At 34.5% G+C, this 144,179-nt stretch overlaps 1 protein-coding gene across 1 annotated transcript; it reads left to right on the top strand.

Moving 5' to 3' along the window:
• The first annotated feature begins 50,713 nt into the window (after positions 1-50,713).
• Positions 50,714-127,700, top strand: Fgf10 (fibroblast growth factor 10). Its single transcript, XM_004848546.4, has 3 exons — positions 50,714-52,110; positions 122,687-122,790; positions 126,634-127,700. The coding sequence occupies exons 1-3, from the start codon at positions 51,759-51,761 to the stop codon at positions 126,829-126,831; spliced, it is 654 nt and encodes a 217-aa protein (XP_004848603.1). The 5' UTR covers positions 50,714-51,758; the 3' UTR covers positions 126,832-127,700.
• Positions 127,701-144,179: the final 16,479 nt, after the last annotated feature.

The following is a 144,179-nucleotide window of genomic DNA, read 5'->3' as shown; positions in this document are numbered from 1 at the left end:
CCTTTTGATAGACTTTTGAGTCCTAAAAATGCATATGTATAAAAAAATGATGTAAAGTGGATGGACAAATTATTGCATGATATATACATGTATGGAAAATTGTATAATTAGAATAGTGTGTTAATATTTATAATAAAAAAGAACATTGTACCCAACAAAAGTATTATTGTATATGAAGAAAATAAGGATTAGAAAATGTTTAATAGGGAAAGAAGAGAAGCTCAGTGATAGCATATGTGCCAAGTAGGCACAAAGCTCTGGGTTCAACACTCAACGCCAAGTCGGAGGGGGGTAAATGAAGAAAGGAGGGAAGGAAGGAAGGAAGGAAGGTAGAAAGAAAGGAAGAAAGAGGAAGGAAGGAGAAGGAAATTAAAATATGTTAAAGTTTAATAAAATATAAAGCAGACCAAAAAGTATGAAATGCCACCATGAAAAGGAGCAAAGCCTAGAAATACTATCATGCAGATCATATGTTAACGTATAAATAACAACAAAATGGTATATTCATATTTCAAACTTAAGATATCTAAATAAGTAATGGGCTAAAACCTAATAAAGTTAGACAGTGTCTTATATCTAAAGATTTAAAATACCAGAAGTGGAAGAAATTAAAACTCATGGATTGCATCTACACTACAGTTTGAAAGGAAACTTAGAGACTGAAATCAATATATTAGATAAAAAGGAAAAGTAATGGGCCAACATTAAGCTAAAAAGCCTAAAGAAGAAGAACTAAGTTCAGTAATATGCAGACTGTATGTAGAAAATATGTAGTAATATGTAGAAAATAAGAATGCAAATTAATGAGTAGACTGTAAAGTAACAATAAAGATTGGGCTTAATCTTTGAAAAGACTAATAAAATTAACTTCTGAAAAGATTTATTTTAATGAAAAATAAGAACAATATTATAAATGACAAAAAAAATCCTACAGATAAAGCTATGATTCAAAAACATAAAATTTTACAACCAACTTGATACCAATAATTTTGCATATTTAGATGAAAAATAGAAAAGACTATTCAATTTACTTCTGAGACTAGTAGAAGCCTAATATTCAAAGTAGAACTAAATGTTAACTTTACCTTGTTGCAAAAATCCTAAGTAAAATATTATCAAATAAAATTTAGACATGTTAATAAAAATCATGACCAAGTTAAGTTTTCCAAATAATGTATGAGTGTTTCTAATTTAAAATATCCATTAATACAATGTAAGATATATGAATGGATTAAGATGGGAAAATCCTATTATCTTGTAAAAGTTTGCTATCTAGCATTCAATAAAAGTACTCATTTGTGATTTAACAACAAAAAATGTTAACTAAGAACAGAAAAACTTAGAGTAAACATTGCTTTTAATGGTGAAACTTTAGAAGTATTCTCAATAAAGTCAGGAAGGATTCTTTGAGGTACTAATTGGACCCAAAAATAGTTAAGAAAACTAGAATTAACAAGGAAATAAAGGGGCATTTCCTTTTCTCAGTGGCTCTATGAATGAGCTGCCCACACTCAACTCATATACAGACTTTCTATTGATGGCAATGGGATTAGTGTGAGGTTTAAGTACAAAACAGGCAATTGAGATCTACCCTTTGTTTGAAAGATTTCCTACGTAAGATGTTAAAGAGGGGCAAGGGCCCTGTCATCCTACTTGAGGGCCAAGTCCTCGTGTTTAAAACCTTATGAACTCTTTGGGTGATCAAACTTGTTGCAATAACAAGTCAAGCAGGGTAACATAAGTTTCAAACATAAAAGTGCTTCAATTTTAAAAGATTTCTTATGGTCATTAAACATTTGAGACAAACACTCGTTATGACCTAATTGGTAGCAAATGTTAATTTGCAAACTTAAGCTGGCTTTTGAGTTATAGTGCTTTTGAGACTTAAAAACCAAAAATAATGAGAAATTCTGTGGGCATCTTCCAATGCTTCAGAATTCCAATCACCAAACCCTATTGTTCCTTGGATGCCAACTCTGAATGAAGAGAGCCTTCTAATTCCAGCATTAGAGAAGCTGTTCTCGATGCCTTATATCGTGAAGATAATTTCTTCTGATCTGTCGCCTGTCTTTTACTACTGTCATTCTCTAGATCTGTTGAGACATGTTTGCGGAATTCTCCTAAGGTTTTTAAATCTCAAGGATTAAAAGCAGGCAATTTCTAAAGAGGTGTCTAACCATTCTTAGAATTCCTATACCTTCTCCTGTTGTTCTATGGAAACAAAATTCAGAGTGCATTGTGGTATGGACTAATCTACCTATCTCAGCAATTTTCTTCTTATCTAGGAGTACCAGCTTCTTCAAGCAGCATGCTTGTTTCTCACTCATAAATTCTGCTTTTGTTGTTCTGTGACATAATAATGTTCTCACCTTTTTATCAGTTTTGCTGGAAGGCATCAAGCAGAGAGGTGCACCATGGAGTTCCAGATCTCTTTGCTCACACGCAGAGACTTCTTTATCCACACAAAATGCTCTCCTTGCCATTTCTGTACTTTTTTCTAAGCCATTTCTCTGCTACTCTGTTCTTAACTCCTCCTTGAGATTTTGAGTTAAAACTCACCCCCTAAAAACTACCTCTTATTAACTCTACTTAAGCTGGTAACTACATTGTATTCTTCAATTTAAGGTCAAAACTATAGATTGTGATTTTGAAATCACAGTCATAAATATTTGTTGAGTAATATATCTTGCTTCTTGATATTGTCTCATACTACAAGCTTGATGTATGATTCATGCTTGCTTGCTTTCTCTTTCTTTCCTTGCCTTTTTTTTCTTTCTCTCACTTTCTTTTTCTTTGTTTCTTTCCTCTTCCTTTCTTTTTTCCTTCCTCTCTTTTACCCATTCTCTTTTTCTCACTCTGCTTCTCTCTTTTCTTCTTTTTTCCTTTTTGTTTGTATCTGTTTTCTTTCTACTTCTTTCTATACTCTCACATTTTATTCCTAGCCCTGCCAATTACTTAAGTCTATTTGGCTAACCAAGAATTTAATTTTTGTGTGGGGATATTATACAATTGATTAAATTACATATGAAAGTTGGTCATAAATTATTCACAGGCAATGTAAGAAAAACAAAAGAACTTCCAACTGATCTGTTTCATACTTTTTATTATACATATATGTATGTTTTGTGTCTTGGCCAACAATAGTGCATATTGTTTTGTTAAACAACAGACTTGTGCCATGCTGTATATATTCAAATCTCAATAAAGCCTATTAAGGATGACCTTGGTTAAGTTACCTCTTTTCTATATATTTTTCCCAATTGTAAAATGGAGGTGCTCGGGCTGGGGATTTAGCTCAGTGGTTCCGGGGCCTGCCACACAAGAGTAAGGTACTGAGTTCAATCCCTGGTACCAAAAAAAAAAAAAAAAACCATGGAGGTGATCATAGCAATCTCCTCACAAGTTTACTGTGAGGATAAATAACTTAATATTTTTAAAGTTCTTACATAAAAGCCTCACAAGTTTTAGCTGGCACAGCTTTAAAGTCCCCTGTCCTTAAACACAAACTCTAAAGCTCCTGAAAACAAAGTTAATTTTCATTTTTAATTTGCAAGCATTGAACTTAACTATTTGAGACAATGTATTGTCTTTATCCCTTCTAATACAACTAACATTACAGAAATATTAATTTATGTGATTACAGACCTACTGGATGGATGCAAGGAAGTCAAGAAATCTAGTTATATTTAACAGATTTCAAAATGAAAGCAATAAAAATAATATTAAAATAGACATTAAGTCAATGAACTTGAGGCATGTGCCATTCTGCCCATGCACACAATGACAGATGATGGTGGAACTGAGCTACTAATAATTATTGTCATCAGTGTTTGACCTACTCGGATCTTAATCACCTCACAATGTTCCAGGCTTGGTCCCCTGAGTGGTGCTCTTGGGAGGTGGTGGAACCTTTGGGAGGCAGAGCCTAGAGGGAGGAATTTAAGTCATTTAGGACATTTTCCTTGTAGGGAATTGTGGGATTCAGCCCTCTCCTAACTCTCTTAGTTTCCTGACCAGTAGAAAAGCAGGTTTGCTTTTTTTTTTTCACCACTGCTCTTGTTCTGATGTGCTGCCTTACCACAGGTCCAAAGTAATAGGATCAAATGATCATGGACTGGAACCTCAAAACTGTTGGTCAAAAAAGAACCTTTTTGTATTATAAGTCAAGTCTCTTGGATAGCTGTTATAGGGATGGAAAGCTACTAACATAATGTTTTAATTTGAAGGAAATGTTTCAAGATTTTACATCCCTCATGTCATAATGTGAATATAATAATATCTCTAGTTGTTTATCAAATTAAGAATTAAATCTATTAACTTCCTCTCTCAACCGTATCTGGAGGCTTTTGGCTTTCTGACCTTTTCTTCTACCTTCCCCATGCAAAGCTTCTTCAACTTCACTTAGCTATAGTTTAAGCAAGTATATGATTACCCATAATTCTGTGAGACCATCTATGGAGACGCTTTACACAGCAGAAGGAGATGAAGGATGTGTTTGTGTATATAAGCATGTGTGCGTGTGTCCATTCCTTCAGTAAGCCTCAAATTAAACTAAAAGATATTATTACTAAAGGAAGGTGAAAAACATAACACTCCTTTTTCCATAATGTCTCCTCCTTCCTTTATATAACTCTTTGATCCAGAGATACTTCCAATTTGAACAAGTTACTTCTGTTTCTTCTCTAATCTCTCTTTGTGTTTATGTCTTCTTAGCAAAAAGTAAAAGAATAATAGAGGCAATCATTAAGTTTTTGAAATTCTATAAATTGATGATTTATTTTCTCCAAATTTTTGCCTTAAACCATAAATCCACAAATAATTTATTAGCATATTACAAAATCCCAATATGGTTCCTCTATCCCAGTTATTTTGTCAAATACTCCATTAATTCTTTCAACAAACTTGCTCTACAGAGTAGTTACTTTCAAAGAATTAACAACAAAAAAGCATTCAATAGTCCCTATTACTTCTATGGGTAACATCCAATCCCAATGGATGTCATAAACTGCATAGCACTGAACCTTATATACTACTTTTTTTTTTCCTATTACACATAGCCATGATAAAGTTTAACTTGTAAATTAGGTACATAAGAAATTAACAGTAAATAACAAAATGGTAAAATTATAATAACATATAGTAATAAGTTTTTTAAACTTATGAATTATTATTTTCTGGAACGTTCCATGTAATATTTTCATATCACAATTTCAGTGGATAACTGAAACCTTGTAAAGGAAAACCAAGGATAAAGTAACATGCTGTCAATGTTTGTGCAGAAAGGTTATAGACCAAATAGAAATTGTTGGCTTATATAAGCTATTTAATTTTCTTGTTATTTTTTTCATGGTACTTGTCTGTATTGAATTTAGCTGCAATTGTGTTGATCAATTATTGCTTTTAATAGTCCTCCAGGATTTATTTCCCTTATTCTTTGTTAAACTAAATGGTTTGTCATCAACAAATTCTTTCCCCTTGCTACTCTTATGTTTTTAATATATTTGGCTTATTTGATCCCAATTATCCCCATAGGAACACTATTATAACATTTTTCCATACTCAGAATTAGTCATTCATTCTCATTCTCCACTCCTTATTTCATAACAAATACAATATCCATAATATGACCTCTATTTTTTGCTCTTTTGGCTACCAACAACCATTCAAATATTTCTTTAAGGAAATTAATTTAAAGCTTCTTTTCAACATTACCATAAATCACACACAAGAATATTCAGTAGTCACTATTTTTTATACCTTCTACAAAATTCTAACATCTCATAGAATCATGGGAGCAAAAATATTCCTCTGAGATCATCTAGTCCATGTTCTTGCCTCTAGGATTAAGCTATCCCAGAGTAATTAAATCTCGTATGCTTTTAATATGAAACAAAGAAATCAATCCATTTTCAGTTCCTATTTGATTTTCCAGTTCCAAGACTCTGGAAGGGTGTGACAAGAGGAATATTCTGTGCCATTCTACAGCTTTTGGTGCTCTGGTACTAGCATTAGAGCACTGGAGGGAATAAACATGACCAGCACAATTTTTTTAATAACTCTTCTCAGTTCCCTAAAGGTGAATGCTATGAGTGACAAATCCACTTTCCTTCTCTATGTAATATGGTAGGCAAAAGCAAGCTACTACAATATAGAGGGTGAAATAAATAGTAATTGAAAGAATGCTTACTTTGCTGAATCAATCAACTGACTAAATTGATTTATACAAATTATTTTGTTTCATCACGTTTTGTACTTCCATTCAAGTTTGCATCCATTTCATTTTCTCTGTGCCACATGTTGTTTGTCTCTCCTCAGATACTACCATTTGTAGATAAAATGGAGTTATGTTTTATATATAAGGATTATGTTTTAAAATCATCATAGAAGACAAAGGTCTCAGAGAGGCAAATTTGCTACAAACCTGTTATGAGACTACCACATTCAAGTCTGCTCTGCTGACTGAATCCTTCTCATTCACTTTTTCTCCTGCTGTTGAAAGGATGGCTTGCTTTGTTTTTCTTTGCTTTATTTTATTTTCTTTTGCTTTCCTTTGTTTTGTTTAGGCTAAACATCTGGTAAGTAGGTGACTTATGCTTGGAGGTCAAGGTCTACAATGTACAAAAATTAAAGTCTTTTATAACACTAGAATTACATAGCATACCAAGATTCTGCTTACAGAACCAATATAAAACCTAGACTTATTGGGACATGAACAAAGCCAGATCTCTCCTAATGTTTCTAGACATATATACATAATCTCATAGAAGAAATATTAAAATAAATTGCCCACATTATTAAAGATACTATTATTATTACTATTAATATTTTTGCTAAGTTCTTATAACTGAATTCAAGAAGATTAAATATATATGTAATACATCTTTATCAAACATTACTAAAATTGCCCATGCTGAAGTCACCAATGTTTCCACTAGATAATGTTCAGTTGCTGGAACTCTGTGCTGTAGTTGATGCTACTGACCTCTTTCTTTTTCTGTTTAATACTATCCTTCCTTAGTTTCCAGAATATCATTCTTTTCTAATTTACATGCTGTCTCTGTGTTTACTTATTTGGAGTTATTATGGGTTTCTTTTCCTTAAGATGACTCAAATTTTACTGTTTCCCTGATTCCTTTTTTCTTCACTTCTTTTTTTCAAGCTCATTGTGCCACTTACTATTCTGATTTCCATATGTATTATCTATAACCTGAAGTTTTAAATCATATGTCTCATTGTCCACTTAGTATGATCACCTGGATGCCCCATAGGCATTTCAAAACCAAGCACATTATCTTTGCTCAAACATTTTTCTGAACATTCTTTTGTCTATTCATAATTCCACAGTTTGTTCAGTTTTTCTGAAAACTCAATCATTCCAACTTCTTCTTTTTCTCCATGAAACCCTATAAAATTGATCTAGAAATCCTGTCAATGTCAAGTCTTTTTTTGTGTACTAGGGATCGAACTCAGAACCTCGAGCTTGCCAGGCAGGCGCTGTGCCACTGAGCTACATCCCCAGCCTAATGTCAACTCTTGAATACCTCTTAAATCTGTTTCCCCTTTGTGTCTTCTGCTGTAGTCCAAACAAAGGTTTTTTTCTATCTTAATTTATTCTTCTCAGGTTCCAGGATCCTCTGGTGCCAGTTGTATTTCCAGTATGCCAGCTACAAGAATGGTACCGGGACAATCTTTTGAAAATTTTTAATATAACATTATTGCTATAGACTAAACTGTGCTTTTCTAGTACATCACATATTGAAGTTCTAACATCCAGTCCCTTAAAATATGACAGTATTTTGAAATGAAATAGAGATGTAATTTATTAAGATATGGTCATACCAGAGGCTAGACTCCTACCCCCAAAACATTATGATGGAATCTTTACAAAAAGAAGAAATATGGACACAGAAATGCCCACAAGGAGAATGCCATGTTAAGAGAAAGCCAGAGATGGAGGTGATGTATCTTTATCTAGAAATGTCAAAAATTTCCTGCTAACCATGCGAAGCTAGGGGAAAGGCATGGAGCAGATTCTTCCTTACAGTCTTCAGAAGGAACCAACTCTACCAACACCTTGATCTCAGATCTAACCTCCAGAAATGTAAGATAACACATTTGTTTAATCTACCCAGTTATTGGTACTTTGTTATGACAGCTCTAGCAAACTAGCACAACAATCATATAACATTTTTAGACTCTAAAATTTTTAAATTGTCCAATGATACCCATTGCTTATGATAACAAATACAAATGCCTCACCATAATATGCAAACTTAATGTGATCTTGGCCATATTTACTCCTACAATTTTGTTTCTCACTGCTCTCTTGTATACTACTCTTACTTTTTGTATGCTTTATATTATTTCACATGATGGCCATCTGCATCATTCTTCATTGAAAAATTTCAAGCTCTTCACCTTGATCCAACTGAACTTCAAGGCAGAGTTAGATGCTCATCTTTGTTCTCTTAGAACAGTGGTGGTGAACGTTTTGGAATTTTCAGTGATATAAAGAGCCTGCTGTGGCACACAGGTCAGAGATTTGCCACCACTGTGTTAAAACCTTTCCCCACCTTTTGTTTTGCCATCCTTACCAAACCATGTTTTAACTTTCATTGACTTTCCCTGCCCACCAATTCATCCCACCAACATTGAATTCTTTAAAGGAAGAGATTCTTTTATTTGTTTACCTGACATTACCAGTAATTAGTTTCAATAGATGAATGAGGCCAGATAATCTCTATCTCTTTCTTTGTTCCTTAAGAGAACCTGTCTTCTTTTCAGCACAATGCCTTGATGCTCTATGTATTTTTTTAATTTTTCTACTTTATATTATGTTCCATTTTTGATTATTATTTTGTTTTAACTCTATATGTTTTCTTCAAAGTTTATATTTATTTACAAGCTAGGAGAACATTTTATAAACACACTTTTAAAGTTCTGTTGGCCATGATTCACTAATATTTGAATATTAAATACAGAAAATCATTAGGCAAGGAAATAAAATAAAATGGTTTTGCCCTATCAAATGTCTTTCCAACTCAGACCTTCATTTGAGAGCTAAATATCTAAATGTACCTTACAGCAGTGGGCAGTACTTGAAGTTTAAAATGAATTTCAATAACCGCACAATGTTCTTGGCTAGGAATATATTGCTGTAGAAGACAATATTCTCAAGTGAAAAGGGAAAAAGATGCACGTTATTGCATTTAATATTTGTTTAGCAAATATTATTTAAGAAAATGCATGTGTTCACATATAAAATTCTGAGCATAGGTAACAATACTCTTTCTTTAAAAAGAAATTAAATATAATAATAACTTCAGGAAATTGTGAACTTATTTGAATTTTTTGCAGTGTGGATCTTCACTGAGTGTGTTGGATTTTAATATTTCACTTAGTATTCAGTAATTATCATAAAATTTTAAGTTAGATAATAGAGCACAGGTAATCTAGTTAAATTCAAAATTTTAGACTAACTTACTGATATCCAGATAGGTTCAGTATCTGAGTTCCTGTAGTTATATGGTGGATGTAGCATTCAGAATTTCTGTAATGTACTCTTTCGACTCTATAACTATGTTGCCTCTATTGAAAGAAAATCCAGCAACCAAAAAATTTAAATCCATATGCTCTATGCTCAGTTTACACAAAGGACACCAGAGATCCATGAATTATTTATTTTGCATGACAACTTTAGTCCAAAGCCATACGATTCCCTAATTTTAATTGATATTAGCTACAATAAACAGTGAACATAGCTTGGGAAATATGTTTTTGGTTGGCTCATGTCTCTTTAAAAATTTGTTTACAGTGGTTTGAATTGTAGGGTTTTCCTCTCATTTAATATCTCTATGGGAAGAAGAGGCTGCAAAACCATTTTATTGAACATATTTCTATGGAAGTCATTGTGGAACACAAAGATGGGAAGACATCACTAAAATTTTATATATGAAAGTTCAACTATCTGATACTATTGTGAGATCTAAAGTTTGTTGACTTTTTGTTTCTCTAGTGCTTTTATAACTCAAGTATGAATATATGTTCCATATTTATTAAGAAATAAAACATTTGTATTCCTGCACCTGAAAGAGTACTTCAGAAATAGTACATGGTCAATGAATACTTTGAGGTTGGAAAGATTAATGCTGAGAAGCAAATCAGATCCTTGCTAAATACAGGCAAGGGAAAAATTCTAAACACATTATTAAATAAAAGTTTTTGGCAGTTATTAAGAGTCCTCTATACCAGTAACTTTAAACTTTGGCTCCCCAGAGTAACAATGCATACCAATTTCTGTATTTGGGGCCACTAGTTCTAAGAAAGATGTTCCACAGTTTTGCCCAACATAGGACATCACACTGTAACCTGTTAAACAATTCACCACTGAAAGTTGAGTTTGCCTTTCATTTAATAGAATTTCCCTAATAATATCCTTTAATATATTAGGAAATGAATATTCAAAATAGTATTGTAGTTAGAGTTGGGATTCATAGAGTTCAATTTCAATTCTATCAGCAATAATCTACATAACTATGGTGGGTTTATTAAAACATCCATATGTTGTACGATACAATCAATAAATGTTTGTTTCATTTTTTGTAATATCTACTCAGATCTCTATTACTCACTGATTAATGATATTTTGGAAAGACATTTCTTTTTCACATTTTATGCTACATGAAGAATCTCATTCAGTCTCTAAGACTCACTTTTCTATTCTAAGGTTTAGTCCAATCTAATTCAAATCTTAATTCTTGGGCTGGGGATTTAGCTCAGTGGTTCTGCTGCCTGCCTCTCAAGCAGAGGGACCCAAGTTCTATTCCTGGTATTAAAAAAAAAACAAAAAACCCACAAATCTTAATTCTCATCTTATGTCCAAATAAAGTCTCTCCCTGACTTTTAATTTCAAGCCTGGCCCACACTGCTGAAGGTGTGATCTTTGGTGCTTTTATTCTTTCTACATGTCTCATTCTTTGTTTTCGATGCAATTTCCTGCTTCTAGATCTCTTTCTTTACTTGCATAGGGAAGAAGGAAAAGAATGTAAAGGTAAAAAATCTTATCTATATACAGCCTTGGCAAGAAGTCATTAGTGACTCTTATGGCCAGACACCCAAATTTGAGCTTTTTTGTGGAATCCTTCAGAGTCCTGCAAAAAAAAACTATTCATAGTATCATTCCCACCAATGTCTTCTGTGGGTGGCTATAGCTCTTGTATTTTGCTAGACTCTTCAGTGGCAACAAACAAACATATATTTTAGTGGCTTAAATAACAAAGGTTTGTATGTCATATAAATTATATGTTCTCAGCTGGCCAGCATTATCTTTTTTCCCCAGTTTCTTTATCCTGGAGCTTGTGAAGAAGATTTACTTATCTGGGATCAGCTGTGCCATTTCAGAAGAAACCACAAGGTGAGTATAACTTTAAGAAGGTTTTAATTGAGAATTATATGCTACTTCTATTTACATTCTGCTGGCAAAATAGGGAAACCTAGAGTCCGCAGGACAAGGTGTATGATTCCTTCATAGGTGGAATGATTCCTCCATCATGATCCCTTGTACTGTGATCCTGTCCATCTTCAGCTACTACCCCTGGAAAAGTATTCCACAACTTCTAACTGTTGATTAAAGTACTTTCGCATTGGCAGGCCAAATTCTTAGGAGGAATGTTTTTAAGATGGCTTCAGTGTGGCTACCTTTATTTACATCTGCTTACCCACAATATTTGTCTGCTATATCTATGACCCTGGAATCAGATTATCTCCATGTTAAGTAATGGAAAATATACTGCTCTGCTGCCTTATCTTCTCACTGTATTATTGGAAGCTGTTTAACCTGATTGACATAATTAAAAATAGCAAGGAATGAGTAAGAACCAGAATGTATGTTCTAACTGCTTTTAACTCAAGAAGTTTATTTCTCCCCAGTTTTCCCTTCATAATCTACTCTGGTGAACCAGAAGACAGAAGTTTCTGATGCTCAGCTAATGACCCCTCAGAAAATGAAATGCCAGTGTTCTCCTTTCTAAGGAAACCTTGTTTCTATGAAGAATTCTCTAGAGTGCTCTCTTCTTTAAGCAGAACCATCATCTCTCCCTTCATTAAAGAGAGAAGTAGGTGAAATCCTGCTGCTTAGCTGAAAATCTGTGACCTTTTCCATGTATTCTGCAAGCACTAGTCCTCTATATACCCTGAGAGTCATTATAAGGATGAGAGTTGAACAACCAGGCTGACTGCTTTCCTTAAGCACTTGACATGATAGCTGGCCCCTCACTGAAATGTTTTATACTACAAAAGACACTATAGCGCCTATTAATAGCTATGGGTATTTAACTGCAATCCATACATACATGTGTATGTGTGCATACATTTCACCCACGCACATACACATGCACACATGTGCATTTTGATATCCTTTTTATTCAATCATGGACAAAATTAATTAATCTAACCAGAATTTAGTTTTCTCATGTGGAAACAAGAGAGGTTTATTGTAAGGATTTTGTAGTATAACTATTAAAAACACTAGGACAGGTAGGGAATTACTTTGAACAAGAGGCAGGAGGGACACATTGATCCTCAATCTATTTGCATACTAGGAACTAAGGGTAGAATTTGGCACCTTTTTTAAAAATACAAAAGGCAATTTTGAACACTGGATGATTTCCTTCATTTTAGAACGGCATTTCTGATTAACTGAAACATGCCCGCAGCTGTACTGATCAAACATGTAGGTCCCCATTAGACTAATTTTAAAGAACTTCCAATTTTGTGAAACCCATAGTACTTACACTTCAAATTTTTCCATCCCCAACTACTCCTTTTACATCATAGGAAATCTATTCCATTTAAAATAAAGAAAAGATTTTAAATTAGGTCACAAAAGATCTAGAGAACTCTAAATTCAGTCCAGTTCTTCTTTGAAACCACAACTGATGAAAAAATTTTCTTTTGCTAATTTCAGTGCGTGTTACATTCTTAATTTTATTTAAATGTAGGTATTTTGTAATTTCTGTTTCCTTTCATGTAGAAGAAAAAGCTGTCTCAAGGGAATTATGGATATAAAGCTTTATGAATTACACGTATCTTGCAATAGTTGGTTTGTGCATCATGCATTTCCTTTGTGAACAGGATATACCTGATGAACAAGACATACCTGATTAGGTACGGACACTCCATTTATAACATATAACTTTTTAAAATTGTGTATATATCATATTTCTAAAACCCATATAAAAGGAAGAAAAATTAACACAGTAGACATTTATATAAAACATTTTGGTTTATTTAACACATTGGAAATCTTACTTTAGGTTTTATACAGGATGATTTTCCACTTTTGTTTTTGTCTTGTTTTGTTTGGTTTTGTTTTACTGAAACATGGTCTCACTCTGTAGTTTAGGCTGGCTTTGAGCTCACTATGTATCCCAGGCTGGCCTCAATCTTGCAGTGATCCTTCTTACTCAGCCTTCTAAGTGCTGGGATTACAGGCATCCGCCACCACAGCTGACCGATTTTCCACTTTTGAAAGAAAATATTATGTTGAACTAGTCTTTGAATAACTGCACATTTATGATTTTAATTGGGAATATGTAATTTTTGGCCATGCAGCTCTTTAAGTGATTCATAAACAGGCAACATACACTAGAAAATAACTCTTGAAAATTGAGAGGAATTTCAAGGATCAAATGTTCATGGAAGTCAAATGGTACCTGCCAAGTAAAAAGAATAAAACAAGAACAAATTAGTACTTTTTTAAAATGTTAGCTGATTGCTTCCATTTGCTGGCTATATTTAATATCTGATTCTAATATTTGATTGTCCAAAGCTATCATACTGATGGTAAATACGGATCAAATTCTAGCAGGAAGTCCAGGACTGAGATGCCCCAAAGAGTACTTAAAAGAGGTCCACATCCTACTAGTTGGGTCCTATACCTTTCTAGGGGAGAATAGGAGATGATTCACATAAAGACTCTATTACTTTAATCACATTTTATGTTGTTACCTATAAGGTGATAAATGTTTCAAAGAAACTAGAGGACAAAAATTAACTGCCTTTTATTCTATCCTATATTGAAGGAGAAAATGACTTTCTAGATAGTATGGAAAAGAAACCTAAACAAGAAATGAAAATGTGAGAGTTTTGAGAAGGAAAAGGACAATAAAATCGTGTAAAGTAAAATGAAGGGAAGAATATTCTACAGAGAGAAACAGTAAGGAGAAGGAAATTTGATCCATTGGAAGAATCCTTTGGGCAGAGATACATACTTTCTGAAAGAGAGCAAGATGCTCTATTTCTTTGAAATGATGAGGATTTTTTTGCTGAAGTTAGGAAATATGGAAAATTAGTTACTAGATTTACAAAGATGAAACGGAACAGAGAGTGCCATTTTTTGAACTTGTACAGTCAGCAGTTGTTCTCGCTTTCTAAAATGGCCGCCTTCATCTTGACAGAGTTGGCTGGGGAGTATTACTAATTCACTGGCCTAGCACTATATGTATAACAAAGAAGTCATCAACAAATGTAGTTTGATGATGAGTAGGTTAGTTAATACATCCTCTGGCTTACCATCACTTACTTATCATGTTGAATGGGGATATATGATATAAATAGAAGAAATTTGGGAAACAACTCTAAAAATAAATCCTACACAGGAACCTGAAGGATTTATTGTAACAAGGTATTATCTAAGTTCCTATTTTAGAGTTGGAGATTTTGTAGATAGAGGATTAGAAAAATAATGGTTTGCTAAATAAACAGAAGTACAAAACAGGATTGAACTGCTTTACAAGGATTATTCTGCAAGATTGATGAACACCTGGAGTAAATTGCACAGAACTATCTGGCAACCTGCCAGATGTATAGTGTATGATGAAAATCTGGGCAAAGGGAGAACACTATCAGGTAAAAAAATTAAACTGGAGATAATGGACGGCATCAGTTATTATATATATATGAGAGAGAGAGCTTTAAAAGACTAAAAGGAAGGTCAAGAATTTTGTAATCAAAACCTAGAGCACCAGCAACATTTGGAATGTAATTCAAGATAATAAAACATTAGGAATATAATTCAAGATAGTAAAAAACCAAGATTTGTTATTTGAAATGCATGATCATAACAATGGAAATTTGATAATTTTTAAGTCATGTCTTGGAAGACAAGGTAAGTGGATTCTGCATGCCATAAAGATAAAAGTTTATGTGGAACTTTTCAGTTCTGCTTTTGATAGCGTGAAAGAAAACATCTTAGTGAAAGAAGAAACAGAACAAAGTGGAATGGCAGAATGACAGAATGTAATGTAGCATGTAGGTCAGTTACCGAAAGAAGGTCTTGTTCCCTCTTAGAACTAGAGTAACTTGGACCCTGGAATTATGGCCAGATATGGACCCAACCAAGAGGTCCAGGGTGAGGTCTTATTAGTAACAGTGTTTATATACAAAGTTAAAGGCCTTGTGGCTGGAGGAAGAGCCTGGATCTTAGTTGAAAGGGAAACATACTGAACGGCAAATTTAAAGATCAAGAGAAGACAGAGAGTAGGAGTTCGGAAACCTGGAGGATTAAAGTTGAACTAGTGTGTAATGAAAAGTTTGTGACAAGCAATTCATGATTAAAGCAATGACAGAGAGCAAGAGGGTGTTTGGATTACCCTCCTAGAGGATGTTTAATGCATGCAAGGTGGGTGTGGGCAGGAATAATGACAGATGGCATAGGCGGTGTAAAGGAACCAGAGAGTCCAAACCTGGAAGGAAAGACACATATGATGATGTTCGAAGTTTTCAACTTCCCTAGGTCTGTTAAAAATCTCATGTGTCATAGGATAAGGCAATTTTACATAATTATATAAAGCACAGATTTTAGATTCCAGTAGGTTTAATATGAAACCAGTCTCTGCAGGTCTGTGTCCTTGGCAAGAAATTAATCTTTACATTTGTTTCAAATTTCTCATTTGTAAAATTGGAATTTTAATAGTAGTATATACATTACTGGAATAGTAAAAAGACTAAAGATGACAAACTTGAAGACTTGAAGCCTGCATTTTGTAATCCCGATATAAATGTTAGCCTACAGTTATTAATATTCAACTAAAGCTAGCTATTATCTGATAAGTTCTTTTTCCTGAAGTAAGTTGTCTTCTACCAGAAGCCCATCAATCATGGTTCAAGGAAGATTTTGTTGTAGAGTTGAAATGAGAGACCTACAGAGCAAGTGATTATTATGTCCACTAAAATCAGTGCTTCTTTAGCTCAGTGTGCTTTTGAGGCACCTGAAGTTCTTTTTAACATGCTTATTCTGATTTGGTTGGCCTCATAGAGTACAATTATAACTGATACTCAATAAATAGTGTTGAATAAATGAATAAAATGTGAATAAATTGATGAGTGGTAGCGAATGGAATGGGAAGAAATATACCTCATAAAAACCATGCTGTTTGCCAGATTTGTAAAATTTTTGCAGTTCTTATAGTTTTTACAGCTTAAAAAAATTGTTTATCTAAAACTCAAATTTAATGGAGCATCCTGTATTTTGTCTGGCAATTCTATACTTAAAAAGAAAAATAAAAGCCTAAAGGAGAAAAAGTAGGTAAAGGAGTTAGCTTTTACTTCTGGTAAAGAAAAAATAAATGTTCTTCTGAGACCACATAAATAAATGTAAGATAATTACAATATGCATGTTTAAAAAACTAAATAAAAACTTAAAATCCTCTTTTAAAAATACAGATTGTTTTTTAAAGATTTTGCTAGACTCAGAGATGTTATGACCTATCTCACCATGTGTGCATGTGGGTGTGTTTTGGGATAAACCCTACAGCAGCTTTTAAGTGTTTTCTATAATTTGTCCTTCTCTACTTAGAGGTCATCAGGAGTGAGTTGCTACTGGTTATAGGCGTTGCCTTATACTTTGGGTTTCATTGCAGTCTTAGCAGAATTATCATATTAAAAGTAAAATACGCTTTGACACTGAAAACTAGATAGTTGACAATTTTCTAATATTAAGAAAACCCCCCTAAATAGATCTTACTGACCCTTCAGTATTAATTTAGCAATTAGAGAAAGCAAAAGTATTGAGACATTGCATGTCTCCTTAAAAATATCAGACACTACAGGAATAGTATGTAAATTGTCTCCTTTTGTGTACCTGAAGTTTAGTAGGGATTCTTGAACATAAAATGTATTCAAATATTCATTGTGAATCAAATTTTAGGAATGTCACCTATCTTTTGTTTTTTTATTGGACTTCTCATCCATATATTCTTTTCCTATTCTCTCATCCCACCTTAATATGTATTGAATAAATTAATTAGTGAAACCCTGGTGCCTCAGTTTCTTCTGGTGCAATGGTGATAACAATATACTTATTCCATAGTGTTGTTATGAAATTTAGTTAACAGATAAAGTGATTGAATTAGTCCTGGCATGTAGTAAATATTTCCATTATCATCATCACTAACAATGGCAGCATTATTTACACTTGAGTCTTTTCCAGTCATCTTTTTCATCTTGTAAAATAACTCATCAACTAGTAAGGCAATTTCTGTTTCATTATAGGCTGAAAACACTTATTAAAATGTATCTTTATCCGTAATAAAAATACAGCAAATGTCAGGAAATGAGAAAGAAGCATACACCAGTTTTATTCCTTATATCCTAGCATATCATTTTATAATTGGGAATGCTTCCTTGGAAAATCTTTTCCTGTTGTGAGGAATGATGGTAATGAGGTTGGAACATTGCCCGGGGTACCTTTTAAAATACCCTCTACATTAGAGTTCTTTGCTGTTCAAATATCTTTTTGTTGTTGCTGTTGTTGTTTTGTTGTATTTGTTGGTTGGTTGGTTTTATTGCTTATGAATTCTTTTTGTTGAAAAGGGCTAACCAATGCATGGTCACATTATGTAAATGACGCTCTTTGAGTTAATTATTAGTAATAATTTGCAATGTGATGAAAAGATGCATTCATTTGAATTTTAATGATCAGTTTTTATTTACACACATTAAAAATAACTTGCAGTTTGAGGAAAATAGAATATTTAACTACATTTGAGAAGCTTTTTCTTAATCCTAAACATACTGTATACATTTTAAATAATGTTAGACTGAAGACACCATATCATGATGCTTCAATTATCCATCTTAATCTTAATAAAAATCAGAGAATTTGCTAATCAATATGCATCATGATTAAACAGATAAAAATCCCAAGTAGTTTTGGAGCCAAACTTTTAGAAGAATTTAATCTTAGTAGGGGGGAAATACTTTTTCATGGAAAGGTTGTGCTCCTAAATTTAAATAATTCTGGCTTGCTCTCTGAGTCATATAATGTACATTAATATCTATATACCATGATGATACCCTAAAATGGAATGTGGTCTGCTGATTCCTAATATCTATTCAAATGTATATACAGTTATACAGGGGCTTATTTTCCAGTTTATGAATTATTTATTCCTTTGTTTTGAATAGGTTATAATAGCTGTCAGGCAAGGGAATAGTAAAACTCCAGAACCTGATGATAGTGTTTATGAGATAGTTAAACATGGAAAGTTTAACTATCAAAACAAAGTTACAAAACAAAGTAACTTTTGTTTTAATGAAAAGCCAAACAGAATGCTTCAGAAATTCTAAGATTCCTTCTATGCAAATTATCGAACAACAGAAAATGAATCTTGATTAGAAGCGAAATAAGTTACTAAAATGTAAGAAACTCTTTTAATAGCATCAAAAATAATGTCCAAACCTCTAAGCAGCCATCACTATTACCGAAATAAAATTTGACAGGTAGAGTTGTTGGTAGAAGTTATTAATAAGTATTAATCTGACTCAGATATGGTGTATATGTTTAAGACTAACATAAACAATATTCAGTTAAAAGCTATAATTAACTTAGATCTTGTGAGTGTTGAAAGGTTTTTGGATAGATTTTACTTCCAGATGATAACAAATGGTCAGATGAAGAAGCTATGAGACTTTTAAATACCCAAGATTTTGTATCCTTTTCATTAAGTCATTGTATCAATGTTTGTCTGAGTCCTGTTAATCATTAAGAAGAAGGATTTATAACTACATATGCCTAAAGTTGTGTTTTCTATTAGGCAATGGAATGGGCATATCCTTTATTAAAATATAATTCCATTAGACAACTTTCATAATGAATGTAGAATAAACTAATTGCTGACACAATCCTGTTTGGGAACATTAAACTTTTTCTCCATATCAGAAAACCAAGAACTTTATTGTACAACTTTGTGTGCTAAAATGTTACTTTAAACTATCTTTTAAGCCATTATATTTTAATTAGTCTTACCTGAGATATTTACTGGTACTATAATGCTACTCTAACTCAAAGAAAGCATTCTTCTACGGAAACATTAATAGAATGACAATAGATTATTCAAGAGATGGAAGGAAGAACTCAAAAATAAGTCATTTACAAGCCATTTATAGCAAATTTTATTCCCTTGACAAACGTAAGCCTTGAAAACATCTGTGACAATTGTCTATCTAGTGCAGCCTGGACTACTCACAAAGTGCTCCATTTTTTAAATCCTTATTTTGGCAATACTTCTGTTAAAGTAGGTGGACTGAATTTAGAGATGGGTTTTGCCTCTTTTATAGTTCTATTATCTCAACAAATGTAATACTTAAAGTCAAAAGTTAGCTATTATTATAAAAAAACTTTTGTAATAAAATGTCAATGACATCATTGTTCAAATTACCAGTTTCTGGACATTGTTACTAGAGTATTTAACTAAAAAAATATTGTGACTATAAAGCTGAAAGTGTTCTTTCTTCCAAATTTCAAAAAACAGTGCACATAGACTGTTTTAAGAGGGAATTATAGGTCCTTTTGACTGAGAAGCATCAAATAAAAAACTAAGATACTTAAGTATTAACAAGAAGAATCCACTAGCATATACATTTCAAGACACCTAAACCATTACAATTTAATCTCTCTGCTCTGCTAACCCTTGAAGGGAACAAATGTTTTCATCATTCAAATTCTTCTGAAATGGTTATAATAAATGTTTTCTTAAGTGTTCCCCTACCTGAATTGGGGTGTATTACTCATGAACTACCAAATGCATTTCACATTCATGTCCTACTCTCAATCCCTTTACCTTGAGCCACAATACATATTTGATGTTAATACTTCATGGTCTAAAATTTAGAGATCAAAAACTCAAAAGTTATCAGATACAAGGAAGATAATGTTAATTTGTAAAGCGATCCGATGAAAAGTAGAAAGGAGCAGGACCCATTGTGAAATTCAAGTAGATATGCAAAGTGCATATGTACCTCAAAACATTCTAATTAAAATTATTAAAAGTTAACAAAAAATTTTAAAAATTGCAAAGTTATTCCAACAAGATAGGTTATGAGACTAGTTTTAGTTCAATGGTTGCCATATTGCAAGTTCTAGTGCAGATCAGTGGTTCTCATGACTGGCTGCACTTTATTGTCACTGGATAAAAACAAGCAAAATACAATTATATATGCCCAACCCCTTCTCCCACAAATTTGGGTTAAATTGACTAAAGTGGACTAGCTATCTTTTAACAAGTTCCCTAAGTAGTATTGATACCAAATTTGAGAGCCTCTGGTCTAAAGAAGTAGGTTTGGCTATAACACTTGCAAAGTGTTTGTTTTTCTGCTTATATGTTAATTCCTGTGGGTCAGGAACAGGCTGGTAATTTGCATACTTATATTAAAGACAATTTTGTATGCTATTTTCAAGTGCCAATAGGAGGTCTCCTTCTACACATTATCTTTGATCATACATTTATTTGTTAGACATCTGAGATTAGGAATGCAGTCATTTCAGAAGTTAACCCTTGTAACTATATATATTAGTCAGGGTTCTCCAGAGAAGTAGAACCAGTGGGTTGTGTGTAGGCATGGGTGTGTGTAGTTGAGTGGGTTCTTTTAATGAACTGTGTCATGTCATTATGGAGACTGGCAAGTTAAAAACCTGTAAGGTAGGCTAACAGGCTGGAAACCAAGGGGAAAAGTGATGTTGTATATTTAGTCAGAAGAGTGTTTAGACACAGAATTCTGTCTTCCCCAAGGAACTGCCTTATTTCTTCTCTTAAATTCTTCAATTGTCTTTGAATCTCAGAAGCCTTGCAACTGCTTTAACTAATAGAGTACAACAGAAGAGATGTCATGTGACTTCCAAGATTAAGTCATAAATGGCCTTTCAGCTTCTGGTGGGTTTTCTTGAAATGATCACTCGGGAGAATAGTCTTCAAATAAGAAGTCTGACTATTCTGAGATTGCCATACCAGAGAGGTCACATGAAGACACTAATGTAGATAGTCCCAGCTGAGCCAATCCATCCCAGCAGAGCCCATTCATCCCTGCCAAGGTGACAAGTGCATGAATTAATTTTAAACTCTGCAGACCACCTTATTGGATGAATACCATTGAGTGACCTCATTTAATTTAATAGGGAATAGAAAACTTGAATTCTACCTGAATTCCTCTCCTGCAGAATCTATGCAATATGCTAATTGTGCAATATATCAAATAAATTGTTGTTGTTCTAAGCTACTCAATTTTGGCATTGCTGTTATACAAAAACGTAATTGTGCCAACTAGTAATCAGGACAGAGACCTAGATATTAAGAGCTGAATTATCTGACTTTCCTTGAGCAAACTTGAACGGAGCTAATACATACATAATATAGGCTGTCACAAAGCTAAATCTTTCCTGGAAAGAGTAGAGCTAGGACAGTGATAACATCATTGTTCTCTGATATATACTTAATGGATCTGTGTTGATATGAGGGAGGCATTCAGAACATACATGTTTAAACTTCTTGTTTTTGGGGGGAGGGGGGGGTTGTCCTGTTCTGGTCCATGTCCACGTATCCCATATTCACTCATCTAAAATTCAAGAAATCTATTGTAATCCTAGACTTCCTCTTTGCTTTAATCAATGCAGTAAGTCCTGTTGAGTCTACCTCCAAAGTAATTCTCAAATCCATTTATTTCTCTGCATGTCCATCACCACCACCCCAAGTCACCACATTTTCTTACCTGGTTTTTGGCAATCCTCTCTTCACTGGTTACCCTCACATCATCTTGGATTATTTCAGTGCTCTGATTAGAGGCTTCCTTTCTTTCCATTACATTTAGAAAAAAACCTCAGTATTTTCCTCATGCCTAGTAAAGTCTTAATTAATGTCTGCAATCTTATAGCAAGAAGCCCCACAGCTCACACACCATGTTCCAGCTACAGAGGCCTTTTCTATGTACTCTCAATTTCTCAAACTTTCCCTGCCACAGTGTTTTTTTCCATTAGGTTTATTGGTACATTTTAGGTTACAATACAGTTACATTCATCATTGGGATCTTGTACCTTTGTATGATGTATCATGGTTCTTATTTTTTCCCCAGTCCCCTGCCCTCCCTAGAACCCCTCCCTACCCAGTATTTTTGCACTTGCTATATTCATTGTTTAGAATACTTCTCCCAGGTTTGGGTCCTTATTTTCACATTTCTTGATATTCTCTATTAAACAATTATTTTTATTTCCCCTTACAATTCCAATTTAAAAATTTATCATCTCTCTTATTAATTTTTATGTTGTTCATTTTTCCTACTGAAAAGGTCTGGAAAGAAACAGAGCTCTCACTGTCTTGATGCACCACTGGATTTCGATTGCCTAGCACCATGCCACAGAATAACAGATGTTCAATGGGTATTTCTGAATGTTTGAGTAATCACATGAGTAATTCAATATCTGAAACTTTATTACATCTGTAAATAGCAGAGTCATATGAATGCCTTGATTTAACTAAACATATAGCTTCTATTACAAATTACTGATCTACTTATCTAGAGATTTCTCAATAAATGTTTTTGGTTGTCATCAGCACGTATCTTCCCTAATGATTCATCCATTTGTTAAATGTTTGCATTGTACCTCATTATAGGATAGCAAAATAAAGTGCTCATGAGCTTCTCTAACCTATGATACATCTTAGGTCACATTAATATTATTACTTGAATATTTCTATTTCCAACTCTCCAGCTGTTCATTCAGGAGCTGAAATATCTTGACACTTCCTATCTCTTCAACAACAAAAATGGTCTTAAATACTGTATATGCACTCCAGTATTAGTTTGAATTGTATCCTTCCACTTCCTTCTGCTATTCCAACTTCTACTTTCACTGTTGTTCTTATCTGGTTACTTCACATAGGCCTCTGAACCCAGTAGATGCATATTCCTACCTTCATATTTGCAGCATATCTCAATCTTAACAGTACCACAATGTCAGTAGCCTTTGCTGTGTTTTATCTTATACTGGAAGAGAGTAGGATTCCAAAGCAAGATGGCTTGGCCATCAGAGCTAATTAGAATAGATTCATTGTTTTACCAAATAGACTCAAAAGGACACGAGGCTCAAAACAATACAAATATATTTGATTATGTGAGAGTACGAGGTAAGAGAACAGATTTGTCGGGCAGCCATGCCCCCTCCATGTAGTCATACAAGGACCTAGTCTGATGAAGGTTTTGCAGAATGCAGAACAAAACATGGAGAATCAAATGAGAATTTAAGGAGCCAGATCTGGAAGAGCACTGTGCCTCCTATCAGGTTCCTCTGAGTAGAGGCCAGTTACTTGGTAACAGCTAAAATAAAAGAAGTGTTTGGAAATGTAATACCTGTCCGGAAATTCAGTTTCCTGTAAAAAGTCATTAACTTTTGCTGGATAGTTGACTGCACCTGCTACAGTGTATAAGTGTTTCAGGATACAGCAGAGCATCTTCTCTGGTTCCCACACAGAGCCCTTCATGTCTCCAGTATCTTCATGTGCTTCTGTGTAGATGTATTGGGACTGGCTTGGGGACTTAGCCCCACATCATATCTGGGACTCCCATTCCTCTCAGCTTGTCAGTTCATGTAGACAAATCTGCAACTTCTGCTAGAGTTCATAATTCTACCTGTACCTGTTTTTCAGAGCCATCTATGGAACTATAAAGTTATGTCTGTAGCATTTTGTATGAAATACACTTTTCTGCCTCAAAAGAAATTCTTTTCCTTCCTTAAATTTTATTTTTATTAGTACATTTTTGCAGTACATAATGATTACTTTCCTTTCAATGAAACTCTTCAACCCTCAAAAAAGAATCATTAGGAGAAAACATATTTTCTGGTTATAGTATTTCTTTAAATTATATCTACTAGTAAGACTGACACCTCATATACGTAACCCTCCTGGGCATCTTTGTTAGGAATTTGAGATGAACCTGGATATTGTTTGAAATTTATGTAGCCATAATAGCTAAAGAAGAAATTCCAAATAAGAGGTAAGATTTGACAAAGATCATCAGGAATTCATTCATTTATTCATTAAATATATACACACTTAAATATAAATATATTTATGATTTTATATATAATTCACAGAAAGAAAATGACTCTTAGATTTATAAACCAGGTACACTATTCTTCATACCAAATATAATACTCTTTAACTATAAACTGTCTTAATGCCTGGTGCCTATCAAAGGCCTTTAGATAGACCCTCTGCAGAGTAACTCTGACTGCTGATCACAACTACCAGCCTGAAGAAGCCAGATCAGTCTTCTCCCTTTCCCTTCTCACAGCAGTTAGGGGTACTTCTTCAGAGGGGGGAATATTGCAGATATTAGATAACTTAACAATGTAATTTAATTAGATATCTTGTAGGCAGTTAGACAGGGCCAGCCCAGGAGGAGTCAACATGAAGGACAATCAAGGAGACAACATGGAGGACAATCAAGACACATTCACTGAAGACCAGAATTGTAAAAGGAGAGAAACTATACACCCTTGTGTTTAACCTGGGGATAAATAGCAGTGACTGATATTCTAAATAGGTATCTATCACCTGGGGGCGGAGGGTCAAGGTCTTAACCCAGACTTTCCAGGAATATATATCCCTGGGCCCACCCTTACTGAAAATCCTTGTATGCTTGCTACTACTTGCTCCCACATTTGACCCCCATTTAATCACTATTACCTGGGTGGCTGTACTTGTAATCTTATTGGTTGGTTATGATTTTGCCCCACCTCATGCCCACCTTGTAATTTTCCACTGGGTCTTATAGTTTTGCCCCACTTTAAACCCACCTCACCTCATGCCTTTGCTCCATAAATATCCCTTGGGAAATAGGATCCTGGGCAATCCACTTTCAGGGTCTGCCTTCTGTCTCTCTTAGGCAGAAGCTTTCTTTCTCCCAATAAATTTTTCCTACTCTTAAAAAAACAAACAAACTATAAACTGCCTTATGCTAGGTACTATTTATTATTCTTTTAGTGACCTTCATAGAATTGATTACAAATCTTATTTTACTAAAAACTTAAGGGTAAAAACAAAATAAAAATATTTAAAAGTGAGCTGGGGATTTAGCTCAATGATTCCACCGCCTGCCTCGCAAATGCAAGGACCTGAGTTCTATTCCCAGTACAAAAAATATATATATTTAAAAGTGAATCTTGAGTTTAACAAATAATACTTGGAGCTTTTATATCCTGATTTCATTGATGAAGACCTCTTAAAATCAGCTCACATATAAGATCAGAATAAATATAAGGTTGATTATAAGCAAGCAAACAACAAAAATAGTATGAAAATAAGGATAATATTTTTAACAATTAAAACTATAGGCAAGAATCCAGTGTTCATGAAGTTTAATCTTTCAAACATGAGTTAAGTAATGACATTTGGGAAACTTAGCAGGTGGCAGCTCTCCAGTCCTCCTCCCTGCAGGAACGCTGGATGGCCTGGACTATCTGGCTTAACTTTGAGGGGCGGCCTCAGAAGGTAGAAGCGCCTCTTGTTTGAAGCTGTGATGTATGGTGCCAGAGTCTAAATACCAAATTATGTTCCAAGAAAGGATACCAAGGGTCAATTTGCAGAAATTGGTCCAAATGTGCTGTCAAACCAAAGAAGCCTGAGAATCAAAGCCAAGAGAGCCAAGAATCTAGGGAAGGCTATGCTAAGAAACAATGGCTCAGAACTCGGAACTGGAAGGTACTGATGAGAATCTAATCCCTTGGGCTATCATTCTTCTAGGTGAGGTACAAGGTGAGACAGGGAACCTAGAACAGGGAAAAACAGCAAGCAAATTGGCTTTTAAAAATTAGGTAGAATAGAAGTTAATTCTACCACAGAAGATTTATAGGAATGTGAACTAAGTGGTAACAACTATAACTTGAGTTAAAAAAGCTGATATATTTTGGCTCTTCCTAAACATACTCTTTGTTGACTCAATTTTCAAATAGAGTATGGATTTTAAACCAATAAAGTAGTTGATATAAAATAAGAAAGTATTGCCAGATTTATATAACATATTAGAATCCTAGTAGGACACTGATTCATTAAGCCCCTTTTCAACAGTGTAATTGGTTGACATTCAGGGGGAAAAAAGCAGAGAGGCTTAAAGAGTGAAGGATTTGGGGCCGGGTATTTAGCTCAGTGGTTCTGCAACTGTCTTGCAAGCACAGGATCCCAAGTGTGATCCCTGGTACCAAAGAAAAACAAAGAGTGAAGGATTTGGAACTTAATAGGAGTATATATTTTGAGTATAGTTTCTCAGTTGAGTTTCTTTGAAACAAACTTAAATACAAGAATCCATGTGCAAGTGATTTATGAAGAAAAGACTCCCAGGAAAAATTAAGAAACTGAGAGTATGTTTAGTTTTGTAAGAAACTTCTAAACTATCTTCAAAAATGGCTATACCATTTTGTATTCCCACCAGTAAACAAAGGACTATCTTTTCTATCTGCATTGCCTTTGCCCCCTGTCATAGTACCACTGACTATAATTAGATGAGTCTATTTCTGAGTTCTTATTTCCATTTATGTATCCATCTACCCTCTCACCAATACTACCCTGCATTTTTCTTGTTCATTGTTTGTAGATAGGAAAATAATTGACTTTTGTATATTAACCTAGTTTACTACAACATTGCTATAACCATTTATTAGTTCCAGGAGTATTTTTGTCATTCCATTCAGATATTCTACATAGATAATAACATCATCTGAAAATAAATATTTACTTTTTCCTTCTTGCTTTTTATTTTAATTTTATGATCTTATTGCATTAGTGAGAACTTTCAGTACAGAGCTTAAAATTAATGATGAGAAGAGACATCCTTGCTTAATTATATATCTTTGTGGGAAAGCTTCAAATTTTTCACCATAAAGTATGATGTTAATTATAAATTATGAAGCTGAATAAGTTCCTCTTTTTCCTATTTCCTGAGAAAATTTATCATGAGTCAGTGGTGAATTTCAACCAATGCTTTTTCTGTACTTATTGATTTGATCATATGATTTTTTCTTTAACTTGTTGACATGATGGATTAGATAAATTAGTTTAAAATGTTGACTAGTTTTGCAGGCATGGTGGCACACACCTGTAATCCCAACACTTGGGAGGCTGAGGCAGGAAGATAACCACGCGTTCAAGGCCAGCCTGAACTACAAAGCTAGACTTTGCCTCAAAAAACAAACAAACAAATAAGTAAGTAAATAAATAAAATATTTACTAGTCTTGAATATCTGACATAAAGTCTACTTGTTTGTGGGACATGATTTTACTTACACATGGTTGGATTCAATTTACTAATATCTTATTGAGGATTTTTGTATCTGTTTTAATAAGAGATATTTTGATCTATAATTTTCAAAGAATTTCATGACTTGTTATTAGTACTTGGATAATGCTGGCCTCAGTATGAGTTAGAAAGAATCCCTAGAGCTTCTATCTTCTGAAAGAGATTGTAGTGTATTGGTATAATTTCTTGCTGAAATGCTTAGTAGAATTTCCCAGTGAACATATCGGATCTGAGTGCTTTCTGTTTTGGAAGGTTATTAATTATTGCTTAAATTTATTTAATAGATGTAATTCCAGTCAGATGACCTAATTTTTATTCCATGAGTTATGATAGTCTTTCAAGGAATTGCCTCATTTTATCTAGGTTATTAAATTTGTGGCTACAGAATTGTCTGTGATTATCATTTTAATATTCATGAGCTCTAGAGTGATATTTTTATTTCTGATATAAATAGTTTATATTTTCTATCTTCTCAGGCTGCCAGAGATTTATTGATTTCATTGATCTTTTTAAAGAATTATCTTTTGGTTTTATTTATTTTCTCCATTGATTTTCTGCTTTCAATTCTATTGATCTCTGACCTAAGTCTTTTTATTTCCTTTTTTATGCTTATTTTGGATATAAAATGCTCTTACTTTTCCTAAGACAGAAATTTAGATAACTGATTTTAGATGTTCCTTTTTCATATATATATATATAGAGAGAGAGAGAGAGAGAGAGAGAGAGAGAGAGAAAGAGAGAGATCAATGAAATCAATAAATCTCTGACAGCCTGAGAAGATAGAAAATATGAATCACATATCAGAAATGAAAATATCACTATATATATATAGCTCTGAAAAACCTCATCTATGATCACATGAGGCTTTGGGGGACATATAGACATAAGCCATAACAAATATCTTTAAAAATTGATGAAGAAAGGTCTTCCCATGACAAAGGGCACCTTAAGAAAACACTCAAGAATATCTTCAAAAGAGGTAATAAAGGTAACAATGCCAAAATGTCTAATGGAATGAATTTACCAGGTTGGGTGACCAATAAAGCAGAAGGGAAGGTAAAAACGAAATCAGCATCAGAAAAATAATACAATGACAGGAATAAGTCAATACCTTTCAGTAATAACTGTTATTGTGAAGGGTCTCAACTCCACAATCAAAGGATACAGATTAACAGATAAAATCTGGAAATAAATTCTAATGGAATGCTTTATACAAGAAACACATTTAATCCAACAAGAAATTTATAGACTAAAAATCAAAGAATGGAACATGATATTCTATGTAACATGAGCCAAAAAACAAGCAGAAGCAGCTGTCATATTTTCAGAAGTGGACTTCAAGTTAACACTGATTAGAAGACCATCATATATTGTTTAAGGGGACAGTTCAACAGGAAAAGATAAGAACTATAAATATATATGTACCAAACACTGTTACACTCAACTTTGTAGAGCAAATGGTACTGGAAATAGAAGAAAGATAAATATCAATACAATCATACTGGCAGTAATCAATACCCCACTGTCCCAAGTAGATAGATCAATGAGACAAAAAATCAATAAAGAAATATGAAAGCTGAACCACATATACAAAGAAATGGACTGAATAGATATCCACAGAGTGTTTCACCCAACAACAATAGAATACACATTCTTCTCAGCACTTAGAACTGTCTCCAAAATAGACCACATACCAGCCTTTATAGCAGGTTTAAGTAAATCCTAAAGATTTACTCAAAATTACCTCATACTTATTATCAGATCACAGTGCAATGAAACTAGAAATAAAAGACAAAAGAAACCACAGAAAATATGCAAACACATGGACATTAAATAATACATTCTTAAATAATCAAGAGATCACAGAAGAAATCACAGAAGAAATTGGACAATTCCTATAATCAATTGATAAGTATCAGGATCACATACCAGAGCTTATGTAACACAGTGAAAGCAGTCTTAAAAGGGGTTTATACCAGAAACACCCACATCAGAAAAACAAAGTGAGCACTAATAAATAACCTAATGGTGTACTTCAAGGTCAGAGTGAAACAAGAAAAATCTAAATCCAAAGATAGTACAAGGAAGAAAATTATAAATATCACAGCAGAAATTCATGAAATTGAGATTGAAAAAAATCTAAAGAATCAGTGAATTGAAGAGTCAGTTCTTTGAAAAATAAATAAAATAGACAATCACTTACCCAATCTTATCCAAAGAAGGAAAGAAAAGACCCAAATCAATGCAACTAGAAATGAAAAAGATAAAATCACAACAGACACTGCCAAAATCCAGAATTTTATTAAAAACTACTTTGCACACTTGTACTCCAATAAGATGGAAAATTCAGAATAAATTAATAGATTCCCTAAGTACATATGAATTAATAAAACTGCACAAAAAAGATATTAAAACTCTGAATAGTCTAACAATTGGCACTGAAATTGAAGCAGTAATAAAAAAATCTACCTACTATGAAAAGTCCAGGACCTGAAGGATGCACCACTGAATTCTACAAGAACTTCAAGGGAGATCTAAGCCAAATGCTCCTCAAATTCTTTAATGAAATTGAAAGGGAAGGAGTATTTCCAAAAATTATCCCTGGGATGTAGCAATAACCGGACCAAAACCAGACAAGTACAAAACTAGAGAAAAACACTACAGGCCAGTCTCTCTAATGAACATAGGTTCAAAAAGGCTCAACAGGACACTGGCAAACAAAATGCAACAAATCACCAAAATATTCAACATCACAACTAAGGCTTCATCCCAAGGATGCAAACGTATGCCACATATTTAACACATGCAAACAAATAAATGCGATACACCAATGTAGATGAAAGCAAGGAAAAAATTCATATGATCACCTCAATAGATGCACAAAAAGCCTTTAAAATATCCATCATCCATTCATGATAAAAATCCTGACAAAAATAGGTATAGAAGGACCTTATCTCTAGCTCATATAAACTTTTATCTCATATAAACCTCCTGCCAATATATTATTAAATTTGGAAAAGCTGACAGCATTCCCTCTAAAATTAGGAACAACACAAGGATGTCTACTGTCACCACTTCTGTTCAATATATTTCTTGAAGCAATATCCCAAGCAATCAAGCAAGAAAAAGAAGCAAAATGAAGATATGTATGTTTGTGTGTATGTGTATAGTCATTACTTACAGATGGCATGAACCTCTACCCAGAAGGCCCCCAAAATTCTACTAAAAAACCCTAAAATTAATAACTAAATTGAGCAATGTAACAGTATACAAAATCAACTCACAAAATTCAATAGAATTTCTTTACACCAATAATGAATGTACTGAGAAAGAAATTAAGAAAACAATATCATTCTCAATAGCATCAAGAAACATTAAATACACAAAAATTGACCTAACCAAGGAGGTGAAGGCTTCTACAACAAAAACTATAGTACTCTGAAAAAGGAGATCAAAGAGGACATCAGAAAATGGCAAGATACTCCCTGTTTCTGGAGAGACAGAACTAATATTGTCAAAATGACCATATTTCTAAAACTGATATATAGATTTAATGTAATCCAAGATAATGTACCAACAGCATTCCTCACAGAACTAGAAGCAAAAGATCCTATAATTCATACAGAACCAGAATAAACTCAGAATAGGAAAAAGAATCCTGAACAATAAGAGCAAAGCATGAGATATCACAGTCCATGATTTAAAGCTTTATTACAAAGCTACAGTGATAGAAACAGTATGGTACTGGTATAAAAACAGACATGTAGAATTTATGACAGAGGACACAGAAACAACCCTAAGCACATTCAGCCACCTAATCTTCAAAAAAAGGAGCCAAAAATATATGCTGGAGGAAAGAAAACCTCTTTATCAAATTGTGCTGGGAAAACTAGGTGTACTCCTGCAGAAGAATGAATTAAGACTAATATCTCTGACCATGTACTAAACTAAAATCAGAATGAATCAAAGACCTAAATGCTAAAACAGAAATAATAAATCTACTGGAAGATAAAATAGATAAAACCATTGAAGACATAGCTATAGGCAAGAACTTTCTGAAGTTCTGCTTAGGAAATATCAAGAATCAACAAGTTTGATCATAATTAGAAAAGCTTCTGCACAGCAATAGAAACATATAACACAGTGAAGAGAACCTACAGACTGGGAAAACATTTTTGCCAGCTACACCCCAGAAAAAGGACTAATATCTAGAATATGTAAAGAATTCTAAAAACTTAGACATCCCAAAATAAAAGATCCAATCAAAAAATGGACAACTGCGATGAACACACTTCTCAGAATACTAATTACAAATGCCCAATAAAGACATTAAAAAATTCAACACCTGTGGCCATTACAGAAATACATATTAAAACAACAGCAAGATTCCATCTTACTCCAAAAAAAATGCCCATCATCAAGCAATCAAGTAATAACAAATGCTAGTGATCTGTGAGAAAAAATGATTCTTTGTACATTTTTGGTGGTAATGTAAACTAGTAAAATCGTTATGGAAATCAGTATAAAGATTCTTCAAAAAGTGAAAACCAGAAATTCCACTCAACTGAGCTATTTCCCTTCTAGATATCTCCCCAAAACATTTAAAGACCTCATATTACAGTGTTGCATGCATACTCATCTTTATAGCAGCATAACTCATAATAGCTAAATCTTAGAGGCTGCCTATAGGTCCATCAACAGATGAATGGATAAGGAAATGGAATTCTACTCTGTCACAAAAAAGGATAAATTTAAGTCATATGTAAGAAAATGGATGCCCCTTGAGACCATGATGTTAAGTGAAATGAATTAGAAAAAAAGTTTAAATATTTCATGGTTTCTTTTATAAAAGAAACCCAAAGTATTAAAAAAATTAAAGAGTGCCCATCCAGCCCATGCCAAGCACACAGGCAGGGACCAGTGAGAAGGTGAGGAACTCTCACCACTGGCCACACCCATGGCACTGATCCATTTAGCCACGCGGGCACCTGCAGGACCTCCCCCCGTCCCCGCCGGCCTCTTGGCTGTACCATTACCTGGTTCCGTACTACAAAGACACAGGGGACACCAGACCACCATACTGGGTAAGTTTGAGCTATCATCACTTCCCATCAGAACCTGGACTATCTTCAGAGGAAGGGCAGCTGGAACCTGCAGTACAACCTTACAGAGTTCAGCCCTACAGGAGGACAGGGACCTCAACTTGGGACTTGCAGCCAGAAATTGGCGTGAATCTCACAGGTCTGTGGCTGGATTGCTGAGACTCACTGACATATCTGCACACTGTTGCTCACATTGTCTATTGTGACAGCAGAGACATACCCTGAAGGAGGCCCTTCATTTAAATTTTTATTTTTTATTTCCAAAATTATTATTATTGGGGTTTTTTGCTCTTATTTTTAATTTTTTTCTACTCTTTTCAAATTTTTATTTTTCTCTTCTCTTTCTTCTTTCTTTTCTTTTTCCTTTCTCTCCCTCTCACACTCACTCTCCTGCTGACTCACATTGTTCTTCACCTCTGTTCTTGTTCCTGTTCTGGCCCTAATTTGTATTTCTTCTTTATTTTTCTTTTATTCTCTTTTTTCCTTCTCAGGCATGTGTCTTTTGGCCTCACTGCTAACCTTCCCCTATCCTTCTACCTATCTATCTGTCCCTCCCCAACTCCTTCTAACTCCCCAACCCAAAGGGTAAAGTTGCTATATTGAGAAGTTTATTCACTATAAACATATGTTGGGTAGGTCCTCGATTTTGATTTAATTCACACAGTTAAAAGTGATAGATTAATAAATTTCAAAATTGTCATTTTCTAAGATGTACTTGATGCTATGGTGTTGCTAATGGTATAAATTGGGCTAAGGTGTTGTGATTGATCTAGTTAGTGGTCCTTCCTGGTATAATGAAAATGAGATAGCCTCAGAGTCATTAGAGACTCGAAACCTAAAGATCAACTATATCTGGAAGACACCTTTGAGAAGCAGTCATTCCATAAGGGTTCTAATTAGAAGCAACAAAGATACTTACAATACTAATTTTGAAGTATCACCCCAGGAATTAAACCAAGGACAGTACCAAAAACATAAATGAGAAGACATTTAAGCAAGGCACAATCTCAGACTTCCGCCCCATGAAGGGTAAATTCTTGGGGAAATGAGGTGGAAAAGTCTGGTAATCAACCACCTGGAGACCCTGAACTGATAGCACAGGAAGTAACATAACAGGTGAATGAGGCTCTAGAAAAATACAAAGCAGAAATAACCTACCAAATAACTACAGAGATGGTGAGCAGGGTGAAAGACATGATTAAAGGCTCTAGGACAGAAACAGATAAAAAAAAAAAGATGAGCTCAGAAACATGCTAGAAGCCATGAATGCCTAGCATAAGAAAGAAATGGAAACCATGATCACCCAGCATAAGAAAGAAATGGAATCTATGAAACAGATTCAAACATATATTGAGGAGATTAAAAACTCCATTGAAAGTGTGCACAGCAGATTAAGGGAATCTGAAGATAGAATATCAGAAATAGAAGACAGGATTGTGGTTAATGACCATGAAAACAGAGATTTCTTAAAAACAGTAAAGAACCATGAGAAATTAACCCAGCAGCTGCTAGATGATGCAAAGAACAATAACATAAGACTGATACGAGTCAACGAAAAAACAGGAGAAAGAACAATTGACATAAAAAAACTGTTCACAGAAGTAATACTTGAAAACAATCCAGACAGAGGAAGAGAATTGGACATACAGATAAGTGAGGCATATAGAACTCCAACTAGCCATGATCAAAAAAATCTACACCTATACATATAATAGTCAAGATCCCAGAAACCCAACAGAAGAACAAAAACCTACAAACAATTACAGAAAAGAAACAAATCACCTACAAAGGAAAGCCCATCAGAATCACAGTAAACTTCTCAACACAAACCCTCAAGTTAAGAAGAGCCTAGAGTGAAGTATTTCAAGCACTAAAAAAAAAAACTTCCAACCTAGACCGTTCTATCCTGCAAAATTATCTTTCAAAATCAATGGGGAAATTAGATACTTCCATGACAAAGAACACCTGAGAAATTTCATGAACACCAAACCAGCCCTCCAAGCAATTCTAAAAAATATCCTAGAAAAAAAAATGAAGGACACAACTCCATGAGCCCCAAAAGAGAGAAGCCACCAGGCAAGGTAAGAAACTAAAGGGAAAGGGGGAAAAATAAGAAATAAAAGAGCCAACAACAGTAAAACATGATGACCAGGATCAGTCAATATCTATCAATTATAACCATCAAGGTTAATGGCCTCAATTCACCAATCAAAAGAAAGAGACTGGCAGAATGGATTAAGAAGCAAAACCCAACAATATGCTGTATACACGAAATACACCTAACAACAAAAACAAAAAAGAAACACACCAAACTCAAAAAGAAATTCATAGACTAAAAGTAAAAGGATGGAAAACAGGCCACAGGAACCCAGAAAAATGCAGGGGTAGCAAACTTATTTGCAAACAAAGTAGATTTCAAACCAGAACTAATTAAGAGAGACAAAAATGTTCACTAAATCTTTGTGAAGGAAACAATCCAAGAGGAAGAGATGACAATCATAAATATATATGCACCAAATACGTATGCCCACAACTATACAAAACAAATATTAATGGACTTGAAAAACCAAATAAGCACTAATACAATTGTAGTGGGAGACCTCAATATCCCACTATCACAAATACACAGATCATCTAGAACAAAATTAACAACGAAATTCTAGAACTGAAACAAGCTATTGAACAAAAGGACTTAATAGATATTTACAGAGTATTCCACCCCACAAAATCAGAACACACATTCTTTTCAGCTGCACATAGGTCATTCTCCAAAACAGACCACATGCTAGCTCATAGGACATGTCTAAGTAAATGTAAAAGAATTGAGGTTACCCCCGTATAGTATCAGACCATAGTGCAATAAAATTGGAGGTAAATAACATTGCAGAACTCCCACAAACACATGGAAATTGAATAACACCCTCCTGAACAACCAGTGTGTCACAGAGGAAATTAAAAAAGAAATTAAACAGTTTCTACAAGTAAATGATAATGCCAGTACAACATACAGGAATCTATGGAACACAATGAAAGAAGTTCTACTTGGGAAATTCAAAGCAGTGAATGCTATTATTAGGACAACAGAGAGAACTCAGATAAATAACCTAATTCAGAACCTCAAGCTCCTAGAAAAAGAAGAGCATAACAAACCCAAAGCTCATACAAGAAAGGAAATTATAAAGATCAGAGCAGAAATCAATGCAATGGAGACTAAGAGAATGATACAAAAAATCAATGAATTGAAGAGTTGGTTTTTCAAAAGAATAAATAAAATTGATAAACCTTTAGCCAACCTCATCAAAAAAGGAAAGAAAAGGCTCAAATCCATGCATTTAAGAACAAAAAAGGTGACATCACAGCAGACCCAGCAGAAATCCAGAGGATCATCAATACCTACTTTGAGAACCTGTACTCTAATAAAATGGAAAACACAGGAAAAAATGGACAGATTCCTAGATACATATGAATTGCCAAAGTTAAATGAAGAAGATATAGAAATTCTAAACACCTCAATTACAATGAGTGAAATTGAAAATGTAATAAAAAATTTACCAACAAAGAAAAGCCCAGGTCCTGATGACTTCACTGCTGAATTCTACAAGACATTGAAAGAAGAACTATCACCATTATTCTTTAAAATCATCAAAGAATTTGAAAGGGAAGCAAGACTTCCAAATTCCTTCCTGGAAGCAAGTGTTACTTTGATTCCAAAACCAGGAAAAGACCCAACCCCAAAACAGAACTACAGGCCAATCTCCCTAATGAACATAGATCCAAAAGTCCTCAACAAGATACTGGCAAACAGAATACAAAGGTCATCAAGAAGATCATACACCCTGAACAAGTTGGATTTATCCCAGGGATGCAAGGATGGTTCAACATATGTAAATCAATAAATGTAATACACTATATTAACAGAGTCAAGGACAAAAACCATATGATCATCTCAATAGATGCAGAAAAAGCATTTGACAAAATCCAACACCCATTCATGATAAAAAAAAAAACGCTATAGAAAATTGGAATAGAAGGTCTTTATCTTAACCTGATTAAGGGTATCTATGAAGAACCAACAGCCAACATCATACTAAATGGTCAAAAACTGAAAACTTTCACACTAAAATCAGGAGCAAGACAAGGATGCCCATTATCACCACTCCTGTTCAATATAGTTCTGGAAATATTAGCCACAGCAATTAAAAAATGAAAGAAATAAAAGGATTAAAGATAGGAAAGAAAGAAGTTAAACTGTCATTATTTGCTAATGATATGATACTTTCATAGAAGACCCAAAAAACTCCGCCAACAGACTTCTAGACTTAATAGATCCAGTAGAGCACCTGGATACAAGGTCAACACTCAAAAAAGGATAGCCTTCTTATACACAAATAACTGACTCACTGAGAGAGAAGTTAGGGAAATAATTCCTTTGACAATAGCATCCAAAAAATGAAATATCTAGGAATCAATCTAGCAAAGGAAGCGAAAGACTTCTACACTGAAAACTACAGCACTCTGAAAAAAGAGATCGAAGAGGATATAAGAAAAAGGAAAGACATCCCTTGCTCCTGGATAGGAAGAACCAATATAGTGAAAATGCCCATACTTCCAAAACTACTGTATAGATTTAATGCAATGCTGATTGAAATTCCAACAATATACTTCAGAGAACTAGAGAAAACAATCCACAAATTCATTTGGAACCAGAAGAGACATAGAATAACAAAAGCAATTCTAAGCAACAGAGACATAGCAGAGGGTATCACAATCCCCAACTTGAAACTATACTACAAAGCTACTGTGAAAAAAACAGCATGGTACTGGCAAAGAAACAGACCCGAGGATCAATGGAATAGATTAGAAGATGCAGAAACAACTCCAGACATACTCAGGCACTTCATGTTTGACAAAGGAGCCAACCACCCTCACTGGAGGACAGATAACCTATTTAATAAATGATTTTGGAAAAACTGGATTTCAACCCGCCAAGGATTAAAACTAGACCCATACCTATCACCATGCGCTAAACTAAGATTGAAGTGAATTAAAGATCTAAATATTGAAACAGAAACACTAAATTTGCTGGAGGATAAGTTAGGTAGAACTCTTGAAGACATTGGCATGGGAAAAGACTTTATGAACTAAACCTTAGTAGCACAGGAAGAAGCACAAAGAATCACCAACTGGCATCTCATCTTATTAAAAAGCTTCTGCACTGCAAGAGAAACCACCAACAGAGCTAAGAGACAACCTACAATGTGGGAAAAATTTTTTAGCAGCTGTACCTCAGACAAAGGACTACTATATAGAATATATAAAGAACTGAAAAAAATCAGACCCCCCAAATTCAAAGACCCAATTCATAAATGGGCATCTAAAATGAACAGACATTTCTCAACCAAAGAAGTAAAAAAAGCAAATAAACATATGAAAAAATCTTCAACATCACTGGTCATTTGAAAGATGCAGATGAAAACAAGACTGAAATTCCACCTCACTCCAGAAAGAATGGCTGCTATCAAGAAATGAACCAATAACAAATGCTGGTGAGGGTGTGGAGAGAAAGGAACCCTTCTCCATTATTGGTGGGAGTCCAGACTGGTGCAACTACTGTGGAAATCAGCATGGAGATACCTCAAAGAACAAGGGCTAGAGGTCCCATTTGACCCAACTATTCCCCTGCTGGGGATCTTCCCAAAAGAATTAAAAGGATCATACCACAGCGATATATGTGCATCCATGTTTATAGCAGCACAGTTTGTAATAGCTAAAGCTTGGAAACAGCCCGAGTGCCCATCAACTGGAAGCTGGATAAAGAAGATGTGGGTTTTTTATAAAATGGAGTACCACTCAGCCATAAAGAATGAGAAACTAGAGACATTTATAGCTAAATGGATGCATATCGAGGCCATACTCTTAAGTGAAATAAATAGGACACACATGTAAATACTGAATAATTTCTCTAGTGTGAGAAACTGAAAGTGTAAATAAGGGTTAAAATGATTAAGACAAATAATTGATAATTTGAAATTGGTAGATAAAGTCCAAAAGAGTAGGGGTGGTGGGAAGGGAAGGGGAAAGGAAAGAAGGGAAAGGAAAAATTATGAGAAAAGAAAAAAAATTGAAATGAAGTCTATGCAAATAGGGAAGGGTTTAGGGTTGAAGGGCGCACAGGTAATAGGAAAAAAATAAGAACCAAGACACATCATGTACAGGTACAAGCACCCAAAGATAAATGTAAATGTATTGTATACCTAAAATGTACCAATAAAAGAATTTAAGAAAAAAAAATTAAAGAGCAAGTTATAAAATAGATAATGGGAAACAAGGAGATAGAACTTTTGCAAAAGTGATAAAGACCAAGAGATGGAGGGACAAGGGAGGGAAGGATGGGAAGGAGATAAAAAAGAATTAAGATGTGATTATATATATATTTCCTATATTGAATGTAATTATTATGTACTACAAATATGTACTAATAAAATTAATTAATATATTATCAGAAAAGAATATTTTAAAGATGGGTCACATAGCTTTTAAAAGTTCTGTCAGTAATTAACTGGATAATTTTGGCCGAGCAATCCTTCTTTTATGACTCAGTTACCTCATGTACCTCATGTAGGGAAAATATGAAAACAGTTTGATATTAGGAAGACCTTTCAATTCCATCATTCTATAATTACATAAATACAAATGACAAGGTCAGGCTTGGTATGTCACCACCTATTTTCATTAATGCCATAGTTCAGTACGAATACAAAACATGACTCATTGTTCTCAGTCCGATAGATGAAAGAATTTTAGAGTCAAAATTATCTAGTCCATTGCCTAAACATTATTGCAATGCAACACAACAAGTAGGGTCACAACTGGAAATATAATCTGCATTTCCTAACTTCTAAGTGCTCTTCTTTCTTGCTATTCATCCAAAAAAGTACTAATTACAAATTACAAAAGACTAATAAGTATCCTATATTATTATTTCTTCTCCATGTGAACATCATAAAAATACAATTAGTGAAGTTAATTAAAGCACAGGTTATCAAACACTAGTCATTCTGGATAAGAGTCAACATTCTTTAGTTTATGGAAGTCTCACAAGTGAAGATGGAAAATTGCATATTTTCCTATAAGACACTCTTCCAGGATGTGCACTTTAGTCAGAGAGCAAATTAGAATAATATTCAATAGCACATGCAACAATTGCTGAGGCAAAAACTTATTTTCTTTTTTTTTTTGCTTAAATTCTTTTATTGGTACATTTTATGTATACAATATGTTTACATTTATCATTGGGTGCTTGTACCTGTATATGATGTATCTTGATTCTTATTTTTTCCCCATTACCTGTGTGCCCCCTTTCCCTATTTACATAGACTTTGTTTCCATTTTTTTCTTTTCTCATAATTTTTCCTTTCCCTTCTTTCCTTTCCCCTTCCCCTCCCATCACCCCTACTCTTTTGGACCTTTTCTACCAATTTCAAATTATCAATTATTTGTCTTAATCATTTTAACCCTTATTTACACTTTCAGTTTCTCACACTAGAGAAACTATTCGGTATTTACACATGTGTGTCCTATTTATTTCACTTAAGAGTATGGCCTCGATATGCATCCATTTAGCTATAAATGTCTCTAGTTTCTCATTCTTCATGGCTGAGTGGTATTCCATTTTATTAAAAAACCACATCTTCTTTATCCAGTTTCCAGTTGATGGGCACTTGGGCTGTTTCCAAGCTTTAGCTATTACAAACTGTGCTGCTATAAACATGGATGCACATATATCGCTGTGGTATGATCCTTTTAATTCTTTTGGGAAGATCCCCAGCAGGGGAATAGTTGGGTCAAATGGGACCTCTAGCCCTTGTTCTTTGAGGTATCTCCATGCTGATTTCCACAGTAGTTGCACCAGTCTGGACTCCCACCAACAATGGAGAAGGATTCCTTTCTCTCCACACCCCCGCCAGCATTTGTTATTGGTTGATTTCCAAAAACTTATTTTCAAAGATTGTCCAATTTTAAAAAACACTATCTTCACCCTCTATACATTTAAACCATTTTATTATGGAAAATCATAAAAATGTATTAGTTAAATATTGTTACTCTCAAATAAATTGTTACTTTTATTAATTGTAATACTATACAATAGTCCTAGAAACAAAACATTACAAAAAGTTAACTGTTTAAGGATGGGGTTTTAAAATGCCGTGACTTTGGAAAATATGCTCTGGAGAGGAACACCACTCCCTTCAGTCCCGCTCTTACCTCAGCACCTGACCTCCTCCTTTGGAGCCTCTCACACTCTGAACATTTCTCCTCACCAAAGAGGAAAGTGCCTAGGCTCAGTCTCTTGATCTTTCCGTTCTTGGATGGAAGGCGAGGATCTGGAGACTTCCTACCTCTGTTTGAATGCCAGCCCCTTGGCTGGATCCTCACCTGGAACACTCCACCTTCCCCTCAGCCACCCTTAGCTTAATTTTTTATTTCCATCTTCAACTCTGTCCTAATGGAATCTGAGGCCACAGAGATTTCTCTTTCCCCTCCTACCAACATAATACCACCTACAAATTTCTATTTTCCTCACAGTTATCCATGACTTCTTCAGTTCTGTAATCTTGGAAAAATTCATTTGTAATAAAGTCAATATAAGAAGGGGAATTAAAAGATTCACTCCAAATGACAGAAGCAAATATTTCTGAGACCAAAACAATAATGCAAATGAAACTGGCTCCCCAAACTTTATACAGCAATTAATTTCTTTCTAAAACATTTTTTCTGCTGTCACGTAGATACAGCCATGTGTATTTTCAGTAGGCCTAAAAGAATAGTGTTTATCAATAAAATGTTCCTAAGTACCAAGACTAATTATACTTTCTACTGCTAAATCTGGAAATCGCTTTATTTTAAAAAATTTGAGGTTGCTATCTTTATCAAATATGTGGTTTCCTTACTGTCTGCATTTCATTTCCCTTGCTTATTTGCCAGAAGATAAACTACTCACTCTTCCCCCAACCCCTGGCTTTCCTTAATTATAATTTTTTCAACCTTATGAACAATTTTATTTGGGGGTTTGAAAATTGAGAGATCCAGTTTGTAAGTTACTGTGTTTGCTCTAATTTAAGATTTTACTTAATTTAAAAATGCATTCACTGAAATTCAACTGACATTGGGAAAAAAAAAGAATTGAAAATGGCACCAGTATTTGCACCTAAAATCTAAGTCTCAAGAAATGACAAAAGATATCTTTTCCCACAAAGTCTCCTTTTCTCTTACCAAAAAACAAAACAAAACAAAAACCAATGAATTGTCATCATGCCTCTGATCTTTCATGGTCAGGTTGGGATCTTGTTTTAAGAACTTTTACTGAAGGAGGCTCCACACGCTCACAGGAATGGCCCTCAACCAGCTCAGAGTTTGTTCTTCACTCATTATGTACAAGCTTTGTGAACCCATCCAGCCTTCCACACAGACCAGAGACACAGGTCATGGATATAAAAGCTCTCTTTACTCTAATTGTAGTGGTATCAATAATAGGAGGAGGTGGGTATAAAGAATCAACCTCTGCATTTGGAAATGGAACAGAGAAGGAAAGGAGCTGTTTTGTACAGTTGTACATTCTGAACCCCAAACTTTCCAGAATGAACAATAAAATCAGGCACATAAGAGAGAAAATACAAAGACATCTTTACAAAGTACCATTGTCCTTACCTCATAACTTTCTAGGACAGATAACTCCAAACTTTGCAGTCTGACATTTCTGATCATCAAATTATAAAATCTGTATACCCATGGCTTTTCTATGTATAGGATCATGTCAGAATATAGGAAATGTTCTGGCTCTGCCACTTGAGCAATTACTCTTCCTCCCTGAACTTGGAAATTTGTATCTAAAGTACATCTCCTTACTATTTCTCCTGTGTAGACTAGAGGGCTATCCTAATAACACTTAAATGTCTAGATAAATCAAATATTCATAGTTCCCTTCCAATTACAATGGGCTTCTTTTCCTGTTTAAGTATTTTTTCTTAGGGTTATTTCTACTTCTAATAGTCTAGAAGTGAATTTCTAAAACAGAATCAAGCATTAATTCACATAAATAGCACATAGGTAATATAGATAAATATTGAACAGTGCCAAAATTGTTTATGTAAGTTATTGAGCTTTCTTGTTATTTTTCAATCAATTACAAATGATCAAGTGGACTTTATGGTTCAAAGACTCAAAACAAGACTAGATGTCTAACAAGTGATCAGAGAGAGAGAGAGAGAGAGAGCCTTCAATGTGATATGAATGAGTTGGGGCAATTTCCCACAATTATGTTTCAAATTGCAGAAAATGTAAGAATAAAATATGTCTCATATATATTTTCCTATTCTTACAGCATATGTTGTATAGCTTAAATAGTGTTAAAAAAAAAAAAAGCACAGCTATACAAACAAACGAAGCCAGGAAACCTTTCTTTCTAGTGCAATAAAGTAGGAAGAATATATCTTAGTCCACTTACAAATTAGCATGACTTCAATAGTTAAAGACAAAAGAGTATTTCTCGAAAGTTGGCTAGAGAAATATTTCTAAGGTCTTATTCTCTCTGCTAATAGAATTAAAATATCAAACCAAAGCATCCTAATCTCTACTGATAACTGAAATAAAAACATGAAAGCCAGACATTGTACCTAAAGGTATAGGCAAAAGCAGTCATTATAGATTTCTTGAGCAGAAATGAATTGGAAAATGGCTGATTTTTGGATTGTTAGCCTTACCTAAGATTTACCAATGATAAATCCCTTAGAAAAGATTATATCAAAATGCTCTCCTAATTTAGAGATAGCCCAATTTGTTCTCAGCCACAAGGTCATGATCTTCTAAAGACACTCTGGAATACATCCTGAAAATTTTCCCAAACAACACATGTTAAATGCCCCAGAGATTCTGAAATGTTCCCTTTCTCCCTTCTTACCCCACAGCCTCAGAAGGGGCCTCTGTTATTCTTGGAAGTGGATTCTATCACCTAAGTGTTTTAAGGCTGAAATCCTTGCTATTTGCTAGTCTATGCACACAAAGTAGCTTGTCACTTCCAGCCTTGCCAGCTGAGCAGCTCACTTTCTTTTTTCTAAAGTAAGGACTAAAAGACTAAGGGAATTAAAGTTTTTTTCCAGCTACAAAAGTGTAAAATTCTATAATTTCTCAGAGTGACAAAGTGAGAAGACTAGTAAGATAACCTGGCTCATATCTTTGTAGACTCTAGACTACCCTATATTATGTGAGAAGTCAATTGTCTGTGAAATTTATAGAACTGTTAGGACAGTAACCACTCAAAAAATTCTGCTTATATATTTCATCTTGAGATTTGTAGTATTATACCCAGTTTTTACACTTAATTGTACAATTCAGAACTGCCTATTCCTCCATTTTTAAAGAATTGTTCTTAGATGAAGACAAATGTCAAAACAATAGCTCTAAATGGGCCAGAAAATAATACCATTAATTTTCTACAGAAACATATAACTAAAGGCTAGTAAAAATATATTTATTCAAAAAGATAATGATTTTAAAGATTAGAAAATATTTGTGTTAGGAAACATTTAAATTTTTATACTAAATTGAAAAGGAGTAAGCTAATTTTAGAGTTTATGCATATAATTTCTCCTATACTGAATTCCTTTTCTGAATGAGTTCTTATTGATGTCTTTATTGAATTATTTTTTATTTATATGAAAGTATTTTATTGAACATGCTGCAATGAAAATGATTTACTCTTTGATTTTGGACCTCAAAATCATTAGCTAAATAAAAAGGTCTTAGATTAATCAATCAAACTACAATACTAGATTATATATATATTCCTTGAGGCAAATGCCATATGTCATTATCTTTTGTATGGTTCAAAACATCCAGCAAATCACCAAGCAAGCATTAGATGTTTTACAATGTGCTTTCTATTAAACTGCACTTCTCTGTTATCTTGTACATACACAAAAACCACATTATCATGCACTGGTTACTTACTATGGAAAATGCATGCTGTGGCCTGTAGTCAGTGTCCTTACTAGGAGGGAAGTCATCCGAGCTAAGTCAAGCAGAGAAACTTTAATGATATTACTAGTTATAGAGGTGTAAACACAATGAAAGAAAAACAAAGTAAGGATAATGGGAGACTAAAGAGGAACTCTTCTTGAGCTTAAAAGGCAAGAAGAAGAAATATAATTTTAAGGACTCCACTAGTAGCCAGAGACTTGGAGGAGGGGTCACCCAGTGAGAAGTGTAGAACTGGAGGGGAACAGCTATGGTGTGACACTGAAACAAAGAGGAGAAGAAGAAATACCCCCAGTTTTCTTTCCTGTGTGCTGATCTTCTAAATATCTCATTCTCCCATTGACAAAGCCAACCAACTACAAGTCATCTATCAAAGGAGCATGGGTAAGGCACAGAGCTGAACGTGGACAGGGAAAGAGTGGATCTGAAGACTGATCCAGGAAAAGCCAATACAACAAGCACTGCATTCCAACACAATAATATATCTCTTACTACTAATACATAGAAAATATATCTTCTTTGTCAAAATCTATATAAAATTTATCTTATTTGATAAGGTAAAATTCATCAGAATGGGTACCCAGTCAAATTATATCTGATAATATGTGTTTTAATAATAGATATGAAGGACAGCAGGTGGGTTGGGGGATTTTACTGGGAAGTAATTATAATAGTCAGCTGGAAAGCATAAAATATGCATCCAGGAGCAAAAGGAAAGTAGAGTAGGTCAAGTGTATCTGACAGATAGAACTTGACCAAAATCACCAGACTGTAGGAGAAATCTAGAGAAAGAGATTATGCCAAAAGCATAAAGAAAGATAAAGATAAAGTCTTGATCCTTCATGAAGCCAATGAATAGTAATCACAGTTTTAGCTCTTTTTGTAGAGGATAATCAGAAAAAAAATTCAAGGACTCTTCCTTTTCCTCCTAAACATCTCCAACTGCTTGCTGAGTCTAACATAACCCTATTTTGCCCATCATTAGTGACAAAATGCCTTAAGTCATTCGTTCATCCACTCACATACACATGCTCTTCATAGGGTAAGTTATTATGGTTTTTATTTATTGGAGAAACCTGGTACCGCTCACAATGTCTAGCTAGCACACAGTAGGTATTCAATAATCATTGGTTGAATAAAAATCAATTAAATAAATCAATGAAGAAATGAACACATTGCAAATGTCTGTTGTGGTAAGACACTAGAACTTTAGGGAAAACGTAATCTGGCATTTAATTCACACAAAAAACACCAAAATATCAGGTTTGAAATTTTGACATATATAACAGGACTAAGAAACCTAAAGGGTTTGAAATAGAAGGAGGCACAAATCCACAGAAGGACAGCTGGGAACATAGAAAACAAACAAAGCTCTTCAGAGACTTCACAACTTTGTCAAAGGAAGGTTCTGTTTACCGTCAGCTTGGAGGGGACAAATAGCAGATTTGTGGAAACAATCTTACTGTGTTTGGTACCAAGATGCAGAGTTCAGGTTCCAGCAATTCTGGAGATTTATTGTGAATATATTTTAAACGTTCTTATATAGAAATTTTCCATTAAGATCCTTTTTACCATTTGGCCATATTTCATTCTCAATGACAGATCACTAAGTCTGTTGTAAGTCAAGAAAATAGGAAATTTACTTTATAAATTTTGAAAAATATTTAAGCAAATAACTGTGCTTTGAAATGTTATACTGTTTTATGAAAACAACATTGTCAGGAAAGTTTAACCAAATTACAGATCTACTTTTCTAGAAGGTGCCATCAATTTCCCTGAGAACTTCAAATTTAAATTTTTTAAAACTCCTTGGACATCCTGAAAATATGTGGTATGCACTTCTTTTTAAAACATGCCCATTTCACATAAAATACCCCTTTGACAAATATATATCAATATGCATTCCATTTTGCCTAATCAATTGGTACTTAATAATTCAACACTAAACTATTTGATTACTTTTTCTTGCTAATCTATTATAGCAAAGATATGCTGGTTTTCCATAACTAAAGCCTTCTAACCCTTCTTATCACTTCCATTCTGGCATCTCAGACATAATAGAGTGATGAGTGGTTAATAGTAAGGAGAGGAGCAAAGTGGTGGGGGGAAGGAAGGGCAAGTATTACAGAATATTAAGGTCACAACCTAAGGTCTATTACAGGAGTTTCAAACTCTGGTCTACCACTTCATAGCCTCAGTATTCATTCATTTATAATACGCGAGTTGGATTCAATTATAGGTTAAACATTCCTAAGCCAAAAATCCAAAATACAAAGTGATCAAAAACCAAAAGTTTCTTTGGACCAATATAATGCCATACATGGAAAATGCCATGCATGGAAAATTCCATACTTGATTTCATAGGACAGGTCGAAGTCAAAAGTCAGGTGCACTAAAATATTGAATAAAATTAATTTGAGGGTGTGAATATAAGGTGTATGTGAGCATAAATAAACTCAACATACATATGTAATATATGCAAACAGTCAAAAAATATGAGGGCCTGGGACTTAGCTCAGTGACTGCCTCGCAAGTGCAAGGTCCTGAGTTCGATCTCCAGTACCGAAAAATAAAAATAAAAATAAAAAAATCAGAAAATGTGAAATCCAATTCTGATCATAAGTATTTTAACTATAGGATATTCAGCCTGTATTGCTAAGATTCCTACTGGTTCTGAAATACTGTCTGTGGGATAACACCTCTTTTCCTTTCACTTGAAGCCCTTATTTTAAAAATAAAAATAGAAGATGTCACCACTTTACCTTCCAAATGTCACAGATTGTGACCATCATTTCTAGCTGAAGCTTGAGAAGAAAACAAGCCTGAGGAATCCCTTGTCACTGCATTCTCCTACATTCAGAAGAAAAAGAAATGGGCTGGGCATATACTCGTAAGGGCTTCAACACGGGCTTCACAAATAAGGCCTGCACATGTCTAAATTGTCAAATAGCCTGGTGACTTTTGACCTGACTTAACATTATTTGAAGCAGCTTACTGACACTGCCAATATCATCACACATAATAGAATACATATCTTGTAACTGAACCACAGATAATACTGAGCAATATAAAGAATCCAGGAAATACATGCTCAAAATGTAAACTGCTCAAACAGAATAGCTACTGAAGGATCTGTTGGAACATACACAGATTGCTTCTTTTATGTTTGAAAGCCACATGTTAGTATTCTTCAATGGCTGTTGTCATGGTCTTGTTCTTAAAAGACTTGAATAATTTCTCAAGATATCACAGTTTTTAAAAAGACCTGCACCAATTTCTCTCAATAAAGATTTAGAGAAACAATAAATAATATTATAGAATATGTTGAGGGCATAGAAATAAAGCATGCTTTCCAGAGATTGGGTAAAAGAGAAAAGCAATCTTTTAGAAGAATTAGTAGGTACTACTCTAATCTGAAGCTTGTACTGTCCTTTTCAAACCTAGCAGAGAAACAATTAATAAAGGAACCCATTAAGACCTGATTATTGCTGCTAAAAAAGGAAGGTAGAATTTCAGGCCTTTGAAGTAACTGAGAATGATTCAGGCCTCATTACAGAGATATAATCTACATTCATACATTTATGTTAGTGATTCAAATCTATTGGGAGAGATTGAATTCCGTTAAATAGTGCATCTTTCCTGTGGAACTTTTCTCAGGCTTTCTCCAGCTAACCTAAGAGGTGACCTGACAATACAAAGTAGTGGGGTATTTAGGGACTCGACTGTGCTGTAAAAGAAAGGCTGTACAGAAAAGAAAAAGAAGAATGAGATATAATCTAAAAAGCTATGTCAGCTTTTCCTTTGGGCTGTTTTGTAAATGCCCTTCCTGTCATCACGCCATGTAGAAGAGCTAAGCAAGGATTCTAGAACTTTCAAACACTGCACCTGCTGTAGCCAGGTTCTAATATGGAAGTTTTGAAGGTGTCTTTTTGCCCATTTTAGATAAAAAGGAAATAAAACTTATAGCTAAAATATCTCAATAGCTTCTCCTGGAGCAGAAAGTTGGTAATGGCTATGTGGGGGGTTGGAGTCGGGGGAGAGACTCACTAGTTTTGGTTTCGAGGGGTGTCTGGTATGAGTTTAAAAAATTAAATCCCAAGCTGGCATCAATAGTTTTGGTTCTCAGTGTAGAGAAACCCCAAAATAATAACTTCCTGTGTTTTGTAATTTTTCACAGAAGAATGTTTATTGTATGGTTTCATCAAACGTAATTTTTAAAAAACATGCAGTTTTAATTAGTTGTCAATTCAAACATGTGGATTCTTCTAAACTATTGGGCTGAAACTCAAATCCCTTAGAAACAGTACACTCTTAGGCATTTGTCTTCTCAGGTATAAAACTGTGAAGTAGGAAATTGAAATTAGCGCTGTGGTTTCATTTTTCAATATCCATGCTTTAATAAAGAGCAAGACTACTTTGACGTTTGGTCTTTATTTACTTAACTTTCTAATTAATAGCTACAGAAATCAGAGCTAATTCTATTAAACTTAAAAATCTACTGTGATGTTCATCACAGTGGCGAAATCTTCTGAATAAGCATTACAACAGGTTATAAATAATGCAATTAACATCTTGATTCTGGTATTAAATGGTTCTATTTCAAAGGCTCTGAATGAACAGGAAAATATGAGAGCATATATGTAAAGTCATTTTTCAAGTCCCTAAGCAACAAAGTTGGGCAATCACTCCTAATGCCCATCTCTAATGCTCAACTTTTAATTTCTTTGTGTTTTCTCCAGTTTACCATGAAGATGGAGAAAAAATGCACATTATAGGGATTCTGGCTTCTGTATACAAGCTCTTTTGATTAGTTCCTTCCGAATTACATTGCAGTTGTTAAACTCTCAAATCACCTTGAAATATTTCCGTCTTGGACCAGCAGCCCATTAGATTGAACCGTATGAAATTGCCGCCTTTGTAGGTAGAAAGCAGTTAAATATTGGCAATTTCACATGCCTCAAAGAAACCCAGCCCATAAATGTCCCACTGCCTTATGTAACAATACATGTTCAAGCATTCTTTCCAGTGGAGCTTTCCCTTAGTTTATTTTCTAAAGAGCTGGTCCTTTAGGAACTCTCTGGGATTGGAATGGATTACCACAGTGCTTTCCTCCTTGTGCATTTTACTCTTGGCAAAGGCTTCCAAGACTTGGACTTAGTCTGTTTATACCTGGATTGTGAACTAGTTTCTGTGAGCAGCAGAGGAGTTGGGGAGTGGTGTGTGGGAGTGTGAGCATGAGAGGACAACTAGTAACGCAGTTACATTGTAAAAGAGAGCCCAGTAAGCACAAATTTAAGGCTAAGAAGAAACGCCCCTTTATGGCAAAGTGCAAAGGAAATTGCATAGAAAAGAAAACAGGCAGCAGGGTATTCGGCCAAATTGTTTGGTAAAATCTTTGCGATCTCAATAAAGTGTATTAGCTTTGAAGTGCACACGTGATTCAGTAAAGGTCTCATGTTCGCAATTAGAAATCAGTCTTGGGGTCCTGATTTCATTTGCACCAAGAGAGAGGAGATTTTTAACGGTGACGATAAATCTCCCTGAGCTTAAAAGACAGAGAGGGCCAAAGTGTGAACTTTTTACTTCAGCAACGGAAGCGAGAAATCAGTGATTCATTAAAGCGGAGACCTCCTTGGAAGCTGGCAGAAGAGGAAAGGAAACTAATTATGTCTCCCTTTTCTGTGTTCGCTCCGACCAGTGTATAATCTGCTGTTCTGGGGGTGGGGAGGGTTGTCCTCAGCATCTTCTGCTTTCTCCCCAGTCTCCCAGCCCTTCCCTCTTCGGAGAGCTGGCGGGGGGGGGGGGGGGTCAGCCCAGCACCGAGCTCCAGGTGGCTCTCAAGTACTTCACTGCCAAAAAGGGGGAAACACTCCTACGCTGAAAAACAAGTGAGAAAGGGGCTCCTCGGAAGGGATTGGTTCAGGCTGGAGGCAACAAAATTTGGAGAGCCAGCGGACTGCTAGCGCCGGTGGCCAGCGCTGCTAGCCCTGGACGCGTTAGCAGCAATTAGCCCGAGCTCGCGGCGCCGGCTAGGAAGGGACCCGCAGCCCCCGAGCTCCGCGCAGAGGCAGCGCGCTCTCTCCTAGCTCCCCTGCTCTCTCCCCTCCCGGCCCCTTCCTCCTCCCTCTCCCTGACTTTCCCAGCAGCCGAGGGTTTCAGATGTCCCACCGCCGTTTGACCCCCTCCCCCCGCTTCTCCACCCCTGCAAATGAGGTTTGACCAGCAGAGGCAGAGCCCACCTCTGGCTTAGAATCATTGACATTTAGACTCCAGACTTCAACCTGTTTACAAGCGCGCTTTCCAAAGGAACGGGGGTGGGGGAGAAGGCCAAACAAAACACCAGCCGCCCCCCCCCCCAACCCCAAACGAGAAGTGACTTTCTGGAGGCTTCAAATCAACAGGCACCACCAAAAAGAGAAAGGAAGAGGGGGAAGAAAACAGCGACGGGGCAGCTGCCTCCACCTCTGACAACTCCAAAGGGACACACTTAAAGAACTGGCCAAAGGGCTGGGGGTCTGCGGAGAGGGACCGGAAGGTGCCAGCCAAAGAGGGGCGCAGATAGCTCCTCCGATCCCCCTAACCCCAACCCACTCCCTTTGGGTTTTGTTCACGGTGCTGTCATCTGTTTTTCAGACCTTTTTTTGCATCTAACATGGTGAAGAAAGGAGTGAAGAAGAGAACAAAGTAACTCCCAGGGGAGCCAAGAGTGCTGGGGATCAACGCACCGCCGCCACCAGCTCCTGCTGCTGCGGCCACCCACGTCCACCATTCACCGGGAGGCTGCAGAGGCGCAGGCAGCGGGTCCCGAGCGCAGCGAGGAGAGGCAGCGGCTCTTCCGAGGAGTTATGGGTGTTGGCGCCTTCACTTCTGGCCAGACCCGCGCCCAGAGGGAGCTAACCAGCAGCCACCACCTCCAGCTGTCTCCTTGCGGTGCACCAGGTCTCACCATTCCAGTATGTTCCTTCTGATGAGACAATTTCCAGTGCCGAGAGTTTCAGTACAATGTGGAAATGGATACTGACACATTGTGCCTCAGCCTTTTCCCACCTGCCTGGCTGCGGTTGCTGCTTCTTGTTGCTGTTCTTGGTGTCTTCCGTCCCTGTCACCTGCCAAGCTCTTGGTCAGGACATGGTGTCACCAGAGACCACCAACTCTTCCTCCTCCTCCTCTTCCTCCTCCTCTTCCTCTTCCTCCTCCTTCTCCTCTCCTTCCAGTGCGGGGAGGCATGTGCGGAGCTACAATCACCTCCAAGGAGACGTGCGCTGGAGAAAGCTATTCTCTTTCACCAAGTACTTTCTCAAGATTGAAAAGAACGGGAAGGTTAGCGGTACGAAGAAGGAGAACTGCCCGTACAGTAAGTAACAAACGCGCGCTCCCCTCCTTCCAGTTATCCACCCCCACCCCACATGGGGGGAAAATCTGTTCCAGATGTGGCCAGCTAAATATTTACGTCCCCAAACCCTGTAAAATGATTAAGTGGAATACTTTCACACTAAATCACCCCCCCCCGTGTATACATTGTGCCGCTGCATCCCCCCCCCTTAGGCGCGCTTCCTCCCACCCTCTGCCACCCTATCATCCACCCCTCTCTCCAGCGCTTGTCACTCGCTGAACCATTCAGGGCGTCCAGAGTTATTGCAGCTCATAGATGCCCCTTTCTGTCTCCAGCGCCTTCCCCATCCAATCTGAAGGTCCTCTTTCCCTCCCTTCTGTTAATGGCTCAAGTAAACACATTTTGTTTCCTTTCTCTGGCAATCTTAAGGCTTTGGGGACAGGCTCCTCAAGCTGAAAATAATTACCCGCTGTCAGTTATAGGGCCTTTATGAGAATTTTATTTCAGAAAGAAAACTCATTTCCACTCTCTTCCTACCCCCATCCCTTTGCCCTGGCACCTCCAGGTAAGAGAGACAAGCGTTTTTTCTGGTTTTGATTTTTTTTTTCCTTTGGGTCCCTGATGTTGTTTTGAGTGATTGCGGTCCATGAAGTTAGCTTTTCAGGCACCACCGCTGCTATTTGTCTTCTGCCTGCCTCCTCTCATGGTAACATGATGCTCATGTCTGCATTGTCAATAGCATATGCAGTGCTTTGTGGTGTGCTGTTGTACTATTTCTTATGAAGCCTCTCATGTTGCAGAGCCATACTACTACAGCATTGTAAACATCTGGGACTGGATTCGCACAGACCTCACACAAATTTCATTGTCATTCTTTTATTTTCAAAGTAAAAGTCAGAAGTCTGTTTCCATGGCTATAGTTTATCCCATAGGGTGAAGTTTTCTCTTCCCTGCAAGTTCTTCCTGGGCTCCTTGGATTTCCTTCTTTATTTTTTCCAGTCTCTTTTTTCCTCCTTTTTTTCTTGTAAGGGTGTGGGCTATTTAGGGGGAGGGAGAGCAAGACAGAAGGGGTGGATACCATGTCTCTTCTTGAATTAATCCAGTCAAGCCAGATTATGCCATTGGCTTCCTTTCCTAGTTACTTTCAAGTAGTGAGATTTATTCATCTTCTATTGATTGTTATGTGAAAGGATCCCAAGGCAAGGAGGTAATGGCATACTGAAGACAGTAGACAATAACATTTGAATTTATTTCATGACAATTTAGCTCTATCTCAATGGTAAATTCCAAGTCCTCCTTCAAGGGGACCTTTTATTGTCAGTTGTTTGGGAATTCCAAGGGTATATGTGGCAGCTAATTTAAATGAATGGGTCATATATTTCAAGATTGGGCCCAGAAGTATCAGGTTTTAATAAAAATGGCAGTTGACCAAAATTTAGCATGTTATTTTTAAATAAAGATATACAAGAATTAAGATTTAGTTTTCTTCTTTGGGGTCTAATGTGTGTTCAACATTAACATCTATTCCTCCTCAGCTACTGCATTTATTTATCAAATTTAGCAATGTGTTTACAAGTAGTAAAAATATTTGTAGAAGTAAAGTCTTCCATTTTATATTTGGTGTTAGAGATAATAAATGCACAGTTACATATCCATATGTATATATATATATATATATAGTCATTCAGATTCATAGAAAGTAACTGAAATAATGTCATTAATGATAATTACTCTTACTTGAAGATCATTTGTTACTTGTATTGACTGTACAGTTTGTATAGCCTTTATGGTTGGTGATTAAATTTTTATTTAGTTTTGAAACAAAATCATGTAGTAGTATCCACTTAACAGGAGGGGGAAGAAGCTGTCCAATTTCTGGGCTGGACAGAGTAAACTGGGTTTTTTTTAAGAACTTCCTATGAACTAAATTTCTTTGTATTTTTAGTTCATGGGAAAACTTCAAGACAAATAATACACATTCAGAGAGTTAACCTTGAGAAAATTTTCATCTTTTTTGAAAATCTTTGATAATAACCTGATTTTGCCATTGTTATATTCTAAATGTCTCTATGATATGATCCAAGGACTGACCTGCAATATTTTAGTTTATGCAACTTAAACTACTATTTTGTAAAATAATGATCACTGTGTGATTATTTAGTAAAATGATTGTCCAGGAACACACAAATTTTTTTTTAACGACATGAACTATCTGAAAATAGAAATACTTACAATTTTTATTATATAAATGAATGTGGCAAATTTGCGTGTTAACTTCCCAAATGTACTAATATCTCTTCCATGCAATAAATATATAGTCTTAGTTAATGCATTATTAATTAAGGAATGCAGCCTTAATGTTTAAAAATGAAGGGGGAAGAGTTTCCAATGTTAAATGTTGTCAAATTGTAAATTTAGGCCTTCTAAGAACATCTGTATTAAAACCTAGCAAGTGCAGAGTAGAAGTTGAAAAAACCCTAATTTCACATGTAGCACAGTAATCAGGATGCTACCACTATGCCCAGCTGAACTGATTCAGCTGAACTACATGGTATCCTAAGATGCTTTCTAATTGTTGTATAATTACATCTGAACAAACTTTTGTCATGTGTACAGGGTAGCCAGGCAGTCAGTCCAGCACTTGGTAACCTGTTAAATGTTAGGGTATCTAACTTCTGAAGAGTGTCAGTTCTCTTCCAAAAGCCACATTTCAGTAACATTTTTCTAAACAAGTCATTAATTATTCTTAATACACAAAGCTGTTCTTTTGAGGTTTGCTTATTTGAAGATTAATTTTCTTTGTTACTTTTGACCCTGGTATTATTGCTACTGCGAAACAGTAACAGCTTATCTAAGAGGTTATGTATTTGTGATATGCATGGTAATTAAACAACAGTTTTACTAGCTTTTTGCAAGCAAAATACTAGCAAACAAATAATTTTTAACTTCTACAAAATTAGTTTCCAGAAATTGGGTGGTTCTAAAAATACCACATATGCTAACCCAACTCTTCTCAATTCTGATAATTTTTATAACTTCTCTTTTAGAGAAGGGATTTTTGTTTGCTCTTTGCCATTATATGAGAGTAAAGAGAGTAGAAATGAATTGTGTTTCTCCTGCTAGAAGTCTGAGAAAGCTTGAATAATTTAGAATAGCTGTGGTGTGTCTTTCACTAGATATGTGCAGGCTCATTTAGGGTTTGTTTTATCATTCATTACGTCTAGAACTTTGCCCTTGAAACATTACCACTCAGCTCCATTTCTGGCCTCCTAGAAAGGCTGGATACAGCTGTTAGGTACCCTTGCAAGTGGAACCAGTTAACATATTTCTAGTTGTGAGTAAAACAGCTGTGAGCATCTACCATAGTTGTCACTTGAAGAATCTACTAAAAAGAAAGTATATTTCCAAACTTGACAACTAGGGTGTATATACCCAAAACAGAGAGTCCCAGACCACATAGGACTTTCTGAGAAAGAAGCATGGAAGACAGTGGAGGAATCAGTATATACTGGGTATGTAGTATATGCCCCAGTTTTTACATATATATTTCATTTAATAATCCATTATCCCTAAGATATAGATATAACAGCCCCAGCTTTTAAAATATAGAAACCAAGTCTGGAGAAAGTAAACTGTCCAATGTTACTCAACTAGAAATTGACAGAACCAGGATACAAGCCTAAGCCTATTTGGTTATCTTTACTTATACTGTATATTACACCTTACTTCCAGATTTTGATATATTAGAATTACACACCCCAAATATTTTTAAAAATTGTCTAAAGCTTTACTTACTTCTTTCTGTAAACACCAATAGTTTTTAGAATTAAATTGGAACTGAAGTAAAATGAAAGTGGAACAGAAGCAAAATAGGCTCAAGAAAATCATTGCAGGTGGCCACATGTTATCAGACAATGTCAGTGTACTATGTAGGTGAATTCTCTTTGTTGATATTATGTTTGGAAATATAACTGCTTATGGATGGACACACACAAAGTACGTATACATCAACCTCATGTTTGTTAACAGAGGTCATTGGGAATACATAACTATTTAAGAAAAACCCATGAGTGTCATTGTATATAGCAACTGTTTATAGCTGACAGCCAAATGTTTAATTGTCCCTATGTGCAATAAAATAATTTGATGGTAAATACCTGTGGGGAAGTGGGCTGTTGCAAAAACTTCTAATACTATGTATAACTCTTAAAAAGAGCAACATTTTAAAGACCTAAGGATACTTTAAAATGAGCCTGCAAATCAAAAAACGACTTCACCACATAAAAATGACACATTATCTAGAATTAAAGGTTTGCATTATTACTCTGTAATCTTGACTAGAAGTGCTTGTAGGATGTTAAGTAGAGGTAAATAATTGTTGTGGAAAAAAAGATTCTGATATTATCCCCTCATAAACAAACAAGTTTTCCTAGAAAAAAACTTGTGGAAAATTTATAGCTTCCACTCATGTCTTATTTAAATTGTGGCTGTTTCTAGAATTTTGTTGCATGATTTATAACCGGCAGCATTTAATCATGAGCTCAGAGGATTTATGACGGTGGAAGGCACTGTATTGAATGTTTACATGACACTGTCCTATTACCTTTATTGCATTCCTACCAGATGGACCCTCCACTTTGATGGGTTTATCATAAATCCATTTCAATGCACAATTTGAGTTTCCTCTTCATAAACCTGATTTATAACTGCCTACTACATGAACCCCAGCAAACAGTTGGCATGAATCACATGCCAGTATTGGCACTGAAGGTTCAGACAGTCCAGTCTCTAAGTCTGAGTGTTTCAGTAACCTCTTCCCCAAAGGAATGAACCACGTTTTAAAAGCAGGTGTTTCCAAAATTATCTTTAAGCACAGTATTGAGGAAGAGAAAGCAGAATGAGGATGATTATTAGGAGGAGGATGATAAGATATGATAAGAAAGAGATGTTTTATAAAATCCAAAAAAGTCCATTGCATTCATATTTTCTTCTATCTAGTTTAGAGCAAAAAACCTTATCCCAGTGCATTTCCTTAGAATTTAAAGAACTTAGACATGAATGAGCACTTTAAATTCCTTTACAATTTCTTTAATGTTCAGAGGCAAACTCCATTTATTATCCACATGTCTAACTTTCCACAAGCCAAAATGTTGGGAAAAAGTTGACAGCTCATTTGAAATAGAACTAATGTTCTTCACATTTATGAGCTGGCTATGAATATCTACATCTTTCCTAAGCTTTAAATGACTGTATGCTTACCCAAAATTGTAGTACAAATGATATTTTTTAATATGCTTCAGAAAGAAAAGTAATACATGTGTATTAGTTCAAAGTGATTTTCATCTATTTTAACATTATTTCCGTGAACTTTGCAATGAAAAGTAATTCAGATGACAGTTTTAGTATTGCTGTTTGAACATTTGTCAACATGAATAGTTGTTTGCTCAATATAAGTAAAATATTAGTATTTTCTACTAGAAATTAAAGAGCTCTTTTAATTTTTCAGTAGGGTTGTGTTAAGATCCATATTTATATAATTTTAACAGCTTTATCACCATTTAGAGATATAATGAATTTTATTTTTCTCAAGTCTTTTATGTCAAATGTATCTTAATCTTTCATGGTATATAGCAAAAATTTAAGATCTTTTGCATTTGCCACTTGACCAATAGTGTTTGTTACTGGGTTTTACAAATTTAAAATATTTACTTTCCACAGTTGGCACTCTTTTTTTCTCATTGGACATTACTTCTACCTGTGTCAATCAGTCAACATAGCAAAGAACAACCTAGAAATTAAAGTTTGTGAAAAGAAATACACCTGCATCTTGGAATGCCACCAGTGACATTTTAATACTGAATGAATACAACATTTTGATGTTTATTAGAATCAATTTTAAACTCAGTATTAATTTGGACAGGTTTTTCACAAGTAGAAAGTTTCAAAATATCTAAAAGGGAGCTAGGTCACCCAGAAAATAATAACCCTAAGCCCCTCTTTGCTTTTAAATCAGATCAGTTATGTTCTTTCTTTGAACACTGTGTTCTAATTGGAACAATAAATCAAAGAAGACACTCAAGACTAGATTCCCATGTAAGGTGGACAACTGGACAGTGACTTTTTACTGCTGCTAACACGTGCATCCAATTAGCATTTGATAGATTCATAGTTGTGGCAGTAAACCATTGCCTCATTTTATAGTTCACCTAATAATTCTTCAGTCTAAACCTGTCTACCTTTACCTATACCTAATCTGTCAGTATGTGTGTTATCATTAATGAAGAATTTTCAAAAGTTTGGCATGCTTCTTACAATGAATGATGTTACTGCAATGTTAACAAATTATCTAACTAAACCTCATTGAAGGTAAAATGTTGATACAGTTGTTGCACTTCAAACTTAAAATAATTGTCAGCAAAACAAACCTAATAATTGAACTACAACTGTGATCAAATTCTTGATAGTGTAGGTCAACTGCAAAATTAAAAACTTTTAAAAGAGGTGTTTTGTATTTTCTATAATTGTTATTTCTTTCAGGGAACTTGTTAAGATGCTTTACTGAAAAACATGCATGTTATTTCATCCTTAACCATGTTTGAGGCCTTTTTCCTGTGTTGAAGTCAATTTGACATCTTCATAAAGTCCTTACAAATCAAAGCTCAACTCATTTGTACTAGTAGTTCTCCTTTGCGGCAGTCTGTGACATTGAAGGCATTGTGATGGTCTCATAATTTTATCAGTCGGTTTTCACTCCATTATTTTATTCTCCATTGTCTTGTTTGTTTGTCTTTCCTTTTCTCTGGTTCTAAACCCATTGCATACCTTTGAGGCCAAGGAAAGAAATTCATTAGCATGACTTCGCACCCCAGGTAACATTCAGGTCCTAAGGTCTAGACATTTTTGGATGTCTACAATCCAAAATGGATACTTTATATTCTGTGCATAAAAGCCTCAACAATTTATATTGAATGTCCTCTACCAGAAGCCTTTTCTTATCTTGAATCTCTAATAAATTCTTTCTTATCCCAGCATGAAGGCCAATTTCTTATCATTTCTGTCTCTTGTGAGGTGGGCAAACTCCAGGTGAGCAGGCTCAGTGAACGAATGCTGACTCTCCTGTTTGGAAATCATCATTCTGCATTTTTCCTCCAGGTTCAATTCTCTCCCAATACCTCTTTCTGCAGTTTCATTTTATATTTCTTTTAAAAAGTTTTGGCACAAGTATCACTTATTACCTACTTTGCAATTTTCTTTACCTTTCTGCCTTATTTTTGGACTCCTAAAAGAGAAAGTAAGTGAAGCTAAATTAGGAAATCAAATAATGATTTTTCTTATACTTCAGCAGAAGATGAATGTTAATTTGGAGATCTTTGCTATTCCCGATTTTCAGAACATCAGGAAGACAAGCAAGTTTCTTTGCTTACCCCTGCCAAATGTGCACAGTTTTTAAAAACAGAACCTGTGTTTGTATTAATACTGGTTTTCAGTGGAGAAGCAATGTAAAATACACATGAAGATATACTTCAAGTAGACCAAATACAGAGATGCACATTTTTATTAAGAATATTTTAAACATGAACAAGAGTTAGGTTCTGAGTTAAGGCATAAGTGCATTTCCATGTTTCTTCTAAGGAACAAAATTTTGGGGCTGATTGATGAATTATAATTATTTTTATTATATGCAGAATCTGGCTATTTACATATACTTATTTGTTAATGAGGAAATTAATAGCACGTGACTTACATACTTTGTTAGTGACAGTGAGATTTTTAAAAATAGTATTAATAGTAGTTATTAGATTTCTTGGTCATTTTTTAGAATATTTCTGTAAAAGAATATGATTTTATAAGTTTGGGACTAGAAATGCTAAGGTTGATGAACAAAAACAAAGAAGGGTTTTAAAGCTCATCAAAATACTGACATCCAGGAAGTAGACAAAGATGATAAAAAACATGAAATGAAAATGTTAGAAGCCAGTGGGAAATTAGAACAGGCGCAGCCCATTTAGACACTGTTAAAGCAGGAGGGGATACTTTGGTGGAGTGATGAAGACAAGGGTTGTGAACTCCCAGGAAAAAGACCAGGTTAATGAGTAGCCCTGCAAAAGAAGCTGACACAACAAGGAAGGTGTGAGGGAAACATAACCAAACCCTGGCATTCAACTCGATGTTAAATTAACTGAAATGAGAACCTGTGATCTAAGAAGAATACCACAGAAGTCACCGCAACCAGGGTATCAAAGTAAGGAAGGCTCAGGCCTGCTAAAGAGACTGCATAGCAGATTGATTAAAAGTGTGGGTTTTTATTCAAAGTGACTAAAAGTATGGGCCTGGAGAAAGGTAAACTTTGAAGCTACAGACTCGAATGCAAACTCTAAGACAACAGTGTATATCTTTGGGGAGGTTATCATCAGTAAAACAAAGATACTAGCAATACCTACCTTTTTTCTGCATGATAAAGATTAAATGAGGTCATTTATTCCTTAACTCATTCAACAGAAAGAGGATTGCCTGTCCTTTGTCATCTACTGGGAGGCACTGAGAAGATACAGTGTTGAAAAAAATATGCTTTTTCTTGCTTTCATAGAGCTTACACTCTACAGACCATGTCAAAAGGTAAAATAAAATAAAAATAAAAAACATAAGTAAGTCAACCAAAAGATGTACCATGAGATACTGAGGTGAGAGCTATGGCAGGAGCAAGTGGAAAACAGCTGGGCACTGTCCCCATCAGAGGAGGCTTTGGAGAGGGCAGGAAGAAGGGAACTCATGGGGAGAGTGAGGCACCTCTGCTAGGAAGCACAGAGAAGGCTCAGGGAGACAGCACCAGCAGAAGTGTGCAAAGATCAGAGTTGAGGCATATAAATGGCTGAATGGTGCCTAGCACATAATAAGCTTTCAAGTAGGAACTATCAAAACAAGTAAAAATGATGCTTCCCCAGTGTTTCAAGGAAATGTAATTAATCACTTGATGAACTGTAATTTATCAAGAATAGATCTGAAGAAAGAAGCAAAAATGAGGAATGTACCTAGCCTTTTTTCTTTACAAGAAAAGGAAATATTTAAACTACCTGAAATTTGATTTGGAATTGCTGTATTCATAATGTTCTGATGTTTGGAGGAAAGAAAAGTGATCTGGTCCGGTAAGAGACTTTGAGTAGATATTTGAACATTGAAGGTTAATTGGAGGAAATACCACGGAACAGAAAACAATGAATAGAGAACAACAATATCTTCAAGGACACAAGTGATAAAAGAACAAAAGAATAGATACTATAGCAACAAAACAACCACAGAGAATCAAAGAAAGATTATAGTAAAAAAGGCAAATGGGAAAAAGTAATTCTTAATTATTAAATATATCAAACCACATCTTATTAACAAATTATGATATGGTTTTGAACTAGGATTATCACAGAGGCTCAGGTCTCAAACTAGACATTTCTTGTTCCTTGTCCTATAACTACGACCTTTTCAGTCCCAGTCGTCACAGGGTTTTCAGTTTGGAGCTAGAGACAAGAGATTATCACAGAAAGCTAGAAAATCATATAAGGCCATTTATACTCAATGCCAAGAAGCAGGACAGAAGTAAACAGCAACCTTTAACTGAGGGAGGGACGGGTGCTATATCTCAAGGTCTTACTGAGGAGAAGGGACTCCAGATAGACATAGATTAAAAGAAAAGAGACTAAGATTGTCGCAAAGCAAGGCACAGAAACACATTGATAGAGCCAGGCATGAAGTTTTCAGGAAATAATGGGCTGGCCAAGGGAACGTAATGGTTTGCTTGTAGATGGGCATACAAAACAAAGTATGTTAAACTGTGCTGGCATGTGAGAGGGAAGCACGTAAATATCCCTACATTTGAGGACTTACATTTTCTGGCAAAATAGTGCATTAATATGGCGTTCATTTAAAATTGAATTGCTTTGCTATTGTTACGTTTGTTTACTTTTTGAAGGTAAGAAAAGGCAGAATGAAGGCAGAATAGTATTTGAAAACGATCTATACAGTATTATAATTGACATGATACAAATAGATTAAACTAAAAATTGTAGCTTGGTTAAAAAAAACCTAATTTTATAAGGATGTGAAGAAGATACAGTTTTGATCTGCACTAAATGAAATTGCTTTTACCATTCCCGATTTATCAAGTGATCATTACTTTAAAATATTCCCTATGTAATAGTTTAGTTTATTCATATGTATATATCACTGGGAAGGGATTTTATAATTCCCAGCAGATTCCCAAAGGGATCTACTGAAGCATCACTATCACTTGCAGGTGTGTATCTGTTCTTATCATTGCTGTTCTAAGTTGTCTTAGATTTAGGTGATCAGGAGAAAAAGCAAAAGGATATACTTAAGTTTTTTTCATTCATTAATTGTATTGGTACATTTTAGGTATACAATATGAGGACATTTATTATTGGGAATTTGTACCTTAACATAATACATCCTGGTTCTTATTTTTTTCCCCATTCCCCTGCCCTCCCTTCAACCCCTCCATCCCTCCCTATTTACAAAGATTTTGTTTCCATTTTGTCCTTTTCTAATATTTATTCCTTTCCCTTTATTTTTTAAGCAAACTAGGAGTAAGGAACTGACACTCTCTATATCTATATCTATATTTATATATATATATAAGACATATTATATATAGTGTATAGAGTGTGTGTGTGTATATATATATGTGTATATATATATATATATATATATATATATGACATAGTTAGCATAAGTGAATTCACACGTGGCCCAGTCCTGGTGATCTTGTCTCTTGGTTGCTAGTGACATTCTCAGATTATGGCTCTTATTCTAGCATATTTATTAATAGGACCCCATTCAGTCTCAAAGTATACTATTATAAAATGATCCTAGTCTTTGTCAGTCTGTTCAATGTAAGGGACAGATCAGCATAAGTCAATACTCTACTGGATATTTTAAGTTTTCCCCAATATCCTCAAAATAATATCTATATTCCTTTACATGTCGTGTATAAGGTCCTTATGATTTGCTCTCTACTGCCCCCTCAGTCTCATTTCTTACTGTACTCTCATGGATACTGAAGTTGATTTTAGTTCTTGAATGTGACTTTTCCCCTCATGTTCAACCTTTGCAGATACTGCAAGATCTCCCAGAGAGGTGCCACTGCCCAATCATCCCCAGCTGTTCTTCCTTTCAGAGTTCAGTTAAATGTCATCTCCAGAAGCATTCCTGACCATGCTGTTGTCCTTGCAAAACTTATGCTCCACTCAGAAACCTCATACCTAAAATCATAACATGATCTACATTTGATTACTTTGCTACACACTTGATTTTTTTCCTAAACTAAAAACTCATTGAGAGTATCTATCTCATTGGCCTTTGCATGCAAGCACTTATTTCAGTATCTAACACATATAATTAGTACAGGTCAAATTACTCTTTTTGATTGCATGATTTTAATCAGGACACTTAGACTTTCTTTGGGCTAGTCATCTGTTCTGGAAAATGTGTTTAATATACTACCTACCTGAAGTGTTTGAAGTAAATAATTCCTTAACATTCCATTCAGTTCTGAATTTTACAGTTCTGAAAACTTGGAAACCAAGTTAATATGGCCAAGGACTTATCTAACTGTGAAGTGCTTATCTTCATTCAGACTTTCGATACTGTGTAATTATGAAATGAATTCTTTTTCATATTTCTTTAATTTTTCTAAGACAACTATTGAACATATCTAGTAAATATTAATAATGACTTAACTTACCATTAAAATTTTTGCTGGGTGTGAGATAGTTATTTCTGGTTTGAGACTTGTGTTTGGATTCTTGGATAATATGATGAAAATTCAGAAATGAACAATACTTAGTAATTTCTTTAGCAGGAAAGAATAATGTGCTGCAGAAAGAGGGAGGAAAGGAATATGGCTTGCAGTCTTGGCTGTGTCAAAACATTTACTGTGAGATCTTAAGCAGGTCATTTACTTTATCTTGGCCTCAGAGACTTAATCTATTAAATGAGTGCACTGCATCAAACTGATTTATTATGAAAATGTTTTAGTTCAATATGCTTATTTTATGAAATAAGGACCACATTCTAGATGCATCCCTATATTAGAAAATAATAGCTGCAATGTGCTGAGTATGGATTACTTAAGAACATCAGGCTTTAATGCTTATAGCCTGGGGATGTTATCCAAAAGTTTTTACAAAACTAGTTAAGTTTAAGATCTTGAGATGAGAAGATTACTTTGCATTGCTCAGGTGGCCCTAAATACCATGACAAGTACCATTATAAGACAGACGAAGAAAGATTAAGCATACATAGAAAGCAAAAGATGATTTGGTGACAGTAACAGAGAGAAAAAGGTTTAAAGATACAATGCTGTTAACTTTGAAGATGAACATAGGAGCCGTGAGCTGAAGACTGTAGTTGTAGAAGTTGCAATGAGGAAAAGAACAGAATGTCTCTAGAACCTACAGAGGAGCTTGGTCCTGCTGACACCTTGATGTCTGCCCAGGAAACGATTTGGATTTCTGGCCCCTAGCATCATGAAACACTATATTTCTGTAAGACACCATTTGTGGTAATTTATTACAGAAACATGGGACATAGAGATTTTAATGATGTACAGAGTGGAATGCTGCTGTAACAAATACCTAAAGGTGTGAAAGGGACTTCAGAGTTAGATAATGGCCCCGATGGGGAAAATAGCTTATATTTCTTTAAACAGATTTCTATGGAAATTAAAGACATTCTGGTGAGAACTTAGAAAGAGATGAGGGATACAATATAGAAAACTTACACCATCTAGAGAGTATTTACATCATCATTAACATAATGTTGGTAGAAATATTAATATTAAAAGTTTTTGGCAAGGACTCAGAAAGAAATGAGGAATATGTGTTTATAAACTAAAGGATGGGGAATTCTTGTATGGAGAGAACTTGTAAACTGTAAATTGGGTATTTAGCTGAGAAAATTTCCAAGCCAAGTGTTAAAGGATCAGCCTGGCTTCTTTTTGCTACTTAGAGTGAAATTCAACAAAAAGAAGATAAAGTTTAGAGAAAGCTAGCTGTTAAGCAAAATAGAGACAGCACTAGATGATCTGGTAAATTCTCAACCAATCTAGACTTTAAAGGATTCTAAGAGATTTGCTGTGAGGAAAGCATGCTCTGTAGAGAAAGCCAAGTGAGTGGCTGGACATCCTTATGCTAATGCTAAAGAGGGCAGACATATGACTGATGGGCTTTCTTTTTTTTTGGTACCGAGGATTGAACTCTGGTCCTTGCTTTTGCAAGGCAAGTGGCAGAACCACTAAGCCAAATCCCCGGCCCTCTGATAGGCTTTCTTGGCCACCTCAACATGAGCTAGCAATAGAAATAAGATCATCCAGGAGAGATCTGTGATTTCCTTTAATGGCATGAAACCTCATAACATATACAGAAGGCCCACGAAATTTTGGAGACTGTTATATCTGCAGAAACATATACAGCTTGAACTAAAAAGGGGACAAGGAACAAAATGAAAGAGGGCTGCCAAGTCACTCAAATTCTACAGACTGGAAATAGGCTGATAAAACTATTAAAGAAAAAGGAAACATAACTTTTGCTCTTTAAAAAAAGAAAGTCTAAAATCATGGGTGCAGAGAAAGAGCTATGTGCACAAAGACTCTGACCTGGGTCCAGAGACATTATTCTCCAGCCAGAGACATGATTCTCCAGCCAAAGAAGATTATTCTCAGCTCTTGCAACCTAATGAATACCTCTGCTGAATTTTGAAATGGATTGGAACTGGTGACCTCTTTCTTAGATTGTTCTCTTTTTGGAATGGGAATATATATAACCGTTACAGTATGCCTATCCCACCATTGTATTTTGGGTACTGATAACTTATTTTCTACTTTTGCAGATTCAGTGAAAGAGAATAATTTTGTCCCAGGATGACGCATAATCAGTTTCACCCATACATGATTTGTATTATGAGATTTGAGATTTTTTTTATCTAATCATATTTAAATAAGCTTTTGGATTTTAATTTATGCAATAATGGGTGGAGATTTGGGGGTTGTTGAGGGATGAAATAAATGTCTTTTGCATATGGAATGCATATAAATTTTGGGAGACCAGTTGACTGTAAAGGCTGAATAATAGTCACCCAAAGATAATCAGATTCCAATATGTGGAACCTGTAAATTTTACCTTATATGGTAAAGTTTTGACAGTGTGATTAAATTAAAAACTTAGACATGGGATTATCCTGATTATCTAGGTGGTCCCTACATGCTGCTACAAATGTTCTTAAAAGAGAGACAGCAGAAAATTAGATATACACATGGGAGGCAGAAAGTGATTTGATAATGGAAGCAGAGATTTGAAGACTCTATGCTGTTGGCTTTGAACACAGTGGATGGACCATGAGCCAAGGAGTGTAGCTTCAGAAGGTAAAAGAAGCAAGGAATGGACACTCTACCAGAGCTTCAAAAGGGAAGGCAGCCCTCTAGCACCTTGATTTTAACCCAGTGTAACTGATACTGGATTTCTATCCTCCATCTCTTTGAGTTAATGAATTTCTGTTGTTATAAGACACTAACACTGTAGTAATTTGTTATGACAGATCCAGGAAACCAATATAGTAAACTATTTTCAGCTTGTGTGGATCCATTTTAGAATCATTTGAGCAAAAATGAAAAAAGTTATATTTTCTAGTAGAAAACATACTTTTCCACCTCTTGATTCTGTGACTGAGATGTCTACATGCTTCTCTTTACTCATCCTATCTATGAGGATTAAACAAAATAATGTATGTAAAAAATATTTCACAAAGTAACAGGCTCATAATGGAACTCAAGTTTAGTTGGATCTAAATGAATAACAAGTTTGAATGACTGCATGTTTATAAAACATTATTTAAAATATGTTGCTTATTTTTCATATTGCATTCACTGTTAGGTATTGCAGGAGCAAAAAGCTTTGCTCATTTGATGCAGAACTTGACTGTATGGATGGTATGTCTTTCTACTGGGTTATAAATTCATTCCTACTGGATTAAGGGGTTCCTCTTGAACTGATCCAAGAGTACCTCTCTAGAAGATGCATGCTAACCTCATGAGAATCTTTCCTATTTAAAGATATCTCTTTATAGTTAAGAGTGATAAAATACCAATTTATAAAAATAGATAAAGCAATTAAAATATCAAGAAGTAGTGCTTTCTGAAGAATGTTTTCCATGTTTGAATAGTTTGTTGAAGTGACTATACACGTATTTGTTCTTTTTGAAACTAAGATCATGTAACATACCATGTAATGTCTATCCTCTCCCTTTGTGCATTGCTAGGCCTCCAAGGTGTTTTCAAAATAGTATATCTTTTCTAAAATTTATTACTGTGTTCATTTATATCACTTGAATCTTTAAGGCCTGAAAACACAGCATGATGCTATAACTGGCATTTCCTCTTAATAGAAATATTGTTTCTGTCACAGCACTAGGGGTTATGAAGTTGTATATAGGCCATGAATGTTTTGTTGTCCAGTCTTAGGGTAATGCAACTTTTACCTAGCTGAGGCTAATTGGATCAGCTCCTAGTTTAGTGTATGGCACTCATTTCTTTTTCTCCTTAACATTAATTGTCAATTGAGTGCTGGGGCTATGGTAATTTGAGAAGAAAGATAATGATGCTGATACTGGGAAAGGTGGGTGCAATTAGGAATAAGGCTCTGGAGCAAGGGAACTGGTAAGAGATATGACCCAGGCTTACCTTGAGCACAGAATTTTATTTGTAGTCTCTGAGCTTAGGCAATAGCATAGGTCAATTCAAATCTCCAAGAAGTTTCTCCAACTTTCTTAGCAATAAAATGGCATCAGAGAGAGCTGCGCCTTCTCATTTCAGATCCAGTTCCTACCTGTTTCTCTTAATAAAGATAAGATTCTTCTAATAAGGACTCAGTAATGCAGTTTGGAGATGAAGGAGTGGGAGTCCAGATTGCAAATAAGTAATAATAATAGTGATAGGCAATAATCAGTCTTTCTCAAATGTGGACTTATGGACCACATGATCATAATTAACTAGTGCTTCCTCAAAATGTAAATTATGAGTCTTATTCCAAAAATACTTCAGGAACAGATGGGGGGAGAACATAGTGTTCACATACAGTAATTTGAACTTTAGTAAACATCCTCAAATGATTCTTAATGCCAACAAATCTCTAAGAAACAATAAAATTAAGACTGACATTGAGTTAAGTGTGGAGATGATAGGAGGAAAGGATAATCTGAAAGATTTTTCAGAAAGAATTTCACGCACATATTCCATGTTTGCACATTTTCTGATTTTGCATTTATTCTAGAAAAGAGAAACTTCCAGTATTTTCTATAAAAAGGAAGTGCTCTTTAAAGTAAGTTAAAACATATGCTTAAGTCTCAGTGCTTCTTGGTTGATGGAAGTGATTTTCTGATATACCTGAGATTAGGTCAGTTTTCAGTTTGCAGTTTTAAGTGTGTGTGCACATGTGCTAAAGCTGGCAGGAAGGCGAAAAAGACAGGATACTCATCTCAAGCTGGCTGTTTTCTCACCATGTCAGAGTGCTCCGCCACTGCTGTTTATGAGCAAAGCTGGGATGCTAGACCAGATGACAGTTGTGTAAACAAACTTTTAGAGATTGAGGGATCCTCCCTCATCCTCCTTCTTTTTTTAAGCCACAGGAATTTGTGCATACGTGCCACTAAGCCCAAAAGTGTTGGCAGCATCTTAGTGTCCAAAATGACCATTTAAGTTTCCAGTACAACTTCAAATGTTGGAAACATGCGGAAGGAATATTGATGAGATTCTATAGTTTCCTTGGGAACTATCTCAATAATTTCTTATGCTTTCTTGAGAGAGATTCCTCCTTATCATGATGAGTTATTTCTTTCAGCTGGCTGTGGAAATTACAGTACCCTTATCTGAGATGATTGAGACCTTTGCTATAGTAAAAGCTCTATGTCCATTTGGGTGTTTCATGAGTATGCAAATTATACTCACATCTAATATAAAGGACATTTCTTCATACCTACAAAATACATTTAACACCAGGTTTATATTCCCTGTAACTCACAGTATTCTCCTACAACATTACAGAGAATATGAATCTAAAAATATAAATAAAGAATTGACAACATGTCACTCATTTATGGTGCATTTTTTCCTCTCAGTAGTTTTTTTAAAAATTTTCTCTGTACTGAAGGCTTCAGTCATTTAATAATCCCAATAAGACTTATTATTATTCAGCTATCAGCTAAATGTAACAGTATATAACTACTGACATTGGTGGTAATTTATTAGTCTGAAATTGCCGTTGTACTGACCAACCTAAAATAATGTTTAACTTTTTCACAATCTCAAAAGCTTCATGAAGGGTTGCAATTATTTTATATATCCTGCTGTGCTATGCCTTATGAAGTCCTTGGCCTAACGTATTTTTGCCATAAAGTTTTGAGTTCCAAATAAAGCATAAACTTATTTCTCCTATTAAATAATCAGAAATGCACACTGCCAACTTTATTTTCTAGAAAAACATTATTAATCAGTTGTCATAGTGCATATTATTTCTCCTTTTCATGGCAATGATTACAGAATAAAAGCACATTCTGTCATAGGCCGTCCTACCTCCTGATGTCCTCATCCAGTGACTGACATTATAATTTAACTAATAAGTTTTTAAACTTTTTAGCAATCATAACATTTTGTGGTAGAAAACTAAGGATTAGAAAAAGAAAAATGAAAACTTGAAATAAGAAGTTATTAAATTTATTCTTACATTAAAAATTAATGAAGACAATAGCCCTAAAATCTCTTAGGTTGACTGTAAAGTTAATCTTCATTTCCCTATGTTGATCATAGAAAAATTCTTGTTTTAATATGGATTTTTAATGTACTATTGTTACATTTTGCACTTTGGAGATTTTGTGTATATATATATAATTTATTAGATAGCATTGAGTGATTGATGCAAATTGGGTGAATGGTCGACTACTGATACTAGATATTAGATACTTGACTACTAGTTTTAGACATTGTTTCAGCTTTGTTTTTAGTGTCTGATAAAATAACAGTAATAACTAACAGTATTGAGCCCACAGTCCCATGTACTTCACATGTGTCCTCATTTCATCTTTAAAACAACCATAGGGTGTGGACCTAGGTCATTGCATTTTACAGATGGAAAATTTGAGATCCATGAAGTTGTACATTTAATTACTCGCTGGTGACACTAGGACTTCAATGCAGCTAGTCCCCTGTAATTCACAGACCCTTAAAATAACTATGCTGTTGTGCCTTTTGATAAAATATAACTACTGAAATTTGAAATCCTTCTGTAATGCAGATTCCTGCTGGGCACTATGGTACATTAATAGTCAGACTCAATTGCTGAAAGTTATGGAGTACTCTGTGTTTTCTTGGCTTGAGTTTGCCTACATAAAGACTGAATATAATCTCTTTTGATATCTATATATTCCTACCTGCAGCTGCAAAACTCTGGCTCCTGACTACCTTTGTCTTGATACTCTGGACGGCTAAAAAAGAAACAGATTGGAAAAATATATGCACTCTGCCAGTAGTAGCTTTTCAAAGGATGATAAACTGGAAATGTTTTAAAAATAGTTTTATAGTATGAATTCATTTTTCTGTTTTTTCAGCTTCACATTCCTTATGTCATTTACTAAACATCAAAGTATTTTTTACTTACTCACATATGAGGAAAAAATATTTATTTTGCTATCATGCAGTTGAGAAATACTTGTCTTGATGCCAAGTTGCCTGAAGACATATTCTTTTACTAAGGAAGCAAAATTTTAAAAGAGGTTTACTTAGGATTTCTTATATTTTCCCTTTTATTTAATTATCCCATAATTTCCAAGTTCAAGTCTTGAAGTATTCTCTTTATTTAAGAAAAGTAATTCATATTAAATTTCTACATCTACCTGCAGCCATTTCATTGTGTAAAATTAAAGATTTATTTCCCCATCTTAGCAAATAACTTTCCTAATGAATTGCAACCAACCTAACCTAGAATCAGCTTTTGGTATACTTCATGCTAATGGTAGGTTTGCTTTTTGCTTTTGAAGGTGAATTGATATTCACAAATCATATGTCACAAGTCACTAAAAGTGTCAGAATCCCACACCAGGCCCTTGGTGGCTTGTTAATCTCTCCTGTTTAAAGGAAACAGACTAATTCACTTAAATATAATGAAAGCCATGCCTGCTCCAACCCAGTCCCTCAAAGATCATCAGCCCATGAAGTTCTGCCTTTTTTCTTCACCTCCTTCTTTCCTGGCTCTGACAATTAAACATGAAACTAAGGAGCAATGATTTCCTTAACATTTCCATGTCTGAGTTATTTCAGATGTCACATATGTGAAAATGTAGAATTTTTTTCTGGCATCAAAAATATATACAAGGTGGTCTCCCTGCCCACCTTTCACCATTGTTTTCAACAAAGCATTAAGATAAACCAGGATGTTAAATGCAGGGGCCAGATATACAGAGTATAACCTTTTGTCCTCATTATTCTAATTAGCTTCCATTAGGGATGGGAGGAAAACATAAAATAACACCAAATACAAATTAATTGATACAAAATGAGAGAGAAAAATTCCAATACTGAGTTGGCTAAAATCTAAGAATATTATAATCATAATGATAGAAAAGCAGTTTCAGAGGATTAAATGAATGATAAAATACTAACAGGAGAGTGAGAAGTAATTTATCTTACTTAGTTCTTGGTGGCCAGGAATTGTCCAACTGTAGCCTATGATGCATTATTTTTAATGCTTCTCATATTTACATTATTTTTGGACTCTGAATGAAGAGGCAAATGCTCTTCCAGACACACACAATGACACTTGTGGCTAATAATGTCTGGAGTTAGTTTTCCCCTTTCTAATATTGTATATTTATCCTTTTCAATACCATTAGCCATTTGAGGTTCTCCAGGCTGAAACCCACCATAATGAATTGTAAGGTTAGCTCTTCCTCTCAAGTGCTTTAGTTACAAAGAAGGAATCTAATACTGGGATGCAAACAGATTCTTACTTTCAACATACATCTTAATCAAAGCTTGGAGTCATAAGAGTAGAAATCTGGAGTTGAGACATTGGGGGGCACAATTTTCATTGCAAGCATACTGTATGTGTTAGTCATGGCTCAGAGTAGAGTAGGAATTTTATGGAGCAAGAAGGGGGGAGGTGCAAGGAAAAGGTTTTCAGTTTCCTTCCAAATGCCTTTTTAAATAGCATTACAGAATCAGGATTTATGAAGAAACAATAACAAAAATAGAACCTTTTAAAAAAATTATTTGAGAATGGAATTGACCAGGTATGAGGCATGAAGAGACCAAAAAAAGGCGACTGATTAAAGTTCTTCTGAATGTGGCAACATCTGGAATCCTACAAGACAACCTGTCAAAGGCTGCTGACAGCTAATCTGGGGATATAAAGTCTAAGTGGAGGTCTTAGTTATGGAAGGAGCTTCAGAGTTCATTTAGGTCATGCTATTCTCTTTCCACAAATCACACTCTTTGTCATTCCAGATATCTCCCAGTCCTCTGAGATTTGACAATAATCATAATTGGAGGAGCCATAGAATGCCAAAATATCTGAATGGAGATACATTATATATAAATTATATATATAATGTTCATATAGAATATATATTTGTATATATTATATATGTTTATATAAAATATATTTATATGACTATTATTTATACATTTATATTATACATTCTATATCTCATAATATGCTATATTTATATTTATATGTTTTGTACATATTCATAGATATTTATATAAATATATAAAATATGTTTATGTATTATATATAAACATATTTATATATGAATTTTATATTTGTTTATACCTAATATAAATATATATACTTTCATCTTGGTTTCTCCTCAGTGCACATAAGAATTAGTTTGATCTAAATAACCTATTGATAATCTTTACCTTTTCTCTGTGTAAAAACTATTTATAGAAGCTATATTATCAAACTTCTACTTTGGTTTCCTTGAACCAAAAGGATTCAAACTGTGATTTATTTAATTCACTGAGACACTTTGATCTACAAGACACTTTTACTAATATAATCTCATTCTTTTTTTGTAATAGCTCTATAGATTTGGCAGCTAGGTTATTATATCTTCAATAAATGTGTGAGAAAACTAATATTGCACTTAAACTAGAATTCTCTATATCTTATTTCTAATTAATAATCTTGCAACTGCACTATTATGTTTCTTCTAGATCATTTTTAGCACTATTGACATTACAAATAGAAAATTCTCTATTGCATGAGGCTTTCCTCCATATTGCAGGGTGTTAGCAGCATCTGGTCTCTACCCACAAGAGCCCAACAACACTGTCTTCTGCTTGTGACAATCCCTGGGCTTAGACTATGGACTGAGAGACTGACAAGCTGATAATATCTGGAGAATATCTGTGTTTAATTACTGTTAAGTATCAAGAAATCCCCACTAAATATAAGATGTACATCTTCCTGTTATTATGCATAGGATTGTTGAGGTAAAATTTTTTAACAGTGATTATGTCTGTCTCTCACAATGGATATAACCTAAGTAGTTTCTCTTAATACTTTAAGGCCTTTAGTTTACTATGAAAAATAATTTTCCACCTTTCCTTAACTATCATTTTCTTGATTTTTTTCCTTTGGACTTTAAATTACAAAAGAAACAAAATATAAGTGAGATCATTTCTTAGAGTCTCCTAGTCACATAAGCTTTGGTCTACAGTGAGAGTCTAAGCCCTGAAATTTTCTTTCTTTTTTATTGTGCACCCTGAAGTTGTGAGTTTCTGAAATACATAGTGAGTTATATACAATGCAAGTCAAATATAAAAACATTTTTATTATAGTTACTAATTAATTGCTTCATTCCCATGTGGCCCAGGGCTATTTTATTTGCAAAACTAGCATTGTATGTGAGCTGAAGAGACATAAACTAGAAGGAAAATATACTTGGGGTTTCAAAGAAAATAACTAGTGAAAAAAAGAATAAGATTTCTATAGACCAAAAATGTATACAAAGTTATGAGTGATTTCAACTGGGTATATACTCTGTTACAAAATCAGTTTCCTTATAAACAGAACAAACACTACATTACTAAAAAATTACTGTCTTCATATTGTAAATCCTTCAATAAGAAAGATATTGTCAATGACTTTATTGAAAAGTTATATTTAAAGTGAATGAATCCTTCGTTGTCTTTTTTCATTTTTCAACAAATATACCTTTTCTTGACATCTTGAATGTATAAAACAGTTCATGTGAAATTTCAAATACTGTGAAACTTAGTCCAAAGTACTTTAGAGCAGTTAAGCTTTAAAGCCTTTCAATCTATATTTTTAAAATTACTATTGATTTAAAGAATGCCTAATGATTGAGTCTTGCAATTTATACAATTATAAGTACTATTGTATTTTCTTACAAACCACTAAAATTCTCATTTTATTAGTTCTATATATGAATTTCCAGGTGACATTCACAATTATCCATTAAGAGTTATGTTTGATGCCCACCTGTTGATTTAAAGCCAGTTTTCACTTGAAGAGCCATTATCTTTTGTATAGAGCAAGTTGAAACTGGTTTAAAAATGTGTAAAATGATGGAAGAATCAAGATCTGAGGCAAGTGTAACAAAACTTATCAAATAACATATAAGTGTTAGGTCAATTATATTCATCTGTTGTTTTTCCCAAAAATAAACTCTGGTAAAGTTGAAACTGGTGTGGAATATTGGAAAAGTTACACTGCATACTTACTCAGAAGTGAATTTGGTACTGAACAAATATCTATTGAGTACTTCCCACATTGCAGGCCTCTGAAATATTTTGGTGACAAAATAGTAATGACTATTTTTTACACGCTGTTCACAAACTAGACTCAGAGAGACATACAAACACATGAATGTATCATATAGTAAATGCTTAAATATTGTGACAGTAAAGGCACAAAAATGGGAAAAGGTTACCCTATGTAGGTCTGAATGTTGGGGACAAGAATACTCAGAGATGAAGCATTAGCAATTCAAGTTTTTCCTATCATTTTGTCTGATGGGAAATCTTTTCATCAGAGGATAAAGGACCTATAGAATATCTTCAAGGCATTAGGGATATTGTGTGACTAGATGAAGAGTGACATGCATAAAGGCAGATAGGATTATAACAATTTTCTGCCTAGGAAAGCAAAAGAAACATTATTCAGAAATTGTTCTCTAACATATAGCACCCACTGACACTCTGCATAGGGTGAAGAATATGAAAAAATTTATACAGGACCAGCTACTGTCAGTCATATTAATATTGTCAAACCTGAAGAAATATAAAAGGTGCTGAGTGCTGTATGCTTGGTTACAAGACCATTTCCTAGTCCTGGTCAGTTCTACCAGAAATAATATGGAGGGAGAAGTAAGGGCTAAGTGATCCAAAGACAAGCACAGTAAATAGTAGACCGGTGATATCAAGCTAGGTCCACTTGAATCCAATCATTGTGGAATATCATTTCCCTCCTACATGTTTTATCTGGTTTGGGAAGGTTTTTACACAGTGCAGTCTCTTTAAAAGATGTGTAGAAATAGAATTAAAAGGCAAAATATTTATGTGGGCCAAATAAATACAGAACACCTTTCTGCTAAAGGAACAATTGAGTGATAGGAGGTGCCTTTGTACATGTGTGTATTTGACAGACTTTTTGCAAATGCAGACAAAAAAGAAAGTGTAGTATCTAGGTGCTTTAAACATGGAAACTACAAAACTGCTGAGCAGACAAAACAAAATCAGTGAAAATTTTCAAGCCTACTTACAGAAAATATCAAGTGCAGATTTATTAAGTGCAAAATAATAATGAGCTTGTAAGGCACAATGAATCTGTAGAAACCCAATGTTTCTAAATCTTGCCAGACTAGGCAAGACAGATTTCTCTTGCCTCCCTGGCCCAGTTCCTAAACAGAGTTATTATCTGGAGAGATAATTCCAGATGCTTTGACCCCTTCCAAATTCTTATTTGATGATCAGTCATCTGGAGTGGAACTCTTACTCCCAATTGAGTTTTCAGAGATGCACCAGGTTTTGCTCTCCTAATTAACACTGTGGATCATCTTCATGCACCCAGTAGTTTTTGGGTACTGCACTGTCAAACTCCTAAATCTACAGCTTGCCCCTGGAAAGGAGATGGATGAGTGTACCCCTCAGTGGCCTTCAAATGCCTCAGTATTAAAATAGAAGGCTTTCAAGACTGTCTGAAATATTTCAGCTGTTATTTCTCCAACTTAAAAATTTTTGAACTCCGAAAACAATAAACTACAAGCCAGGAAGACCCAAGGAGCTTCTGTGGAGCAACAGAAGTTGCTTTGAGCTGAACTAGCAAACCGTCTGAGTGTCATCATTCCAGTCGAGATTTCAACACTGAAAAATAATCTCAACACAGAGTTGCTACTAGATGGTAACTCTTCCCATTTAAATATTTTTTATTATTACTCATAAGGATTCAGAGTTGCTTTTAACACAGTCATTTCTGAGCACTTTGCTTTGTGTTCTATATTGAATCAATGAAATAACTAGGAGGACATTCATTCAGAAAACTTAAAAATCGAAGTTAGGAAAATTAAGGAATTTGCCCATGTTTTCAGCAGTGGCATACCTCCTTAGAAAATCTAAATCTTGGAATATTATTAAGACAATATTTTATAAGTAAAATCACCCCATTAATATTCCTTAACAGCCATTCAAATGGGGATTGGGCTGCTAGAGATTTCTTGCTTTTTCTTGCATTTTCCTGATGATAATAATGATTGTCACATGCACTACGAATATTCATTAAGTACCTCCAAGCATAAAGCAAAGAGGGAGGAGACTCCAGCCCTGCTGCTTAAGTCTTTCAATCTGATATAGGGGTCAAGGCAGACAGTATAAGTACCTATGAAATAGTCTCATTGTGGTATGGCATAGAAAATCAATACAGAAGGAGGTAAGATGAAGCCATGCAGGCAGACACTCAAGAAATGCTCTTTGAAGGAAGCAATCGAGAGGAGAGCCTGCAGGGAATTCAAAGTTGTGGCCTTGGCCTAAATTAAAAGTGTGGCTTTTGTGCTCAAGGGTCAAGGACAAGCTGTGTGTGGCTGAATGAATGGTTGCCCCAGGCAGGCAGTGTTGGAGAGTAGGTGGAGAAGTTTAGTTGCTGTCCAAAGCCATCAGAAGATCTTAAATGCAAGCTAAGTAGGAAATTTCAATTATCACTTTTCTTGTTGGACTGTAATTTAAACAATTAAGTGATCATCTGTTATAATTAAAATGGTTCTAATGTTGTTTAAGATGTCATTTCACAGTGGCAAAAAACATCCCCTCTTACCAGGCATGGTGGCACACACCTGTCATCCCAGCACATGGGACTGAGACAGGAGGATCACTGTGAGTTGGACACCAGCCTGGGCTACATAGTGAGTTCAAGGCCAGCTTGAACTACATAGTGAGACTTCATCCAAAACAGACAGACAAACAAAACCTTCCCTGAGGTTATGATATGTCACTATGAACCAAACATTGAATGATTACTGGTTAATGCAAATTTCATTTTGTGTTTTCAGGACTGTAAGGATTAGCATAATTTGACAGGCAACTCTTGGAGTTCTTAAAATAATATAGGTGATTCAATCATGGAAAGTGCCATATACTAAACAGTCATTATGCTAAATTTAGATCATATGTTTCCAGAAGAGAATTAAATTTTCTAGTCCAGTCAGATTATACAACTATTATCAGGTTATATAACTATTACCTGACTGACACAAGCTACCTGTGGACAAAGTTACCACCCATTAAAGAGCACATGCTGTATGCAGATGATTTACATGTGCTATTATATTCAACCTTACAATGAATCAGAGAAGAAAGCATCATTATAACCGGTTATCTTATAACTAGGAAAAACAAGATTTTTGAGACACTAGCTCAGTTTACTTAACTTATCCAGCTAATAAATTTGAAAGACTTTACCCCAGGCCCAGGGTTATTAAAATATCCAAAGCACAACACCCTCCCTTGAATTCAGTCTGCAGGACTGGCACAGAAGAGATCTATCACAGAAGATTTCTATCTATCTACATTTCTCTTTTTGTAGGTAATATATGAATGTTTTTGTGATGCACAGATTTCCCAAAGAAATTTGCCATGGTGATGCACAATGCCAAGTGCCAGGTGGAATAATAATATGTTCCCCCATGAGATCTAGAATATATGCCAGTATGTAGCTTTGAATATACATCTGATTTTTGCAATGCCATCCATCCAATGCGTGCCAGTATAATTTTTTCTTACAAAAACCTGTGTGCAAAAATGTGTAAGTTTGGAGCAAACCTAGTAACAGGGAGAAAACCCTCAAGACTTCATTAGCACATTAAGGACTTCACCAGGTGCTATAGATAGTTCAAATAAAGTACAAGATGGTACCCTGCCCTTAAAGGACTTAAACTCTTGTTAGGAGGCTCTCAGTGGAGTGGGTCTAAGACTGCACATAATCAACTGCTGAAAGTTTGACCCTTTGTACTCACTGAGGTTTCAGCCTGTGTGTATTGCATCAAATGCAGCACAAAAGCAGAATCCTTCTTGGAGACTATTAAATTCTGTAATATATTATTTTGAGAGTCTAATCCTATTAATTACTTATTTTTTATTTTTTTCTTGGCTTTTATTTAAGATACTATTACTGACTTTTAGTGTTGTTATGGATAGAGTATGTACCATTAAAACCGATGTGTGGAGATAATATGCACCACATGGTTTCTGTCTATATGTCTGGCTTTAATCACAGATTCTTCGTGAAATGTTGCAATCCTGGGGTGTGCTAGCTGTTAGATTCTTTTGGGGTACAGGCTGGGGTGCGGATTATAGGCGAAACTGCATTACGAGGCTACTGAGGTTAATTATGTCTGAAAGTTTCCAGTACAATCCACATCAGTTGACACTGTGCATACTGTATAAACAGTCTGGAGGAAGATCTTTGTTAGCAGAGCAAGAAAGCAGCTAGCTGTCTGTGTTCTATAATGTCCTTTTGTATTCAGAGCTTCCGATCAGGCTCTCTGCTTAATATGTGGTTAATCAAATACAAGCTTGTAAAACCAAATAATTAAGAACCAAGAGGAACAATATCTTGAATATAAATTTTTTTATCTAGGAATAGTTCTTAAGATTATGTTCCCCAAAACGGGTGTCCATTGCATCTTAGGAAAAGCATAACAATGCTTACCCACATTTTCAAAGTACATGGTGCACCATTGGAATCATCCTAACCTGCAGAAGCTTTATTTTAAAAAATCTAATAGTTTAAAAATATCCTTCTTGAGTACATCTTTATATATTAGAACTTTACCATAATGAACCATAATCTTATCCCTAACACTTTTTTTTTTCGGTTCTTAAATACAGAAAGACCCAAAACATACCAGAGGCCAGTAGTCTCAGCTGATCTGGAAATCCCTTTTTCCTCCCTCCAGCCTCTTGCTTTGATTTTCCTTAGCCTCTAGGGTATATCAGCTATACTCTTCCTCCTAAGAGTTCCTTTTCATCATTTTAAAAAGTGGTTCATTTGATAAAATCTACAGGAGACATGACCAATGATCGATTAATATGATAAATATTTAAATTTAGAAAATTATTAGAGTAAAAGACATATTACTGGGCCGGGGATTTAGCTCAGTAGTTCTACCACCTGCCTCACAAGTGCAAGGTCCCGAGTTCCATCCCCAGTACAAATAAAAAAGACACATTACTATTAATCCTCCTCAAAATACTCTTCTCTCACTTCAAACACACTCATTCCATCATTCTTGCCACTTTTTGAAGTAGTCCTCTTTCATGAATGTTTTTAGTTGCACTCTCCTATCTGCCTTGATGCCCTGTGTTGATTGAAAATGTGTAACTTTCATGGTCACTTTGACCTTGAAGATAGAGCCAGAAGTTGGATAGTGCCATATTAAGTGAATAAGGTTAATGAGGACACACAGTAATGTTTTTACAAGCCTATCTTTCTGTTGAATGGCACTCAGCACTAGCTTTCACCGTATTTTTTATTATACCTTGTAAAGACACTTATGAAAGAGGACTTCCAGAACTGCTTCAGAAAATACCAAGAATAATGGGATAAATGTGTTCAAACTGAGGAGGGAGTATGTTAAGGGGTATATATGGCTATGTATCTTTTGTTGTAATAAATTCATTGTACATTTTGGCTCTACCTCCTAGGGAAAAATGGATAATTTCTACAAGTTTTCTAAGATCTCCATGGCAAAAAATTTAGGCTTCTTTTGTGATCCTGATAATCTCATAAGTGAACAGGGATCTACCTGCTATACCGAAAAATATAGCTATAAATAAATATCTACATCCACCAAAAGGTTGAGAAAACAAGAGATTGTTGCTCAAAACTGGTATCTTTGTTACTGAACTACCTAAGCACTCACAAAGTGAGGCAAAATAGCATAATGGTTGTGAGTGAAGACACTCCATCAGATGCTTAGATGTGGATCCTAGCTTCGTCACTTTGGAGTTGTGTATCTTTTGGCAAGTTACTGAACCTCTCTGACTGTCATCTCCCAATAAAGTGACAATATCAACAGTACCCTGCTCAGGGCTATTATGATGGTTAAATGACTTTTTAAGTGTCACCTGGTAAGTGTTAAACAACATTACCACTTGGAATTCTCAATTCTAATCATTTATGTATATCTGTGAATTCATGAGAAAAGCAATCATACACTGACAAGATAAATTCTTGCCCTAATCTCAGCACTGGAAAGCTGTGACTGACTGTGTACAATGACCCAAATTTGGGTTCAAGTTTCCTCTGTTGTAAAATGAGGAGTTTGAAAATTTAGTTGTACGGTGCCTTTCAGGTCTAATACCCACTCACTCCATCTTTATTTTTGTTGTTGCTAAGCCAGAATAACTCATCATATTTCCAAACTGCATTAGAATGTGTTCTTCACAGAACCTTAGGAAATTACAGGCAGTATCAGTGATCTAAATGGTGTCTTTTACCTACACATACATATATTTTCTTTGTAGCAGTCTTTTTTTAAACAGTTTTGGCAGTTAATGCACGGAGAAGGGAAATTACATTAGAGTTTTTAAAGCAAAGTATATTGGGAGTAAAAGGGATGTAAGGTCACCCAGTTAGTCTAAAGTGTGTACTTCTTTTCTCTCTCACCTCATTCTTGCTTCTTCAGAATGGCAGTTGGGTAATACTGCATCAGTTTGATAAGGTTCCCTTGCCCTTCCTAACAACTAAAACCATCCTAGACACCTTTTCTTGGACACTCTCTCAGCTACAGCATCAGAGAACTTTAGAACTTCTTTTTAAAATAGCAGATAAATTAATGACTTTTTAAAAGTAATATTTTTTATTAGAAAAGTCTGACTAGGAAAAACAATTGAGAATATCACATAAGTTCCTTATACTGCATGCGGACATGGAGTCTTCTGCCTCCAGAAACATGCTGAGAAAAGAGCCCTGGGAGACTGATATTAGAAAAGGAACAGACACAAACTCCAATACATTTGGCTGCCAGTAAAGAGCTCATTCTGTTTACATTATTACTTTCCAAAGAAGACAAGATGAGATTGCCATTATCCAAATGTTGTCCAGGGTTTTCCAAGTCAGTTTCTGAGCAATAGTGAGAGATTGCCAAAAAGCATGTTTACAACATTGAAGGCATTGTGTAATAAAGTGTTAGGTAGATCAGCTAATAAAATAACTTATTTTAGAGTTAAATTATGTTGAATTTGGGTTTCATTCACTTCCCCAATGGGGACAAAGAGAGGTGATTTTCTGATAAACTGAAACATACCCAACTTTTTGTTGATAATAGATCCTTTATCTACATTTTGCCCATGGGAACCATTCCTTTTTTAGAGAGAGAAGTTGGCCAATCTCAGCTGAATTGCTATTGGCCATCTAATTGATTTTGATTCCCTAATTTGTTCAAAGGCAGTTAGCAAAGAATTTTTTACTGTCTCTGTTGGCTGATCATGAGCCAGAACGGAGTTGTTGAAAATTTAGGGATGGAACTGAAATTAAATCCTTAGATTCCCATCATTGATTTCCTAAGGGAAATTATAACAACTTCACCTCCCTCCCTTTCCTGACACTGAGAGTTGTATGATCAGCATTCTCTTGTTAAAGTATTAGTGTATCAAGCCTATTGGGAAAAGCAGTGATACGCTTTGACTGTCTGGCCCAAAGTCCCACTTAAGATAATTTATTTCAATTTATTCCAATTATAACAAGCAGAATAAGAAAACTGAATCATAATGCTTCAAATATAAAAGTACCCAGCTCTCAAAATAGCCAAGCAAAGTCTTATATTAAAATCTTCTATGCACTGTTGTACTTTATTGATTTAGCTTTGCTAAAATATTTCAGAAAAATATGGACCATTATATTCCCCTTGTTTCTATTATATCTTCTGCATATCAACACCTAGCCTTCTTTTGTTTTGTACTCAGTAATAGTTGCTTATTTTCTGCTTTCTTAGCAAATGGTAAATTTTAAGGTAAATTGTAAATATATAGGAGGATAGAGTAAACTCAGTGTCCTCTACAAGCTATCTATTCCTCCTTATAAGTTGCTTACTCTTTCTGTTGAATCTCTTCTCATATCACATCCAAGATAGAAAGGGAGTATGCCTTAACTTCACATACTGCCATTGCAAGGTCATTTTTAATACTACATTAGAGTCACATACATTAGAGTGGTTTTGTAAGATGAAACGCTGCATGTGTTGAAGGGTCTGGGAGACAATAGTAATCTTTGTTAGTCAATTGTCTTTTTTTCCTACCCTATTTTTCTAATTCAAAATGTAAGTGAAATGAACAATCTTATAAGTTCCATTTCCCTTTCCTCCCATTTAGAACATAGTTCTACACTATAGGGGCACATAATTTGGAAACTAGGTACATATAAAAAGGACAAAAGTCACTGCTTTCTTAGGATCTGAATTTACATTAACATTGTCTAAGCAGATAGAAATCCTAATGAGTGGAAAGGGAAATGGTATTACAATGATAGTGAATCATGAAAGCTAATAAAACCAAGATCTGACCAAAGCTGCATCTGGGAGTGAGGTTTTTAAGGATCAGGCAGGAATGTGCACTAATTATCAGATTGTTAATATATTACATGTGTTTTGGAGAAGAGATAGTGTGACTCAGGGCAAGCAGTAGCTGAACCAGTAGCCCTGGGTTTTATCCATCACAGATTTAATATTAAAATTCCAGCTGCTTTATAACTTTTCTAACAGACCAAATTTCCACACATAACCTGCTACTACAGCCAAATACAATACCATGTTTACAGACCATGTTAGAATACCATTTTATCTCTTTATATATGAAGCCTGGTGTCTATTTGAACACTTTCTGAGGACAGAAAATTCAGATATATCTATTGGGTGATATTTCTAGCTGTTTTATAACAATGAACAAAATTTGGAGGTTCTCAACATCTTCAGATGTAATTAAAGAATAAATTATTTGCTTAAAAAAGCAAACAATTTCCTTTCAGTATGAGATAGCTGAACTCAGGAGAGCAATAATATGAAATACAATGTAATATACATTATTTAATGCATACTTAATGGCTTAAAAGCATTTAATTTAAATATATCTTCTCATACCCAATATGAGAAATGACATCAATTACAATATTAAGAAACATATGTGTTAGACCAAAACACTTTAGTAAGAACTAAGAGCATGAAATTTAACATGCCATCCACTCTCTTCCTTAAGTTTTTTCCTTGAAAAGGAGTTATGGGGGTTTTAATATAAGAATCTACTATGCATTTTGTTAAGTGATCTTCTACTTCTTTGTATTTTTAAAAAAATGGGAGATAGAGTGAGGGAGAGCCAATGTATTTTAATTCACATGCAAACTAAAAAAGGATCTCCAGGATTTTAGCTTGTTACTATTTATCATCTTACTACTGCGGAATGAACCTGGGCTCTTTGCACTGAACTACATCCCTAGCCACCCTTTTTAATTTAATTTTCTTTTTAATCAGTATCTTGCTAAGTCCTCAAGTTGCCCCGCCTGGATTTGAATTTGCAGTCTTTCTGACTCTGCCTTCCAGGGGCTGCATCATCAAGCTTGGCTGATATGCTTTGCATTCTACATCATACTTAATTTTATTGCTATCAATATGACACACAAAAATGGGGGGAGAATCCTCAAATTACTGATAATCAGTGCATTTTTTACAATTTTATTTTACTTGAGAAATGGAAACATGTGAACTAGCTGGATAGGCCAGGAGTGCTCCTTCATCTAGTCTAGTAGGAAAAACAAGAACATTTTTTATTAATGGTTATTGAGTTTCCTGTCCCAGTGATTACTTAGTAGACAGTTCATTTAATCTTAAAGCTAATAGGAAGAGATTGTAGAGTCTCCACCAATTTTCTTTCTTACCAGGACATTTTGCTAAAGAAAAAGTTTCTAGATACATTGCAATTTTACTTAGAGAATCATCTCGTTTAGAAAATATCTGAGAGGGTCTCAGTATATTTTGAGAGGATATCACAATTTATTTTTTTATTTTAACTTATTTGTCATAGGGGTTGTAGCAACTTAAAATGTAAATACAAATGCAAACACAAACCATTAAAATGAGAAAATGCAACTAGAAGTTAAATTACTGCTAATGTGAAACAGTTTGAAAACTCTTTTAGGGATTGGTCTTAAGCCTAACATTTAGCTCTAAGTCTATTGAAATAAGAAATAAAATTAAAATTCATATAGTTCTCAACAGAAAACAAAGCAGAAGAAGCAAAACAAGTGAACAACTAATGATAATAACAACAAACATAGACACTAAAAATACATCCTGGCATTCAATTCTTATGTGGATGCTTCAGAAGGAGTATGGATTACAGTTATGGTGACTATGACTAAATGAGAGGAAGTTATTTTTTTACTGTTTTAGGTACTTTGTCTGCAAAGTCTAATTCCTAAACATCACAAGATCACATGAAATGAATAGTATCTCCATAATAAAGTGGAGAACACTAAGATTATGTGATTTCTTTGTACCTATACATGACACTCTGTCATATTAAGGAAATTTTATAAACTTCCAAACCATTATTTTCTAAGAAAGAATCTCCTATTTTGAGACATGTCTAGTATAAAATACTAAGAAGTCTGAAAGTTTATTCTTTATAGTAACCAAAACAACTTGTTAGCATTTATTGAGTACATACTATAATTAACTCATTCAAACCTAAGAAAAATCCTTATGTTAGGTACAATAATTTACTTTATGGATGGGAAAAAGAGTCACACAGGGACTCCGGGGAATACTTCCCAAATACCATAAAGAAAACATCTCAGCTATCTTCTAAATTGGAAGATTCTCTTAGTAAAATAGGACTATATCTGGAAACTTTTTCTTCAGTAAAAGTTCAAGTTCCCATAATTACAGAATCTGGAAATTTCTCAGAGTCATGTACTCCTGCTGATCTAAATTAACATAGAAGTGGGTCTCAGAATATTTTAAAGAAAATTATTGGGATTTAAATTGCTTATCTTTTAGTTTTCTCAAAGGTCCAATAGGAGCTGGGTAGGAGTCAAGTAGAGTTCTTGAAACACATAGTTGCTAAATTGTTCCCAAAATATAAGAATCCCAAATGGGTTATGAGCATACCCTGGCAAGGGAAATGCCACTTCTGTATTGATGTGCCCTTTTGAAGGCACAAAAATGAAGCAAGAATTATTCCGTAGTTTTCATGTTGTATATAGGCAGCTCTTTTTTAAAAAGAGACATGAGAAGGATTTATTAGAGGTAGATATAGGGTGCACTCAAGAGCAGAGTGTGGGTGCTCAGAGATATGAGGCACTGTAAGCAGCTCTTTGACTGAACCCTCCTCGACTTGATGCTGACAGTAGATTCAATGGCCACCTGATCTTGTTCATGTAAAGCACCAGAAAGACCTGTAAACCTCTCATCCTGCTAACTGGGCCAATGGCATAATGGTATATTTGCTTAACTGTACCAATGTTGTGGGCAGTGTTGAATGATACACACCTACTTGCCAGTACACCCCCAAACATACTCCTCTTTCATGGACTATACTTCTAACAAAGTTTTACTTCTCCTTGGTCACTAATAATAGCAAAAGTGTTTATTTTTATGACTCTTTATTAGCTTCTTTTACTACTGGATCCAAATTAAAACATGATTCCCAATTGATAGAAAACCCAAAACTCAAATGTTTCAATCATAAATTTACAAATACAAAATTCTAGATTGCATAAGTGAATTCCTCTGTGTGTGTGTGTGTGTGTATCTGTTTAATTTGAGGAAAGGAACATATTTGTTGTGCATTTTTGGTACAAATTATTACAATGAATCATAAAACTCTTGTCTGTATTTTTCCAAATTTATTTTACAAAAATGGAAATCCACATGGTACAGTCCAGTATTTCCAAATACCAAATGAGTAATAGTAGCAAAATGGAAATGGAAATGGAAGTATAGAAGTTTGTCATGGGTAACCTGGGTGTCTTCTTTCTCTAAGGAGTTAAAAGTCCAGGAATGAGGTCACTTTGCAATGCACGCACATCTTTGCAGAGGGAAATTCCCCACTGTAGCACTTTTCTCTATGGAACATTATTTGTGATTAATCATCTAACTAAAGTCTCATTTATAGTTCTGAAATCTTCAGAGATTTTTCTGTTTTAAAATCTAGAGAAAACCACAAAGCTGTAAAAAGAAGTTAGTTCATTTTAAATAGGCTAAATTAGAGAATGCAAACTGCCTTTTATCAAGCATGGGATATATCAGTACAGCCTCCAATTATTAAGGACATGAGAATGAATCATTGTCTTATTTTATCAATTATCTATGTATCTGTCTGTCCAACTATTGTTGGATGATAAATTAAGATACTATTTTCTGTAAGAAATTTGATAGACATCATCCCATCTTTAAGGCATGTTTTATTGTAGCTTATTATTTGAATGATATAAATTAAAAACTCATATGCTAGATTATCGTCTTCTCTCCAAAGGAAGAGGGTAAGATTATTTTAAATCCAAGAAAAATTCAATGTGGGCCAAACTGTTAGCTTATTTATTGATTGATCACTACAAGAATAAATTATCTGACTTGAGAAGGTTAATTTCAAGTACTTTTAAAATTCATATGCAAGAGAGGTACAACATATATTATATCTAATGATGCATATAAAAGTAAGTTTTCTCAACTTGGAAAATCTCCACTTAGAAGTTATTAAGCGATCTTGTCCAAAAAATTAATTCATTTTTTTGAAAAGAACTGAATCATGTATTAAAAAAAAAAGCTGCAGTGCCATCTAATGCATGAAACAAAACCATGAATAACCATAATGATAAACTTTTAGCTAAAGGCAGATGATTTTTTTAATAAAATAAATCATGGATGGAACACAAAGCTTCCATATCTAAAAATTCTTATGAAACATTATAAACAATACATTTCTTAAATTATACACATAAATAATATGTCACATATAACTGGCAAAGTACATGCATTATGTATGTATGGGGGATGATCAAGAGAATATTTATACTATTTAAAAATTTATTATAGTAAAACACATTACCATTAGTCCCCCTCAAAGCATGCCCCATCACTTCAAACACACTTATCCCATCATTCTTGACAATGTCTTTTACTGTACAATGCTTAAAAAGGATTTTAAATATTCACCGTACTTTTTGATCTCCCCTTATACACCGATCTATGTATATTTGTTATGAATATATATTTATATGTGCATATATACAAACATATAATTTTATTGATAATACTATTACATGCTCATTATTATATATGGTAAAGAGGTATTTAAATAATAATTGCTTATAATTCTACTACCTAGAGATACCTATTGCTCTATTTTGATGAATTTTCTTTCTTTCTTTCTCTTTATCTATGATCATGTAATCATATATGATTCAGGTCCTGGAAGTGGAGATATATGTATTACATTCTCTACTGGTTATACCCGTGTTTTTCTCATTGGTACTTTTTCATAGCATAAAATATTCATATATTCATATTCTTACAATATTCTGACATAGCTATATCATTGCTTAATTATTTTGTAAATTATATATTTTATATGTTTAGGAGATATCCATATTAATTATTAAAATATTCACAATAATTTAGTTTAATATTCTTATCTCAGGTTTTTAAATAAACAAATGAGATTTGATTTCCCACAGCAAAACTAGATTTGGACCCTGTCTATATGATTCCAAAAACTGATCATAACCACTCAACTTCACTGTCTTCAAATGCTTTTCTAGAAGTTAAGTCAAAGTATGCATTCAAATTTTTAAACTCACAGATTTTTCTCTTTTTTTCTAAAGCTACTTAGCAACAGCAAATAGAATATCAAGCTATTTTCAAAACAAAGTATGAACTAAACTGTTATAACATACACACCTAAATCAAGGTTACTTTGTTAATTTCAAAATAAACTTTCTAACATGGGAAATAAGATGACTTAAATAAAGATAGGCAAATATATACCTTTTAGAAATGTTGATTTATATATTATATAAATATTTTGTATGTAAATATATTAACATTTTTACATATATAGCTCATTTCTGACATACAAAAGGGAAGTGGTTTCCTTTTTTCATAAGGCGAATTTCCATTGTTAAAAATTTGAGGTCATAAAGTGATGAGGGGAAATGAAATAGCTGAAGTGCTGCCATGTTGCTATTGAGTGCTGCTATGTCGCTTCTTGCGAAAGAAGAGTTTGCAGAAACGAAAGAGGAGGTGGAACACAGTAGAAGACAAAATATGGAAACAACTGAACAGTAAGAAATCGACTGATAGTAGAAAGTGGAAGGAATCAAGGAGTGTGACCCAAGTAGTTTGGAAAATAATCACATTTTTTATTTACTCTTAAATTATTTACACTGGCACAATATATATACCATGCCTACTTTTAAATGTTAAGCTAAGTCAGCTTCATACATAAATGCCTTGATTGAGATTTAGGAGAAACCATTACTTAAAAGAAACCCTGCTTCACAATGCAACTAGCCCAGAGCATAAAGGACAGAAGACCTGAGTGTAGAAACATCTATAAATCCAGCTACTGGGAGGCTGAAGTGGGAGCATAATGACTTCCACCCCAACCTGGGCAATGTGGCTAGACCTCATATCTCCACCAAAAAATAAAAAAGGGTCATGGAAAATGAGATGTTAGTGGATATATAAGATGAAGCATTTAGGGTAAGCAAGGATTTAGAGCCAGGAGCAATAAGGGGAAACAAAAATGACCCCCCTCCCAGCATCCTCCCTAAGTAGGCTTGCCAGATTTTCATAGTTAAGTCTTTTCCTTAGGGAAAAAAGTCTTAAGTCCATTAATGTATTATAGGACTTCCAGTTAAATATGAATTTCAGACAAACAAAAATACATTTTAGTATTGTTGTCCAGAATATCACTTGGAGCATAATACACCTAAATAAAAAGTCATGCTTTATTTGTCTGCAATTCAAATTTAATTGAGCATTCTGTGTTGTCATTCACTAAGTCTGGCAATCTGCTCCTAGGAACCCCCAAAGATAATATGAAGAATAGCAGGTTTCACCTTATCTTGGATGCAAGTGATAGAAACTTGCCCTGAACTTTCTTTGTAACTCAGAGGTCTGGTGAGCACAAATATGCACAATTAGTGTCAGAATGATTATAAAATCCAGATCCCATGTTAAGTGCCCTTTATTCTGTCCCTAGTTCTACTTCCATTTATGGCAAGAGTAAATTTTATCACCATTAACTTTAATACTTATAGATTATTTAATTCTAATTTTCATAAAGGAAAACTGCATTCTTAACAACTTACTGGCAGCCCACTTATAAATGTACAACTCTTCAGAATAGGTGGGCATTTCCTTAAAGAAATGTTTTTGTTCCTATTAACTACCACATTCATAATATAACTAGTACAATCTTTGGGCTTCTGTTAACCATCCTTATATTTGTCAGATATTTTCACTCAAGCAGGTTCTATTTATATTTTATGCCAAATTATGATAGTCTTAGGAAAAATGATATACTGCAGAATGATTAAATGGAAGACTCCTATATTTACCTTCTAAATTAAATAAAATATATCATGGTTCCAACATAATTAAAATTATATTACCCAGACACTAAAAATAATGATAATGAAAATGGAAGAATTATTTTTCTATAGGAACAATAAAAACCTGTTAGAGCCACTGGTTCCTAATCATCAGGACAGGGAACTTCTGCTACAAGGACACGAACTGAGTGTACTTACCAGTTATTGACTGGGCATGTATTATGTGCTCCAGTTAGACCTGCTCTATGCTGAGGAAGTCATGGGCCCTGCCATCCAGTACGATTTATTCATGGTCAAGGCATAACAGGTGTACATATGCATACACATACATATATACGTACATGTACACCTACACAAAGTGATTTTCTGCAGAAGAAGGAAGATTTTCCAGGGAGGAATTATTACATAAAGCAATCCCTCAGGTTTTTGAAAGATGAATCATCATTTGACAAACAGAAAAGGGAAATATTGTCCACACCAGCTGAAGCAGGCAGGTGTGACTTGATTTCCTATGTGTGTAATTTAGAATGGTTACTTTGACAGTAACATGAAAGTAAGGTTTGCATGAAGCAGAAGTAGTCCCAGGAAGTCTAAGGTGGATGTTATTACAATAGCCTGAGCAGGATATAGGCCTGACTTCAGTTGGAAGCAGAAGGATGTATTCATCTGTCCATTCATCTACTCTTTTTTTTTCACAAATAGTTATTGAGTGTCTGCTGATGTTGGGCCTTTTTCTACACTGAGTATACAGAAGCAAACAGACAAAGACATCCCCACCCCCATGGAGCTTACACTGTAGAGAAGAAAAAATATTTTTTTAAAAGTAGGTTAATAAAAACTAAATACATATGACTTTAAATTCTATTTTTAAAATGGAAGTAAGTGCTGCCCTAAAACTGTGCTATTCAGTATGGTAGTCATAAGCTATATACTTTAATTTAAATTAATTCAATCAATGAAAATTAAATTATCAACCATTTCTATCATTATAAAATGTTCAGGATGGAGTTAGTTTAAAACAGACTTTTATATCAGATTTTTCTTTGTGAGGAGATGATATTTGGATTGGGACCTGAATGACAGGCTAGAGTAGCCCATATAAAAATCAGGGAAAGAAAGCTTAGAGCACATGAGATATGGAAGGAAAAGAAAGAAAGCCATTTGGGCTGGAGAATGTCGTGTGAAGAGTGTGGAAGATGTTTAAAAAGCAGATTATATCCCTATAAACTATAATCAGTAGTCTGACATCTATTCTAATTTAATGGGAAGCCAGTAAAGGTATTAATGTAGATGAATGGCATAATATAATTTATGTGTTCTTAAACAATCACTTTGACAACTTCAGGGACAAGAGTTAGGAGAGAAAAAAATGAAAGCATTCTGTAATTGAGAAAAGAGTGACAGCTCCGGATAGCACTGTGGAGCTATAGAGATATTAAGATAGAGTTCAAACGCATTTTAGAGGTAGAACAAATAAGTCTTCATATTTGACTGTGAATGGGGTGGTTGGTGCAGAGGCAAGAGGAGGAGGAGTAAATGGAAATGCTTTTTACTGGAATGACAAGCACCAGCTTCCAGAGGACAAATCAGTTAATTTTGGAGATATTAAGATCACTATTAAAATTTTGAGGGCAGCTGTTAAGTATTTAGAGGTTTATGGGCTTTGAGAACAGGTCATGGCTGGAGATAGATGTTTGGGCAACATCAACATATGTTTGGAATTTAAACTCGTGCATCAGAGGTCCCTGTGGGAACAGCATAGAACATTTCGGCCTCAGTCCAAAGTCAGAACAGTATTTCTATATGAGCAGAGCAAGAAAAGAAGATAGAAAAAGGACTGAGAAGAAATGCCAGAGGGATAGGATAAAAATCAGGTGTGGTGTATCAGAACAGTGGTGAGAAAACTGTTTCCAGAAGAGTAGTGAGTCAGCTGTATCAAATGCCCTGAGAGGACAAGTGAGATGAGAAAAGACCATTGGAATTTAGCAACATGGAGATAGTTGGTGCCTGATGAAAGGCAACTGGAAATCCAATTTTACTGAGCTGAAAATGAAAAGCGAGATAATGGAGATTTCACATATAAAAAACTTATGTTTTTCTGAGAAAGAAAACCAAAAAAAAAAAAAGAGGAGGAAAAACTTAGGAAAAACTTGAAATCAAAGGAAAGTTATCTTTAAGAGGAAAGGAAGATACCCCAAAATGTCCAAAATACATTGGTGTTGGAAAAAAAATATTCATTTAGGCAAAGATGAATGGAAGTTCGATAATAATATGAAAATTTATTGCCCTAATGTTCTTATAAACAGAATGAAATATTTTTGAAATCTAATATGCTGGGGAAATTTAATTTCAATTTATTTTACTTATATTTTCCTCAAATCTTCACTTTTCTCATTATATTATTCGTTTATTGCAATGAAACAGAAAATATATAGTCAGTAATTCTCAACATATTTGAAAACTATTTTTAAGGTTAACCTATTTTGAAGACTGTCACATGGGACCATTATATTTGCATCATAATAAAAAGCTAGTAGGGGTGCTTTAAATAAATTTTATTACTTTATCACTAAAAAAAATCCGCATCTAAAAAATAGTGTATACGCATAAGATATACTTATGTAAGTTATAGACAATGTGTGATGTGACTATTAATTTTGATAACTGAAATCTCTTAGGTATCCAAAACTACAAATTGATAATACATATACAATAAGAAGAGAGCTCATGAATAATTGTGCATATGATACGTAGCTAGAATCAGAGAACTTCCTAAGAATATACAAGTGATTTTTATCCAAATTCAGAAAGTTATTTTTTCAAATGAAATCCTTTGAAAGTCCAAAAACTTCCTTTCTTTTACTGACCCCTAGAAACCACTGACCCGGTACATACCATAAAATCAGAGCAATGCTGAAGCTTACTGTTATTATTGGCAAATGTTCCACAGAAAAATCATCTTGAAGGAAAACTTGTATTTGCTCCATCCTAAATATTGGAAACACAAAATACTTGTCCTCCAGGCAGAAGTGGTTAGGGAGTTGGTAAAAAGAAAAAAAAATGGCACAATCTTAATTTTGGTAAAAAGAAAAAAAGCTTAACTTTTGCCTGAATTATAAGTGAGCTCAAAGCTGACATTTTTAGTGTGTCTAAAATGTAGAAAACAAAAACATTCACGTAGTCTCATCAACAATTTTCAAATGATATATCTTTTTTATTTGCTTAAATCCTTTTTTTGGTATATTTTAGGTATACAATACTTTTACATTACCTTATGGTCATATAGCAACCTAGTAACAAGTACAGTTGCTCCAAATTCCTAATAGTTTGTGTTCAAACTAGGCATCATCTGCCTAAATTTATCCCTATGCAGGTGTGAAGTTCATTGTGCCCTAAAATTGGACCATGACAATGGGGTGTGTTAAAATACTTGGACTGGGAAAGCAACTTGCCTCAGCCTTGGGGCTAAGTATTTTATCTTCAATCTTACCAGTCTCATTGTCACTATACATGTCACTTTGTTTCCTCTTCTGATCAGATCTGACCATGAAACACTGCTGTCCCCTTTGGTCACTACATCTGGATTCACACCTATTTACTTATCTGGTTCTCAATTGTAATTTACCACAGAAGAAAAATCTTAATTCTTAGGTTGTTAAACCATCATTAGCACTGTTTAATAACACATACCACTGCTACAAATTTTACTTACCTGAAGACTCTCACAATTTCTGTCCTTGTTTTCTATAAATGGAGAGGAGAGGAGGGTCATGGAAATGTTTCAGTCTGTCTGTCTGTCTGTCTATCTATATCTATGTAAATGTGTAAAATAATGAACCACAATATATTAGTCTTTCATTTTACTCAGTAAATCAGATCCATGATCTAATGAAGTGAAACTGAGTGGTGTAGTTTTATTTTTTAAAAATTCTTGCTTTTTCTAAAATCCTTAAAAGCTAAATTTAACCAATTTTTATCTAACTGAACGTTTATTACATGCATCAAATTTCCAAGAAGAAATCCTCAATGCATCTGTATAATATAAATAGGAAAGAAGGAAAATCCATTATAGAACATTGCACTATTGTAATTATTAGATTAACAAATGTTCATTGATTTCTCCTAAAATTCATGTGCACACTTTCACTCTGGAACCTATAAATTGGGTAGACAGATGCTAAAAAATAAGAACAAAGGAAAATTTGATTAGAATATATTTTTGTCTTATTATATGGGAAATATATTTCAAGTCATCATGTAAACCAATTATTGACTTGGGTTGCTTCTCCTGTTAATTTGTATGATATATATAGCAAAGTGGGTTTTATCTTCCTTGACTTATTCTACTTTGATTAACACTTTTTTTGTCCTTTCAAGTAAAATAGAATAAATAACCAATTCTCTTTTTTTATGTATCTTTTCTAAATTTATTCAAACTTGTAAATACTAGATCCTAGATAATTTAACAGAATTAAAAACAAAACTATTTCATTAGAGCCTGATTCCTCATAAGGTCTTTATTTTTCTTCAGAATTTCATATCTGGTAACATTCTTCAGTTTTTGTGTAAAAGTTAAGCAGTGTCTCTAGGCTATCAAACATTTGGGTGAATTTTGACAGAATAATAAAAACTAACAGTATCACCGTGACAAAAAAACAATACCTAAAGCCGTCCTGATAAAGAAACATTGTATCCTGGAGCTATCATATATTTTTTAATGTGTTCATATACTATGTTCAACAATTTTTGAATTTTTATTATATTTTACAGTACTTTGCTATTACATTAGTTCTGTATGTTTTTTTAAAGACTTAAAAGGGAGTACCAAGAAGCTAAAGACTGTCACTTTATGAATATAAATAAGACGAGCTATCAAAGGTTTATGACTCAATCGAGTTTGTAACTCTTGGGAAAGTTTTGAAGAGACTAGGAAAGAAGAAATTCCAAAGAATTCTTATTCTTTGATCCACTATCATTTAACCTTCCAAACTGTATCTGTGCAAAACTTCTGCTTTCTCCCTCCACTCACTACTTTGGTCTCCTCTTCTACTGTTATTTTTATATACTCCTCTCTTCTGTGAAATCATTTCTCCTTGTGAAATGGAAAATTCCATGATGACCGTCAATAGTGGCAATCAGTAAATGAGGCAAAGATAAGACTACGTTCTGGAAGTTCTTCCCTCCCATCTACTACAGATCCTGGAATGTCAGGCAGCGGAACCACTGAGCTAAATCCCCAACCGGATCCTAGAACGTTTTTGTTTTTGTTTTTGTTACAATTTTCTGATTTACAAACCAAATCCAAATAGTGGAGAAAGAAATTGAAAGTTAAGAGAAATGAGGAAGGCTGTACTTTATTTTAAAGCAGTGAATGTGAATAGAGACCTAAGTCTTCAGATGTGAGAGATGCGTGCTGATAGGAGCATGAAAAGAATGGGGGCAGATGGCCTGAAGGGCTGTCCCTTTGTTTGAGACAATAAGCCTGAAAGAGAGGAAGAATTTAGCCAAAAGTGGCAAGGTGAGGAGCTGAAGAGCAAAGATCAGGAAGCATGATGTTAAAGATAAAAAAAAAAAAAAAAGATAGGGGTCAAATGGACAGAGGAAACCTTTAAGAAGACACCATTCAAAGAATCTCAAAGAGCAAAAAGAAGTAAGCCACAATTTCTCAGCATGAGCCTAATAGGTTACTGATTCAGAGTGTTGATAGGAGGATATCACTGCTGTTTAGATAATTTGCAAATACACAAGAAGGAAAATTGTCTTGTCATGTCAGAACAAAGCCCATTCATATAAATAAAATAATATTCCTAATAGAGTGCCTTATTCTTCACATTTTAAATTTTGTGGTTTTTTCTATTTTCTTCAACCCCCAAATCTCTGATATAAGGATAATATCATCATTAGTACGTTTAAATTTTAAAAACAAATGAAATTATATATAGGTAATATATTTTGAGTTCATCTAACTCCAATTAAATTATAATGTAGTTAATATATTTGGAATTAATCTCACTTGTATTAGTAAATAGTGCAAGTGTTAATCTTAAACTAACTTTAATTAAGAATTCTAAAATAGTCTGATTATTTTGGGCATCTCTTAACAGCACTGAGAACCTAACCTGTACAGACTTAAACTAAAAACTCAATTTTAAAATATGCTTTGTGCTTGGATTTTAATCTATCTAGAGACATGTTAGATATTTTGGACATTTTCATAAAATAATCTCATTAAATCATATTCGTTGTGTGCCATGTTCACTCTTAGAAAGAAAATTAGTAAAAGATATTTTTAATTAAACATTATTAAATTAGCTGGTTAGATAATCTCAATATAGATAGTTTCCTCTTCTCCATTAATTCTCTATATTATCTTCTTACATTCCTTGCTGAATCACAATTAAACATCTCTTGTTTTGTCTTTGATACTTGAATCAACTATTAATCACAAACAGCTAATGAAAACAGTTAATGCAGTATTTTAACTCAGTTGTTGGAGCATTTCTAGTAAGTTATAGAGAAACTTTACATTGAAATTCAAAGTTAGGGAGAGGCTTTTGTTACAATTTAGCCTCTTCATAGTAAATGTTTCTTTGAACTTGTGCTGTCATGAGGGAAGACAAGGATAAAGCTTTGCTGATCTTTTAAACACATCAAAGCCTTAGGAAGCTGAACAGGCTGCACAGATGCTTTTGTCAACCTAAATGATAGCTGTGGCACATCTTTCGCTGTAGATATGGTATTGATCCTCTCTAAAGGACAAGAGAGGAGCTCGGTCACCACAGGGACTTTGAACCAGGAGGCCTATCCAGGCAGCATAATTTCTGTTTGTTTTGGTATCCCTCAACTTTGATTATTGTTATCTTCTTTGAGAATCAATTTTGTGCTCTGAAAAAGGTTCTAAATACTAGTTGTGGAAAATACAGACTAATACAAAGAAAAGAAAAAATTAATAATGCAATCATTGATGTTTTAGATTATCAACCTTCTTTCTAATATATAAAACTATATGTGCTACGTAAGCTATAGATTGAATTGCAACTTTTATAGAGTTATGGGCATGTAATAATATCATACTTAAAGATTACATTACTAGTAATTCCTCAAATCATTAATATTATTTGTAACAATTTTCCAACATTTTCTATGACCATTAATAGAAGCAGAAAAATCATGCTAGAATAATAATTTACTTCATGTATACATTTAGTTGGACACATAGATTATTTTCAATTTGTCATTACCATACATAATTATTCCAATATACTTTTTAATATATAAATCTCTTTTTGGTATCTCTGACCATTTCATTTCCTAACAGAAATAGAAAATGCATTTATATTACTTACTAGAGAAAGCTTTCTTGAGGACAGTCCCCTCTCCTCTCCCTCTAGAGGAGGAGGGCTTGGGAAAAGAGGTGATATAACTGAGACAAAACAAAGACTCTGGAAATCAGTAATTTTGGTCTTGTTAAGTATTTGGGAATGATTGTCTCTCAATATTATGAAACAAAAAAACACAAAAAATACACTCTAAGCATCCCAAATCTGAAAATCTGAAACCCACTAGCCTCCAAAATGAAAAATTCTTTGAGTGCCAATATAATACCACTAGCGGAAAATTCCATACATTGTCTCATATGTCCAGTTGCAGAAAGAACATAGTAACATTAGAAATGTATCAAATGGGGCCAGGGATTTAGCTCAGTGGTTCTACCGTGTGCCTTGCAAGCAGAAGGACCTGAGTTTGATTTCCGGTACCCAAAAAAAAAAAAAGAGAAATGTACCAAATTACCTTCAATTTATGTATAAAATGAGTACGTGAAATGTAAATGAATTTCATGTTTAGACTTGGGTTCCATCCACATGATACCTCATTGTGTATATACGAATGTTCCAAAAATCAAAATCTGAATATAAGACTTCAGAGAACTTATAGTCTTATATTCAGTCCGTGAAAGAAATATGCATATATAATGTATGTATATATTAACTATGCATATATTATCTATGCATATTTATATTGTATATATATACATATGCATGCTCTTAAATACCATGAAAGCAATTTTGAAAAACATCAATCTTAGACTATTTAAATAACTTTTCAGCCATCATTGCTAAAAAGATTAAATAAATTAGAAATTAAAGTGAAACTGAGTATGAGGTACTCAAATTCATGTACAAATAACAATAATTAGCAGTAATGGGGGCCACCGCTTTGCAAGATATTAATGAAATGCAGGTAAAAATTTGTTTTCAAAATATTTTGGAAATATATGAGTTCACTAATAAGAACTGATAAAGATGGTCCAATACCCACATAAACTATGTTCCACTTCTGTTATATTTAAATTTTCTTTTCTTTTATTTTCTAATCTGTCAAAGGTCTGAATCCATAGAGTCATCCCCTTTTTTTTGGATCTCTGGTGAAGTCATTTTAATTGTTAACATTTGTAGCTTGGTGTGGTAGCATATACCTGTAATCCTAGCATTCTGGGAGGCAGAGGCAAAAGAATCACAAATTTGAGTTGCAGTTGGGCAATGTATTATTTATGTATTTATTTACTTGGACCTAGGGCCTTGCACATAGTAGGCAAGTGCTCTGCCACTAAGCTACTCCCCCAGCCCCCAGTTGGGCAATTTAGCAACTTAGTGAGATCCTGTCTCAAAATAAATAAAATGGGCTGAGGATGTAGCTCAATGTGAAGGTTCTAGGTTCAATCCTTAATACTGTATATTAAATATATGTTATATATATTTTAAATTTTAAAATTAAAAATGTCTTTAAATTCTTAAAATTCTCTTTAAATTTCTCCTGCTTTTCCTCTTTTCTTTCTCCCCGCTCCTCTTTCTTCTCTTTCTCTTCTTTGGGTTCTTCTTTTTTCTTTTTCTGGTAACTAGAAATTTATGTCACAGGCTCATTAATGCTTCCTTCCTTGTTTGAACTAATTATATAGCAAAGAACATTAATCACTTAAACTTATGAAACTCAAAGTATGTTCCTAGGACCAACGGAACTGAAATCACTTGTGAGTGTGAGACACCGAAGCCGAGGTGATTTGTACAGTTTGAGAAGCAAGTCTTTACCAATTCTGTGGGTAACCTAAAGAAGATATGGTGTCACCCACTAGAGGGCAGTAAGACATATATACTACTGGTCATTGCATTTATTTCCCATGTATGATTAAAAGTTCTTGTAAAAATCACCTGCAATTGCCAAAAGGATAGTGTGCTTAGTTCCTTTAAAGGAGAAACAACAAAGCCAAACCAGGTTACATAGAGAAATTCAACATGTAAAATTAATGAAATAAGCAGTTTCATCCATGGCACTATATAGTATAAAAACAGGTGCCAAATTTTAAATTGTAATTTTGGCCCTTGTTCATAAATTATAGAATTGTAAAGCTGGAAAAGGTTTTTCTCCTTACTTCTGGGGCAACCTCCTTATTTTACAGATGAGGAAGGCGGTTCTAAGAGGTTAATTAGCTTTTCCAAAACTATACAGAGCACAGTTTGCCAAGCCAAAGCTGCATTTACTATCAATAGAGTCCCTACCAAAAGAAAAAAAAAGAGAGATTTTTTTCCCATTAAGTTTATTAGTACACTTTAGGTATAAAATAGTTACATTCATCATTGGGATCTTGTACCATTACATGAGAATCTTGGTTCTTATTTTTTTCCCCTTCCCTTGCCCTCCCTTCACCCCCTAAACCCTTCCCTATTTGCAAAGACTTTCTTTCCATTTTTTTCTATTCTCTTTTTTTTTCTTTTCCCTTCTTTCCTTTCCCGTACTCCTCCCACTGCCCCTACTCCTTTAGACCTTTTCTTCCTATTACACAATATCAATTATACATTTTTAAAATTATAATATCAAGATCTAGGAGACTTTACCACAGATTTTACAGAATTTAAAAGAATATAGAAAGCATATTACAAAAATCTTTTTAGAAATAAATTTGACAACTTCTAAGAAGTACCTTGGAAGACAAATTAATGAAACTAACTCTGGAGGAAATATAAGATTTGAATAGCACCTATTAAATAAAGTATATTCCTAGCTTGAAAACCTACCTATATGACAACAACAGGCTTACATACATTTTAACTGATAAATTATATCAAACATTTAAAGCAGAAAAAAGAAGAAACACTTCTCCCCTCATTTTAGGAAATCAACAATGTGCTAATCCTAAAACTGGATAAAGATAATAGAAGAAAAAAGTATGAACATAGATAGGAATTTGTCTAACAAAAGAAACTGTTAGAAGTCAGATCTGGCAGTATGTAGAAAGTGGTTTTATTATAGGGATGGCAGTGTTGGTTCAGCAATGGAAGATCCTCTCCCAAAAGTCATCATTTTAACAGAGGAAAGGAAAAAGCCATATGGTCCTGTCAGTAGTTGGAGAAAAAGTATTGGACTAAATTCTACAGCTGTTCGTGGTAAAAGCTATCAGGAGACTAGAAGTAGAACAGAACCTTCTTAACAGATCAAAGCCATATACTCCATACTTCCAGCAAAAACGCCTTATATGAATGGAGAAGATACAATGCTTTCTCCCTAAGGTGGGGAACAAGGGCAGATATGCCTACTCTTCATCTGTCCATTAAACTTTGAAACATAGGCCTAAACCAAAATAGTCTCGCAATAAACTGACACAATTAGGATAGGATTGGCAAGGTAGAAGTAAAATCTTTATATGTATATGAAATGATCATCTGCAGAGAAAGTACCAAGAAATCTCTAGGAGCCCCTAGAACTTGTATTTGAATTTAGCAGGATTAGAAAACACAAGATATATATAAAAATTCAGGTCTGTGTATACTTGCTATAAATTAAGAATTGGATATTGAAATGTAAAAGTTATGTATGAGTACAAATGACCTAGAAAAGTAAAAAGAAAAAGAAAAAGAAAACAGTGTTGGAAGACATTTAGTACCTAATTTAAGACTTCCTCTAAAGCTACAGTAATCAAGGCAGTGTTGGTGTAAGAAAAGACATACAGATCATTGGAATAAAACAGAGAATCTAGAAATAGAACCACACATACATGGTCCACTGAGTTTTGAAAGATTATTTAACATTAGTATTTTATAGAACATAAACTCAATTTAAGACCAGAGGGAAAGATAGTGTTTTTAGCCAATGGCACTAGAACACTATATGTAAAAACTTAACATCAACCCTTTATTTCCATACATGAAAATAACTTGAAAGGATCTATGAACCTAAATATGAAAGACTAAAACTACAAAACTTTAAGGAGAAGGGAAAATGTTTATGAATTTAGGGTAGGAAAGAATTTCCTAGGATAAAAAAAGATGATGTATAAAAGAAAAAATTGATAAATGAGATTCCATCAAAATTTAGAACTTTAAATGACATCATTAAAATGAAAAGTAGTCCTTAAACAAACCATATTTATAATGCATATAACCTATGAACAGGATATATAAAGAACTCCTACAGCTCTTTAATAGACAACCCAATTAAAAGGTAGACCCAAGAAGATGATAAATAGCCAGTACAGCCCAAGGAAATGTGTGCAACACTAGAATCAGAAAAAATACTAATCAGTACAATAACAAGATTGAATTATACACTTATTAGGGAGATGAAGTTAAAAGTTTTATAAGAACAAATGTCAGCATAGGTGTGAACCACTTAGAACTTTCTAATACTGCTAATGTGAGTGTAAAATGAAAAAAAACATTTTGGAAAACAATATAGAAATTTCTTGTATTACTGTTAAGAACCAACAGTCCTGCTCTTAAGTTTTTACTTGAGAGGAATGAAAACACACATTCACAATAAATTTGTACATACAAATTGAGCATCCCTTATCTCTAATTCTTGGGACTACAGTGTTTCAGATTTCATTTGAAATCCACTTGATCTGCAAAGAGGATAGCTACTCCTGCTTCTTTTTTCAGGTTCCTTCGACATGGAATATTTCACTTTCAGACTGTGAGTTTCTTTTTGAATTAAATGTGTTTCTTGTATGCAGCATATTGTTGGATCTTGCTTCTTGACCCATTCTGCCAGTCTATTTCTTTTGATTGGTGAATTGAGACCATTAACATTGATGGTTATAACTCATACATATTGACTTATGATTGTCTTGACTTTTTCTTTTTGTTGGACTCTCCCCCCTTCACACTTAATTTCTTGTTGCGCCCAATGGATTAATTCTGCTGTGCTTCCTGGGGTTGTGATCCTCATTGTCTTTTCCTAGGATATTGTCTAAAATTTTTTGGAGTGCTGGTTTGGTATTCATGAAGTTCCTAAGGTGCTCTTTGTCATGAAAGTATCTTATTTCTCCATCAATTTTGAAAGACAGTTTTGCAGGGTACATCAATCTGGGATGAAGGCTGATTTCTTTTAAGGCTTGAAATACATCATTCCAAGCTCTTCTTGTCTTTAGGGTTTGCATTGAGAAGTCTGCTGTGATTCTGATGGGCTTTCTTTTGTATGTGATTTGTTTCTTTTCTCTAACTGCTTGTAGAACTTTGTTCTTCTATTGGGTTTCTGGAATCTTAACAATTATATGCCTATGTGTAGATTTTTTTTGATCAAGGCTATTTGGAGTCTAATATGCCTCACTTATCTGTATGTCAAACTCTTTTCCCCCACTTGGGAAGTTTTCTGCCATTATTTCTGTGAAGAGATTTTTTATGTCATCTGCACTCTCTCCTGTTTCTTCATTGAGCCCAATCAGTCTTATGTTATTCTTCTTTGCATCATCTAGCAGCTGCTGGATTGATTTCTCATGTTCCCTTATAATTTTGAAGCTATTTTTCTTTTCCTGGTCACTAATTGCAATCTTATCTTCTATATCTGAAATTCTGTCCTCACATTGGCTCATTCTGCTATGTAGACTTTCAGTGGAGTTTTTAATCTTCTGGAAATACATTTGCATGTTTTATGGATTCCATTTGTTTCCTGTGTTGGGATTCCATCATGTTCCTCAGCTCCTCTCCAGATTTATTAATCATGTCTTGCACTATCAGCACAATCTCTGCTTTTATCTGAGAGATTATTTCTGATTTCATTTTTTCCAGGTCTTCTTTTGTTGCCCAGTTCAGGGAGTCCAGGTGGTTGAGTATCAGAGTGTTCCATCTCATTTCCCTTTGGGGTTGCTTTAGGTGATGTGGAAGTCTGTTTTTGAGACTTGTTTAAATGTCTTCTCATTTCAATGGGGGGGGTGCTGCTGGCACCCCGGCTCTCCTCCTGTGTGCTGGCAGGGCGTGGTATGGTGGCCTGGAAGCCTCCTCTTGTGCGCTGGGAGCAGCTCACCTCCCATGTGCTAAAAAGAGAGATTTTTAAACAAGATGCTAAACTCCTCTTTGTATTATTCCACTGATAAAATGAAGTTCATATTTATAATTTGCATATATAATGGACTTAGTACTTTTAGTAGTTGTTTCTGAAGAGGTGGAGAGATAGAGACGAATTTGTTCAGTTTTCTTTTTTTTCCACCAAGTTATTTATATTCAGCAGAACATTGCTTGGATGTCTCCATCTCAAGCCCAAAAGTGTGCACATGTCAATATCAAACAATCACTAAGTATTGAGTAACCATAACATTCATGGCACTGGTTCACATTCCTTTTTGCATGATACTAGCATGATTTCTGCTCTTGGTGGTCTTTGATTATGTGTGTTATAACAGCTTGGCTGGTAACTGCTTTCAATTCTCAATTCCACATGTTTTTTTTGCATGGATCAACAACATTGTGTAAAATGCCAAAATATAAAAAACTGTTGAAAATGTAGCTGGTGGATCCTCATCATCTAAGAAACTGGCAAGGCTTTACAGAGAAAAGAACCCTAATTGCATACACAACACCCTCAGTACAATTTACTCACATGTCTTCAAAGAGAGTGACCTTTTCAAAGAATGTTTTAAATGTCAATGCTTTTTAGAAAACATTGAACCAAACAGAGAAATTGCTTGAGAAAAATTTCTGAATACTCAATTAAAAGTGGAAAGAGCCACATTTTCAAAGTCCCGTTCTTCTCTTATTTATCAATACAATTATTTAACAAACACTAAAATTATGTAAAGTTTATGATGCAAGCATTTGGAAGTTGATGGATCTTCCAGGTAGTTTCTAAGAGTCAGAATTGATGATCAAGGCTACAAAATGAAATATATAGTGAAGAAAGTCTTGAGAGACCCCAGCAACAGAGGAGCTTCTCAAATAAATGCAAAAAGATATGAAGGAAAAGGAGGAGGCTTATTAGAAATGTAAATTTAGCTCCCAGATAAATCTCCTTCGGAGCCCTCTTCAAACTACAGAAAAACACTTCCCATTTATCCATTCTCTTTTTACCCCAACCCTAGCCTGTTAATGAAGTGAAAACCAACTGTTATAATTTGATCTTGTGCATTTCTCCACAAGCTTAATTTTAATGATCAAGAATATGAATGCAAAACATACACACTGTGACTGAGTTACAGTCTAAAGAAAACTTCTGAGTAGATTTTTCTATTTTAAACTAAAAAGTCAAGAATCTTACCAAAAATTATCTCATCTGTTGAGCTTATTATTCCTAATCTATAATTTGAATATTTTAAATTGCAATTTGATATTTTCCAAGAATAGACTCACATTGTTTATATGATATATGTATTTCCTTTATCATAAAAATAATACATACTAACCAGGAATAAAAACAGTAGTGTTTAATATGCTTTACTTTTAGCATTTATAAAAATATATATGAGTATTTTAGGAGCATATTACCATTTAGACTCACCTTGCCTCTTTTATTTGATACTACCCTCCCTCCATTATAATAAAAAAATACCTCTCAATCATTGTAAGAAATATTACTGTCACATTCATGTTTACATTTCAATATGCTTTTAATTTCCTGAAACAGATGCAAATTCCTGGTGATATCTTAATGTTTTAAGGTAGCTAATGCCAAAAGGCTTGGACTTGATCTTAAACTGAATATTCCCAGATGTGTGGTAAGGTGAAAGGTGGGAGAGCTAACAAAAGCTAACTTCCTATACATGTTGGACTTACTTAGGTGAATTTGAAGTAAGGATTAATTAGACATTGAGACCTTATGAGCAGTTAACTTCACAACTCCCAGAGATAAAAGCTGGAGGCTTGCTCACTTGTAACATAAGCCATATGTTGAGAAAGGAAAGTATCAACTGCCATTGTCCCCTTGCACCTTGTTAATAACGCCCCTTTAACCATCTTTTGAAGTTGCAATACTTTTGGATATTTTACACAATTATTTATTGAGTAATTATACAACTAACAGCTTTCCACAAGTATCAGACACATATTAAAATAGCAAAAATCTATCCAAAATATTTAACTCATATAAATGAGTCCATAAATATAAAAGGACAGCCTAAGAGTGACAAGAGAAAATTGCTAATAATGTGGTTTATCCCAGACCAGCTTTATACTTGTACATACTCTAAGGACACTAAGTTTCTATGTCTCTGTGAGAAGCCAGGCTGTCTATTATAGGAAGACCATTTGGTGGACAGCCAAGTTGTTTGCCAAGATTCAGAGACACTAAAGATGAATTGGAACAAGTTCTTCCCATTTATTCATTCTTAAGGGTTGGGTGCTTTATTTTAGTTTAATAAAATTTTACCACCTAAAATAGCTGCTTTGTGTCGGCAACTAGATGGTAATTTTGACTGAACTACCTATAAAGTCTCAGCCATAAATTTAAGAGAAAATGTTTCAGATATTGGGTGCATACTTATTTTGTGGTATTTTTCATTTAAATTATTGTGTGTTATGAGGTCTGGTGCAAGTTGGAGGTATTGATGAAGTAGAAGACAGTTCTAAATTAAAAGATCAAAATATGACAACCAAATTAGAGATAAATCTGCTTTAATAAAAAACTACAGTTGGTAAATCCAAAACAAATCAGTGAATTGTACCTCTTTGTTAAGAGGAGAGTGAAAAATACATTCATAGTTCATATATGTCAACCATTTATTCTAGGTAAGAATCTACTTGAAATCAATTTCCTTATACAGACTTCACCTTCTTAGACTTTTAAAAACAATTTTATGAACATAGATGAAACTATCAGTAAGGGTTAAGATCTAATAGATGAGAGTATAGTAAGGGTTACAGGAAATGTACAGAATCTGCCTAACTATACCCTGTAAAGAAAATAACTAATAATATATTTTTTTGTGTATACCAGAAAAATTTACAACCAAGTTTGTGTGTGTCAATATTTTGCTTCAATTTCAAAGTAAAAAAATGTCCCTGACCAATGTGATCTTATATAGTACCTAGCAAGAGCAATTGAAAAAGTAAAACTAGCAGCTTCCACTGAGCAGGACCCTCTTCACTTGAAATGTATGCCCGTACTTTTGGAGAAGTTAACTGAAGGTGAAAGATTTTTTTAAAAGTGAAAACAAATTTTAAATATATCCATTTAACATGATAGTGTGCACATCTCTTAAAGTTTGTGAGTGGGAAAACATCTATGGAAATTTCACTGAAACTCTCCTTTTTGGTAATCAAGTTTATATAACTGGACAAGACATGTGGCACAAGCCTGTGCAATTAGATCACAAGCCCAGGACCAGCAAACATAATTATTAGCAGCTGTCTGCAAGTTGGAGAAACAAAAAAAGAAAAGAAAAAAAGGAACTGAAGATGATGAAAGAGGAAGGGTGTGAAATGGTTGTTTTCTTCCTAGTGGTCTTTAAGTTCAATGTAAAGAAAAGACTTTGTCATCCCCTCCAGAGTTAAGTGTTGAATGACTCAGGAGGCAGAGGGATGAGAAAGCTCTTTGTTGGTTACAGGAAGAAAGATAGGATCTCCTACCAAGTCTGAAAGCTGTGAAGCACTCAAGATGAAAACACTCATCAGAGTTTTAGAGTCAATAAGTAATTGTTTGTGTTTGGAAATTTGCAGCAGACCTCATTACCTTCACATCCTTGACCAAGTTCCTGGGACAAAGAATATCCAGAGTGAGGACTGAGATACTTCATTTTGTGCTTAGAGATTTTTTTAAAAAAGACAAAAAGCAAAAAAACTTTTTGAAAAGGTTCACATGACTGCACACTTGTGTGAGGAAAAGAAACAAAGTGGTCTTGGCTTTTGGTTTTTGTTATGGTTGAAGCAAGTGGATTTAGTAGGGTAGGTTGAGGCTGGAGAATGGAGAAGGTCACATACTGCTCTGTACTCCTGCTACCCTGGAAAAGCTAATTTCATCCCATGAGTACAGTTGCATGCAATTAAAGAAGAAATAGCTGCCCGTGGAGAGTACCTTCCCTTTTCCTATACCTATCGTTTCCCTTTCAACTTGAGATTCGAGATATAGTGAACAGAAGGAGGAAAACAGCCCTTCTTTCCTCTTTCCCCTTTCAACGGGAAAATTAATTTTATGAGGTTAATATGAGTACTTTGCACATGAGTTTCTTAGGGTAAATTTATTTGATTTATGACTATTTAATGGGCACATGGTGTAGGTCAGGTGCTGGTAGTACAGCTAAAGTAGGATAGATGAGCTTACATGAAGAAATAGAAAAGTCATGCTTTTGATAAACTTATGAGCAAGTTGGATTTCTTCTTACTTGCAGCCAAATTCACTCTCCTCTTTCTGCACTGCAGTTCTCATTTTTGCCATATGATCAAAGATCAGAATTTTGAAACAATTTGAAATATGCATACCAAACATTCCTCCTTGAAATGAAAATAGGCTTAGTTTTATATCAGTGTATTAAGATGTAACTTCAGTTGTGCATTAGCTATTTGTGTTTATTATTTTACTATTAATTGTTTTGCTATTTATAAATAAATTTTGCTTAATGCAGTTCTATTCCTGAGTTCATTTTGTGACTTGTCATAGTTCAACTTTTTCGGTCTTCGTAAGGATAGTTCTATTTTTACTTATTTATGTTTTGCTTGGGTTATTTTTAATTTTAATTTTTAAATTGTTTTCCTAACTTGCTATTTTGTATACTACAGCTATGCATATTATCTGTTCATCTATTATTCATCCATTTTACGTATTTACCAAGAGTGACTGAAATCTACACCATGTTATGAGCCCTGAACTTGCATCTATTTTAGTAAAATATGAATATTTCAAATATATCTCCTTTTAAAAATTCATTAAATTTGACATCCATTTGGACATCATTTGTAAAAGCCTTATTTAAGTGCTGGAAATTTAGCTCAGAGGTTCCGCTGCCTGCCTCCAAAGCACAAGGTCCCGAGTTTGATCCCCGGTACCCAAAAAAAAAGTCTTATTTGAAAACAAATAAAGTTTACTTTGAATTTTATCCAAGAATAATCCTCACTGAAATATTTCAGTGTTTGTACTAAATTAGATTGTGTCACAATTTTTTTTCTGATCTGATATTAGTGAAAAAGCAGGAAACATGTGTAATAGAAATTGGGAAACTAGCCAGGCATTGTGGCACACGCCTGTAATCCCAGCACTCCAGAGGGTGAGGCAGGACTATTACTGTGGGTTTGAGGCCAGCCTGGACTACATAATCGGACCCTGTATCAAAAAAATAAAATAAAATAGTAAGAAATTGTGAAACTATTGGATGTTGTTCACTGTTCTTTACAGATGTTACCATTAATTTATTAACCTAATGTGCTGGAAAGTCAATTACCTTATCTAGAATTGTATTTTGTCATTTTGATGGCAATTTGACAAGTAATTTTCAAATTTGTTGAATTTTTTCCAGCTTCTGTTATTCTCTATTCCATATCTATTCACCTAAATTTTAATCACCATACATTATTATAAATTTCTTTCTTTCTTTCTTTTTCTTCCTTCTTTTCTTTCTTTCTTTTCCTTCCTTCCTTCCTTCTTTTTGTACTGGGAATTTGAGTCCCAAGCATTCCCACAGAACTGCATCCCCAGTCCTTTTAATTCTTTTTATTATTTATGCATTCCTTTTTTGAGATAGGGTCTGAGTCACTAAGTTTCTTCCCAGGCTGGGCTAGAACTTGTAATCCTCCTGCTTTATCTAACTAGAGTGTTGGGATTACAAGTGTGTGCCACTACACACAGCTAGATTCATTCTTTTATTTTGCTTGAATTTAATTATTATCTGACAATACTTTAAAAGCTAGGCCATTTTCCTGCCCTCGCAGGGGAATGGGGAAAAAAAATAAGAACCAAGATATATCATGTAATGGTACAAATTCCCAAGGATGAATGTCATCATATTGTATACCTAAAATGTACCAATAAAATTAATGAATAAAACATGAAAAAAAAAGCTAGGCAAGATTTAGCAAGTCAAATTCCCTCTTGCAATTTGTTACATGCATTAAATAATACTGAAAAAGTGTTTCTTTGTGGAAGAATACTTTCAGATTTTGACAAATAAATATAAATGAAAACATTTCCTCAAGATAAAATGTGAGATTTTTGTCCAGCTGAACCTAAATATAGTATAAAGAAGTTTAGGGTAACTTTTCCTTTAATATTGTTCTTCTGAATTTTAAAAGTTATAATAGTTTTGAGTAAAATTTGAATTGAGGAAAATTAAACATTTACAAGTAGCATGGTAAGATATATTTTAATAAAGCAAGACACAGTATCCAGTCAGTCCAGCAATTTTATTTCCTCGAGGGTTTTTTTTTTTCTCTGTTAACTTTCAGTTTGGCTTCCCATTCATCTCTTTTGTTCTCTAATCTGGATCTCAGAAATATCTTAAATGTGTGAGAACTCAAGTACATAGCAGTTGTAATCTATCTTTTGTTCTTAAATGCTGAAGTTTCAACATATTTTATTTAGAGGTTTACTAAGACTTAGACCAAGAAATGTATATATCTTGCTGGATATACAACTTTTTCTCCACTTACTTAACTTCTACAATTTTAAAGCCTTCTCAAGTGTCCCCATTGATTCTTTGTAGACAACACCTACATGAAATATTGCCCTTACCCTTCGCTTTTCACTTTGGAATCCAGAACTAATAGATTGTGTTTTTTCTTAAATGGTGGGTGAACTTCCTTAAGAACATGTCGTTTTCAACTACTGTAAGCATTGGTTTTTACAGAAACTATAATACTAAAATACTTTCCTTTAGTCCACCATGGTAAAACAGACCATAATGTGTCAAGTAGCATTCACCCCACTGGAAATCTCTTTATGACTTGCTAATTGAAGACGTAATGAAACAACAAAAATATTTGATGGACACTAAAAGAAACATTCCTAAAATTCTATTTCTCATACATTATTTTTTAAACGTCATATTTCTATTTGGGGTACCAGGGATCAAACTCAAGACCTTGCGCTTGCTAGGCAGGCACAACACCACTGAGCTACATCCCCAGCCCTTAAACATCATATTTATTGGATTCTAATATCAATTATTATTTTTGCATTTCGTCAAAGTAGCGTTACTCCCTTCTGCCATGTAGTTAAAATTAGTATCTGTTTTTAGCTTATCTCCTAACCTCGTTACTTTTCTCATGTAGTCTATACTAGAATGTCTGACTCATACTTTTGAATCTTTTGTTTTTATACTTCTTCACAATATGTCAATAAGCAAATCCTTTATATTAATCTCTATGAAAAGTACTCCCTCCAACATGCTCCACAAGATACTGTGTAGTGATCAGAAGTGAATGTGTGATGCTGTCTTCTATCTCCAATATAAGAGTTCTGTTTTCTTTGATATCTGTGTGTTGGCCAATGAGAAGATATTTTCATAGACTTTGGGGACAACTTATCACTTCCACTTGGTGTCCAGCAAAAACTGGCAATCTCTACTCAAGAAAACCGTGACCTTCCTGAATTCTTGATTAAATATCCCCATTACAGCAAAAACTAGAATCTTTTCCTGTCAATAGCATAATTTTCAAAAATATAGTATATGGCAATAGGTGGCAAATAAATCATTGTTCCAGTTTGTCAAGTATATGTAAATAGACAAATTGTCTTTTTGCAAAATTCATCTGCATAGCAGTGTTTATATTTCTTAGCAAATGTTGTAATTACTTACTCTCTAAGTAACTATGGAAAGAGTTAGAGATAATATGTAATTATTATTCCATGTATTATTCCATACCATGTGGAAAGCTTGTCAAATTTACAAAACGCATATTCAAAGTAAGCACTGAGCTTGAACCTCTCAAACTTGTTCTACATTAAGTATTTTACTACTTTAAATCTATTTGTGCTTAGCTAATGTATAAACACTTCAGTGCATCAACTCAGATTTTTTTTCTTGTGAGAAAGCCAACATCAAGATGTGCTGTACTGGCCAGGGATTTAGCTCCGGTGGTTTCGTCACCTGCTGCGCAAGCGCAAGGACCCAAGTTCGATCCCCGGTGCCCAAATAAAAAAAAAAAAGATGTGCTGTACTGATCCATTTTATTTTTCAGTAAATTAAGGAGAAAAAATACACCATATTATAATGGGTTACATTAAAGAAATTCATAAAAACTGTAGTAAATGTGTTAGACATTTTATAGTATTATATTTAGGGTGAATATCTATATTAAAATGTTGATCACTTATTGAAATATGCCAGGTAGTAATTTCTGCCATCATTTATGTTAGCTTTCAATTACTTTTTTCATTTTATAAATAGCAAGCAATGGTCAGGCTCAAATAGAATGAATTGTTTCTATGTAATGAACAAGATAAATTAGTCTATAAAACATTAAGTAGGTATAAAACCTGGGCCTGGCTGGCCATGATTTGTAAATGTTTACAGAAGCTTCATAGTGTGGTAAAATGAGCATGGACTAAGTATTTATTTTGGGCTCTAAGTAACCTTTCTACAGGTGCTTGGATAAGCCCTCAATCTCCCTAGATCTCACAGTGTGTCATCTATTACAGAAGAGAATGAGATATGAAGCAGACAATCTACATTTCTTTATTCTGTTTTCTCTGACTCTACAGTTTGCTAAAACATAGCTTTTTTGTTAAGGCTTCAATGTTGTGAACTTTTCTCACTTTAAAAAAAGTTTTTTCTTTTAAATTTGGTAATATTTACTCATTCTAAGGCTTTTAATCCATGCTTTAATTAGACTGATCAAAAGCTTTTATGTATTAAACAAAATTTCTTAAAATTATCCATGATAATTTAATTTGGGAGCATGAAAAAACAATTTGATAATTGAAATGCTTGCTAAACCCTCCACGTCACAATTGGTCCAATTCAGGGAGTCAATTGCTTCTCCTAGTGCATCTCACTGATATCATTTTTACTTTTTACAAGTTTTTCTGGAAGCATTTCAGCGACTGTCTCTTATTTTCACGTGGCTAGTGTGTGGAACTTTTTCTATACAGATTAACAAATTTTCTTTCTTTCAACAGTCAGTGAGGAGACAGAAGCTGCCTAGGGATTCTCTCAGGATTTTTCCCCACATGTGAAACGCAGGAGATATAAAAACAACAATCACAACAATGATAATAATAAGCCCAAACTTGGGATGTGGCTAGGATGCTCTGTGAAGAAACCACAATCTCTAACTTTCTAGGATTTTGGAGAGTTTTGTTTATCTAATAATGGAAGTAGAGGAAAAGACAAAACAAAAGACCTTGTGAAAGACCTTCAATCACATTTCATTTGGAATAAAAATGCAGCAAAAATTCATTTTCAACATAATGCAAAAATTTATTTGCAAGTTTAGAATATAGCCCTTAGATTGCATTGTGAGTTTCTGGCACTTTTAACATAAATGAAAATGGTTAAATGGCAGTATTACTTAATTAAATATAGCCCTTAAATGACAAATGTTTTAGGATTGGCCACTGTACTCTTCAGCAGAGCCAGCCTATTCACTAATGACTTGAATTACCAGGTGAGAATATCAAAGACTATTTAGTTTTTAATAAATTGAGAAAGACATATCTTTGTATGGAAAACTGGTGAAGATATTCTAATTCAGGACCCACATCAATCCATAATTCCAAATGAATGTCAAGGGCATCTGAAAGAACTGTAGCAGAGAGGAAAACTAGCTCTACTGCATCATGCTGAAAAGGGAGCCAGAATCTATAATAGTACAAGGTGGACCAGACTTAGATTAATGATGCGCTCACTCTCAAATCCTTCTATTAAAGATGAGATCATTTTAGAGAAAGTATATGCCTTCAATTCTGGGCAAATGGCTGGGGATAAAATGTATCTCTAGCACTCTGAGGTGATTCATGACAATGAATTTAACTTTAAAGGAGCTATCCAGTCCTCTATTTTTTGGAGTGTCAATACAATTAACCCTTTGAAAAAAAAGCCTATAAAAGTGTTTGAAGGCTCTTAAGTTTCCACTCACATTTCCATACTCTGATTATGGAAAAAAATAAAGGTTCTGATAATATCCTAGTACAGATCTTTAAAAATCTGACTACAGACTACGATATATGTGTTTGTTCACGAAACCAAAGTTCCACTATTGTAGTTATACAGATGTTAAAATCTCAGACTTATCAAAAACAATAGGAAGGAAACCCTCTTCTTTTCCTATTATTTAAAAAAATATATTTTTTCCCTTTGGTGTTAGGCTGCTGCTATTATTTGTGTCTATTCTTATTTGTGGTTCTGTTTCTCTTCACATGGTGCTGCAAGTGATTTTAACATCAAAGTTGCACTCTGCCTCTTAATTGCAATGTATAGAATGGTGTGTGGTCTTTGGACCAGCAGAATCAATGTTGGTGGAAATGAACATGCTAGGAATTCTGTGAGACCAACCTAGATCTACTAAGTCAAAACTCCTATCAATCTGCATTGCCATCATTAACTTGCCACCATTCTGAGCCAACAGACAGGAAATACATATTCATTACCGGCTCTGGGAAACTCCATGCAACTCTGTCGACTATAGGTAGTCACATTTTGACATTCTTTGAAGACAGTTCAGCTAGATTGTTGATGCAATTTCTGAAATTTTTAATCAACCAAATATGCAATCTCAGATCTAAAGCTTGTGATCTCATTACAGTTTTACATAAGCTGATTTTCAGAATGTCCTTCTTCTGATATTACAGGTGTGATTCCAAACTAAATGATATTTTGGTTTAAATCAGGTTTTAAATTAATGGACACTAACAGTTCTCTTAGCCTTCAGCTAGGAGTTTTCCTTCAGTGGACTTCAATAGCATTTTTTTCTTTTTTGGGGGGCGTGGACAGGGAGGTACTGAGAATTGAGCCAAGGGCCTCTGCACTGAGCTACATCCCCAGCCCTTTTCTCATTTCTTTTTCTTTTGAGACAGGTTTTACTAAGTCACTAAGTTGCTCAAGCTGGACTTGAGCTTGCAATCCTAACTCAGACTCCCACAATGTTACTTGTGGTCTATTTTACTAGACACATACCACATATGCATTTGGTGACACATTTTTACTGCATGATATCATTGAGAGATTTTTAAATCTCATGTAATTGTCACAGATAAAAAACTGTACTGGACACTTAGCTAAAGGCAACAAGTCAGATTTTCTTCCAACAGTTTCAGTGGAAAAAATCCCTCCATATCAACTAACTCACCTCCAACTAAGACAAAGGTGGCTAAGGTTTTTAAGGAAGTATAGATATGGAATGTCTTAGCCCCTTTTCAGGTGCTATAACAAAATACTTGAAAGTGCATAATTTATGAATAGATGTTTATTTAGGTCATTGTTCTGTAGTCAGGAAAGTCCAATATTAAGGTGCTGGCATCTGGGGAGGGTCTTCCTGCTACATCATAACATGATGGAGAACATCGCATAGCAAGACAGAGCAACCATGCTATCTCATGTCTCTCCCATTCTTCTAAATATATTAATACTATCATAGAAGCCTCAGCCTCGGGACCTCATCTAATCCTAATAACCTCCCCAAAGCTCCAACTGCAAATGCCATTAACAAATGAATTTTAGGATTGTGTTTCTAGCACATGAAATCTGGAAGAACAAAGTCAAACTATAACAGGGAACAAAAAGTTTCCTACACTTAGGGAATTGAAAAGAGGGCACAAAATGGGATCAGAAGCTATGTGGAAATGGAAAGTTACAAAAGGAAGTAAATGAAGACCTATTGAAAATGGTATACCAGGATGGGTTGGAACAACATGCATTTTACAGTTTGGCAGTGTTATATTTTCTAAGCAAATACTCAGCAGGGCTCTGGGGAGTCACTTTTAAGGACAGAGACCCCTGCAGGTGGAAGCCGGGCTGAAGTTTAAACAAGCTTCTCAACATGGTGTTTGGGAAGGGTGTTTGTGACACAAAACAGTTCATAGCTCCCATAATGCTTTTAGACTTTACTGTTTCACATTTAAAAAGAAATGAACAGATTATTAATTTAAATATTTCTAGTTATTATGATGGAAACTAGGTATTAAAAGTTAGATATTTAAAAATGAATTGTTTCATAGAGGCCTAGTGTCCATTGGATTCCCCAGAGGTAAAGGCACAATTTATTTTCTAGAACCATAAGTGGAATCATGTTTTCAACAAATTCAAAGATTAACTACCAGCTGAAAAATCAACTACTGTTATAATTTTCCCAAAACCAGTACTTGTAAAATAGAATTATATGCAATTAGATTATAAGAAATTTATCCAATTATTATAATTTTTAAATAATTGAAATAATTACTACATTTGTTTTATCATAGACATAAAAGCAGTTTCTGTATATTTCCATTTGTGTAGATGCTCACTCTTTGGTATGCAACTGAAAATCTATTTTTAAAAAGAACACTAGAGTGTCTAAAGAGAAGCTCATGTCCTGTGCTCTGAAAGGACTCCATCAGTCCTTGCTCTTAATTTTTACTCAATTCTAACGGACTCTCAGATTAATTTTCAGCTTGTTTTAATCTAGGTACTCAAGTGTTCCTGAGAGCTTTCTACTTTCATAGAAGATATAGTGATCAAAGTCAATGCTGATGACCTCGATTTAAGAAAAACATTAAATTTTGTTTAGTAATCTCTATGGAAAGAAAAACTGAGAATCCTTAAAAATTTAGGTGCCAGTTTTCTTTTTAAATAATAAAGTCTGAATTCTAGACAACTGTAAACAGATCTCCATGGAAGTTAATCTCTTTGTGTTGAATAAATGATATGCTTTCCTAAAGTGCTTTTGAATCTAACAATGAAATGTTTAATAGAACATGGAAAAAGGTATTTAAAATGGCTGTTGCTGTTGTCCACTTTATTCAGTAGGGTCTAATGATGAGGAAAGAGAAGATTTCTGGATCCAAACACAAAATTGACCATGTCCAAATGGATGTATATTTACCAGTTTACATATTTCTCCAAGGCTCATTTTCAACATTTATATTATATAATGCTTACCTCTGGTGTACTTTGTGAAGATTAATTGTAATATTAAGGGTATCAAAATATATGACACATGAAAGTCATTCAGTATTATTGTGCTCTCTCCTTTTAAAAAATTCGTTTTATACCAAATGATGTTTTTCCTAATGAAGAATGAATATCATCTTGACCAAAAACCTCAATCCCTACATGCAGTCTTTTCAATCCAATGCATTTTTAAGACCCCTATTCTCACAATCATAAAGAAAAATTGTCATAGAGCATACAATATTTTGACATTCACTCTTACTTCATTTTCATTTTATTTGGATGTGGAATTATTAACTCATTTCAAGTTTTACAAATGTGAATGTACCATCAAAAATATTCTATATTTAATGAATATTCATATTTGCCTTACTAAGCCAGTTATTGGGCTGACCATTCATTGACCCATTTTTTTTTCATTCAGAGAATATATATGAGCATATGTTGATCACTGCGATTTACTATGGTTCTGTGAGAAATATACACAGTGAAGGAGAGAATGCCCACAATGAATCTTAAAACCAGATCTGAAGCCACAGTCTCATACTACTGGGTATGGCCACATAATCACCGGAGCACATAGTGTAAATGTGATAACAACCCTACATAGGTCTTTCTTCATTAGGGTATAATAGATCAATTTTGGACTCTGACAATAATTCATAAGAAAGAGAAAAGTTAGGATTCATGTACTTCATTACACAAAGCACGTCTATTTCAGCACATTAACTAAAACTATCAAACTGTGTAGCATTATAATCTATTTTGAGTTAAAACCTTTAGAGAAAAATAGTAGACATAACTGATTCTGAATTCATGAGATCCTGATATTTGTTGAGCTGCTTCCAAGTTTAACAATATTTTTTTTTCTGAAAAGTACATTCCTCACCCTGGAAACCACTGCTGCTACTCAAACAGAACCTTCAATTTCTGCTGGAGTGACCACCAGTGAGCGCCCTAGAAGAAGGGTTTAAACTGTGGCCCAGGCATACACTGAGGTCTTCCTTCATCCCCTTCTTGGATTCCGAATCTTTCTCTGACTAGAATGTTTCCTTCCACTTCCCAAATCTCTGCCTGTTAAAATGATACCTCTGAAAAGATCACCTCAAATACCAGCTAATTTCTTCAGGAAGACTTTGTTAGTTTTTTCAATTTTTATTTCTATTAGTATATGTTTGTGGTACATACCGATCACATTCCTCATGGGGAGTTGGTACATGTATATAAGACAGCTCAATTCTTTTTTCATCATCTTCTTCTCTGCTACCTCCCCCCTTATCTCTATCTCTTGGTCCCTTTCCCATATTTGAGAGATCTAGACTTCTTTACTACTTCAAGCCATAACAACACATTTATCTCTCACAGAGCATTTAGTACATTTTCTTTGTATTATAATTAATTATTTGTGTTCTTATCTTACTAGCTTTAAACTCCTTGCAGGCAAAGATTATGTCATTTTATTGTCATTTTTGCTGTTACTGTTCACACAGATTTTTATTAGTATTAAGTGATATGGACTTAAACATCATTGTAAAAGCAACAATAACCTTCCTCAGCCCTTAAAGAAAGACTATCTATCTAGAAATTGTATATGAAGGTTGTGTCTTGTTTATCTTTGCATCCTTCATGGTGAGAGGTAACAACCTTCCACACTGATACTTAATTAATTTACTCAATTAATTAATTAATACCAAATTAATTTACTCAATCTCTAGAACTCTGTTATATCTTCATGTTCTGCTTATATAGAAAAGGATAATAGGATTTTGAACTTATTTTTCACATACTGCTTTTTTCCTGTCTATATTCATTCTATTAAAAAAAGTTGTATCTGTTTTTTATTTATTCCTTTTATGTCCCTGAAAAAAATATTGAAGAAGAAAATTACCATCCATCCCAGTAGTTTGTTTGTCCTAATAGCACCAAAAGAGAAACAATCTTGGCCTATCATGATTGCTGGGGACCAAATAGGTCAGAGGTTCTGGAGAAAGATGAAATGAAAAATCAAAAAACTCTGGAAGAGATACTTGTGTGCCCACCTTTTCAGTTTATTCCATAATTCCTCAAAACATAACCAGTGCTAACAATTATATACTCATACTCTGCAAGTTTTAAAAAAAGATGATTTACTTGGAAATTATGACTTTAGATTATTTCCATTTGTAGTTCAGAAGCTTGAAAATTCTCCCCACCATTATGGTGATGATTCTTCATTAGGCAACATCTGCTAATTCTATTGATAGGAACCAATTTTTGTCACTATCACTTTTGTAATGTAATGATTATCAAATTTTATTAATTTTTCAAATAAAACTCAAAATAAACTTCATAGATTGCTATCATTTACTTAAATTTGCTAATGTTGCCCTTTTAAATGTATGCTTCATACATTTTATTATGTATTTATATATTTTAAGTTACATATATAATACTCTAAATAAAATACTTCCTATTTGTTAAAATCTGTGGAATCTGCACAAGATCACTAACCTGAGTCTGATTTAACTTTCAGTTCAGTGTTTCACAGCTTTCTCCCTTGTTCCCTAACCATGGTTAATAAACAAAATTTCCCAATTTTTCTGAAAATTCCATCCTGTAACTCTTAATGATTTCATTCATGTCTTTTCTCCCTTCCCATGGCCACTTATGCCTTGGCCTTCAAAACTTAGCTCAGTACTGTTTCAGGAGTAAGTTTACCTTGGATCCCCAGCCAGTTAGGAGCTGCCTTCCTTTGCTCCATAGCGCCCCTGACCTCATCTTGACTCCTACTATCACATAGTATGTTTTATGGTACTTCTGTCTGCATTTATCTTTTTTCCCAGTAGAACACAGACTTTCTCAGTTACAACTATCTGGCTTTGTATTTCCAGCTCTTAAATGAATTCTCTTTTCCTACTACATCTCTTAAGTGTTTGAACTACACTGTCCAGATGCCCTTAAATAGATTTACAATACCACCTGGGATGTTCATCTTTTGAGGGCTAACAAAACTGAAATGATTATAACTAAATATAAATCACAGAATTTCACTACAAGAATATGTCTTTTAATTTACAAAATATCTGAATTAGATGAATGAGAAATACACTTTACATTTCCTTTTATTGATGCTATAATTTTCAGGTGTTACTTGCTTTTTTATAGCTTTTACTTGTGAGATAATTGTAGATTGAGTCATATAAGTTACATGAAACACATGGCGTTACAGTATGCCCTTGACTCCCTTTGTACCAGGCTGCTCCTTCAATCAGCACTGAACTTTACATCACAGTATACACATATAGAATTCTAGGCTATTGATCTAACAATTCTGAAACAAAATAATGGCGTGCTATTCCCAAAATAAATTTATAGGCACATTTGATCATCCCCATCAAAAATGAAAAGAGAAAATGGAGAAATTCCTCATGACAATCAGACAGGTTCTCTAGTATCATCCTCTGAGAAGGTCGCTTTCACACTCACAGATTTTATTATGAATGCATTCTTTATCCATTACTGATAAGACCATCTCAATTTATAACTTAACTAACATATAGTAACCTCAAAATTTATTTTTGGAATTCAAAAGGATATCAAATGATCTTAGTGTTCCTTTTTTCTATTTTGAATCAATACTAAACTTTTTCAAGTTTGAGAAGACAGATATGTTTGTTCTTATTTGAACATAAACAATGTGCACATGTATCAAAATTCACACAGTAACTCATAAATATGAACCAGTTTTATGTATCAATCTTTAAAATAAGGGTTTAATAAGTAAACAAATATTTTTGAGTTAGCCTTAGCTTGTTATGGTAAAAAACTGGTTATAGTAAAAAAAAAAAAAAACTGATTGATTCTTTGAATACTGAGTTCTTGTTTTGGCTAAAAAAGAGAAATCTGGTGTATCTAAGCTAAGTATGGTCTATCTCCTTTGTACTCTCAGAAGTAAGCAAAGATTTGGCAACAATTAAATCATGATGTTCCTTTTGCCAACTCAGTGTGTTACTATAACTTAATCCCAGTTCTTCTCATTCACCTTCAGATACCTTGGTTTATTCTTTCCTAAGATCATTCTTTATTCCTTTTTTCTATATCTGTTTCCAGTTTCAAAAGCATACATAGGAAACATCTTGTACTTTACTGACAGTATGTACTTGGTTCTTGGGAGGAGATAAACTGCAGCCTATGTATTTTATCCTTTCTTTGCTGTATATCTTCAGCTTATAACATAAAGGGTATTTGATTTTTTTTCTCTTATTCTTGGACATTATCCTCTATGAAAGTCATATTGTTAGATGGTTTTCTAACAGGATTTTCTTGTTGGAATGGGGAAGAAGAGAAAAATGTGATGGAGAGAAAAATAGCAGTGGAGAGCAAGATAGTCTGAAAGTATGTCTGAGGTGTTGGGTCTGTCATCACCGATATATGCCACTTTATCACCTGTGTGTGAGCTATAGAATTTCAGAATCTTCCAGCTTTTAATCTACAATAAAGAATGATAATATATCTTTAGAGGACTATTATGAGAATTTAAAAGACTACAAGAAAGTACTTTTTAAATTTTGCAAATAAGTTTGTGTGTGTGTGTGTGTGTGTGTGTGTGTGTGTGTGTGTGTGTGTTCGTACCTTGAGGGGAACAACGAGCCTAAATAAAAGGGATGTTAAAAATACAAATACTCTTTTTTGGCCTTCACAATCTTTCTGTGGTTTGGGTTTGTAAATACTAGATACTCCATGAGTAAAGAGCTGAGCTATGTTAGGTCAGAAGATTCATACAGGACAAAGTAGTCTGTGGCATGTCAACTTGGCACAAGATTCTGGTTGTACCAATTTTTCATTAGGAGGACTCTAGGATTTCTTTTAGCCTCCAAGAGTCCATTGTGAAGGAAGATGAGGAACAAAGACATACAGGTCAAGAGTAAGCCACTATATCTCTAAGGGACGTACATAGACTACATTTGTAGCTTATAGACTATGTTTAGGATAGCGTTTCTCATGATAGATAATACATGATAATGACAGCCTAGGAGGGACTTTCAGATGCTATGGGCTATGCCAGTGAAAATTCTTCTATGCTATTCAGGATTTACATAGCCGTTGACAAAGTTCCAAAACCTAGAACTATTAGGGGAAATCTTTGCTCTAATAATAATTGAGATACTAAGCTCTAGGAAAATTCAAAGAGTACTGCCTCATTTATCTTCACAATGAGATTATGAAGGAGATACAATTATGTTGTGCATTACATTTTACCAATGAAATTGAAACATGGAGTTCAGTGACTTTTCTGGTCATTCATCAATAAAAGCAGAGCCAGGAATCAAAACCAGATACCCTTGATCCAGAGACCACATAGCACCTGCAAAGCTACTTTCTCCACCCTGGGCAAGCTTTCATGAAATCTTAACCTAAAATGGGTGGGCTCTTTGAGTATATTAACAAATATCTTGCCTACATCTACCTAAAAACTTCTCAGAGGAAATTATCTTTAGATACACCAATCTAAGCTTGTGCATTAGGAGGAAAATATATGATCTATCAGTTACTAACTCCTTCAGTTTTCTGTATTTCTAGAAAAAAAAACTTTCCAAGCCAGAGTATTGATTCCATATTGCAAAGTCATTGTGGAAGTTGAGATTAGTCTTTCTGTATATCAAAATGTCAACATATTTGCCAAAAATGAATTTATAAGTTTATCTCAGTGTCCTACAAATGAAAAATAGTTTACCATTGTTTTTACAGATTGAGGTAAATCTGACATTATTGACATATGCTATGGATTTAATTTAATACCATAGTACAGATGTGAGCTCTGATAAGTTTTTGTGAAATCTAGGCTAAGAAGAGTAGAGTTGTCTCAATATTTATGGGGTTGAAAATGCAGAGTTAGCAAAGGAAGCATTTTAATTAGAACAATATTTTCCCGTACATGTTCAGAGTAAAATGGAAGGGAATCCTTTCAATGCCTTATTACTTGTTTCCATATATTTACTAAAAATATTTTCTGGGTTTTACAAAACAGGTTTGGTTGAGGTCTTCCCAATTTTTTAACCATTTGTTTTTGCAACCAACAGCATATACTTAATATTGTCTTTTATTTTACTTTCAACTAAATTTATATGACTCTTTCCAGTTAGACTTTTTTATTTGCATGTTTTAGGTATCCTGGAGATAACATCAGTGGAGATTGGAGTTGTTGCCGTCAAAGCCATTAACAGCAACTATTACTTAGCCATGAACAAGAGGGGGAAACTCTATGGCTCAGTAAGTATTCTGCTTTTGTTTTCAAAACCCTCTGCAGTAAATCACTGCCGCAGTTTTGGACTATTTCCTTCCTACACAGAATAGCTTTGTTATCCTTCTCTTACTAGTAAGTATAGCCACAGTGGTCTGGTCACCAGAGTCTCAAAGGCTAGCAAAGCAACTCTTCCAAAAATGTAATCTTCTCTGTTGTTCACCCATTAGTCTACTACCACACAGGCTGTTGCTGGCATTTGTCTGTGAATGTCCTGAACTGCAAACCAGTCTTTCACGAAAGCATCTGGTCGGATTGGCATAGGGGCTACAGAAATCTTGGAGAAGAACCATTAAAAACAAAGATCTCAAATAGAGTAGAAAACCGTATTCTGTGTGTGTGTGTGTGTGTGTGTGTGTGTGTGTATGTGTGTTACAGCTGAAGATAAAACAGAGGCTCTGATTTTTTTGTATTTTTAAAAATCTGAAATGGGGAAATATGAAGAAATTCATCATTTCACAGGTTGTTTGATGAACTCTAGAACTATATTTACATAGACAATGGACATTAATTCAAATTATGCCTCAACATCATAGATACATGTGAAAATATTGTTCCTTGAAGTAAGGTCTTCAGGTCGGGGCCATAGATATATTTATACTGTACCTGTCTGTGTCCCACTAGTATTTAATATAATGAATATCACCTCTGCCACCATGGATCAAAGTCATTTAGACCAATTCTCTTAGATTCAGGTCTCACTTCAATTAATGAATAGTTATTTTAAAATAAAAACTGTAGTCACTATTAAAATTAAATTATAAACAGTGTAGCAATTTATTCTGTTCAGGGTTTTAGGAAAAATATGTCAATCATATGGACATCTACTATATGTGGATATTGTTTGGCATATGAAAACATAAGAAAGAAGTATATAAAATAAAACTTCAGGTAATGAACAATGTATCTGGAAAATTTTAGTAAATACAAAATTATAATTATAGAACAATTGACTGTTAAATGCAAGGAAGGCCAGGATTGAACCCAGGGCATCACACATGCCAGGCAGGCACTCTAGTGATGAGCTAAATGCCCAGCCCTTTTTATTTTATTTTGAACCAGGGTCTCACTAAGTCAGGGTTCAGACTTCCCTTGAATTTGTGATATCCCTACCTCAGCCTCTGAGTACCTAGAATTACAAGTATATACCACTGCACTCAGTTCAAGCCAAGTTCGGCTTCAATCTTTTAACTGCAGTTTGAATGATGATAGTAGACCAGCTTATGAATGTGGATACATGTCATTGTGTCAGGCCCAGAACTAATCAAGGGATGCTAAATGAATCTAAGGGTCATTTTTTCCTAGATTCTCTTCTAGGAGATTACCCTGAAGACACTTAAATACATTTTGAATTACATTTTTAGAGGATATGTAACAACATCAATGGCTGGAAATAAAACTTGAGAAGTACACCTAATAATCTCATTTTTTTCCTAACCAGATCTTTCGCTATTTTTATAGTTTTCATAGGATCAAAAAGAATTTAAATGTGTAAATAAACTTACTTTCTTGAGTAGCATAATGACTGTCTAGAGCTGGTAGCTCTCAAACTGAACCATGTATCAGAATCAACAAGTAGGCTTATTAACAGACAGAATGGTAGGGCCCACACCCAGATTGTCTGATTCTGTGACTCTGTGGTGGGATCCAAGACATTGCATTTCAGACATGGGCCCAGGCATTGCTGATGCTTCTGGATCACTCAACAACCTGAGAACTAGTGGTCTGGAGATAAAGTAGTACTGCATTACATTCATATCAGGGCCACTTTTAATTGAGAGTTGGGCGTGCCAGGATAAATACTTTTTGCCAGAGGAATTGTAGGTAAAACCCTCTATTATGTGTTGCTCTACTGAAGAATATAAAACAGCAATGAAACATTTTTAAAACTGGTGCCATTTAAAGGTTCATATCATAATCACTTTTGAGCCACATTTTTACTTTTCATTAAACATGCCTACAGCCAGCCTCAGTGGCATGCACCTGTATCACCTGCTATTCAGGAACTTGAGGCTGGAGGATCACTCAAGCCCAGGAGTTCAAGGGCAGCCTGGGAAGCATAATGAACCCTCACCTCAAAAAAAAAAAAAAATCCCATTTAACATATCCAGTTCTCTCCTTGGCCTACCCTTATCAGAATTACTGGGTAAGAGGACTAAGTGAAGAGGTATTGATTGATACATACAGTTACTCACAAACCAATGCTTCTTTAAGGTAAGGCAAGCTAATAGTAATTTAGATTAACAAAGAAAATATAAATCATTTTATTTGAAAAAATATTAAATTAATCCTAACAATAAAATGTACTTATTTTAAAATGTAACATCAAGAAGAAATAGTTACTCATAACACTCAAATGAACTGTGACATAAAAGTATTTCATAATTTTCCTCCCATTTCTCCACTTTTTCTTCTATCCAACGTAACTCCCATTATGTGCTTATCTTCTCCTACTTTTGAGCTGTAAGCTCTGTGAATTGACTTTTTTCTAGGTCTTTATTTAAATTTGATGCCAGGATTTTGTTTTCGTTTTGAGACAGTTTTGCTATGTAGCTCAGATTGCTCTTACACTTACAGTCCTCCTACCTCAGCTTTCTGAGGGCTGGGATTACAGGGATGCATCATGGTCCCTGGCTGCCAGGATGCTTTCTAGTATATCACATCACCTTATATTATTTACCTACCATGGCCCTTATCTGATATTGTTGTCATTAATATGTTTGTTTTTTACTCCCTTTTCTCAATAGCGTGTGATCTTTGAGAAGGCAGGATCAACCTTGTCTCTTAGCATACATTCAGCACCTGAAACCACAGACTTGTATGATGCATAAACCTGACTGGCTGTCCATTGGCTCAAGCTGTTAGAAAATATGCTTTTCATTCACTCCCAACCTGACTTGGGAAGAAACACATTCTGTAACCAAAGGATTCCCTTTTTGTGATTCTCGTTACTACTAGGGATAAAAAAAATTAAGACATGGTTAATTAAGAGCAAAATGTATTCATATTGAATGTCCTGCTGAGAATGGAGCAGCACTAACAATTCTGTATCTAAACATCGCTGTCAAAATTTATGACTGCATACCTAACATAATTCTGTACATCAGATGACAACTCTGTTACTCTTGCCTTCATTTATTTCCTGACATTTCCATTGATTTCAATAAGCCTTTCTGGAAAAATAATTAGACAAACACCCAGAGTGATTGGTTAAATCCATTCTGTATCTGTTCTCTTTTGAATATTTTCCTTTTTTCTTTTTTTTTTAAATGTATAACTTTCTTATATTTTCTTAGTTATTCTCTGAAAAATGCATCTGTTGTATTCCAATTTCTTCTTGACTGATGCACTTAAACAAATTGTAAAACTGAATTAATTAGAGCGGACGCTCCTAGAGCATGTTAGGTACTAAAGGAATTTCAGATTGCTAGAGAAAGCCTGAAAATTACTTCTAACTTCCAAAATCCTGCTTTGGGACATTACTGTAGCCTAGCTTTTTAAAAAACTAGTAATTATCTACATTCTATCTACATTCTGTGAACAAAATAGACTCCTAACCCCCTCCTTCAGAGATTAAAGTTATGACACATTTCAATTTTGGCCTAAATGCTAAAAACACATAAGATGAGGAGGCTGATTCAGATGGACTTTGTTTTAAGAAACATTTCTCTATAAATTCATGTCTAGGGAGGAAACATAATTAAGCATCCACTTCTACTTTTTCATCAACTGGAGTTCTTCAGATGTTTTGTGTCCAGTGGAATCAAGTGTCATCACCACAGAATAAAACGTTGTGTTTTTTTTCTTTGCAGAAAGAATTTAACAATGACTGTAAGCTGAAGGAAAGGATAGAGGAAAATGGATACAATACCTATGCATCCTTTAACTGGCAGCACAATGGCAGGCAGATGTATGTCGCACTGAATGGAAAAGGAGCTCCCAGGAGAGGACAAAAAACACGAAGGAAAAACACCTCAGCTCACTTTCTTCCAATGGTGGTGCACTCATAGAAGACAGCCTGTTCATGGATGCAGTAGAACCAAAGGCTCTTTGACCAGGAATAGTGATATTCTTCACGAAAACAGTAGCTCAAAAGGCAAAGAAACATTGCAGATGTCTGCTTGCTTAAAAGAAAGGAAGCCTGTGGAGGTTTTTGTACTCACTGCTGACATATGATGTTTTTTTCACTAGGTCTGTGTCATGCATTATAACCAAGATATAGGCAGATCAATGGGAAGTTATTCTCAAGAGAACAACATTGTGGCTGGGCTCTTTGGTTAAGTTTTTGTTTTTGAACCTCTGAGATAGAACTCAAAGGACATGGAACAATCTGTTGAATGATCATTGGGAAAGTTATTTATGGAACACGAACTCATATCAAAGACTTGCATTGCTCATTTAAGCCTAATGATTCAGTGAGCAGTAAGACACACAAGCATTTACTGGAAAGCACTTGGGTCAGATCATATGTGCAACCAAAGGAGCTTTGGGTGTGGCACATGGAAGAATTGGATAGGATTCAAAAATATAAACATGTTAGTGTGAAACTGCTCTAACAATACAAATAGTATGATATGCTTGTGCATTCTGTCTTCATCTTTTTCCATTTCTTTCTAAGTTATTTATTTAATAGGATGTTAAATATCTTTTGGGGTTTTAAAGAGTATCGTCAGCAGCTGCCCTCTGATTTACATTCTCTTTTTCTTGAGCACACCACATACATGTTCATGACAAAGTGTTTTTAAAACTTGGCAAACACTTCAAAATTAGGAGATGAGATTGGGGAAGCAATATGAGTGCCCCATGTGCTATCAGCTGATTTATTTGTACTTCTGCGATAAGAACCATCAGTAATAAATAAGGCAATGGTCTGCCATGGCTTGAGTGAGAGATGTCTGCCATCATTTAAAAACATATATTACTCCTGAGGCTTCCTTTCCTATGAAACAGACCAGAAAGCCAAATTCTTCTCTTTGAATACATTAATTCATTTCCAAGAATATACTAAAAGAGGGAAAATTAATTGTTAAGTACATTTTAGTAGCCTAGCCTCATTATTTACTAATCATTTCTTGCCCTATCTCACAGTGGTTGAATGATGAAAAGGCTGTCTGCATATAGTATAAGAACCCTTTGTAAGTCCCACATAAAGCATCTCCCTAAAGGAACCATCACTGTATTTGACATGAAGTGCAACTCTCCCAGGGGCTTAGACTGAGCAAATATATCCTGGTATATGTGTGACCATATAATGAGACCTGTTCAAGCTGTATGACCTAGTCTGTACAAAACCAAATAAACCTTATTTTCTGTAAATTTAAAAAGCTTTAGAATGTTCCATAATGTAACCATTTCAAAATTCATTTTGTTAGAGCAAGTATAGAAAACAGCACATAAGAACATAAGTTTACCAGTCATCAACACATTGTAATCCACTACATACATACATATGCCTTATTTGCAGTGTCTGTAGTGATTTTAAAAATGTAGAAAAATATTATTTGTTCTAAATACTTTAAGTAAAAGACTATATTGATGCTGCAGTTTTATTTTCATATTTCATGTTTTGAAAAAGTCTGTTTATTTTTCCTGTTTTGGATACAGTATTTTGGTATAAGGAAAAGACTCACCAAATGTGTATTCTTACTGAAGTTTAAACTCTAGAAAGACTGGTGGTTTTTGATTCTCTTATAACTTATTTGTGTTGGTGGGAAAACAGCACTTCCAGTTGATCTATTATTTAAAAATTAGTTTTATTAAGACATTTTCCCATAAAATAATCTTATAAAAGGTCACATTTCATGATTCCTTTAAAAAGTTGGCATTTCAAAAGAAATACATGTGAGGCACAGTTGTTTGGCTTATGCCTAAATTTGTATTTCATGATACTTTGCTTTCAACTTGCTTTTTGACAAATAGATTTCTAAAAATGTTTAATTTTTTGTGGTTGGAATCTGTACCTTAAAGTTTAATTGGTAACTGAATCTGAGAGCTATAATGTAATGAATTCCTTTGAAAACTAGATATCTTTTTTCTTTTATTTTAATATAATAATTGTACCTGACACATGAACATGGACCACCCACAACCAAAATTAAATGTTTGATGAGACAAATATGGTATTAGATGACCACAGTAACAGCAAATAAGGCACAAACTGGGTTCTTATTTCACATAGCCACTTAGATTACCAAAGAGACTATGTGTAAACAGTCATCATTACAGTACTCAAGACACTAAAACAGCTTCTAGCAAAATGTATCAGAGCTTGGAGAATCCAAAAATAGAAAGCATCTCCTCCCCTCCTCCCTGTCTCTCCTCTATACACATCCCAGTAGAGATGAAGACAGAAACAGTTTGGTAAGGAGTAATGAGATTCCTCTGTATTTTAAAAAAGGCATTTTGGCTGGATATTGATATAGAATTCTGGTCCCTTTTGCAACTACTGAAGGAAAAGAAGTTCAATTTCTGAATGTTGTAGGTTTAAAAACAAATAGAGATTTTGGAGGCTCTGCCTCTGTTGGAAGTATAAACTCTGGCCCATAAAATTAACATGCATCAGCCACAAATACCTGTCCCTGAGTGCTGATTCTGAGGAGACTCTTCCTAAAGATGCAGAAACACTCCTTCCTCCTACCTCCCAAAAGGCTGAACAGTGTATAGTATGTTACATTTAAATAAACACAATAAAAATGCTGGATAAAGAAAATAAAAATATTGTCCTTGTTTGTTTTATTAGCCTAAAACTCTACCTGGTAATAAAGAGAGAAGCTGGATGGCTGTGTGCATGGCAGGATGTGGTTAAATGCCCCACAGCCCCAAACAACAACAGAAAAAAAAATTACTCAAACATTTATAAGGTTTCTTTAATGTTTTACATGTGTGAGTCGGCTATCCTTACTCTAATAACAACCAAATGCTTTTGATTTTCCTAAGTATTCAGGTCCACCTAGTTTACACAGTGGATAAAAAAGAATGAATTGAAAACAAGGATAGCTTGTGAAACAACGAAAGACTTCTGGAGGAAAGCCAGGAGGCTGCAAAATTTGATTTCAAGGAGATGGAATAGGCCAATGAATTTGATTTGAAAAGTAGAGAGAAAAAAATACATAATAATGCAAGTTGGTTCCAGGGCTTCAAGCAAGCTTATGGCCACAATTTAAATGGATCAGTATTAATGCTGCACAGTTCTAATAATTTGAATTCTCTTAATGCAGAATTTATGATTATTCAGTAAAGTAACATTAACTGTTTCCCTATCAGTAAGTCTTCAGCCAGGCCAAACTTGTTTTAAGAAAGAAATATGTAGGAAGTTTGGAATACTTAAGAGAAGTTATCTGGTACATTAATACAAAATGTGCATGCAAACAAATACCATATTAAATAAAAGTTCTGTTGTCTATTTCACTAGACAGGACTTTTGCAACTTAAACTGTGCTGTAAGAAGAAAAGAGACATTATTGTGGAAGAATGCTGTGGGGGGCGGGGTGTGGAAGGGTGACTCTGAGTTCTACCAGAACTGAAAAATGAAGAAAGTAAAACCTGCTTCCTCTCAGATTCTCGTATCCTCTTATCTAAAATTGACTTTATGTGGTAGACTGACACTTGCTTCCATTTACTACTTTCCAACTCTAAAACCCCAAATGTCATTTTCCCCCTCAAGATTTGTAAATGAAAGAATACTAGCTATAGCTCTTACTGATTAGGTTTGGGTAACATATTAACCTCTAGATCCATCAGTATGACAAGGGATTTTGGCATGTGATAGACTGATTTTCACTCATATGGCCACAAAGAATCAAGGTGTAGATTTTGACACTAGTAGAATCGGAACTAGTTAAGAACTGTGCATCAAAGAAAGAAGCACTGATAGCCAGGTACAAAAGTGGAATGATTGTTTGCCATATCTATTTCAGAGAGAGTACTGACATATTTTAGTCCTATTTGTTACCAATTCACATTATTCTTCGTATCTTCAGCCAAATCAGATTTAACTACCTCCTTTCTTGTATGTGTTTCAAAAAATAAAAATATTATATTTGTTTAAAGCCAAAGTAAGACCATAAATACAGCCAGTGAGACCATAAATATAGCAAGTTTTGATAAGCATATAGAAAAAGAGACTGAAACCCTAATGCCTTTCATTCTTTAACTGTAAAATAAAAAGAAAAGGAAAAAACTGTCTTTATATCTTTATGATATGAGACAAAAGCAAACTTCAGAATCTGTATTTCTCTTTCCTTCTGCAGATTAGGAAAAAAATAAAACACAAAATCCCCTTGTAAGTGAATAATCTACTGAAAATACATCTATAAACACCAACATTTACAATGGAATAATCATGATCAAATTAATGAAATCAAAGTTCTCATTTCTAAGTGGATAACGAGTATTTCCATGAGCCTGCATCGTGATAGCAGATAAGGGCAATATTTTCATACTCAGAGAAAAGCCATATGCCAATCACATATGCATATGGCATGTATTATTTTACACATTTTTTTATCCTCCACAAAAGAGCCTATGTTCATTTTTAAATGTAGGCAACTGCATCCTCTAGAGATGAGCACAGAATATGAAGAATCAAAACATCCCATGTTCCTCATTACAACTGTAAATTGAACATATGCATTTGTACAACTCAGGCAAAGGCCTCAGCTGTAGAGTAACAAACTGCAGTATGGCCTTGGCCCTCTCAGAGTTTGGTTTTAATTACCTTGTACACATCTTAAATGCCTAAATCATCTTACAATTTTCTAAATTATTTAGTTATCATTTCTGTGGTCAATTTAAGCTGCTGACAATGCAAATATTCTCAGGGAAGTCTTTCAAGGAACAGTAAATTAAAACCAGTGTTTCATGAGGTACATTTTGAAAACTCTGTTTCTTATGGTTCTGGTAAGCATTAGGGTTAGGGGTCACATCAATGTGATTCAATATTAAAAATATTTTAATATGTGGTATGTAAATACTAGACTTCCTGATAGCCTTTTTTCAGTGAAATAAATCAACATGTCAAGATAACATTATTTAAGCTAACATCTATGAAAATTATATGAGAAAAATATCTGTTTGTAGGATATTTTCCATTTGAGAAATACTGAAAGATGACATTACATGTAAGCATCTTATTTTTTTTCCTGACAAGTGAAATACTATGCATCTTACCACTCAACTTTACTCTCGCACAGGAAACAAATGAAACCAAGTAGGATTTTTAAACCAGTTTCAGCAATAGTTCATGCTCATCTTATCCTAGAAAAGTTCTACCTTTCCCTCTTCAAGATCTCTTATGAAATAATCTAATTATCATGTTTTAACTATAATAGTTCATTTTTCTATGTCTTGGAATTTTTAATTCAAGGTGATATTAAATAGTTATGTGATATATTTCTTTACTAGAATCACAAGAAAAAAAATAGAATTTCTGTGACCAATCATCTACTTCAGCTGTTCAAATGTGTAGAAACTCCATAGTAATTTATTACAGACGTTGCAGGCAATTAATTATTGAGAACCTCATAATAATTGAGATTTTTAAAATTCTATTTCTCTCCATACATACGGATATTCTCTAGTGATAAAATTAATGTTTTTAATCATTTGAATTATTCAGCAGTACTATTGGCTTAAAACTACACAAAATTTGAGCATGAAGACTGTTATGAATTGAAATGCTAACTCCCAGTATCTTCAACTGTGGCTTTAGAAACAGGATCACTGCAGATATAATGAGTTAAGATGAGGTCAGACGAGAGTAGGGTGGACCTCTAGTCCAAAATGTCTGGTGTCCTTATAGAAAGGTGGGAATTTAGGTACAGACATGCACAGAAGGAGAGCTGTCTTAGTCCACTGAGGCTGTTATAACAAAATGCCAGGAATTGGGTGGCTTTTTATAAATGACAGAAATTTACTTTTTATAGTTCTAGAAGCTGGAAGTCTGAGACCGAGGTGCCAGCAGAGTCAAGTTCTATTGAGGGCCTGCTTCCTGGTTCACCTTCTTACCTGATTAATTCTCACTGGTCCCCCATCCAATTATCATTACATTAAGAAAAACATTTCAACATACAAATTTCTGGAAGACACTAATATTGTCTATAGAAAGAACACCATGTGAATAGTAAGGAAGAGATAGGGATAACAAGTTCCCAAGCCAAAAGACAGCAATGATTCTTCCTCACAGCCATCAGAGGAAACCGACTCTGTCAATACCTCAGTTTCAGGCTTCTAGCCCTCAGTACTGTGAAATAGGTTTCTCTTATTTAATCCAGCCAGTTTGTGGTACTTTGTCATAGAAATGAAAAGAAATGATACTGGGCCTATGACTCAAGACTATGGAACTTAGAGTTGGGAAACTGATTGACATATCTGAAATCACAAAGCTTACAGTCAGTACAACAGAACTGTTTGACACCAGCTTTTAAATCAACAAAGTAAATTTCACATGCTTCTGAACCATGCCATTGCAAAACTGTATAAAAATTTTGCTGAATCTTCACTTATTCAATCTATAAATTTTTATAGTATCCTCATGATCATGTCATATTTTAATCTCCCAGCAAATTCATCATAAAGTTTTTCCAATGGCCCCTAAAATGACAAAATCAAACCAATTCATTTTAGCTACACCTCAATTTGCAAATTAGATAAATTTGATGTAAGCCAGGAAATGTATTGTGAAATGTACATCCAATTGGGGGGGGGGGGTATTTTTTTTTAATATTGAACTTTCCTGTTCATAGAGGAACAAAAATGATCCATAATCAAACTAGTACATCTATGATAATTTTATTTGTGGTAGCATCCACCAATTACTAATAGTTTACAACAATTTTTTGGATTAACACAACTCTCAATAACTGTTTTATGCAAAAAAAATTGAACTTAAATGATCAAGAAGACATGACCATAAAATAATTGCATTGGTTAATATGTCAAAATTTACACATTTAAATTAATATTTTTACTTCAGAAAAGAACATTAGATGACTATACATTAATAGACATTCATCTTAGTCTATACATTAATAGACTTCATCTTAGATGCCCTCTTAAGCAATTTTTATCTCCTTCTGAGATGGGTTTTGAGCCAAGTAACTTTACATCTTAGCATTGTGGTTTATGCCTGCAATAGATACCTGGACTTCCAGTAATTTGCCATCCTAACTTCTGTCCTGTTTAGTCTTACTTCTCAGTAGAATAACAAAAACAATTTTTCAACCCATATACATTACTGAATTGATTTCTTTCCTATGATCCTTCTAACTGCGACCACAGATGAATAAGTAATAAAGGCTCCCTTCTCTAAAACTTTAGTAAATCTATCCAGACTTAATGACATAAAACAATGTTTGTGTTATGTACCCCAAAACTATAAGGGTCTTTTGTAAATGTAGTCATATTTGCCAAACCTCTCTCATAATTTTTTAATTTTTTAAAACATGTTCCTGAACCTTTAGCATCTACATAGGTTTGAACACCATAAGTAGTTAATCATCACCCAGTGTTTCAGACTATTTTTTAATCCATCATTGCTTTACTAAACACAAAAATCTCAAACTCTCTTCAAATATTATAGGAAAGTTAGACCAAGTATTACTTTTTTTCATACTACACTGTGGACTATTAGTAATTTTCTCTGCTGAGGACATTATTTGAAGCAAAAGTCGTTCAACCTCTACACTACTGGCATTTTATGTTGGTTATGCTGTGCATTGTAGAATGTTTGGTTGCCAGGAATGCCCCAACAGTTGTGATAGCCAAAAATGTCATTAACTTTTGGTAAATAAACATTTCTGTAACACTGAGTTTTCTCTAAGTATATATATCTTTGCATTTATTAAATTCTTTTTATATGGCCTGTGCATGTATCATAAATTTTATTGTTAATTATTTTCTGAACTTCATATTTAATTTCTGTTTTGGTTGTGACCTTCTTTTATTTAGACTAATGATGAGTATATGTAATTTTAAATTTACAGTAAGATATCTTATGGGGTAAGCGAGAAAAATTCATCTTTCTCTGATTATGAAACCAATTATATCCAAGATTTCTGAGGCACTTTCTTCTGTAACCATCTGAATGCCCATCTTCTTTTGTACTACCAGTATTTAAACAAGAAAGGAGCTAGCATACTTTTAACAAAAAAGACTTCTCATACAGAAATAAAGTCACACTGGAACAACCCAATGCTAAACCAGTCCTTTGATTACAGGAGCTCTCAATGTTTAAAATGTTACAAATCGATTCTGGAGCATAATATAATTTATTCTCCAGAAAACTTGTTCAAGTTTTAGGTGCTATATCAAATACAGTAAACTAATTGAGTTGTTCATCTCTAGCATTCTATTTTAATGTCTTAAATTTTAAAAATATATTTCATTTTTAATTGACACAATATTCATTCATATTGATGGGGTACAGTGTGGAATTTCAATACGTTTATACAATGAATAATGATCAGATCAGGATGATTGATACATCTATCAATTCAAACATTAAAAATTTTAAACCTCTCTAGTAGCTACTTTGAAACATTCAACTAATTGTTGTTAATCAAAGCTATCCTACAGACCACAGGACATTAGAAGTTACTCCTTCTATCTGCCTGTGTCCATTAACCATCCTCTCTCCACATGCCCTTCAAACTGTCCCAGGATCCAGTAACCAATAGTCTACTCTCTACTTCTAGATCAATTTTATAGATTCTGCATATGTGTAAAAACATGCATATTGTCTCTCTGTGCTCTCACTTCTCTCAATTAACATTTATAAATGAGAAAATTGAAGCTCTCTCTCTCAGACCTCACTGTTAGGTAATGCAGCAGGTCTCCTGACTATAACCACTCCTCTGTTCATTATGTAAGCATTCAACAAAAAGAAGAACAAATAAAAATTCAGTCCTCCACAGCACAATGTTCAATTTTTTAGACATTCAAAGGTGGTATGTTTGTCCTTCTTCTTTTTCCTCTTCTTCTTCCTCTTCCTCCCCCTCCTCCACCTCCTCCTCCTCTCCTTCTTCTTCTCCTTCTCCTTCTTCTTCTTCCTCTTCCTCTTCCTCTTCCTCTTCTTCTTCTTCTTCTTCTTCTTCTTCTTCTTCTTCTTCTTCTTCTTCTTCTTCTTCTTCTTCTTCTTCTTCTTCTTCTTCTTCTTCTTTCTTCTTCTTCTTTCTTTTTTTTGGTACTGGGGATCAAACTCAGGACCTTGCACTTGCGAGGCAGAATCAGCACCACTGAGCTACAACCCTGACCCTTGCAATGCTTCATTTTAAAAACATCTCTTTCCTTGAATTGTTGTTTTAAAATTTTCCTTTGAAAGGAAAGATGAACGCTGCTAGTCTGAGGGCTTCCAGAAGAGTTATATGTGGTGTGATCAAAAATAAGGGTGAATTATTTTAATTATTTTAATTATAACAATAAAAGATATATTTTCATTAATCACCCTCAAAATATTACCCTGTCACTTCAAACACATTTATTTTGTCACCCTTGTCACTTTCTGAAGCAGTTCTTGGAGTTCTCTTTTGTCAGCATCTTTAGTTGTGCTGTCATGGCTGCCTTGATGTCCTCAATCTATTGAAAATGTTTGCCTTTCATGGTCATTTTGAATTCAGGGAAGATCCAAAAGTCACATGGTCCCAGATATGTTAAATAAAATGGATAAGGACACATTGTAATATTTTTATAAACCCATTTTTCGATTGGATGGCACACAGCAGCAACATTCACCATATTTTTTTAAATCACACCTTGTAAAGACACTCACAAAAGAAGACCTGGAGAACTACTTCAGAAGGTGGCAAGAAGGATGGGATAAGTGAGTTAAAAGGGGATGGAGTATAATGAGTGGGGATGGATAACAATGTGTCTTTTATTATAGTAATTTTTAAAATTGAATCATTCACCATATGTGCTGATCACACCTCATCTATATCCTTCAGGACCCACACACTTATTCCCCAGCTGTGACAGGCAAGTTGCTTGCCTTCACTATGGCAGCCATACCCAAATAAAGGTTCCGTGTTAGGTGTGCAATCTTTCTCTCTTGTCCATCTGCTGTGGAATCAGCTGAGACATTTGTTGTCACTTGTAGTTATACCACCTTTTATCTTTTTTCAGCTCTCTTTATTCACCCCCTCGAAGATGGTACCAAGAGCACTCCTCCAAAAATCTCCCTATATGTAGATCTCCATCACAGAATCTCTTTCTTCTGGAACTAAGTCTAAGATATCCTAAAAGTGCAATTTCCTTGTTTATAAGGTGAGGATGTTGTTAGTCTGTTTTTTGCTGCTATAATAGAATATCTAAAACTGAGTAATTTTTTTAAAAAAGAAATTAATTTTTATGACTCCCAAATGGCCTCTTTTATTTTTTCCTGGTTTTTTATTAGCACATGCTTGCAGTGCATAATAATTAATTTTTTCATGGGGAGTTGCACATGTACATAACATATTTTAACTCTTTTTTCATCCTCTGTCCCTCCCACACATGCCTGCTCTTTCCAACTCTTGGTCCCTTTCTCATTTGCAAAAGCTCTATTTCCCTTTTTCCTTTCTATTCTTTTCATCCCCTTTCCTTTTTCTCCCTCCATCTCTTGTTCCCCTTCCCACTTGAAAAAAGATTCCCCTACTTCCTATTACCAATCTTGTATTTTGCTCTTTATTTATATTTTGGATTTCTCTTAGAAGAGAAACTATGCAATATTTAAGCTTGTGTGTCTGATTTATTTCACTTAGTATTATGATCTCAGGTGTCATCCATTTACTTACAGATGCCTCAAGGTTATCATTCTTTTTTTTTACATAACTTTATTATCAAACACACACACACATACAAAAATTAAAACCATTCAAAGAAGAACAATGCAAGGGTAAAAAATATTACAATAATATTCAAATACAGTAGTTTATCATTCTTAATAGCAGAGTAATACTCCATTGTTAAAGTTATCATTTTGTAGTGATGCATGCGTACCTATGTTTATAGCAGCACAATTTACAATAGCTTAATCTTGGAGATAGACTATATGCCCATCAACAAATGAATGGATAAAGAAATTAAGTTTTTAAAGTTCTGGAACCTAGGAAAGTTGAAGTCACTGAGTGACAGCCTTCTTGCGGTGTCATCCCATGATGAAAGACAGAAGGAAGAGCAACAGGGAGCAAGAAGTTTAGCTCACAGCCTCGTGACCATTTATAATTAGCATTCATCCATTAAATACCTGCCATTAGGCCCTGCTTCCCAACACCATTGCACTGGGGATTAAATTTATAGCACATAAACTCTAGGGAATACATTGAAACTATAACAAGACTGTTGGAAGAAAAAAAAACCTTTCTCCTGAATGATGATCTCAGTTTTAACTTACATAACATGTGAGCTTAGCACATTCGTTGGAGAAGCATAATGCTTTCTTGGAGCAAATTTATGAGGGAAGCAACAATTTTTAGGACTAGGTTGGACAGAGGTAACAACACAGCACAGTAAGGGTGGGTTTACAAATCCAGTTGCAGGATATGAGGTAGAGGACAGGCAGAGACAAAGAGATGATCCTCTAAGTTCTTTCCCTTTCTATTTTATTGAAGATCTAAAAGAAAGAACCAATGACAAACACAGTATTATTACAGAAAACCAGAATTGTAGAAAGGTACACTCAGACATTCCAAAAGCAACATTTTTATTGTATCCTTACAGAAAATAAAAATGCTATAAAGGCAAAATGAATGGTGTGTAGATATATGAACTTCATGAGAATAAGGGTTTATTTGACTTTACCTTGTGTCTAAAAAGCAAAGATTAATATGATCAAAACCAATAAAAGTTCTAAAGTAGCCTATTCAGTTTCTGAGACTTGTCTTTCCAATGACACTTTTTGTAAAGAATCATTGATAATAATTTGCTATTTTTTTCTCCAATATGCTGTGTTGAAATTCCATTACTAGGAATCTCAAAGAACATTACCTAGGACAATTCCCCATTATTATGTTGGAAATGGAAGTTAATATTAGGTTTCCAATTCAAAGTCCCAAATGGAAACTAAATGTCACAGAACAAAATGTCATACAATAAGATTGGATATTAAAGTATGTGACAGTAACCAGATGTTTCCCTAACAATTACCACACAGCTAAAGCCAGTCAAATAAATGAGATACAGCAATTCTTACAACTCAAATGTCACTCCACATTGTTATTTAGTATGCTAGTATTTGCCAGTTTATGTTCTAATGAACACACCCTGGGTGCTGCTGAAAATATCCAGAATAAAACACATAGCATATTTACTTCTAAGGGAGGCTTTTTTTTTTTTAGTGCTGGGGATGAAACCCAGGGCCTTTAATATGCTAGGCAAGCACTCCACTACTGGCACTCTAACACTATTTAAAAAGAGATCTCGACCACTCCCAGCCCAGAGGAAGGGGCTTCTGGGCCAACATTCCACTGCTCCCAGCTCAGAAAAGGTGAGCCAAGGAGGTGCCAATAGCACACCCTGGTCAAAATGAGAAGACATGTAAACAAGTCTCAAAACCAGACTTCCAGATTACCTACAGCAACCCCAAGAGAAATGAGATGGAACACTTTGATACTGAAACACCTGGACTCCCTGAACTGACAACAAAAAAGAATCTAGAAAAAGTGAAATCAGAAATATTTTCCCAGATAACAGCTGAGATTGTGCCCATAGTGCAAGACATGATTAATAAATCTAGAAAGGATACAGATAAAAAAAATAGAGGAGCTGAGGAATATGATGGAAGCCCAATATAGGAAACAAATTAAATCCATAAAACAGATACAAACAGATTTCCAGGAGATTAAAAACTCCATTGAAAGTCTACACAGCAGAATGAGCCAGTGTGAGGACAGAATTTCAGATATAGAAGATAAGATTGCAATTAGTGACCAGAAAAAGAAAAATTGCTTCAAAATTGTAAGGGATCACGAGAAATCAATCCAGTAGCAGCTAGATGATGCAAAGAAGAGTGCAGATGACAAAAAAAACCTCTTCACAGAAGTGATGGCAGAAAACTTCCTGAGCAGGGGAAAAGAACTTCACATACAGATAAGTGGGGCATATAGGACCCCAAATAGCCTTCATCAAAAAAAAAAAATCTACACATAGGCATCTAATTGTTAAGATTCCAGAAACACAACAGAAGAACAAAGTTCTACAAGCAGTTAGAGAAAAGAAACAAATCACATACAAAGGAAAGCCCATCAGAATCACAGCAGACTTCTCAACACAAACCATCAACACAAGACGAGCTTGGAGTGACATATTTCAAGCCCTAAAGGAAAGCAGCCTCCAACCGAGGTTGATGTACCATGCAAAATTATCTTTCAAAATGGAGGGAGAAATAAGATACTTTCATGTCAAAGAGCACATTAGGAACTTCATGAATACCAAACCAGCACTCCAAAAAATTACAGATAATATCCTAAGGAAATGACAATGAGTATCCCAAGAAGCACAGCAGAATGAATCCATCAGGTGTGAGAAGAAATTAAATGCAAAGGGGGAGAATCCAACAAAAAGAAAAATGTCATGACAATGATGAGTCAATACATATCGGTTATAACCATCAATGTTAATGGTCTCAATTCACCAATCAAAAGAAATAGACTGGCAGAATGGGTCAAGAAGCAATATCCAACAATATCCTGCATACAAGAAACACACTTAATTCAAAAAGAAACTCATAGATCGAAAGTTAAAGGGTGGAAAACAATACTCCATGTGACAGGAACCTGAAAACAAGCAGGAGTAGCTGTCCTCTTGGCAGATCAAGTGGATTTCAAACCAACACTGATTAAGAGAGACAAAGAAGGACACTCTATCCATGTAAAGGGAACAATCCAACAGGAAGAGACGACAATCATAAATATCTATGCACCAAACACTAGTGCACCCAACTATATAAAACAAATATTAATGGACATGAAAATTCATATATGCACTAATACAATAGCAATGGGGGACCTCAATACCCCATGGTCACAAATAGATAGATCAACTAGACAAAAAATAAGCAATGAAATACTAGAACTCAATCAAACTCTTAAATAAATGAACTTGACAGATGTTTACAGAGTCTTCCACCCCACAAAATCAGAACACACATTCTTCTCAGCTGCACATGGGTCATTCTCCAAAATAGACCACATACTCACTCATAGAACATGTTTAAGTAAGTGCAAAGTAATTGAAATTATCCCCTGTACATTACCAGACCATAATGCAATGAAATTGGAGATCAATAGCAAAAGAAACGGCAAAAATTTCATAAATACATGGAAATTGAACAACACACTCCGGAATAACCAATGGGTCACAGAGTAAATTAAAGAAATCAGACAGTTCCTCCAATTAAATGACAGTCACAATACAACATATCAGAATCTATGGGACCCAATGAAAGCAGTCTTATGAGGGAAATTCATAATAGTGAATACTCATTTTAGGAAAACAGAGCAAGCCCAAGTAAACAACCTGATGCTGAACCTCAAGCTTCTAGAAAAAGAAGAGCAACACAACCCCAAAGCTCATACAAGGGAGGAAATTATAAAGATCAGAGGAGAAATCAATGCAATGGAAACTAAGAGAATGATACAAAAAATCAATGAAGCCAAGAGTTGGTTCTTCAAAAGAATAAACAAAATTGACAAACCCTTAGCCAACCTTATAAGAAAAAGGAAAGAAAAGGCCCAAATCCATGCAATTAGGAATGAAAAGGGTGAATTTACAACATACCCAACAGAAATCCAGAGGATCATCAATATCTACTTTCAGAACCTATACGCCAATAAGATGGACAACAGAGAAGAAATGGACAGATTCCTAGATACATATGAATTACCAAAGTTGAATGAAGAAGACCTAAAAATTCTAAATGACCCAATATCAACCAATGAAACTGAAAACATAATTAAAACTTACCAATTAAGAAAAGCCCAGGTCCTGATGGCTTCACCGCTGAATTCTACAAGACATTTAGAGAGGAACTACTGCAACTACTGTTTAAACTCTTCAACGAAATTGAAAGGAAAGCAATACTCACAAATTCGTTCCTAGAAGCAAGCATCACCTTGATCCCCAAAGCAGAGAAAGACCCAACCAAAAAAAGAACTATAGGCCAATCTCACTAATGAACATAGATGCAAAAATCCTTAATAAGATACTGGCAAATAGAATGCAGAGCTTCATCAAGAAGATCAAACACCCTGACCAAGCAGGATTCAACCCAGGGATGCAGGGATGTTTCAAAATATGCAAATTAATTAATATAATACACTATATAAATAGAGTCAAGGACAAAAATGATATGATTATCTCCATAGATGAAGAAAAAGCATTTGACAAAATCCAACATGCATTTATGATTAAAAACCCTACAAAAAATGGAATAGATGGTCCCTACCTTAATCTAATAAAAGCCATCTATGAAAAACCACCAGCCAATATCATACCAAATGGTCAAAAACTAAAATCTTTCACATTAAAATCAGGAAAAAGATAAGGATGTCCACTATCATTACTCTTGTTCAATGTAGTTTTAGAAACATTAGCTACGGCAATTAGACAAGAGAAAGAAATAAAAGGAATAAAGACAGGAAATGAAGTCAAATTGTCAATACTTACAGATGACATGATACTCTACAAAGAAGACCCCAAGAATGCCACCAAAAGTCTTCTACACTTAATAAGCAAATTCAGTAGAGTAGCTGGATACAAGGTCAACACACAAAAATCAATAGCTTTCCTCTACATGAACAACAGACTCACTGAGAGAGAAATAGGGCAAACAATTCCTTTCACAATAGCATGCAAAAAACTGAAATATCTAGGAATCATCCTAACGAAAGAAATCAAAGACCTCTTCTCTGAAAACTATGGCACTCTGAAAAGAGAGATTGAAGATGATATCAGAAAATGGAAAGACATCCCATGATCCTGGGTAAGAAGGATCAATATAGTGAAAATGGCCATACTTCCAAAACTGCTATATAAATTCAATGCAATCCCAATTGAAATCCAAGCATCACACTTCACGGATGTTGAGAAAACAATCCAAAAATTCATTTGGAACAAGAAGAGACCCAGAATAGCAAAAGCAATTCTAGGTAACAGAGGCATGGCAGGGGGTATCACAATCCCCAATCTGCAACTATACTACAAAGCTACTGTGATAAAAACAGCATGGTACTGGCAAAGAAACAGACTTGAGGACCAGTGGAACAGATTAGAAGATGCAGAAACAACCTCAGACACACTCCGCCATCTCATCTTCCACAAAGGAGCCAAACATCCTCACTGGAGGAAAGATAGCCTCTTTAATAAATGGTGCTGGAAAAATTGGGTTTCAACTTGCCAAAGATTCAAACTAGACCTATATCTCTCACCATGCACTAAACTAAAATCAAAATGGATTAAAGATCTCAATATTAAAATAGAAACTCTGAACCAGTTGGAACACAACTTAGGTAGAACTCTTGAAGACATCGATGTAGGAAAAGATTTTATGAACAAAACCTCAGTTGCCTGTGAACTAGCACAAACAATCAACAAGTGGGATCTCTTCTTATTAAAAAGCTTCTGCACAGCAAGAGAAACCACCAGCAGTGTGAAGAGACAACCCACAATGTGGGAAAAAAATTTTCACCTGCTGTTCCTCAAAGATCTACTATCTAGAACCTATAAAGAGCTTCAAAAAAAAATCAGTCCTGAGGTCTGCCCATGCCCTATGGAGGTCCTGAGTCACACAGAACATGCCAAATCAGCCTGCTGCAGACAAGCAGGTCCTGAGTTGCACAGAACACACTGAATCAGCCCACTGTAGATAGGCAGGTCTGTGCACACCCTACTGAGGTCCTGAGTCATGCACAAGACACCGAATCACCCTGCTGCAGATAGGTAGCCACCTGATTCCACACTACAAAGGTGCAGAGGACATCAGACCACCAGACCAAGGTACTGAGTCTCACTGCGCCCGGCCCAGAGATAGGAGCTTCTAAACTGTCATCCCACTGCTCCTGGCCCAGAGAAAGGAGCCTACCAGTCAACATCCCGCCCCCTGTTCCCAGCCCAGAGGAAAGGGCTTTTGGGCCACCTTCTGTCCCACTGCTCCTGCCCCAGAGGAAGGGTCTTCTGGGCCACCATCCCTCCCACCACTCGTGGCCCAGAGGGAGGGGCTTCTGAGCCACCATCCCACTGCTCCTGGTCCAGAGGAAGGGGTTTCCCAGCCACCATACCTCTGGCTGCTCCCAGCCCACAGGAAAGGGCTTTTGGGTCACCATCCCTACTGCTGCTCCTGGTCCCTGTCCCACCTCACCCAGCTCAGAGGAGGTAATCCATGCAGGTG

The sequence above is a fragment of the Heterocephalus glaber genome, unplaced genomic scaffold (assembly GCF_053883595.1).
Source record: "Heterocephalus glaber isolate CG9 unplaced genomic scaffold, H.glaber_assembly_v1.0 deba00001538, whole genome shotgun sequence".
NCBI lineage: Eukaryota > Metazoa > Chordata > Mammalia > Rodentia > Bathyergidae > Heterocephalus > Heterocephalus glaber.
This window is presented reverse-complemented; position numbering and strand designations above follow the sequence as displayed.

Bases quoted from the DNA above. Each gene is read 5' to 3' on its own strand.
- Fgf10 (XM_004848546.4), top strand. From the start codon at position 51,759: ATGTGGAAATGGATACTGACACATTGTGCCTCAGCCTTTTCCCACCTG. The intron at 52,111-122,686 runs GTAAGTAACAAA...TGCATGTTTTAG, and splicing joins GAAGGAGAACTGCCCGTACA to GTATCCTGGAGATAACATCA. The intron at 122,791-126,633 runs GTAAGTATTCTG...TTTTCTTTGCAG, and splicing joins GGGGGAAACTCTATGGCTCA to AAAGAATTTAACAATGACTG.